This window comes from Barbatula barbatula, assembly GCF_947034865.1.
Source record: "Barbatula barbatula genome assembly, chromosome: 12".
Classification (NCBI taxonomy): domain Eukaryota; kingdom Metazoa; phylum Chordata; class Actinopteri; order Cypriniformes; family Nemacheilidae; genus Barbatula; species Barbatula barbatula.
Genome location: NC_136775.1, coordinates 14,964,776 through 15,097,467, shown reverse-complemented (window position 1 = coordinate 15,097,467; position 132,692 = coordinate 14,964,776). Strand labels below are relative to the sequence as shown.

Genomic DNA, 132,692 nt, shown 5'->3' with positions numbered 1-132,692 from the left:
TGCACTCTGCTGTAGTGTGACACTATCTAGGATTCAATAAGGCTGTGAGCATGTGGCACTCTTTGTCTGGACGCAGTGACTTCATTCGTCTGGCTTCCAAGACCTTTCATTGTGAAACTAGGAACTTCAACCGATTTTTTTAAACATGCAGGGAATGTGTATGAACAAGATGATCGTGTGCTCTTTGCCAACGTCCCCAAAATGCCCACAGGGCTATTTTCCACAGAACTGAGATCACAAAGTTAGCTGATTTAGTGTGAATTCCTGCGGCTTAGCCGGTAAAATGTGTCAAAATCAAAATCGTCGGTTTGACACCCATGAGAAAGATAAACTGATTTAAAGAGACAGTTCACCCCAAAATAAAAAAGATATATTTCTTACTTGCTAGCCCTCAAGTCATGCTAAATGTGTGTGACTTGCTTTCTTCTGCAGAACAAAAAAAGAGATATTTTGAAGAACGTTGGTAGCCAAATAACACTGGACCCCAAAACCAGAAACCCCTGCTGACTTCCATTGTATGGGCACAAAACATTGTGTTTCAAAGGTTAATAAATGATGACAGTTTTTATTTTCGGGTGGCTATGACCCAGGTGGTAAGGTTGTAACATCTTGGTACATTTCTGCAGTGATGCACACGAGGGTGCACACACCTTTCCTTCACAGTCACAGTGGAATGTTCACGGTGGCTTAAATGTCTTACTCGGGTGAAACTGTCTGCATTTAAGTACGTGTGTGTAAAATATGACAAGAATGGGGTGTATTCTCTCTTTCTTTTCTCTGGTACATAAACTCATTATGAACGATAATGAAAAGAATAGTAAAGGACTTAACATTGTTTATATTGACCATTTTAAGTTGTAATTTCTAGCTCCTGCAGCTCGCGATAGATCATCACGAAACATCTTTCTAACACCGCCAGTAACCTTCCATAGTTCCCATGGTAACATATTTAATACGCCGTTTTGCGTATTATGCGCGTGGTGTGACCGAATCGCCCCGGAACGCGTCTTTGATGCCCAAACGTGTTTGTTTGAGACACCACCGGTGGCCGGGCTGGGTCTACATCGCTGTTCTGCGCGTGTCTATCGTCCCTTTAAACGTGGTGGTTTCAAAGGGGACCAATTCCGATCATAAAAGACCAACAATAGCCTACAAAAAGGAGAAACCACACCTCTGGCGTTAAACTACTGTATATACGACGAAAGCAGAGGGGTCTGATGTGACAGGTTTAATGCAGCATGCAGACCGCATGCACCCTTCATACTTTTTAAGACGGTTCAGGGAAACAATGTATATATATACGGATAAGACGTCGATGTATCCGTCACCAAAGACCACTTGAATGGATATTCGTTGCGTAAATCATTCAATATAGCGCGCTCTTCGAAAAACGCAATACGTTGTTTATTGAAGGTTCATTACAAGATTCTTCAATCCGCCGGGATGTAACTGTTTTCCATAAAGGATTTTAATGCCGGGGTCTTGCTAAATCCCTCTTGGGGGGGACGGTCCCCCTCCGGTGTCATTTTCGCCTTTATTTCGAGGCCCTATAACGCACTGAAACATGAGCACACGCGCGGCGCATAATAAGGAGAAACGGACATAATACAAGACAACGCGTGTCTTACCTTAAATGTGTTAATCCACACTCTGGATATGACTAGAGCTGTGAAGTAAAAAGAAAGGTGGTCTCTTGTTTTTCTTTTGAGTGTGTGATTTGTAATAGTGCAAATGCGGCTTTTCACATTACAGCGATCGGGTGAAGCCGCAAACTCATTCACCACACTGAGAATAAAACAGACAGTAAAGAGAAGTGAGGGCAGCGGGAGGCTTCACCGCAACGCCGAGGCTTTCTCAGTGTTGACCAATGACGTTTAAGATTTACGCGCAAAGTCCCGCCTTCCAGATAGCGATGGAAATTAAAGGCCTTAACGTCCCTTTAAACCCGCCTAGCGAGTGTGGCACAGCGGGCACGCCTTTGTACTGGCGGCCGCCACCGTGATAGCCAATTACACGCGCGACGATAAGATTGACAGGTGGAACTAACCAATGAGCGCTCTAAGAGGAGAAGCTTGACCGCATTGACACGGCCGGCGGCCAATCGGAGAACAGCAGCAGGTGCAGCTGCAAGACTGTCGCGCTCTTTGTTGACAGCAGCGCAGTCTGTCTGCGCTCTGCGTGACGCGCGGTGGAAGCCGGACGCCCCAGATTCCGCATTAATGCCTTTTAAGATTGCACCCAACAATTACACGCGTAACACAGAAGTGGAATAAGATGGTATTAATATTGCATGCTATATTCAGAAGTCGACTAAAAACTTTTAAAGTATAGGCTACATTTTGTTAATTATATTCATATATGATCAAGTGATTATTATTTTACAGATATTAAAAATCAGTTCTGATGTTCATTGTTTATTCTTTTGCCCTTTCGAGCACACAACAACTGAAATCTAATTAAAGGAGAAAATAAGTCAATGTGACACACGTTTGTTTATTCTACACATGTCCATAAGGCTCATTCTTTCTTAATGTGAGTGTTATAAAAACATACAACGTGGTGACCCAAACACTGCTAGACCAATGACTTCATTTAGAAAACAAAATTAAAATAGAACATGAGCCACACGGTGAAGTCCCGCAGTACTGAATTGTGGAGTGATGAGAGCATCTGATATTTATTCAGGGTAATGGTTTCACTTAAGCATTTAAGAACGAGGATGAGGTCAAAGTGCAAGTGATAGGTCGAAATGTCACAATGAAGTAACCAGACTCACAGAAAAGCATCCGGTCACATCATGGCCATAAACAAGCACACATGCACAGACAAGAACCGATGACAATAATAAGAAGCAAAAATTATCTATTCAAACAGAGCCTATAGGCTTCGTATTAGGATCTTTATAATGTGGTGACTGCAAAGTGTAACCTGCAATATTTGAACTAAGATCAAATCCAGTGCATTTTAGTCCATCAAAAATGCACAAGAAGCCCTTCAAGTCGTCGTATACAGTTTATGACATAAACACTCATTTAACATGTTTCAACATTTCTTTTCAAACCCTCACAAGCCAGATCACTATAAAAAACACACCACTGAAAAACTTGTTACACTCTTTATTTCTGGAGAAAAACCCGTTCGACCACGTGCTTTAGGGCAGAATGTTTTAGAATAGCTATTTGAGAATGAATGGAAGATAGAAAAGAGATAAAGTGATAGATGTCAGAACGACACAGTGTAAATAAGTCAGTAGCTATTACTGTAAGCTACAAACACAGTGACGCAAGCACAAAACACAAAAGTCTACAATCCAAATAGTTTGATTATAGATGTATCATCCAGCAAATTTCCAGTGCTGTGTAATACTGCAGTTTTTTTTATCACCCTTCGCTCAAAAAACATTTCTTCATATAATTTTTGTCCTATACATAGTTGTCTTTTTATTTTTTGTCTGTGCATTGTGAAAAACACTACAAGTCAAGATTCGGACACACCCGATGTTTGTATGTATCTATGATGTTTTGATAATTTTTTTACACACATTATTTTTACAAATACATATTAGTTTTTTTACTTATAATTCTAAAATGGGAAAATAAGAATGGTCGGGGGGTGTGTCCAAACTTTTGACTGGTTGTGCTATGCATGTATAGATTGTGATAGAAGTTACATTGAAAGTGCTTCACACAATCTGTGGTTTCATGGTGTCTTTGTGTACCATAATACAAAACAGTGCTCTAATATGAAAAAAATACAAAAGAAATAGTACAGTGCATACTGAAAGTGCTGCAGAATTTCAGTAGTTTCCTGCTCTGCAATGGCTCTAGCAGCTACCCTGATATTTAATTCAAGACACAGAAGTTACTGCAACAAGTAGTCATATTATTTAGAGAGAAAATTGCTGACCAAATAATTCTGTTTATGTTTAAATTTCCTTTTCTCTAAAACCACTTATACTGGTTGCGGTCACTTGGTGTCACTGCTGTGTCTCTGTCGGGTACATGCTGGAGCAACTGCAGGTGAGTGTTGATCGCCAGATCCAGTCAGCCCACTGGGTCGGTGTCGCAGCCCTCCTCATGTCAAAATGAATTTCTCCGTGCCTCTTTTCTCCCCGACACACACCCTCCCCCCAATCTGTTTTTGGACATTAACCTCCATCCAGTCTGTTTGACCTGAATCTCCAGTGGCACTATTCCCCTGCATTCTGACTCAATCACAACTCCAACTTAAACATCTTAAGAACAGGTGCATTTATTGGCATATTTGACCCTGTCTCCTTTTTCTGCCCTTCGAGTCTATCTTACCTCAGTTTGTTCTCTGCAAAACTCCCATTTAAATTTGGGGCATTTCCAGTCCAATTTCCGAATAACGCTTGTTTAGACAAAGTCGGGCCGAGTACCAAAACAACATTGTAGCCAATCTGCAGTAAGGTGCACAGTGCACAGGATAGACATAAGTCCAGCCGAGCGCTGACGCAAGCAAAAAGACATCAACTACGGCTTAGAGAAATCGGACACCCTGCCTTTAACCAAAAATGAATTGCATTGGCAAATTGGCAGATAACATGTTATTTGCATGTGATGTCCACATTTTTAAAGCAGCAAATTCTCGAAAGAATTCATGTATATTGGATAAAGTGCAAACAAAGCAATTCAAACTAAAAACAGTTTAAAATTAAAACTGTATGAGTCACATGCAACCTCCACCATCTGACATCACCATTGCAATCCAGCAATACCGTCATATATTATCTGATTATACGTTTATTTTTATTAATACTTTTATTAATCACTGTTCTTAAAAGAACACGTACACAAATGTCTAGAGAATGATACACTATAATTTATATACTGTATATATGTATATCAATTCTGAAATGAGTCGCCTTGTTGTTCCATTACAGCGAGGCACCAAATCGCTTGCAAAAACCTCATTCGGTGCCCTGTGGTGGAATGAACTGCCAGCCTCCTTCACAACTTTCAAAAAACAGCTCAATATATATATATACAGTATAAAGTATGATTTTGAAAATTTAATAGAAAAGAGTGAATGACTAGAAACTGAAATAAGACCAATGCAGACTGATTGGTTTAACTGGATTACGGGTGTTTGTAAACAAATTTGCAGGTGCTGTTTTAGTGAATTCACTCCATCTCGCCTTTTCGTTCCTTCTCGACCAGTGAGAAGCGCATTTCCCTCCCCTACTCTCTATCTTTTGTGATGTCTTTTCTCTCTGTCTTACGCATGACCCTATTGTCATTAATCAGCCCAATGTCCTACATTGTTCCTTTATGGTTCTCTTTGCCTTTTAGTCCCCCGTCCGAGTCCGTCTTTCCAGACCTTTGTCTCTATTCTGTTTCTCTGTCTCTCCCTACCCCCACTTCAAACTCCTCCTCTGCATTCTGGCCCATTTCCATTCTTTTTCATTCTGCTACTCTGACCATTGCTTTCCCCTTTGATGCCAGGCGCATGGCTCAGTGTATATGTGGATGCTCACTACGGGAGTCCTGTCGGGGTGGAGGCGTGGGGCGTACGCATGAAGGCGACGGAGAGGGTGTAGAAGACGGGGAGGGAGAGAACTGGGCAGGGCAGGGAGGGACAGTGGAGGAGAGCTGCAGAGCCACCTCGTTCTCATAACAGAAAGAGGAACGGGATCCTAAGATGTACTTTTTCTCTGCTAACTCTTTGGCGCTGCAGGTGGGCGTGTCCGTGACCTCATATGTCTTGTTGAAGTAGGAGTAGTCCACCTAGAGGCCAAGATGGCAAATGACAAGTAAAAGACATGAGTTGTGGTATAAGATCAACTTTTTTGGCAACCAAAATTGTTATTTTGTTTTTTGTTTGTTTATCACCTGGTAGCATTTTTTTTTCTCGAAGAGCACAGGTTCAAAGCGGTGACCCCAGAGGATCTCAGAGGCCAGATATGAAGAGCGGCATTGGGTTGTCATGGCAGTGGCCTCCACCATGCCCTCCAGAATCACCACCACTTCTAGTTCTTTGTCTCCCTCTAGTGTGCGTCTGTCCATCTCGAAGAATGGACTCTCCTCATTGATCTCATGCACAATGGTCACAGGAGACACCAAAAAGATGCGATCTGTTCCTGTGTCAAAGCCGACATTGATGTCTTCATTGGCCAAAGGCAGGAACTCACCCTCAGGGGTCACCCGTGGCTGCAGGGTAGGTGAAAGATGAATATTATCAGACTGTAGGACAACTTGTAAGATTATAATACAATAAAGTGTTTAATCTCATTCAGGGCTAGATTTACTTAAGAGGGCAATTTCAAAGAAGTGGACGTTTCTGGGGACCTCCAGAATGTTGCAAGGGGTCCTCAGAATTAAGGAAAAGACAAAGCAGAGATTTTGTAGAAGTCTACTACACAATTCTGTTGTTTCATTTCTAAGTGAAGGGTTTATCTGCAAAAACAGATAACTAAAAATGTAGTTTTTATTGTTTTATTATGTTTTGGTTGTGCACTGCAAAAAAATCTTAAAATTTGAATTGTGAGTCAACAGAACGTAAATTATACTGAACTGACTTTTTTACTCAGTCTAAGTTTTTTCGTTTTAAATTCAACTGACTCATAAAGCTAATTTGATTTAACTTAGAAAATTTAAGGCAGATGAAATTGGGGAATTGTCTTTTGAAGTGTGTTTTATTGTGTTAGTATACTGGATTTTATAAGTTAATATTACTTAATCAAAACAACCAACTCCAGATACTCACTGAAAGCACAATAAAAAATCAGTTTTTGCTCAAACCATTTGACATGGACCTCTTAGAAACATAGAACAGAACACAATCAAAAACATATTGACCCACATACAGTACACAAATACTGCTTATGTTATACTGCAAATTAATACAATGACCTACATGCATTTTAGTCATTGTAAAGCAAAAACATAAAATGCATCAAAACAGGGTGTTAAATTAAGTCATATGAACACACACACACAGGGTAGATTAATGGTTTGCTCGGGCGAAATTAATCCCTTCTTTAAATCTTATAAACCTCCAGTATGAGGTTGAATACAACAAACCCTCATTAACCAAACCAGCTGTCCAGATGTCCACTCCCTATTGTTCTTTATCTCTCTCCATATCTCAACATTTCATTCAATCTTACGTTCTTTCACCTTCAATAACTATCTTGGTGTTCCTGACAGATATTTTTAGACATTTGCAACGCCAATTCCATAGTGTTTGCTGAAGTATTGTGATGTACCATGCTGTATGTGATACAGGACAAAAATTATTCAAATAGCAAATAAAGACCCGTACAAAATTATTTTCAGTTTTCAGCCTATAGGCATGTGTTCAGGTAAAATGATCATTGTTGTTTAATTCTGTAAACTACCGACAACATTTCTGCCAAATTACCCCAAAAAAGTGTTTTTTTGCAGATGAACACTGGACAAACTGGTCAAAACAATGAAGAAAGATCCTCGCAAAAAGAAAACAAGCTCCTATGCACTTTTATACACCGTACTGTTTAATTTAAGGAGAGAAACAAATCTAATTTGAAATTCAACAGACACTAGAATAAACGCCATGAAAAGCAGATTAAATTTGGATGGGTTTCTTTATGTTTTCTATCATATCAATACCATGATATAAAAGTATCATGGTGTAAACATCTGATTTTATGGCTGGTCAAAAATAAATGTTGGCTCTCACCTTCAGCAGCTGTGCTCGTACATGAGCCTCGACCAGGTGGCTTTTGCGCATGTTTCCCACTCGCCACATCATGCAAGGTTTCCCGTCCCTCATTGCCACTACGGCCACATCCGAGAACACCAGTGTCTCATTGCGCTTCTTGGGCTTGGCGATCTTAGCCATCACCGCCCCGATGATGAAAGCGTCGATGATGCAGCCCACAATGCACTGCAAGACGACAGCAAACACCGCCAGGGGGCAGGCCTCTGTAACGCTCCTGAAACCATAGCCTATAGACGTCTGCGTCTCCAATGACAAGAGGAAGGCTGCCATGAAGCTGTTCACCTGCTGAAAGCAGTGTTCCTCTGTTTCCACAACTGTCTCCGCTGGACCAGAATTCTCCGCAGCTTCCAGAGGAGCCAGAGAGGAAGAAACAGACGAAGATGATGCAAGGGGAACCAAATCCCCGTGAGCGGCGGCAATGAGCCAGAAGGTGAAACCAAAGAGAAGCCAGGAGAGCAGGAAGGAGAGGGTAAACACCACAAACATCCAGCGCCAGCGGATGTCCACGCAGGTGGTGAAGAGGTCGGTGAGGTAGCGCTGGCCCCTGTCACTCATGTTGACGAAGGTTACGTTGCAGCGCCCATCCTTGCCTACAAAGCGCCGGCGGGGCCGGCGGCACTGGCCGTGGCGATCATGGGGTGGCGAGGTTGAAAGGGAAGATGAGGACGGTCTCTTCTTCCTCTCCAATCTCCCTTCTGCCCCAGACTCACCCCTGAGCACTGACCCACGCCTTCCTCCTCCTCTCCTTCCTCCCCCTTCTCCATCATCCTCATCATCATCGTCCCTTTCTTCTGTCCTGCCTCCGTTGCTATGGTGAAGGACAAGCACTTTGCCATTGCAGTTGGGCGAGGGCAGCTCACCCGTATGGATGGAAGTGACATCATCACTTTGAGCCAACCTCATGACTTCTTCCTCATCCAAGGGGGTTTCCACAACTGCACTGAAGCGTCGCTTCACCCGAGCAGCTCCCATTATTGGAGATCGCAGACGTGTGATTGGGTTCTTAAAAAAGGGTTTATATGATAACAACCAAAACTGAAAGTTGTTCTTGGAAAGAAAATCCTAAATTTAAGTTTAGTTTGATAGTTTGCCAGATAAATCCAATGTGAAAATGATCAAATTTGATACAGTGATATCCAATTATAAGTGAGACTGTCTGACTTTTTCCTTATTTGCTAAAGGAGTACAGTTTGTCATTCAAATCCCGGCAGCCAATCACTGTCCAGAGGCGGAACACAGTCACATTAAAGATCATCTCTGACATCATCTGTTGATCAAAAAAGTTCCTCTTTTGAAAATCCATGCACAGTTTGTGCGTCCTGTATCATTCCATGACAGATAATGAACAAATATCAGTCTCAATCCAGGCAGTCGGGATGATTCTCTGAACGTAAAGTTCCACAGTTGTAGGATGCCACAAGGAAAGATAAATGTTTTTGTATGAATAAACTAAGGTCAATGTCAGATTATTTGCAGAGATGTGAGATTAAGCAGACAGAGGAAAAAGCAACAGCATCTTTATGATAATATATAAAACATATGGCAACTAAGAATATTGAACAGCTAAAAGGAACAAACAGAAATGGTAAAGCATAGTTTAAGAATGCAGAGGAAAAAACTACATCTAAACAAACAACGACACAAATCAGGCTTCAGAACATGTAGGGGACTGTGTTTGACATGCATCAAAATAGTTGATTTACATCTATAATAAATAATAAAACAACAGCATGCATATACAGACCAGTCTTTCCTTCTAGGACCTCTTCACATTTCCTTATTTAAATGAATGGATGTTCAAAGACACAAAACAGACAATTAATATGAAAACATTTCATAATGTGTATGATCAAAATGCTACACTTATATATTCCCTAAAACAAGTCCAAAAAACTTAAGCACATCACGAGTGACAGTCTTTCAAAGTATTGTTTCCATGTCCAGTTCGGATTACACTGTCCTGGTTCAGGTTGTTTCAACAGATGTTTCAGTCTCGAGGCATTGGCTCGTTTCACCAAAAGACAGGTTCATTTTGCTCTAGAAAGCACTTCTGTTTGAAGTGCAGGTGGTATAATGGTGAGTCTGCTATAAATGGATTATTGGCCAAAATCTGATAAATAGGAAAAAATGGATACATTACAGTGAGGTTTAGAGTCAGGTTGAATTATGACCCGCTGATGAACCTTTACCTCTCTTAACATAGCTCACATGTGAGATATTTCTCTGAATTCCAGTCCAAGTGTTGAAATATCCCTAAAAGTGAACATTAGGCAAGAAAAAAGAGAAAAGGGGCTCTGTGGTCTAAAAGGGCTTTTAAAACTATTGAACATTTAATACGTATTTGATACAATTAAATCAAGACATATATCAAGTAACTGGGGAGGATATATTATGTTACCTTTTTTATAAACCTCCTCTGAAACCTGTAGTTTGAGGCTTACTTAAACTGCAAGCTTACAGTCAAAAGGGAATCAACAAATAAAAGTTAATGCAGACTGGCATAAGGGATGACATAAGGGTTCATCTTTAAATATCCGGTGCCTTCACGGCGGCAGCAAGGAGGTGTCTGTCACGTTCCCTGTATATTTGAGTCTTCAGTTTTGCAGTCATGTCATCATAGAGTCTCTGTCAACACCTAGAATGGAAACAAATGAAAGTTTTGTAATGCGAGATCAAACATAACTTTCTTACTTGAGTGAAAGTACTGGTCAAATATTTCTCCACTATAAGTAAAAGTTATAAAGACAGATTACATAAGTAAAAGTACAGAAGTACGTGCTTTTAAAAGTACTCAAGTATTAAAATGAATTTTCTTTATGTCAGTGGTGCATTGTTTTATTGTCGTATACCTTATGCCTCTGAAGCAACCTTCTTTTATTCCTACTAGGAAAAGTCAATGGGGCAGATTTTGAAGTGAGCGTCTCCTATAAGAGCTTTATATGTTTTTGTAATAAAGTTCGTAAGAAGGGAAGGAAGGAGGCGGGAACCGGCGAACATTCAAATAAAACTTTAATTAAATAAACAATAAACACTGAACAATCCGGCAGCCACCTCGCGGTAGACTGCCGGCCATAAAACATACACAAACTAAACACAGTTTCGGGCCCGGTCCTCTCTCGTCAACAGTCCTGCCGAACATCCATTTAAGCTCCCAATCTCCTCCGTGATAAGATGCGGGACCGGTGCGCGCACAGCTGATTGCACTTATCACTCACGCCACCGGCCCCGCGTCACGGCTCTCGTCCCGCCTTCCTCACCACATACCCCCATCACCCCTTACAGGCCGGGGGGCACCCCCGAGACTGTACCTACTCCCCCCCCTGGGGAGCCAGTCTCGGAGTCGGCAGCGCCTGGGGGTATGCACCGGCGAGACGAAAGAACGGAGACGGGAGCCCCCGGAGCGACAGGGACGAGAGAGGGGAGAGAGGAAAAGAAAAAAAAATTGTCCGGTTCCCTGACACGCTGTCACTCGGTCCTCAGCCCAGCCGAGAGGCTCTTCCTCGCGGTGCGATGCGGTAGTGCTGGACGTTGGGGGGACGGCCCGATCCTCCTTCGCCTCCTGGCGGTTGGCGATGGCCCTCAGCGTGAGGGCAGCCAGCAGCGGGTCCCCCGTTTCCTGTTCCTCACCCTCATAGTTGTTGGACACAGGATTCCGGCCCACGGCCAACGGCGACGACCCCTCCGCTCCCTCCTTAAGGCCGCCATCCCACCTCGGCCCAGGAGCACGGCAGCGGGCTCTCCGTCCCAGCCGATTTTTCTTGCTCCAGCACCACCGCCTCGGGCAGCGCGCCGGCGGACGTCCCTTGTCCGCGCTGCCCGAACTCCTCCGCACCACGATGCCTCTCGGCAGCGAGGGCTCTTCGACAGCATGCCCCTCCTTCCTCCCGGGTTTCGGCACCAATGTAATAAAGTTCGTAAGAAGGGAAGGAAGGAGGCGGGAACCGGCGAACATTCAAATAATAAAACTTTAATTAAACATAAACAAACAATAAACACGGAAGTGGCCGACAGCCACCTCACGGTAGACTGCCGGCCATAAAACCTACATAAACTAAACACATTTCCGGGCCCGGTCCTCTCTCGTCAACAGTCCTGCCGAACATCCATTTAAGCTCCCAATCTCCTCCGTGATAAGATGCGGGACCGGTGCGCGCACAGCTGATTGCACTTATCACTCACGCCACCGGCCCCGCGTCACGGCTCTCGTCCCGCCTTCCTCACCACAGTTTTATATGCACATACAGTATATGTTTAGTTTGGAATTTTCTAATAAATTCCTCTTTATGGTGTGCTTTGAGATATAGCATCAGATCAGAAGTAAACACGCACGCGCACTTCCTTAACTCTAGCTATGCGATTTCATGAAATTTCAAATGAAACTTCACATTTTCTGTCATGTAGCTCAAGGTGTATGTGATGTCTTCTATGATGATGATCTATGATCTTCGACTAATCTTTGCGCTCCTTCTCAGCAATGCATCACACATAATTGAACCCACAGATGATGACACCATACTTTAACACGTGCCTTTTCGTCTTTTACTCTTCAATTTGCCTTTTAAGAGCGCTTTCAGCGGCGGAGTAGCACCAACGTTGACATTAGTTTAGCGGGGAGGAAGCCAGATTTGCATAAAAAAATCAGTCAAATGGCCATTCAAAGCTAGCCGGAGAACCGTGAGCTTAGAAAAACTGAAATACTTGGCAACAGTGAAAGGTCCAGACAGACAAATTGCGCCCACACAGGAAAACCTGCTACACAGAAACAATTTTCTACTTTTGGGCCATTTTATAAATGTAGTAAATTTACTCCACCTCTGTGCATTGCACACCTGCTTCAAATGTTTGCTTGTACTACATTATTTTATTCCACAAACATTTGTTCAGATTTGTAACACACACTTACATGTAAAGTAGATCCAGTAGGCCAATGTGTTACATTACCAATGCCAGGAGTTACAGTTTTTCTTTCGATTGCTAAACGACAGTGGGCACAACTGGAGTCACATGTGCAAAACTCTAACTACAGTCTGCACAGCAGCAGTTCATGTGGACCAAACTCTAGTTCGTTTTTCATTGCTTGAACACAGTTTTCAAAACTCTACACTTATCCCACGACTTTAACCACAACCTGCACAACACTGTGGATTTACAGCACTTTGTTCAAATGCTAAAACACTGCTGTCAAAACTGTGAACCACACATTCAAAACAGAATAGATTTCAGCCTTGTGCTGAAAGGCTAAGCAGGGGCCTGTACCATGAAGCTGGTTTAGGTGGCTAGCCAGCTATGTTTCAGTTTAGTTTGTGCCAACCTTGGGTTTTAGGTACCATGAGAGTAGCTCGGCTTTCTTCGGTGTTCGTCGCCATGGTATCTTACGCTGCACGGCTAACCTGCTCCGGGGCAGGCTATGTTCTAGATTCGAGATCTCAGACTGAAGTTTGACCAATCAGCTGTGAGCAAAGAAACATATAGGTGACGTAACTGACTCACAGTGCGTGTTAGAATGGCTAGTTATTTTTTATACGGTTTAATCAAATAAAAATACTAATAAAAAAATATACAAATATATATTACAAATATAAAATCAAATATTGTTTACTATATAGGTAAAATCTGATTTTACAGATTTGCTGGCTTTCCCTTACACTCACATGAAATTCAATTTACTTACTTATATTCCACTTTTATTGTATCACGTGTATTTGCATTGCATTTTTTACATTCTTGTCTGTGGTGCAGAACATCTAGGAACACTTTCAGTTTCACTGTATTAGGAAATTTTTCTTTGTCCTGAACAGTAGTTTTTATTAAGGCTTCAATGAAATGACTGACCCTGGTTAATGGCGCAAAGACTAGTCTATTAAAGGTAAAGGTTTATGCATTCTGTTGTAAAAGCAGGCCGTTTTATTAAGTGTAATTCTTATATTTTCTTCCGCTTCTCTGTGTTGCAGAACACACCGCTATTTTATAATTCTGAGCTCCGTCTTCTTTCTGCAAAAAAACCCCTAGTTTTTATCATATCAGACTAAAAGGAGACCAACATGCAACCAGTCCGTGTTATTTTTGGGGCAACTTGTTTGACATGAACCATCAGTACACGGTGCATTTACAGTTTTTTCGATTGCTAAACGACAGTGAGCACAACTGCAGCTACATGTGCAAAACTCTAACTACAGTCTGCACTACCAACAGTCACCTGAGCTAAACTGTTCACATCACCTGCAAAACTCATTCAAAGCAACACAACTCTTAACACACGACTCAAAACAGGCTATGTGCATCCAAACACACTGCACAACCCTCACTGAGATAACACACACTGTCACTCACAACACACTGAGAGTAAAAACACCAGCATCAAACACCAATACAGAAAATACAAACTTTTCATCTTTACAGTTTCAACTATTTCAGTGACTTTATGCAAAGTCATATTTTTCCTCTTCCTCTTGTTGGGGCCGGCCTTTGGGTCCTGTTGTAAAAATATATTTTACAGTCCAATTTACTGTAATATATATCTGTGTAAATATTCTATACTGTAATTGCAATACAAAACAAATTCCTGTAATGTTTTCATTTACTGTAAGGATGTAAATCTCAGCTGTTTGTATGATGGAAAAAACATTCAAAACAGAATAGATTTCAGCCTTGTGCCTTTCAAACACTTTAAAACACTTTGAGTTTTTAATGAACACACACACACACACATATATATATACTGTGTATACAAAGAGATGTTATTTCAGATGAAATAAGGGCTACACTCATAGACCCTGTCGTGAACCATGGTTTCCCATTGAGAGAGGAAGGGTTGAGGGTACAACCCGACCCACAGTGGCATCTGTAATGCCAATGTTCCATCATACAAACAGGTGAGAGTTACATCCTTACAGTGAATGAAAACATTACAGGAATTTATTTTATTTGCAATGATAGAATATTTACACAGATATATATTACAGTAAGTTTGACTGTAAAAAATATTTTTATAACAGGACCCAAAGGCCGGCCCCAACAGGAGGAGGAGGAGAAATATGACTTTGTATGAAGTCACTGAAATTGTTGAAACTGTAAAGATGAAAAGTTTGTATTTTCTGTATTGGTGTTTGATGCTGGTGTTTTTACTCTCAGTGTGTTCTGAGTGACAGTGTGTGTTATCTCAGTGAGGGTTGTGCATTGTGTTTTGCTGCACTGAGCCTGTTTTGAGTCGTGTGTTAAGAGTTGTGTTGCTTTGAATGAGTTTTGCAGGTGATGTGAACAGTTTAGCTCAGGTGACTGTTGGTAGCGCAGACTGTAGTTAAAGTTTTGCACATGTAGCTGCAGTTGTGCTCACTGTCGTTTAGCAATCGAAAAAACTGTAATGAAAGTCACATTTCATCCCACCTCTTCTGTTTCCACCCTTTCAGTTAGCAGAAATCTGTTACAAAAGACACAAATAGAGCATGAGACTTCTCAAAATCCTCCCTTCCCACAAATCTTGAAATAGCCAGGAAAATCGTGATAGTGTTTGTTGTAGCCAGCCGGCACATTCTTAATATTACCAAAAAGACTGTGGAATTAGATTACTGTTTATATTGTTTAAATGTTTTAGGCCACCTTGAAAGAAAAGGGGGAATGTTCCCTAACTAGAATGTTCCTGCCATGTACAGTGAAGTGGCTCTTAATAAGAGATCTGGACAGCATGTGCTTGTGCACCTCATGTGCCACCAGCCTGTGACCTCTATACACAACTACACAATTAACCTAGGGCTCTGTGTGTGTGTGTGTGTGTGTGTGTGTGTGTGTGTGTGTGTGTGTGTGTGTGTGTGTGTGTGTGTGTGTGTGTGTGTGTGTATTCAGTTGAACTATGTCTGCCTGATTCTCATTAGAGCACTGAACCTATTGATCAACACATAAAGCAACACTGCTGTTAATTCAACATTGACAGAAAGCTAAATCATATTACTTTCATATTTATTTATCATTATTCTTTAGGTTTTCTGACCTCACTATTATTATAGTCATGATTATATGAGAGAGACTACATGGGAATGTATTGTACATGCAAAGTTTATGTTCATGCTATTTGGCAACTATTTCAATCATTTTCATGCTTTTCATTTGACGACAACCCAAACAACTTGAAATCGTAACAGCTTGAATGGTATTCACATGATATTGACTGTGCACGTGTTCAACTCTTTCTGTCTCGTTGTGTCTCTTGTCATCATGCAGGAGGTGTCTGCTGAAATCTCCCATGGCCCTTATGTGCTACACAAACCCCCTGATCCTCCTCAGCGTGTGCAGCATCAGAGGTGTTAGACATGAGACCCTCCATGGGTCAAGGTCAGAGTGATATGTGTGGATGGTCTAGAATAATGGCTGGCAGAGAGCCAGAGCAGCAGTGGCTTGTTTCAAAATGACGCTAGGTTAGAGACTGCATGAAAAGTAAAGCATTGAAGGATGTGCGATTCGGGTTAAAGGTTACGCAACAAGATGATCTGAAATCGGAAATGAGACCAAACAACAGAGTTAAAAATATCCCAGCATTTTTCATTATAACATCTTAAACAATACAAGCTGTTTACTTTATCTACTGTATCTCTCTGATCCTCCTCGACCGCATGCGTTGCATGTGTCCATCATTCACTCACTCCACCTGTCATGTATTCAATCCCGGTTTTTCCATCTTTCTCTCAGATTATATGTCCATGTTCAAGTGAAGGGCGATTAATGTTCCCTATGAAAATCATTTCAATAACATTCAACACTGTGGATAACCTTTCTTCCTCTCACACACGCTCTGTTTCACCTCACAAATCTGATAATCTCAATTCTAGAAACGCATAGTGTACTAATTTATTACATCACAGTGTCGTAAGACTGATGTCATTCAGACTTCAGTGGGTAAGTACAGAGAGCACATGTTACTTCCTGTAAATTAACATGAAATATCAACCATTTTTATGTGCACTGCCGCAGATCATTTGCAGTATAGATCGTTCTATGATGCAATAGCACAGATTGTACAATCAGGTCAATGATTAATCTGTATTAATTAACCTCCATAAATATAGTGCATAATAGACAATAACAGTCAAGAATACAACAGCCCGGCACAGACTGCACAAACAATCCATAGTGTCATTGATTCCCCTATGCCACAAAATGGGGCCACAAAATGTGCCTTCATGTCCATGGCCGAGCTCCATCTCTCTTCAGTCTCAGATTCTCATTCAGTTTCTCTCTCTCTCTCAGTGTAGGTATGGCAGAAGACTATAAAATTAGATTTTTGTGAAACTAGCTTGAATTAATCCGGCCGAAGTAATGAGAAAGTATTAAATACAGATAACATCATCATTTACAGCATCTCTCCATAACGCGCTTCTGTACAACCTCGATATGCGTGTGTATATATGAGAAGAGTTCAAACTAGTAGCTTTTTACTGCTTAATATAGATTTCTAATAAACAAACCTTCCTCTAGTCATCTGTGTCTTTAAGTGTATGAATGAAGAGCAAAGAGGGAGACACGTATGCATGACACTCAAGTCCGGCAGCCTTTTTCTGTCTAATTGTTACCCATCTTTCTACAGATTATGACATATATCTCAACCTGCAAAAACCAGTCCGGGGATAGGCACGGGCCTGGCTCCTGCACACTGTAAAATAAATCTTATAAAAAATAAAAAAAACTGTCAGCTAGAGCGACAGAAATATACCGTAAATAACAGGACATTCTGAAATATAATAAATTGTTTTTATTGTAAATTTGCTCTTTTTTTGTAAATGTTTTTCGACCCTATTTCAAAAATAAAGTGTAAAATAATTATTTTAAAAAACAATAAAACAAAGTTTTTTAACATTATACTGTACATGGAAAAGGTGTAATAAAATAACAGAAAGGTTCTGTAAAATTACGTTTTTTTTACCGGGCAGATCTTCCTTGGACCCCTCTTAAAATGTCAAGGTGACAATAAAAAAATGCTGCACTGATGCTTGCATTGACTTAAATTATTATTAGATAAATTGTCGCCTCACCAAAATATCTGATGGCTCCTACTTTCTTTTACTTTCATCACCCTCCTCCTGAATCAACTGCACTGCTGCTGAGACAGAAACACTTCAATCCCAGGAGCTAATAAAGTGTTGTGTTACCACAGATATACACTTGAGAGCTGTATTCGTTTAAAACCGCCGGTTGCTGCAGATACACTTGCATGAAATTTACAGTACTCACTCTTTGCACCTTTTGAGTACTAAAGAAGCTTCTGCTTCAGAGTAGAAGCTCAGCACAATAAGAAGTAATTGGGGATTTTGATGTCACAGATACCAAAGATAATATAATATAATACTGTATTAACAAGATGCGACCATGCCATTACGGGGAGGGAACGCAACGCTCAGTATGGTCGCGCTTGAAGGAAGTCCCACCGTTCAGTTATCCCAGCCACTCATCAATCCATAAAGACTGACGATTCTCTGGGACAGGGCTCTCGTGAGGCACTTGCACGGGCAAGAGGCTACCTTGAAAAAGCTGATTTTAAGTGCAATTTAAACCGTGGAAACAAAAGTTATGCTACAGTTTATGTCATGTTTCAGTGCGATTTTTGTCAGCGATTTCAGAAATATCTGCATTCCTCTAAGAAGATAAGACTGCGGTCTTGCCATGTCTGAAATGTGCTTTTTAGAAACACACAGTTTGATCAATATAAAATCGAGTATATACAGATAATATGGATATCATCTCTCTGAGCTCCAGACATCTGAAAAACTGAGTCTCCTCAAGTGTTGTATTATCTCTTTTATTATATGCATCATCTCAATCTTCTCTGACTCAATTTTCTCTAAACCTCCTACAGCACTGCCTCTTACGCCCTGAAGATTAATAGCTTTACTGGAATAATGCATAAATCTCATTAACTCGCTGTTACTTCTCCATTTCTCCACTCATCTTCTGCACCCAAGAAAAGTACAAACATCAAAGACTCACTTTCATATGATGTATCGAAAGTTAAATGGGTACATAATAACTATACAGTATATACTATTTTTGAAAAATGCAACACTCATACTGTAGTGCTAACCACGCCAATGCATGGGAACAACATAATGTAAATTCTATACACCCATTCAATGCAGGTTTTTTTTAGCTTTGAATGAAAGTGTGTGCCAAACGCTGAAAATACATAAGCGATTCAGCACTGGCTCATAGTCTCTCTCTCTCCCATCTCCCATCACGTGGAGGAGGATGAGAGGGTCTAATCCTTGAGATTCAGATTAAGTGCACATAACTACATGAACTACAAACACAGACACTCCTTAAGAAAGCGATCATTAGAAATCACTCCATTAAACCAAACTTTCGATCTTCCCTTAGTGCTAAAGCAGAAAATTGATTCTGAGAGCTAATGACCTTGAGGTTAATCTCACTGAACTACAAATTAATAATACTGTAAACAGCACCAGATGAAGGGCAAAGGAATGAAAATCCTCTTTGCAATTTGCTCTAAAGCAGGACAGTGCAATGGTCTTAAAACAAAAAGACAAATCTAGACTATACCTTTCGCTTCATATACTGAACTCTGAATCCTGGTTTTACCTGCAAAACCCATCCGCTGTGTATATTGCTACGTTATATCCATATATTTTGTATAATGTTTGATAATGACTTGAATGTTTATCTAAGGTGCGGTGTAAAAACGTTTGGTTTGGTCACTCGAAACGTGCATGTTGCTCTTTAGCATCTAAATGTATGACTTGACCAACATTGTTTTATTGGCAAAATGAGTCAATCACGGTTTGTTTAAGTAAACAACTGTTGTTTTGTGCTTTGATATCAGCTTCTATGAGGTCTCACCGATTGTCCTTGCCCTGCTCTCGGGTCAACTTGCAACAGACGATTTTATAACATTATAACTGGAAAAATTTGTAAGTTTATGTTGTAACAAATATGAATCTTATGTTGGAAATGTATTCATATTATTATGATATGTACGTACTTTTTTGTAGACAATGTTTACCGAAAGTTTAGTTTGTACTTGTATAATTTTTTGTGTAGGCTGTTCTGCTTTAATTTACCATAAATATTTATGTATTGTTATAAGCCCCCGTTGTAATAAACTAGGCCTACTAGATTTACATTTATGACATTCACATACAGGCAAAAGATCAAGTTCTGCTTATAATAAAAAATTATAAACCACAGACAACAAGCCGTCTGAAGTAAAAGCTGAAGTTGAATAAAAATGCCACTCACCGGCGTGCGCACAAATGTCCGCACTTCTCTCTCCTGTGCAGTTTACTTCAATAAAATGTTTTCTTATCATTCGTATTCATGCAGAAGTCCGAAAAATATGCTTTTTGACGTTGCGTCGCATTTACAAGCTTTGTTGCGCGTGGAAGTGACTTGCGTGGGTGTCCCTCTCGTGCTCTGCTTCACGCGCGCTCACAGCAGCAGGACAAACTTCAGCGAGAGACGCGTCATGTGCCATGAGCCTCATCCTCTCCATCTCAGATATCATTAAACGCGTGTGTTTTGAGGGCTTGCGTACATAGTTGTAAGTTTCAATCTATAGGCCTACAATGAAATTAATGAGATTTTCAGTTAGAAATTCTGATAAGAATGCAAAACCTAAAGTTCAATATAGGCCCAGACCCACCCTAAACTGGCGAGACATATTCAACACCAGATAAGAGCAACAATATTTGTCTAAATGAGAAATAAAACTATAAATAACAGTGGCTTGAGATGAATTGTGACCCGTCATTTCAGATAAGCCATATAGGGAAAAAAAGATTGAGATTGATCAATGGAAAATTGCTCGGATATAGAAAGTGTGTGCGTGCGTGTCTGTGTGCGTGTACAGTTTTCCTTTGGCTCAGTAGTTTGCCATGGTTGTGGGTTCGATCCCAGGGGATTGCACATACTTAGAAACAAATGTATAGGCCTAGTATAATGCAATGTAAGTCGAATCTGTCATGCCAAACGCATAAATGTAATGTAAATTTGTTTAACCTCAGGAGAACTAAAATGATCTCCCTTCAGAAAAGATCCAGATCACAACACACATTTACCACAACAATACTGACAAAATCAGACTTAACCAATTTGCAACACAAAGGAACCAAAATTATATCACTCAAACAAAACAACAAAGTAAAATGCAATGTTATTTGGCCTTAAAGAGATAATACAGTATGGCAGACTATCTGTACACAGCGACAGATAAAAAACTAAGAGCCACGTTGAAAAGATACAGACTCGGTGGACATAAACTTACTATGGGCAGAATCAGACAAACATGGCTGATTCAGGACCAGAGACTGTGTCCACACTGTGATCTCAACATATTTGAGACGGAACTACACTTACTAACAGAATGCACAAAATACACGGGTATACGGACAATGTTTTATGGAAAAATCAAGTCCATACACCAGACATTTGAAAGTCTGTCAAACGATGAGAAACTGACATATCTGGAGAACACAAGTGTGTTAGCTGCACAATACGTGTGCGCCTCTCACAACAAATGGGAAATCAATGATTCTGACCTGTCCTTATGTTTCCCACACTTAACATTATATTACTGTATATTACTTTATCCGTTTATACTGCTACTCAAATGTGCATTTAACTTTTTTTAAACTGTGTTTGACATATCGCTTGTTGCTGAACTCTTTGTAAGTCGCTTTTGATAAAAGCGTCTACTAAATGACACAATGTAAATGTAAACTATACTTTATTTCTGTTTTAATTATAAACCATTTTGAGAGAGAGAGAGAGAGAGAGAGAGAGAGAGAGAGAGAGAGAGAGAGAGAGATTTAGTTTATCCATTTGTGCAGTAATAGTAGGCCTACAGACTTTACTATCGACTGAAATATAAAATTAAATATGTTTTATAAGTTATGTCATGGTTAACATGACTTCCTCAGTTTAATGGATTTCTTTTATGTAATTCTTGTGAAGCATAAATTACTTTCAAATAGTTCAAGTGGCAATTTGAACCAATTTATTTATTGTTAAAGTGAGATTGCACAAAGTAACCACTAGATGACAGTAGGCTTCTGTTTTATCACACTGGATCACTCAGTTGAACCTGTATGCAGTCCAACGTGAAAAAGAGTCTCATAATTTAAGCGTGAAAATAAACTAACATGGAGATGGATATGCTCCTACTTTGACTGGCTGAGATCCAAACAGAGTCAAAGGAGGGAATGTGCCTCTAAATGTGAAAGAATGTGCGGTTTTACAATAAAATGTATCTGTTTTAGGTTTATGCTAAAGATGCTTCAATAGCCGTGTAATTCATGCAGCTTTAATCACCCATAATATAACCATGCGCTGTGAGGTTTAGTAGCCTAATAAACTCTAAGACGTTGTGATTCATTGTTTTTGTGATTGAGAAATTCATTTCTCAACCTGTAGCAGAATATCTATTAAAATAGGAAACATTACATTATTATTCATCGTAATTAAATAAAATTAATTAATAATAACTTTTCATTTTGAAATGGACATGGAACTAAGAATCCTTTTGATGTTAGAACACTGTGTTCTGTCTCTGCTAGCGCAGAATGATGTCAGACAAATGCAAACACAGATTGCTTATTATGTTCCAAATATTATAATAATGTCATATAATCATTTTCAATAGATTAACCAATAAATAGCAAACACAAGAAGAAAACATTAGTATTTAATGTAATGTAGTATTACCTAAATATTAGTATTTGGGAAAGGCTGTCAAATACATATAAACTTTTGGTCGAACAATTAGTTTGTACAATAACTGAAAGCATGTTTAGCAATTATTTGGGATTTTACAATTGAACTTTATGCAGAGTTAATCCTGTGCTACCTTTCAGCACATACAGTACATGTTCAGTGTGGTCCTCAAATGAGATAAACATCCAGCTGAACACATGCCAATCTCCACTAGAGTCTAATTCACTGGCTCTGCCTTGGGTTGCCAGATCCATAAAATGCTGAACTAAATGTCTGATTCAGAGTCAGGGTTTGTTTCATTAATTTGGGTTTATAGATTGGAAGGTCCGGTAGGGTTGATGGACTGAATATGACAAAGCACAATAATTCTGTTTAAGATCTGAGGATAAATGGCATGAAAAAGTCTAATGATTTTCAATGCATCTCGTTTAGAAACAAGTCGATTATTAAATAAGCTGGGTATTGGAGTAACATGAGTTCTCTGTCTTTATCACAGAGGGCTACTGAGAGTGACGTGAATATAAACATCAGCACCAGAGACAGAGGATCAATATTTCATCTTGAACTCCACTAATCAGTCTGCGGAGAAACAAACCATTTGTTACATGCAAAAATGTCCACCCATTTAATTAAATCTGCTGTACGGAGCAGTCAAACAAGTGGGCAATCTGTCAGGGGGCAGAAGAGCACTGGAGAATTAATTAACATAATGTAAGCAAGACACAAGGGCGGTTTAAAGCCATTTAAAGGGTCTGTGATTATTTATGTCGTGGTACCTTAATCAGATTGTTTTTCGTTCGAAATCCCCCCGTGTAGTAACGCAGCGCTGAAACACACACAGGCTGAACCGGGGGTCTCCGTGGGGCCGGGTGACTGTGTCTGGCAATTATGACCCCTTTGATGTTAAGGGAGACACCATGGGAAGGGCAGGACCTTACGTTTAAGGCATCAAGACTACCACACACCATGATATCTGATGTGTTAATCTGCACGGAGGCCTCGTGTCAGCGGGTAACCGTCGTGAAAAATCATGATGGGGCTGTTCTTCCAAAAATTATTTATAACAGGGTTGGAGACAGAAACGGATGAAAATGTAAACCCGAATGCATGTTTTGAAAGACAACCTCTGCCAAATGCATCAATGCAAATGTATGTAATTGAATGGGACTGGTTTAATAAATCCATTTTGGTCCAAGCTGGTCCGTGCAGGTTTGTTGCGGGTCTGGGCATGTGGTTAAGACGTCTAGTTGGGACACCAACATCCATCCAATTGCTGGTCTTTCCAAAAATAAATTGATGTTTATAACAACTAATCGCCTGCTCCTTTATAGAGATGTTTGAGTATAATCCTTCAGTGACACGCCAGACAAACTTTATGTCCCCGTCGCCATTGTCTCTCTTCTATTAATCTCTCTCACTCTCTCTCTCTCTCTCTCTCTCTCTCTCTCTCTCTCTCTCTCTCTCTCTCTCTCTCTCTCTCTCCCTTGCCTATTTTGGCAGGCCTGTGCCAGGTATTTGTTGAAATTCCACACACCCCGCAGGGAGAGGTATGTTGCCCTTCTTCTCGTCTTGGCCCCGGTGTCTGTCTCTGTCCATCTTGTGTTCTCAAATATACAGCACATGCCTGGGACACGCTAAACCCAGATCATTCTCTAAGCCCTGCAGACTTCACACAAGAGTTATAACACAGCTTAGACCAACAGAGCAGGATCTGAGAAGAGATTACCTGTCAAAATGCCCCAACAGATATAATGAACAAAATAAGAAATGAAAATAATAGTTACCCCAAATTCTGTCATTGAACACTCATGTCATTCCAAACATGCATGCCGTGTGTTAAAAACACAAGGAGGACCTTTGCTAAGCTTTTGTATGTTGTTCCTAAGCACTTTTAAACAGGCACACCTGTGCTTGATCACAGTACACATGTGAACCAGTTGGCATTGACATCAAAAGCGCCTCTTCATTGTTTTGAAGGAATCGTTCACCCAAAAAATTACTCATTGTTCCAAATCTGTATACATGTATTTGTTTTGATGGACACAGAGAAATGTATTTGGAAGAATGCTTAAGGAACAAATGGATTCATAAATGTCTTTGTGAAGAATGTATAAAACAGTACTGGGGCACTTTGCAGTTTTTCCTACTAAAAATGGTGGCCAAGAACTGTTTGGTTACAAGCATTCCTCTAAATATCTTTCTCTGTGGTCATTAAAACAAAACAATTATACTGATTTTAAACTTGAGGGTAAGTAAATAATGACCATTTATTTTTATTTTTGGGCGAACTGTGAACTGTGAACTGAAGACTCAAATAAGTAGAAAAAAGTATAGGAGAATAACACATTGAATTAAATCTGTTCATCTAAAACAATCTCATGGCGAATCTTAATAATATTATTAGTTAAATGTGTATGATATCATCCACTTTTTCAAAATAGTCAGATTCACTTCAAATTTATACGAAATAACCTGGTATAATAATGTGAAAAGATCAGGCTGGTTCATCGCCTGGTTTGCAAAAAGCTGAATATGTCATTTCGAATACATTGAGGGTGCTTTTTTGCCATTAAGGGTGCTTTTTGTGTTTCATAGATAAACTCTCTAGTGTTTCAGTGGTTTATGTTCATTTTTGAGGTTTATACAACCCCATACTTTTAGTTTTTTCAAAAGAACATTACCCAGTGGAAATGCGGTTGCGCTCAAATGCAATTCATCAACTTCACGAGACGTAATATTAAGACAGCCAGTTGCATTTTTGATTGATCATAGCTATAATGTAACAATATCCGGTTTGGATAACTTCTCTGTTTAAGTGTGATTTGACACTTTTTACCACAATGATTTCATGACAAAAATCTTGGAAAGTCTCACAGTCCAACAGTAATTTACATAAATGAGTCATTCTTTCTGAACATTTTTGAGTCTCAGATACTGTCAGTTTAACTCATTTTACTACTTGTGGTCACAGAAGTGCATTGAAAAATACTGAACAGTGAAACCAGGATACTGATTCATTAAACTGATTCAATAGACGACTGCGGTCAACTTCACACATACTCATTTCATTGATTAGATGTGTGTGAGTGTTGACTGTATCGGGTGTTGGGTGCTGGTGTTCAGTTGAAGTGTTTCTGTAGTGTGTGTGTGTGTGTATGTGTGTGTGTGTGTTGGCTGGAGTGTGTTGAATGCGCAGATATGTGTGTGTTGTCCTTGGAGGCTCTTGAGTAGATGTGTGTGTTGGCCCGTGGTGCGAAGCAGAAAATGGTGTCAGAAGCTCATGAGGAGACAGGATTATAACTTCTTTTGCCCTCTGTCTGTGTCTTTCTCTCATTCTATCGCTCTATTTCTGTCGTTCTTTCTCATTGGTTAGTCATTTACACCGAGCGTTCCTTTACACTGGACTGCCTTCGTCTTATGAGTCATCTTCATTTTACAGGAAAGAACATGTGCGAGCAGATTCACTCGCGTACATCAAAGATCTAGAAACCAGTAGACCTCCTGAAGTTCAGGATCACATTTAAAATGAAATGGTGCTTAAAATTGACAGTAAAATGAGGGTGACGCTAAATAGGGATGTAAAAATCCCGTAAATAGCCACTATCGTTTTTGGAACAAGTCTTGGTCATGTAAAGTTAGCATCCAGAATTATATTTTTAACATAACCCACTGAAGCAGCTGTTTCTGGTCAAGGGTGTACATTTTATACATTATGAAATGTCTATGTGAAAGCATATTTCAGGCAGAGCAATTAAGTGTTAGATATCCAGACCATGTATCACTTTTGACTTTTGCATGACTAAGGAGGTGAAAATGTCTTTGAAAAATGTTCTGTCCATTAATGGTTATGCGTTGCTGTATGGTTGTTAGAGAGCAATATTTCAAGTGAAAGGGTTTCAGTGCCTCGACTGTGGCTTGGATTGTGGTGCGTTTTAAAATTTCATCCAACATTTTTCACGCATGATTCAGTCCCAAATAAAGATTTTAATAATGAGTATTCATTTGTTCAGTATAACAGAAAACCTTTTATGCTCCACTACAACTCCTTGACAAATTCTCTAATGAATGTACCTTAAAAATATTCCTTGCATAATCTCAAATCCAAGAAATTTCAATGGGTGATGGACATAATATATATGTCTCTGACATTTACAAGAGCTTTTTCTACGCTATGCTTACTGTAATGCTTTTGGCACGTGTAAATATTGCCCCAAAGCACCGACTTTGTACTCATAAAGATGTCTTTTTAAAATGGGAAGCAGGGATTTAAATACAGGAGAAAAGTTAATGATAACAACATGAACACCACAAAGGATGGCTTTGAGATTAAACACATTTTAGATCTCATCATGTTCAGTCTTTTGCCAATGGGGATCAATCTACTCTCTCCAAGACTATTCATAATAATAATAATGGGTCTTTGTTAAAGACACCCCTTTCTCTAGTCTTTGGAGCACAACCCATCCTCATCCCTCCCATCATTTGCTTCTGACAACATATGAGTGCGGGAAGTGGACTGCCTGAGATCTGCACCAGCTTTAACTTTCTGTCTGTCCTTGTTAAGAAATATGATTATATCTTTAACAACGTCTTGATGTTTGACATATAGTTTTATTATAGATGTCACAATTTGATAAGGATATTTTCGGTTTCATACTACTACGGTTTGAGTCTGTATATACAACAGGTCGACGTTTGGAACATGCCATCCCTTAATACTCAGTTCACGGTAAGACAATTTGTATCATCTAAACACAAATCTTACCGTAATACAGTAATTTCGTTATTGGCGTATATTTATCGACATTGTTTTATTTTAGAGACAAAACTAAATTATAGCAATAATTTATGTTTAATGCGTCGCTGTATTTCTGTCAAATGTAAAACTCTAATGTCTAATATTCTTTAACATTATTTTGTCAAATCTACCTTAAAAGTGACGATGTTTTATGGAGTAACGTTGAGTACCGAGCTAAAGATGCTTTAATTAAACTTTACATCACATTGTAATAAATAGGCATTATTTTATATTTAAAAAAACATATTACAACAACAACTAAACTTACAATGTTAAAACAACTTTGGTAATGTTTAGCCTATAGTGCCAAAAATGTATTGTGAAAGACACAGCTAGACCTTGACTGTTATTCGTTATTAAATGCATAAATCCCCGTTGACTTATTTTTGTTTAGTTAGCTGGCGTATTTATTTACGATCCCTAACTTTTAAGCTGTTTCATATATCTCGCTTTTGGTTTATTGGGCAAATCTCGGTGCATGAACTACACAAACAATATCTACAAAAAAAACAACTCACAGGAAATTATGAAGTACTGGTCCTATACATGAGGTGTGTCAATCCATTAAGAAAGGTGTTATTTAAAGCACCCGGGTAAACGGGTAATGGACGCGGCGGGATACTGCCATGTGCCAATGCTGCTGCGTTTAAACAGCAGCTCGTAAGCGTCTTTCAGGGTCACCATGTGCCATCTACATTCCGGTGTTCGTGTGCCCGCGGCACGGCTTTGATCTCCTCACCCGTCATCATAATTCCCGTACAGAGCTTCTGAAACAGAAGTGTCAAACTGTCAAGCTTTGTCGACATTTACATGAGGTCAGTAAATTATGCATTACGGAAATTACTATAAGCTCGATGATGTAAACATTAACATTTTGATTTTGCGGGTTGCATTTATTATCAGGAAGTGACCATGAAACAATTGAACAGAAATGCAGCAAGAAAATAAACAAATAAAACGAAAAAAAAACGATTGATGCTTTAATGTGTAAAACGAAGGCACTTTATTTTTCTTTAAATGATTATATTAATTTGGTAGAAAGGTCTAATGTGATATACAGATATTTCCCATTTAGGTAGGTTCTTGATTTCGATGTTTGTGAGTAAAATAATAAAAAAATATTAATAGAAATATTAAATAGAAATATTGTGTGACAGCGTTAACAAACAAAAAAGCCCTAAACAGAACTGCAGTGATCTTTACGCGTTGCGCAGCAATATTTTGTTTACTCATAACTTGTCAATTAAAACGAGTGAAACCGAAACAAACTTAAATTACTGCATACAGATAAAATGTTATTATTATTCAATCTTTTTTATTTTTCTTTGACAAATGCAAATTCTTCTAATCACAACAAATCATATCTCTTGTTTCTGTCTCCCGCTTTTGTTCTCCAAGGCAGTGCTCTCAAAGCTCTTCTAATGTGAATCCCATGAAAATATTCTGAAGCTCCGGTTGGCCTCCTCCACTCAACAGAAATTTGCTCATCTTGGGACATCTGCCATTCAAGACAAATGGACATCTCTGGTTCAACTTCCTTCTCCTCCTCCCCTTCTCCTTCCTACACATTTCCCGTTCTCCATAATCTCTCCCTTCCCTCCTCATCCCCCTCTCTCTCTCCATCCCCAAGCGTAGCATCCACCGCTCTCTTCTGCCTTTTCCTATCACTCCTGTCTCTGTTGGGAATTCTGGGAAACCTATACACTTTAGGTCTTCTCATTCGGCGCCGCAGGACGTCAAGAAGGCGGCGTACAGCTCTCATCTGTTGTTACAGCCCCTCCTGCCTCAGTCCCTCTTCGCCTTCTTTCTCTCCCTCCTCATCCCCCACCTCTTCCTCCTCTTCTTCCTCTCTGCACTTACAGGTTCTTAGCCTAGCTTTAGCAGACCTGGTGTACCTCTCAACGGCCCCCTTTATCGTGTACGACAGTTTGGCGTCTGACTGGGCCTTTGGAGAACTCGGCTGCCGGCTCCTGCTAAGTTTGGACCTGCTCACTATGCACGCGAGCATCTTCACCCTCACGGCCATGAGTCTGGACCGGTATCGAGCTGTGGCCGACCCGTTGGCAGCCTCCTCCACACCTTCATCCGGACTGTTGAGAGTAGCTTTGGCCTGGGGCTTTGCAGTAGCTCTGAGTTTACCAATGATGATCACTTTGCACCTTGAGGACGGAGAGAACCAAGAGGGCAAGTTGTGTGTGCCGGCCTGGGATGAGCAGAGTTCCAAAGCCTACCTCAGTGTGCTCTTCTGCACCAGCATCCTAGGCCCAGGACTGGCCATCGGAGCTTTGTATGCAGCCTTGGGGAGACTCTACTGGGTATCTCAGACTCAACCGGCCTGGGCAGGAGGGGGCAACGCCTACCCACCTCGTGCACCTCGCCCCAAAGTTCTGCTCCTCATCCTTGGCATCGTGATAACTTTCTGGGCTTGTTTTCTTCCGTTCTGGATATGGCAGCTTCTGCCGCTCTACCGCCCAGATGTGCTACGTGTGGTGCCAGTGGGCACGCAGGTCACCGTCAATCGCATCCTCACAGGGCTTACTTACGGAAACTCATGTGTTAATCCGTTCTTCTACACGCTGCTGACGGGAAAGCGCAGACGGTCCAGCAGAAAGACGATAAGTGCAGCTGCCCCACTTTGCCACAAAGGCAGCTCTGATCAGCAGTGATATTTGGCCTCCAAAGTACAGCACAGTCTACAAAGCCCATCACCAATATGACTGCATAGATATGTTTAAACAGATTACTTATTAGTTTGGTGCTAAAGGGTCAAAGTTTAAAGCTTTATATGTGCCCTGTATATAGCAATATTGTCAAATCCAAAATCGAATCTACTAATATATACTGTATATATATATATTATGTTTTACAGCAATGCAAACCAAAAAGACATAAGACATGTGAATGCTTATAGCTTGGAATCTTCGGTGTATAACTTTTGCGATATCAAAATCCCTCTTAAAACTCCCTTTTAAATTAAAGGGCTACAATGTGTGAAACATCTGTTTTAATGGTGAAAAAAGGCAACTTGAAAGGGACAAAACAAGCGTCGTCGGTATCCATGAATTGCCCCGGGATACTCTGACAACAGGTGTGAAGCATTTAACTACCAAATTGGTTTATTAGTCTAAGTGCAAAGATGAAATTACATAGTATAGATTTGGCTCAAAGCTAAAGGACGTGTCAGAGTTTGCTCTGTTGAGGAGGATAAATCACTTCTGTCACAAAGCCAGGACAAACATCACCCATTCGCCAATAGGACATTATGCTCTGCATGAGCTACTTTATCAGACTCGACTAAAACAATCTTCTGGAGAAGACAGCATGCATTGGCACCTTATATTAACTATTTGCCATTTGTTATTAAACTGTTTTTTATGGTTTTATTATTATTGAATGGAATTGTGCAAATGATGGACCTAATTCTGATATCTGATCTACTCTTGATATATTTGTATTTCCAACCATATTTTTTAGCACATTCACACTTTAGCTTAATGTTGATCAATTTGCTCCTATATTAAATACATCTTGTCCAAAATGACCATTTCTAACTGTTAAAGTCAGAAAACCATATTTAAAGAATTAAAATCAACCTGTCTTGCATCTAAGCTCAAAATATGTCTGTTCTGTGTTGTATCTGTAATGTTTTGTTTTAACTGTTAAATAATGCATTGCTTTGCACAGGGCTTGGCTAAAATTATCTATTTTAACATACAATAGTCAATAAAAATTGTGTGTAAAAGAATAGAAAAACTGATTATGCTCTTCTGGGCGCTATTGTTTACTATGTTGTTCCAAATCTGTATACATTTCTGTGTTCTGATGAACACAGAGAAAGATATTTGGAAGAATGGAAACCAAACAGGTCTCGGCCACCATTGACTACCATAGTTGTTCAGAAGACTTTTTAAGGGATGTTGGAAAGCAAACAGTTCTGGGGAAATGTAGACAATCATAGTCATTTTTACTACTAGTCGATGGTGGCCAAGAACTGTTTGGTTACAAGCATTTTTCCAAATATCTTTCTCTGTGTTGATCAGAACAAAAACATTTATGTAGATTGTTATACAGATCATCGATGGTGAGATGACAACTTTTATTTTTGGGTGAACTATCGCTTTAATGATAACTACACAGACTGTGATTTAGACTGTGTTGCTGTTCTTGGAAAGGCAGAACTAAATGAAATAGTAAGGAAAGTATTAATGAATGAAAAAGACATGGAGAGAAAACATGAGGGAGAGATTGAAACAAAGGCTGCTTCGATTTTGGAAACATTTTGGAAAAGTGTATTTATGTTTATCTCTGTGCTCTATAGCATTCACTTTTTTGTAGGTCTTGCATGGAGTGTGTGTGTATTGCACTGCAGTGCTTGGATGGGACAGTGTTTTCATCGGAAAACATGAGCTTCTGTATCAGCACTTTCTCAAAATGAACCACGAACGGTTAGTAATGCTGGTCATGTGTCAGTTGTGACATCAGTACAACAATGTTCCATCTGAGAGGTTTATGATCAGTCCAAACTAAAGCAAACTCTCATAATTCGTACATATCATTTGTATTGTTGAATTGTAGCACTGTATTGGTTTAGGGCTGCCCGCTGCTCTCTGACGCACATGAACTAATATTGTTAGACTGAAAGCAGTGAGGAGTGTAGACGTGTGAGTATGTGTCTCATGGGGTGTCTTGAGACTCATAGGGATCTGTTGGGGACGTTTGTGAGATCTGCTGGTGGAGATCTTAGTTAGCGGGTTGAAGACAGTAGACTGACTTTTGAATGTTTAAAGCGAAAATATAAACTAAAATAAAAATATATATTTCTGGACATATTCCCTGGATGTACAATCAACTAAAATAATAATACTCTTAAACCTTAATCATTGATCCTATGAAAACATATTTAACAGTTTTATGTTTCATGGTAAATACACTGATGTTCACCACATTTAGTCCGACATTTCCATTCCACGTATAGTTTGGAAGAATGCCATCTAACATATAGGAACATATAAGAACCTGGTGTGTGCACCTCCCTTTAACTCTTTTCATTTTCCATGGGCATGTGTTTCCATTTACAGTACCTGCAAAACTTCAGAGCAGATCCGAGGAGCAATATGCTTCTGCTCCGTTCTCGCGGTGTGATCGGACCACGTGAAGCTCTATTGCGTGACAGCACCATTGCCACAATGACATGGGGTCTGAAATATATAAAGGTACACTCTAAAAGGGAAAATGAAAATTCTGTCTTCATTTATTTACCCCCAGCTTGTTCCAAACCTGTATACATTAATTTGTTCTGATGAACACAAGAGAAGATATTTGGAGGACAGATCTCATCCCCCGTTGACTCCCATAGTATTTATTTTCACTACTATGGCAGTAAATGGGGGATGAGATCTGTTTGTTTACTGACATTCTTCCAGATAACGTCCTTTGTGTTCAGCAGAACAAAGACATTTATACAGGTTTGGAAGACGAATGATGATCAAATGATGACAAACATCAACACCCATGTGTTAAACAAATGTTTTTTAAGGTGGAACATTTTTTTTCAAAAATGAAAAACGAAAATGTTCTTTCAAGATTTTTTGAATAATTAAATTACAATTTTAAGACCAGAAATGGTTATTCCATGGCATTGCTGCGAATAACCTTCAAAGCGATAGTTCTCCCCCCAAAAATGCTCTCATCATTTATTCACTTTCATGTGGTTCAAAACCGGTGTGACTCTTTCTTCTGTGGACCACAAGAGAAGGTATTTTGAGAAATGCCTCAAATGGTTTTGTGTCCATACGGTGGAAGTCAATGAGAACCAATCTCGTTTGGTTATGAACGTTCTTCAAAATATCTTCTTTAGTGTTCTGCAAAAGAAATAAAGTCATACATGTTTGGAACGCCATAAGGATGAGTAAATTACATAATTTTTAGATTATCTGTCCCTTCAAGAACCTTTATTTTTAAGAGCGCAAATGGCAGTTCTTCCTCAGTTATCTTCTGATTCTGTTTCTTCTTACCAGAACCACATCATATTTATTCTGGTATTTATTTATAGTATTTACCATGTCTCCAAGGTAATGTTCTGACACTCATAGTTTAAAGACAATAAGTTCAGCTGGGGGAGTTTGGGGCCTTAAAGTCTGTCCCTCTCTCAAGAGGGTCCGAATGATTGAACGCGTGATAAACTTCAAACATATGTTAGTATCCTGCAAACCCAAACAGTGGAAAATATTGCCATGAGGGAGGCCTGTGAATCCATAAGCTGTCAGTTTATATTGCTGGTCACCAAGAGCTGGTACAGTTGAGGTTTCCAACAATAACCGCTGTGGCTGTGTTGGAGAGAAACCTTTCGTTTTAAAGGAAGCAGCAAAGACAGACCTCAGAGGTACGTATGGGGGAAAACAGTCCCCCTTTTTTCAAGGCATCGTTTTGTGTTACCTGTGTGCTTCATAAATCCAACACATGTCCTGTTCCTGGAATGCTGAGCGTCTTTCCATCCTCACCCTCCCCTCCTCTTTCCCCGCCTGTGCTCCAGTGTTTGGGGCAGGGGCAGGTGCCCCTCCCCTGGGCAGTCAGCTCAGGAAAATCTCCCGCTGGGCAGACGAGACTAGGCCGAAGTTTAGGCCAAGCTCCCGCTGAGAGCGAATAAGAGGCTCCCTTTCTCTAAACGCACATCCACAGACCCGAATTCGAAACTCCCATCTGTTTTCTCTCTTTCTGTACTTTTGTGTCTTTACGAGCAAATGTACCAAACGGAGCTCATCCAGTTGGTGTACAAGATACAAACTTTTGTAGTTGTTTATTTATTCAAAACACTTTATCATCGAGCAGTCAAGAACAACCCACATTTGCTTACGCATGGGTGCTGATCGCCAGCTTTATTATCGAAACCTGTGTTCGCACAAGTACACCAGACCGTTTCTGTCAGCACCCTGCAAATCTTGCAGATGTGACAGAAAACTTGTCTCGCACTCGCTGCTGGCAAACAGAACAGACCAGCGATACAAGTGTCTCTTTGTACACCTAAGGCTCCAGTGCCATACAGCACCCGTCTCTTGCCTCATTCCCCGTCTTCACACGTCTGTGTCAGCCGCCGAGATCAGGCGAAACCCTGGCTTGCGTGCTTCGGAGGGCCGGAGGTTACATAAACGGACATCAGCGCCACAGTTCGCACTCAGGTTCTGACCAGTAGACCCATTAACAGGCCGCATCTACACCTCTCACTTATTTTCAATCTCTCTTTCATTCCAAGTCTGAAGAATAAACCTTTTATTTGGATTGTTGACTCTCTTTCTTGTTTCCCAATCTTATCTGAAAGCCACCTTAACGCTCTTCTTAACTGTCTTCAAAAGAACAACAACAAACAAGTAACTTTTCCATCTGTTTGGTTATAAGCATTCTTCCTAATATATTTCTGTTTGTTCATCAGATAAAAAAATTATGTATTCAGTTTTGTTACAACTCGAGTGTGAATAAATGATGACAGAATTGTCATTTTTGGGTGAAGATTCCCTTTAAAATGAGAGGGTGATGTGCTCCAGGAACTCCAAATGCAGAATATATGTTAAATAGTCTAACAATTTGGTTTATTCAAGCTATTCTTATTTTGTTTTGTACTTTGTTTCGCTGATAGCACACACTTGTGGCAAAGTCTCCAGAGGTTTGTGCTTGATCTTGATGATGCTAGTAATCCCAACATGAATTAAAAATCTGTTTTGCTTTAAAGGAGTAGTTCACTTCAAAATAAGCCCCCATTGACTTGCCATAATCATGTTTGTTTTAAAGTGAACCACTCCTTTGATGGAAACCAGCAAATCTGACCTCTTATGTCACAAATGGGCTTCCATTTGATTAAAACAAAATATTTTACTAGATTTCTTTGTAAAATCCTTTCAAAGCAGATTTCAATATGGTCACAGACAATTGTATGCCAATGTGTGTTAAACTAAACAGTTTTATACAGCACAGCTTGAGGTTTTGTAGAGATGTGGCGCCACCGGGTGGTCAAGGATCCAGTTTAGGACACCTGAAAATAATTAGGGACTGATTTAAGTTTAAGTGGTTGATATGTTCATTCCACGCATTGGCAAAAAGGTTGCAAATTAGTTGCAACTAAATCTGTACTGCAGATATTTAGGAGGGCTGCTTTCCGCTGCAACTGCAAGAAATGAAGTGTAATGGTTCTTGTTTTCCTGACAAAACGTCTTTATCCAATTAATGAATATGACTGCCTGTACACTTACATAGCTTGTACTACTTCTAGATTGTTTGGGAAGGTTTCAGACTCTCTAACTGTGACACGTTTGGACTGCCAACCTGCAAACATTTGAACCAAAAGACAATATTACATTATGAGAATATATACAATAAAGAAGTCATCAGTCTCATCTTGATGTGTGATTCAGGACTTACGTTTAATAATAAAGCGACAAATGAAGAACACAGCTGGAGCCACAAACACCACCAAAGCTGCCACAACGTGGGTCACAATAAGTGTGGTCTGATCTGCAAAACCGATTCATGAGCACAAGCCAAACATTTTCGACTTTCAAAATCCTCAATAATACAATTTTAAGATAAATTCGACGTCACATTCTTTAATCAGTAAATTAAATACACACTGTTAAATTTATAAATATGTAAAGAACTCACTCTCTTTTATTGTTATGTACATCTCTTGGCTGGCACGCCTGGAGTTTCCTAAAACTGCCACACAACTGTATCGACCTCCATGGGAGATACTGTATACCTGATACTTGGAGTCAGTGAGCACAGGTGACCCATTCCAGAGGAATGTAAATGTGGGCTGAACATCTTCAATCTTTTGATTGAAGCGGCTGCTCAATTCTACATGACATTCTAGCTGGAAAGTCTGGCCCTTATTTACAACATCGGGAGTAACAGACAACGTCACCGAAGTGAATAGATCTGAAAACAATATTTGTTGTACATATATTTGTTATATTAAATATATATAAATATTAGATTGTTAGAATAAACAATAATTTAGCAAAATTACATGCGCTGTGGTATAAAATCCACCTGTGAGAATTTATAAATATAACTTTGTATTGCAAGTTCTCAAGGCATTTATTTCAGATACATCAAAGGATGTTAATCCAGGAACATGTTCTAAAATGCTTACATGTACATCACATTAAATCTCTATGATTTACCTGTGATGTTAATGTTAATTGGTTGACTGTATTCAGTGTAAAACTTTGGTTTTCCGCGTCCTGCTCTACAGCGGTAACGGCCATTATATGCACGGTCAGCTCGCCACAGCCGATATGTGGCCTGCCCTCCACCATTTCCCCATTGAATATAAGCAGGAACTTCCTCACTGTCCTTGTACCAGTGGAACATCCAGCCTCGGTGCTTGGGAAGACTACAGATCATTGAAACAGGATTCTGGGAGAATGCAAGGCCATCTGGTAGATCCACGGATAAGATGGGCTTTGGTTTTCTGGCTGCCAAGTTCCATGCAAAGAATTAAAACTCACAAAGCACATGCATGCTTGTACATACCTAATATTACATTCATATAATATTTGCTGTGCAGTGTGTTCTTTATAAAACATAAACATTTAACTTCAAAAACTATTGTTTAAACATTTAGGGTCACTTACTCATTCTTTATTAATATTTTTTCCGTTTTAGACTAATAAACTCAGCAAAACAATAAAATGATCAGTGTGGGAATTATGTTGTGAAAAAAAAAAAAATCTTGACAGGTATAAAATGTTATATCTTAACATCTAAACAGACTATAATTAGCAAAAAATGTACACATGAAACTTTATTTATTGTTTTAACTTTGAAGTCTCGCCCTGAGGCATTAACATCTGTGCCGGTCTTTTATGGGCCTTTTTTTAAATATTGTTTTAAGTTTAGATATACTGTAAATATATATATATATATATATATATATTATATGTTGGCATAGTTATATTTTTGTCTATAAAGGTCATTTGAAACATGTAAGCAACTTCACATTTAAAAAATTCCTGTCAAATTACATTTAAGTCACAAGACCCTACACTATTGCCTGACACTGTAGGGAATAACACAGTTTTAATATACCACATATTATCATATTATCAAGGTGTGCTCTTACCTGTCACAGTGATGAGAACATGTCTACTCTCCTTCAGTTCACTCATTTGCTGCTGAACCGCGCACCTGTACCTGCCGGAATGCTCCGGGGTGACCTTGTGAATTCTGTGGCTGAAGACACCTTTGTCACTACTATTGGTGGTGGACATGATCACTCTGCCATCCACTAAAAAGGTGATGGTGGGGCTTAAAAGAGTTTTAGTTGGTGGGATGACAGAGCACATGAGGTTCAGTGACTCTCCAGCAATGAGGACACCTGAAGGCTGAGCTGAGAACTCAACAGAGACTGACAGTGGCATCACAAACTCTACAGGTCACATCATCCGCAAAACAAACAAGTTAACGTTATTGGACAGTTCTACATAGATAATTCAATACATTCAGAATTATAAGTAATATATGAATACAGGTGGACAAATGAAGTACACCTTACTTGAGTGAAAGTACATAGTACTGGTCAAATATTTTTAAATATATTCATATATTTTTACTAAATAATATTAGTAAAAATTGTGAAGACATATTCTTGCTTAAGTATAAGTACAGAAGTACAAGCATTAAAAGTAATACAATTTTCAGTTTCAGTGGTGCATTGTTTTATTGTCGTATAACTTATGCCTATGAAGCAACCTATACTGAATACACTGAGCTCACAGTAACAGTGGTATTGAAGGAGTAGTTCACTTCAAGATTTTCCCCCATTGACTAGCAACGTTTATTCCTCTTCAATTTGGAAGTGAGCTACTCCTTTAAGAGCTTTATATTTTTAGCACATACATGTTTAGTTTAGATACAATCCTGTATAATCATTTAGCCCGATTATTGTCATTAGCCAAAGGTCTAAAAGTATTTATGAGCAGTGTTTTGTTTTTGTAAATTCCCTCAGTTTTAGAAGCAACGTACCAGAAAGTAGTAAAGTCCTTGTACTGTATATAAGTGTAAGATGAATTTGTGAATTAGAATTTGTCAGGACTCTGTCCTTCCTGTCTCGAGTTTTCTAGCTCCTTGGGCAGAGTCATGACATTGCCACGTCTTTCGGGTTTTGTTGTGTTACGTGTGGAGACACGTGGCTTTTGTTGTTACTTGGCACCACATGTCCTCCTGTCATGTCTCTCAGCCCTGCCCTTGTTTCTCATGCCATTAGTGTTTAGTCTTGTCACCATCCCTGGTCAATCCTCCCTTTAGTGTTTCATTCCCCACACCTGCTCCGTTCAATCCTCCTGTTAGTTTTCCCTTATTGTTTCATCCTTGTCACCTGTTACCACTCTCCCAATGTAATCAGCCCTCGTAAGTGTTTCACTTTTATATTGCTCCAGTTTCCCTCAGTCCTTTGTCGGGTCATTGTCTAAGGTTGTCTGAGATTTGTTTGTGACTGTGGATTACCATGCTTCAATTTCAAAGTTTTGGGATTTATTGGTTAGTTTTTTAAGGGCTTTGTTCATTTTGTCCCCTCGTGGGAAGTGTTTTGTTTTTTGGTTCGTTTTCCCGGTTTCTCTCCCCCCATCCTGGGTTTGTTTATTTAAAATAAGTTTTCTAAGTTAACCCTTTGTTTGCCTGCATCTGGGTTTTGTCTAAACCATGTTGACAGAATTCGATTTTTTTCTATTTAATTCCTCTTTGCAATGTGCTATGGGATTTATTTATTCCAATAGGATTTACCATCCCACCAATAGAATCCACAATACAATTCCCATTATACGCATCAAATCCATTACATTTTCTGTAGTATTTTGGCCAGGGTTATGTTGTTTTTACTTCAGCAGAAAACTTCAACTATAGCTACTACAGAAAATGTATGAAATTTCGAATGAAAACTGTGTGGCATTTTCTTCCTTTACTTTTCTATTTGCCTTTTTAGAGCGCTTTCGGCTGTGCAGTAGCGTCGACATTTACATTAGGGTAGAGGGGAAGATCCCAGGGTTGCCAGATTTGCGTAAACAAATCAGCCAAATGGCCACTCAATGCGAGGAAAACCGCGAGCTTAAAACCTATCTACATAGAAACAACTTTATACCATTTAATAAATGTAGTGGAGTAAAAACTATGATATTTGTCTTTCAAATGTGGTTAAGTTAGTGACAAGAAAACATTATACTGAGGTAAAGTACTGATACTCAAACAGTAAAGTACAGTACTCTTTTCACAGTACTTCGTTACTGTCCACCTTACGTACCCGTTTCCATGGAGACAGAGACCATCAAAACTGAAAAGCAAAGAAAATCTGTAAATGTGAAACATTATGAACAGAGAAGACACAAAAACTAAACTATTTATTTAAAGTGTTACAATAAATGCGTTTGTTAGAGCCTTCTACCATCATCAGATCATAAACAAAAATATTTTAAGCATAATACACAACTAATCCACTGTCAACAAAATAAACTTACACGCAAAAATTAAATGCATCTTGAGTTTCATTCTCGGCACAGAGTGATTTTCAAAACAAATTTAAAAATAATCATATTTCTTACAACAATTCTACGTTATTTTTACATTACAAATTGCCACCGAAGCAATTTAATATATATAAATATGATTCTGTAATACCATTTGTTATATTTGAATAAAACATGAAGTGAACTATTATTAAAATTGTTCGTTCTCGATTGGTACGTTAGCGTGTTACTTCATGCAGCGCAGGCCGCCATAATACCGCGAGACTTGTTGGAGAGCTGACTGCTCCATAAGCTTTCGAGTCACTCTCGCGATATTTGGTGTCATAATTAGTCTGCACAGCACCTGTTTTAACACGTAGTTCTCCTAATATTTGCCGATTTCAATCCTAACATGACTCAAAGCTACACACACAAAGCACAACGTTAAAAAACACCCATACTTTAAAATACTACCAATCCGCACACGTTTAAAACCCAACTGCAAAATCCTTGTCAGAAACGAATTTCACTAACGTTAAATACGATCATAAGAAATGAATCGCGTCGCCTCTAGCGGCCGGAGTAGAGAACGATTGTGGATGAAAGTTCAGCTTTTATTTGTATAACGCTTAAGTAACTCACAACAAAAATAACTTTCGATTACAGTTTAACTTGGACATCGATCGGTTATTTTCACACAGCGATAGTAAAATGAAGAAATTGGGATACGGCGGGCTTAACTGTGCGTCTAGCGTAACCTAGCGTTAGGACCACGAGAGGGACGAGATATATCCTGAACACGGCTGCGAAACGTCCGCCACAAGACTCAACTTTCATCACTCGGTTAAACAATTTACACCATCAACATATTTCTCGCGGTTTACAAGATATTATAAACATCACATTCTATCGATTTACACTCAATTTGCGCGCGGCCCTGCGATATATTTTCGTGGCAGCAACGCTGGGAAGGAAATAACTTTATTTTGAAAAAAGAACTGTCATCCTTACAAAATAAACTTTGTCATATAGATCCTTGTTGATATTGATATTAGGTAAATCGCATGGACCAGTCCGGGATTAAGTCTGAAAAAAGTAAGTTGCCGCTTTTCGTGTTTTTCAATGTCGTATCTTGCTCGTTTGTGTTTTAATGTTGTTCATGTCGTTTCTAATACTTGCTATATAGTAACGTTATGTTTCCCGTTATTATAACGCAGTGGAGCTGGTTGTTGTCACTCATATTGTGGATGCCATCACGTTTTGGGCTCGGGTAACGTTTAGCAAAACATATTAACCGTCTTCATTTCATATTTTAAAATGATTCAGTATTACTATTGCCAGTTAATAAATGTACACATCGCTACCATGCGGTTTTAAATATCAGAGTCTTTGTTATTTAACCGTGTCTAATATGTATTCCGGATAAATCAACATCAATCAGAATGTGACAGACAAAGCAAATGAGAAGATAGATGCCATGATGTCAGAGAAGTGTCCAGATGCCCAGATTTTGATGGGCAGGCCAAGTCCACAAAAGGCAAGTTGTGCTTAAATAAGTGAAATAAAGCACAAAACAGAGATGTTTGTCTGCATATCACTATGTGTTTGTCCCCTGTAGGTTTACGGGGCACGATATTCAGAGGACAGGTGCTGGTACAGGTGTACAGTACAACAACAATCAGATGACAAGGTTTGAAAAACAAATAATACCAACATGTTTCTGTCTTTTGTTAAAATTGCCAATTGCTGCTCATTTTATGGGAGTTTTTACATATTTTGTGCTCTTCAAAATAAGTGACACTTTCAGAATACATGGAAAAGAAAGATTATATGTTTTGCATATATTTAGAAGTTTAATGCTAATGTACTTCTCATGGAAATCATGTCTTATTTGTGTTTTGCTTCATGTGCCCAGTTCTATATTTCATATATTGATTATGGAAATATGGAGATTCTCAGCCGATCTGATTTAGTTGAACTTCCAGAGGACTTGCAGACCCCTGGACTTGCAAAAAAGTACAAGTTCTGGGGCTTTCATGTGGCGAGCGAGGAAGATACTCCCCTTTATTCACAGGTATTGGACAAAATGTTTCCTGCTGTATGTTATCTTTTACCATTTAATGTATCACTGTGTATCTGATTCAACTGTCAAATGAGGAACTCATTGCCTGACCTAGATTGTTGTATCATTTCCTAAATGTTTGTTGTGGTGTGCCCTGATCTGTCATCCTTCAGGGGAGGTCCTTCCTTCACAATATCATTCATGGGAAGAAGTTGCGTGTCCATAAGAAGTCGGTTTGCTTTGATGGAACCATCCTGGTTCAAGCCTTCCAGGGAAATCTTGACATTGGTGAGGAGCTGTTGAAATTTAAGTTTGCCAAATTAACTCTCCCGGAGATTTCCATATCCCCAGTAAGGGAGCACACAGGACTGTGGCCCGCCAGCAGCCCCCCGAGGGAGTTGGAGACACTCGGCTCCTCACCGGGATGCATGCCCAAATTACGCCCAATATTCTCCGACCAGAAACCTCAAATCATGAAGTAAGTGGCCAACCATTCCAAATATACTTTTTCATTTTACATTTTAAAACAAGTGCAATATTGCATAAAGTTAATAAAGCATTGTTATATTTGTATATATCTTATCTATGAGCCTAAACGGGCAGATATTTGCATGTCAGGATTAACATCTCCAAAACTACAGTAAGTGACTAATCCTTGTTTTTCACAATTGTTTTAGGGAGCAGAAAACTACCATTGCACTCCAGCCTATGGTGAAACTAAATATTGGACAGGAACATAATAAAGAGGTCAAGCTATCAAAGGGAGATGCATATGAGAACACTCAGGAAACTGACGAGAGATTGAATGACTCCAATTCTGAACTGCAGGTGACATCACAAAAATATGTGCAAACTTCGAAAATGGAGGAAACTTCAGACTCTGTCTCTTGTCAGATTAACCGATTCCAAAATAAATATTTGTGTCTTGTTTTGTATACCCAGAGGATGAAAGAGATATTGAAAGAAAAGGAGATGGGGATGATAAAGTTAAAAGAAGAAGGAAATTCTCTCCAGCAGCACTCCGTTCTCCTGGGACAGCAGCTAGAGGAGGCCAGACTGGAGCTCGAGGTGCTAGTGGGGTTGGAACGGGTGCTTTGTTTCACACTTTGGGTGTTGATTGTGTTTTAAACTATGGCATAAAATGTATAAAGCATTGTTTAAATTTTACAGGCACTAAAGGGGAGTTATGTGGAGATAAAGAAGACGGAACATGATCATCCTTCAACATTTGCAGACAGAATTACCCAACTGGCAAAGAAAGTGGATTCTCTGAGGAAACTTAGGCAAGATTCTTCCTGTAGTTCGGTTGGTAGCATTAATGGAGCGAAGGTTGTGGGTTTGAACCCAGGGAACACAAAAACTGATACAAAAAGTATACACTACCTTAAAGGGACAGTTCATCATTTACTCACCCTCGAGTTGTTCCAAATCTGTATAAATATATTTGTTCTGATGAACACAGAGAAAGATATTTGGAAGAAGGCTTGTTTCCTAGCCACCATTGACTACCATAGTAAAGAAAATGACAATGGTAGTCAAAAGTGCCCCAGAACTGTTTGCTTTCCTACATTCTTCCAAATATTTTTGTTTGTTTAACAGCAGTTGTTTTTTCTCTCATGTTATGAATATTCATTTTTCTGTATAAATTGCATTCGTTGATTATTATATGTTGCAATCCCAGGGAGAGTAAATTATGTTCCAGCGCCGAAGATCACCTTCTAGAAGCCATAACCATCATCATGAACTACAGGATCTCAATGCCTTTGAACTCACAGAAGCTGGAGGTTTTGTGGAAAAACTACGAACAGACCTTGGAGAATCTAAAAGCCTGTCAAACTGTGAGTAAAATATACATTTACTTATGAATGATAAATAAAATGTGATAAAGGTTGGGAATAAATTCTGGTAGACCTCTTTTATAATATTGTATACCTAATGATGTTCTCTAGCAACATGATACAACAGATAAGTTTGGAGATATATTTGGAGGGTTGATAAGCTCGGTGTGTTCTGTCAGACGGGGGAAATGGAGTGTTTGGTGAACAGCAGAAATGAGGCCCGTGCTGCTCTCTCTGCCAGTGTGGATGACTTCCTGCGAGAGGTGGACGAGCTGCCTGTCAATGCACGACTGGAGAGGCTGACGGTGCGTAGTGAAGTGACTATTATGGGTTCAGTACAATACCCATGTAAAATGAATAGGATAATGCAATGTAAGTCGCTTTGGATAAAAGCGCTTAAATGTAAATGTAAATCTAATTTAATAGCAGTTTTGCAACTGCTTTTTAAATCGAGCCGTCTGTATCAACAGGAGGTGGGGTCGTCTTTGACTGCTCTGTTTGGTTCAGTGTTGCCGGAGGAGCAGGTCGACGATCACTCTTTTGAGAAGTTCTGTGAATGGAGGAGGGAGAAACACCAGAAAACCAAAAATGTGCAGAAAGCTACCGATGAGGCTCTCATGGCTCTTAGCAACTGGGCAGCCAGGCTAAGCAAGGTATGTCTGTTTAAAGTCGGCATGAAATTAGAAATCATTCTAATTGTTTTACACCGTGGTGAAGTATTTATTATAAATTATTTATCCGTGCACATCATTCTTTTTTTTTTTTATTAATTTGCACTTGAAATCTTAAAACAAAAACGTTAACCTCCTCCCTCTCTCAAAACAACCTTTCTTCACTTCCTGGTAAGGAGAATGGCCCGAGGGCAGGGCTGCAATGACTGACAGATTGCAAACTGCCGTTCAAATCTTTCACCTGTTAACGGTCCAATCAGTTGCCCCTTGGGTATACATCACAATACAGAAATAAGACAATCGCTACTTCCGTTTTATGCAATTGTTTTGCTCTGCTCTCTAGTTTACACAATCCAGATACTCTGCTGTTTCTGCTCCATATTTAAAAAATGTGAACGTTTTTGTCAGTTTTTCTGTTTAATGGAGAAAACGTCGGTGATTGGAGATTATGTTGCTGAAGGAGTGTGTGAGATCCTGATGAATGCTGAAGCTGCCGTGGTTGAAGAAATCAACACTGCCTTGTCCGTAAGAACATCTATTATTTTTTACACATTGCAGTCTGATCATTCCCATTTCAATCATCTTGCCGTCTTTTGGTAGCTTTTTTGAATGGGTTTTTGTAATTTGGCTTAATAGTTCCGGGTTACTGGTGCATTTTCCTTTTTTTACATGTGAAACACAGACTTTCTGCAAATAAATTCAAAAAGGCTTTGCTTTGTTTTGATAGGATCAGAAGAGGCAGGAGAGGAAAAAAGCGTTTAATGCCTTTCACAAAGCGATGCAAGACATCCGAAAAGAACAGATTTTGTTAGAGGACATCAGGCTGAAGTATGAGTTCAACTCGGAGGTACCTTAAAATCTGATTTTTTACATTCATCTTGTATAAAGCTATGATTAGAAAATATCTTTGGATTTCCAAATTGGAATACAAAGTGAATGAAACTCAGGTCTTTAATAAGTTTATGATGGCTGGTGCTTGCAGAGCATCACTATAACAATAGCTTATATTTCTTTGTCTACCGGAAAAAACTTTGGTCTAACAATTGAAATCAGTTTAAGCAGGAGGTGCTGCAGTGGGAAAGCAGTCCTCCTAAACTGGATGAGCTGTTTGCAGTGAAGAAGCACATTAGGAGCTTGAGATCTCAGCTGCGCTGGAAACTAGTGGAGGTCAGCTGTCTGGAAGAGGTGAGAACAGTCCTGCTGTGAACTACATGCAGTTAATAATATGATTTCATGCTGGCTGTTTATATTAGTGAAATGCTTATTAATATCTGTATGCCTGTTTACTTATCATTGTCAATTTAACAAATAGCTGTGTTGGTTGTGTACAGTGGGATTGATCTGTTGATCAGTTTGAGTTTCTTACAGGCAGAAGACCTGGATCTGCCAGAGATCCTGAAGAAGAAGGAGGAGATCACTGAGACCAGGAACGCTCTCTTTCGAGAAATCAGCCATGAGAAGAGGCAATATGTATGTGGTGATATATTTGACATTTTTAGAAGATACTAGCCATTGATTATTGGATAAACATTTAGTACTATACAAAAACTTCTGGTTGAAGGATTTCAGTTCTGCAGTATAATATAATACAGTGTTTATACCTTGAAATGAGTCAAGCTTGTGTTATATGTGAAATGTCCATACTGTGTTGATGTGCAGTTAATGCTGTGTGACCTGGTGAACAGAGGGTTTCCGGAGTTACCAATGATCTACCCTGATGCAGATATCAACAGCTACAAGGTACTTTTTGCATTATTAAGTGCGATTTGCAGTATTCATTTGAAAATGGTTTTGTGCTCAAACATAATGGTGTACTTATAAAAGGGACATTCAAATGGTTTTAATTGTGTATATTGATTTCTCTTTATGGTTTTAGAGCTCTGCAGGACTGTTACTGAAGAGCTTGGACAGAGACATGTTTGATGCAGAGCCAATGAAAGAGCTGAGCGGGAGGAGACCTCTTCTGAGCACAGACTTCCAGGGGCAGAAAGTAGTCCTGAAGGTCATTGTAGTAATTTGCTGTAGTCAAATAACAGTAAAATATTGACATTAAGTCGGTTGTAAGTTACAATGATTATCAGAATATAGCAGCTGTCCTTCGGAAACCTATTTCATGATTTATTTATATGCCGGTTTCACAGGCACGGTTTAACTTAATCCAGACTATGCCTTAGTTATACTTTGTGTATCTTTTATAAAAATGCCTTAGAAGAATGCATTACTTAAATTCTTTCAGGGTGAGTAAATGATGACAGAATTTTTTGAAGAATTTTTAAGTAGTTCCCTTGAAAATATTTCTGGGCAGGTTATATTCAGTTAAGGTCACACGTTCATTTTAGTCTTGGACTAGCCTTAAGCCTGGTCTGTGAACTGGTGAAAAAACATGAATTTGGTATCGACGATATGTTAGTTTCTCATCTTAATGGTATACGTTTTATATTGAAGGAAATTGGTCATGCTCTTTGTGAAATACGTTGCTTGAGAAGTGTTTGTGCTATATTTCCTCAATAATGTTACATTTTTGAATGGAATGACATCTGTACATTAACTGGGGAAAATGTGTCTGAAAAGCACATGTATGCTACACGTTATCTCTGATAAATGTTTCTTAAAGATCTGGGTTATTTTCAGTGTTACGCTGTGGATGAAGAGTCAGAGGAGAAGATACTTAAACAAGCTGCCCAGTATCACACCGCTCAGCAGCCGAACCCATCCACAGCCGTGCCTCTTATAGCGCTGTTTTGCGGCAAGGTTCTCTATCTTCATTATAACTCTAGTTTAACAATGTATGTAGTACAGTGGATCTCAGTATGTTTCAGTATTGTTTATACCAGCCTGTGTGTGAAGTATGTTTTGTTTCTGTCCAGTCTGATCCACTGGCGTACGTCATGGTTCCACACTACTCTAATGCAAGCCTCAGAACCATTCAGAAATCTACTCCACTGTCATCTTCTGTGAGTGCCTGTAGTTCTTAGAAATTGTGCAGGGTTTTAGACAGAGTCTGTAGATCATGTATGTGGAGTCTAAAGTATCTTTTAAGTGTTAGAAAGTGAGACATTTACAAAGTTAGAATAAAGACAAATAATTACAGTTTATGAACATTATTAAAGAGTGCAAATGTGATAATGTGGCCATGCAGGAGATTAAAAGGGTGATGAGAGGTGTAGCTCTGGGACTACAGAGTCTTCATGCGGCATCTGTTACTCATGCATCGTTGCATCCCAACAACGTGTTTGTCCTGGGCCGAGAGAAAGGCATTGTGGGGGATTATGATTTCACGAAGACGCCTGTAAGTGGAATAAAAAAATTCAAGGTCATCGACATTATGGATTTTCTGCCTTTTTGTTAAACATAAAAAACTTTAAATAAAATTGAAATTTCTCATTCTCATTTCCCATTGAAGAATGTCAAATTTACTAATGGTTTATGTATATTATTTGTTTGTTATAGGAGCAGAGGGCGATTGACAGTGGAATGGTAGCTGGTTCTATCAGTCTGGTGGCTCCAGAGTTGAGACAGGGTCACACCCCGTCCCCGTCCACTGACATGTATGCCTTTGGAGGCATCTTGCTCTGGGTAAAACTCACACAGATCATCCACTCACCACTGTCCTTTGTATAATGAATTATGCAGCACAAAATCTTTTTGCATCACTAAATGGACAATGATTTATGTACAGCTGCATGTTCCAGACTTTAATGCAACTCTGGAGAGTGAGAATCAGAATGTGGAGTTTACTGGATTGCATCTGGTAAGTTTATTAGCCGATTAAATCTGTTGAAAATTATATAAGGAATATATTTAGTTGTCTGTGTTTCTTACAGGATGACAACTTGCAAATCCTTCTCCCAAAGTTACTGATTTCTTCTGAAAGAATGTCTGCTCCTGAGACCGTAAAGGATGCTTACCTCACGTCTGCCGACATATAAATGTTTAATGTTTTAAGGTTTAAATTCTTTTTCATTTTTGTTATATTCTGTCTAAGAAAAAACAAGTTGGAGTTGTTTGTTTGTTCCTTACAGTTTGTGTTCCTAAAATAAATATATAGAGGCAAAATAAAGTGAAGTTCTTTGTCACTGTGTATGAGAGATGTACTGTATTTAATGGTTTCTTGCTCTATATGTGATATTTTATCCTGTTCTAGGCTGGATCAGTGTAACAGGAAAGGATGTCAGCTGCACTCTGTCACTAATACGTCCTTTTTAAAACTGCCCAATTGTCTTTATAAGTTTTTGTGAATCCACATTTCTCTTACACTTTTTTAAATCCAACATTTGATAAAGTGAAGAAAGTAAGTTACTACATGTGAGTGGGGGTGTGTAATGGAATTTTTTTCTTTGCACCATCAGCCATCTTGATAGGAAATGAGAACTGGTTTTGTGCTTTTGTGTTAAATCCGTTTTTGACTGTCACTCGTTGGTTCTGAAGTTGAATCTATTGATGTGATTGACCTTAAAAATACTTGACCAGCCTCTTGAAATGTTTTCCTTGTTCCTTATTCTCATCTGGATGAGGTGACAACACAAATTAAATGATTGGAAATTGGAAAACAGAATTTATCATCCTAAGCTGCTCTTGTATTATTTGTTATTGGACAACCCAAGGTCGTTTAACAAAGACTTCAATTGTTCAGTTGTACAGTAAATCACCTTTCTTTGACAGAAAGGTACATGTAGCCCTAACATTGAATAATGGCAAATTTCTAAAACATTTTAAACCTAAAATGTCTGAAGATTATCTTTTGTTGATAGTTTTTAACCCATTATTCAATGGATTGATACAAATTTAATCAAGTCAAGTCAGCTTTATGTATATACTGCTTTTTACAATATTCATTGTTACAAAGCAGCTGTACAAGAAAACATTGACTATAAGCTAAACATATAAGGTTATGCAAGTCAAAACACAGGTTTAAATATCAGACAGACAATCAATTCCTATATGCAGTGTTAATTAAATAAAACTATAAAATTCTAGCAGCCCCCCGGCCAGGCCAACAGTGCAAAACATTGGCGAGGAACCCAAAACTCAATTGGAGGAGAAAAAAACCTCAGAGGGAAACCAGGCCTAACCAGGGGATTCCAGTTCGCCTCTGGCAAAAGCTGCAGCCTCTGCACAACAAGGCAAAATAAAAAAGAATTAGATTTAAGATTATCACTAATAATTTTGTAGAGTCGCCAGGTCCATTGTATCCCTTGTAATACCCTGACAATCAAATTTCATGCACTGTATGATTCTGCTCTTTGGCAACACGTTTGTTTAAGGTATGGAAAAAGAGCCAGTCCTGATACTGTGTTCCTGGATTTGCTGCCGAGAGAGATTCCTTAAATCAAAGAACGGAGAAACCGATGTGAAATGACAAAATCAGATTAGAACACTCCGCTCAAATTGGTTTATTTGGTTTAAGACACTGTAAATATGAGATCTTACTTCATTGCTTAATAATGAATATTAAAATTAAGGATAAGGGTGTTGGAAGAAGGATAATTTAGTCAGTTGTTTACTTTGTAGTTTTATATACAGTCATCTTCATATTATAAACTATGAAGGTTTCATTTTGCTTAGATTCCAGGGCATGTACAATGGATCTTTTGTATTCATCACGCCATTTCCCGGATGACCAGAGGGTGGCAGTATGCCGATTTAAACCTTTGCTCTGACACTCATGCACTCACTTTGGTCTAATCTGTGCTGTGCTACATTGCAGAAATCAGTTTTATTAGCAATACATTAAATGATAGACATAAATGATCGTTACCTAATAAAATACAATCAATACAATCCAAATGGTTCTGAATAAACAAGCTGTCTGACTTAAAAATAAAGATTCCTAAAAGCTTATTTTAATTGTGCTGTCAAATTGTTCTACATGATTTCAACCCTCTGTTATTTTAAAGTTTGATATTGATTTTGAAATTCTACTTAAATATTATACATTATAAAAAATATGAGCCAATAAAACGTTTAATCTCAAATCAAAATTTGGCGCCCAAGTACTTGTGACAGGTTGCCGTTTGATATGTGGCTGGTAAGAGGTACAACTGTCTTTCAACAAAAAACTCTTTATAACAATGTATTAAGACTTATTGCTTTGTTTAATAAAAATATACATGAAATGAAATGGAGAATAAGCTCTATGTTCTGCTTCCATTCTTGAGGACAGAAAAAAACAGTGTGTTGAAGGCGAGGTGAGCTAAATGAAGATAGGCCTACATGTAAAACAATATTGTTTGATTCCAGTTGCATTTGGAATAGTTCTCATTGGTAGTATATAACAAGTCAAAATATAGCCTACTTTTACCATATAACATGGACTGTGAATCTTGCTGTCTGTCCTGACAAAATGAACAAAACCTTAGTGTTAAAGTTCACCCAAAAATAAGAATTCTGTCATCATTTACTCACACTCGGGTTTCAAACCTATTCACATGTATTTGTTCTCTTAAACACAAAGAAATATATTTGTAAGAATGTTAGCAATTTTCAGTTCTGTGACATCAATCACTACCATAGTGGGATATTTTTTATATTTTGGTGTTCTGAGGAACACAAAGTGAGATACTTTGAATAGTTTAGGAACACGATCAGTTTTGGGGCATATTTGACTATACCGTTTAATTTTTCCTACCATGGCAGTCAATGATGTCACAGAATTGAAAATTGCTAACATTCTTACAAACATTTTCTCTGTGTTTATCAGAGCAAAGTATTTATCCAGGTATTAAATTGACATGAGGGTGAACCAATGATGACTTTTGGGTGCACTATCCCTTTAAGGTAAAGCTAATATTTAAATGTTAATGTGGTATGATCATGTACCCCCCAAAAATGTTGACTGAAAATTATTTTTTAACACCCTCAGCTTTCCTCTGCAGAAACACACAGGAAGATATTTTGAACAACGCTGGTAACCAAACACTGGCCGCTGTTAGTTCCCAATGTACGGACACAACACCTCTTGGACATTTCTCAAAATATCCTCTTTTGTTTTTCAAAAAAGAAAGTCACGTGTCTGATTTATGAACTAACAACGCAAATACTGGGTCGCGTAAACGATGTACTAACCTCGCCTATTTCTCCAATGAGTCGCACGCGCACAGCTATTACAGTAATTCTACAGAACAGCCCTGCCCATTGTATGTGGGGGGCGTGTCCGCTTTCCCTTCTCCGCCTTTGATTGGCCATTCCACTCGGTCGTCATCGAAAGGGGTCAGTCCGATCGTCTTGATTGACACAGAGAGCGCTAGAGAGGACAAGTATCTTGTTCTGTCCGCTTTGGAAATTCATGGGGTTTTAAATTTCTCACGGGAACACAGATCCACCTGGTGGGCCGTTTAAGGTGAGTCAGATTGACCGGTTATCTCGTGATGAAGATGCGGGTGCGGGTCATTGAGGGGTCTACACGTGGCTGTCTGTACAGCTGTCTCACACCGGGGACACTTTTGATTGGAGCGCTAACCAGCTAAATCCAGTTAGCCGTCTAATAATAAACAGCTGATTGGTGCTAGCGAACACTGTTACGGCTAACTGTTGCAGGTAAAACAAGCCACGGATCGAAGAACGTCGATATCGCTTTCGCTTTAACTCACTGTAGTAACTTTATATTGAATGAAATCATTCACTGAGCAGGCGTCGGTAAACAGTCGTAGCACAGCGCGAGCATTGTGATCTGCGAGTCCCACGCGCGGCGCGTTTCCTGCGAGTTGAATGGGCCGCACGTGCGCTAGTGTTGCCGTCGTAAAAATGCACGGCGGTAGTAGTTCACGTGCACAGGTCCAGCATGGCGGTCTTAAAACAGACATTTCTTAAGCACCTAACTTGAGCTAGTGTGTCTGAGGTGGACACGACAGCGGCTCGGTAGACAAATGCGCTTCTTTGTTGCGTTATAACTTATTACAACGCGACTTACTACTGCATGAATGAAGTTGTCTTTATTGTAAAAGGAAAAACCAACAGCCATTCACAAAAATGTGCTAATTGTTGAATGTCTATTGAGCCATTTTACGTTCCTACTTGGGAAGCTGTGGCTGGGCTGAAGATGACCGTAAAGAGGAGTTTGTCTGCGCCATGACATCGCGACTTTCAGTTTTATCATCTGCTGTAAAACATTAACAGCGCGACCATGTTCGATATCATTTATTGTAGCTACACTAAAGGTGCTTATTCATGTCGGACTCGCTTAACAGGGCTGGGTGTTACAATCCCACTATTTCAGCACAGTTGAATTGCCCAATAGGACACTTCCCAGGCCTTACGCATGACGGAGCAGTCAAGAATATGAATAGAGGAAAGTAGGTCTGAGGTTTCGCTGTGTTCGTCGGGTAGCCATCCTCTGTGTGTGGGGGGATGTAGGATTAAAGAAATGCATAGCATATTAATACTTGAGTATTCAGTTCCCGCTATCATCACACCCATTATCATGGACGAAAGATGCCTTTTGGTGAGGTGCTGCTAATAATGCCCTTTGTGTGGTTCCCGTCAATGCGACATATCATCTTCAGTTGTGCACGTCGGCCTCATTGGGTCTTTCTGACTTTTATCACAAGACACCCTCAGCCAATGGTGGCCCACCGCAGGTTGGTCAGACCTGGGTGTGTGTGTCGCACTGTTACAAGGTCATCTGGCAGCCCATGCTGAGTCCATCCGCCTCAACCACAGCCATTGGCTTCTTCTTTCCACACCACTGGCCAGTTCTTGATATCCTCCACTGGACCGGTCCTCTGAACCCGACTTCCTGTGTCAATTAGCTCGTCCAGGTTAGTGGCTGCAGGCAGCCTCAACGACACTTGCTTTGTTGGTAGCTCGGTGGCAACTCAACGCAACCATATGCGCCAACCTGTTGGCTGAGGCTGTTCTAGCCCCACTGGCACTGTCAATGCTTGCTCAGTGCCCCAGTCCCGTTTGGCATAACATTACAACACATTACCAAAATCAACACAAGCATACACGCCGACCTGTTTGCTAAGGCTGTTCTAGCCCCACTGACACCTTTAACGAATGCTCAGTGCCCCCAGTCCCGTTTGGTTTACCATTACAAAACATTACCAAAATCAACACAACCATATGCGCCAACCAGTTGGCTAAGGCTGTTCTAGCCCCACTGGCACTGTCAATGCATGCTCAGTGCCCCAGTCCCGTTTGACATAACATTACAACACATTACATAAATCAACCATACGTGCGACCCATTGGCAAAGGCTGTTCTAGCCCCACTGGCACTGTCAATGCATGCTCAGTGCCCCAGTCCCGTTTGACATAACATTACAACACACTACCTAAATCAACCATACGTGCGACCCATTGGCAAAGGCTGTTCTAGCCCCACTGGCATAGTTAATGCATGATCAGTGCCACCGGTTTTGTGTGGTGTAACATTACAACACTCAACACCATTTTATTACGTGGTCATTTGGCAGCCCAAATTGTGTCATTCCGTTTCAACCACAGCCAGGGGGTGCTTCTCTCAGCAACAGTGGCAAGTTCTTTGACTACCGTGCGTTAGGCCTGTCTATTGATCCCCACTTCCTTAAGCAGCCTTGTAAGGGAATTGGAAACAAAGCCCCTGCCTCCCACTTTCACCGGAACACTTTCGCCGATCTTCAGCCTCCCCTGCCAAGTTGTCATACCAGAGATTCTTTCTTTCAAATGCTTCGGTAATGGCCTCTTGCCAAGGTACAGTCAACTCAACTATGATGGTTGTCCTGCTGAAGCTGGACCACAGAACCATGTCCGGCTGCCGGTTGGTCGCTGCGATTTCCAAGGGGAAAGTAAGTGGTTCTGTGGTTTAAATCAACTCGCATTTCCCGATCCCTGGCAATACTCAGCAGACCTGAATCTGGGGATAAGGGCTTGGCCCACGTTTTCTATCTTAATAAGAATGTTATTACAAATGACAGCGTTTTCATAGTGCATTTAAAAGCGGGGGGGACCATGGGGAGAACTGGCACGTGAACTTGTAGTAGTATGCTATTTAAAAAGTGATAATTATATTACAAAACGTAACTAAAACTGTTATTTTGTTCCTATGGTTTTAGATGAGTCAAATCTGTTTTTCCAGTTACTTTGAACTAATAACAGCATGAGCAAGGACTTTGTCAATTTTTACTTATTTGTTTATGGTTTTATGTTTCATGATTTAAATGTTGTCCTGTAGCTCATTGGTTAGAGCATGGCGCTAGCCAAGATCGTGGGTTCGATCCCAGGGATTTCACATACTTTGATACTAATGTATACTATATTGCTTTGCATAAAAGAGTCTGCCAAATACATAAATGTAATGTAAATGTTCTGTTACATGTGTCTTCACTTTGAAACACCTTTACCTAGTTACATGCTCTCATCTGCCTTTTGGCCTCCAGCTACTACTGTGTACATACTCCTCAACAACATTCTCAGAAAATCACAGAGCAGAGATCACTCAACTCAGTTTGTCCTGTAGATTGGTTGCCAAAGCAATAGATCAGGAGTAATTAAATGTACAATGATCAGTGCTCAGTATTAAGTGATGAAACTTAAATTTCTTCCTGTAAAAAATAAACATTTTCAAACTTTTTCTGACATCAATTATTTGTTAATGTCAGCTTATCTTGTGTCACCTGAACCTTGGTTTAATAATCTGCTGGTTTGATGTTGTCATTACTCACACAATGATGAAAAACGTCACTAAATCTATTCACTTGGTATACTAGTGGTTCATTTGAACCATTCAGAATGCATATACAAGTCCAGCCATCTTCCCCACAGTGCATAAAATATGATTTATCAACTTAATTTGTGTAGGATGTTACAAAATAGCGTTAAAATGATCCTTTGCAAGAGTGTGGTCATTCTTTTTTACAATGACACAACCAGAAGAACTTTGCACAGTCAATAAACCCCCAAAGCCTCATGTATAGACATGTTCCAGGCATTTAGTTAATAGTAAATGGTTTCTTTGAATACCCTTGTTACAGATTAGAGGTGTCTGCATTTTACGCTGCTTTTCTGGTTTTTAGTAATTCTTGAAAACCTCTCCCTCACAGGTGTTTCTGTCTCCATGAGCTCCAGATGAGCAGAAAGTGAGCAGACTTTCTGTGAACACTCATTTTGCGGGTGAGATACATGTAGCCTTTCTCTATAGAATTGAATGAATGAATGGAAATGTCATGTAATGAGAAATACTATTCAGATGTCATTGTATAACCACGGTCTGTTTTGAAAAACGACAGGTTATGATTCTACCTATTACATAAAAAAATGCACATTTATCACCAAATAAAAAGGTTTTTATATCATTATTGTAGATGGGTAACAAATAATTTTACTTTTACGAAGAAATAGTTGTAACTCTACCGAACCAATAGCATTTGATTGATTCAAAATTCTGTGAAAGTGGTAAAAAACATAAAATAAAGTTACTGCATCTTAAATTCTACTGCTTGGCTGCTTTACAACGAAGCAGTGTAATTCTTTATTACAAGGTATATAGAAAACACACACAACCTAAGATCATGGTGTGTATTTCAAAGATATCTAAAATACCAAGAAGGAGATGGCAACCCTGCTGCAGATACTCTTACGGTACTAAGTCTGCAGTTTCCTGCAGAACAACTTTTAAACTGTTGCCGTGGTGGGGGTTTCTCTGGGAAAAAATTGTTCATCCGCTGTAATTTTTTTAACATAATATGAAGCTATTTTTATGAAAACAGACCGTGTTCATGAATAGTTTTATGAAGGGATTTTAAAGAAGAAATCTGTGGTAATGCATAACGACATTTGTAAAATGTATATTTTGGATATAGTAGTGGCTTTGTTTATATAAGTGATAAGGTCGTTTTGCTAGTCGAGACAGAAGAGAGTAGAGTCCGAGTCCACATAAGGTTTGGTCTGAAACAAGACCTAAAGAGATCTTCAAGGATATGTAAAATGTTTGGTGGAAATAATAAAACTAGCACCAAAATCATAGTGAATTTAATATACCATGCCATGCACACTGTGTTTTATTTTCTTAGACTGATATTAGTTTAAAAATATTATTAGTGGAGGGTAAAAAAGGGGCTAATAAGGGTGTAAAGGTAATTTTATTATAACTATGACATCCCCCTGAGCAAAGATATATCCAAAAGATGTATTTTCTACATCTAAGCCGATGTTGAAAAGATGTCCCTTTATTGGCCAAAAGTGAAAGGCGTTTCTACGTCTTTTATGACGTTTTCTGAATGTCCGATATTGACGTATAGGAGACCTTTGGTCAAATCCGGAATTTATCCGACTACTTTCAGTTTTCACATGGAAATAAATTAAATGACACTCTTTGAAATAAATTGAGTTGAATTATTTTAATGCAGTAAGATAGCGAAGCAACCATTAAATCCATGTGTCAGTCTGTAATAAAATGTAGTCTTTTTAAACATTATTGATCTATTGATGACTGGTTTGGTTCCCTGTCTAGTCAATGCACAAGTATTGAGAGAAATAAAAATACATTTCACTGACATGAACACTCATCACACAAACCTCAACAATGGTGACAATCGTCAAAATAATTCGGATAAACATTTCAACTGCAATACATGCTGGGAGTCATGAATGAGTCATGCAGCATGAAGCTTTCTTTTGTTTATTGTCACCATTGTTGAGTTTAATGTGCAGATTCTTCAAGTCTTTGTAGGTTAAAGTGATTTAGCAATTTGTGAATATGTTAATTCTTGAAAAGACTTCATCAACTACAGATTCACAGAGCTGACACATTAATAACACAAAACACATAACAGTGATCCAAACAACTTCAAAATGTATGCATTACCTTTCAATAGTCATAATCTCTTTGCCACGATTTGTATTTTAACACGCAGTTATGGCTGAAGGAAACCTAACTGAACATTAAAATAAAAGAGCCAAGAGCTCACATTAATGGTGCAAAGGTGATACTGATTCATTGACATTGACAAATCATCGATTTTAAGCATTGATTTAATGGTTGCTTGCTATCTTACCACATTTAAGTCATTCAACTCAGTTTTTTTATAAAGAATCTCACTTCATTTATTTCCATGTATAAACTGAACTAGTCTGTTAAACACAAGATTTCAAACTGTGATACTTTGCACAGAGTTCCACTGGACGTCAATATTAGAAAATTCAGGAGACGTCATAAAAAGTCGTAAAAAAACCTTTCACTTTTGGCCCATATAGGGACGTTTTTTCAATGTCTTCAATATTTGGATGGGACTCAAGTGGACTTTGAAATAAGTCCAATTCCAAACATGTTCGAGTATGAGTCTCAAAAATAAATGTATCTGCATATGTTAACATAGCTTAGCATTGTTTCTGTCTTGTACTAACTTTTCCTGTCACCAACATTACATAACAACCATAACATTACATCTAAGAGCAAGTGGGAAGGGGTGTCCAAGGCAACCATATAACAACCTTAACATTACATCTAAGAGCAACTGGGAAGGGGTGTCCAAGGCAACCACATAACAACATTAACATTACATCTAAGAGCAAGTGGGAAGGGGTGTCCAAGGCAACCACATAACAACATTAACATTACATCTAAGAGCAAGTGGGAAGGGGTGTCCAAGGCAACCACATAACAACATTAACATTACATCTAAGAGCAAGTGGGAAGGGGTGTCCAAGGCAACCACATAACAACATTAACATTACATCTAAGAGCAAGTGGGAAGGGGTGTCCAAGGCAACCACATAACAACATTAACATTACATCTAAGAGCAAGTGGGAAGGGGTGTCCAAGGCAACCACATAACAACATTAACATTACATCTAAGAGCAAGTGGGAAGGGGTGTCCAAGGCAACCACATAACAACATTAACATTACATCTAAGAGCTAGTGGGAAGGGGTGTCTAAGGCCACCAAAAATTGAACATGAATTCAAATTCACCTTGACTCACTTCTGCTTTTAGGTCAAATGTAGCACAAAACAATCTGTCGCCCTGACTTTCCCTGAGTGTAAAAACATTCTCATGGACTACATTTTGTTGCTTCTTCCTGTCTCCCAGGTGCATGGTTCTCTATCAAGGACAAATTTTGTCTTAGCCGTGTGTTTGCCCTGCCATATAGGAATAATGACCGTTGCCAATGCCAAGTCTGGCACAGGTAAGCAGCCTGGAGCCTCTCGCAGGTTTATCGGATGCTATACTTCTACAGAATCCACTGAGATTTGACTGATGTTGTCTTGGCTTCAAATCATAATTTCAGTTTGCACATTTGACAAATTGTGTCAAATCACATTTTTGAGGAGCTGTTACATTTCTAAGCAATCTTACCTGATGTGGAATTTGGTGAAAAACACCATAGACTTTAGCTAAGGGACCAGACCCATATCTAGCGACTGTTGACTAGATTATTGTGTTGTCTGCCCTACTAAGTCAGTAAGCCAACACAAAATGCAGAAAAACAAGTCCGATCACAATAGCAACTGCATAGCAGCACCCTGGCAACCAATCATAAAAATAAACAGCAGTGCATTGTGGTGGTGAGATAACATCAGATAGGCATACATCACTTACATGTTCTTCAGAAGAAGAATCTAGGTCGTGTTGCTCTTCCTCCCAATAATAGGTCACTTGGATGCTGGTGTGCACATAGGAAATTTTACATCTGATTTAATATTTTACCAAGATTTAAGCTTTTTCTAAATAACACTGTTAGGTGTAAATCAGAAGCTCAGTGCGCTTCAGTGAACTTTCCGCTCATACCGAACGTTCCCTTAAAGGGATGGTTCAGCCAAAAAAGAAAATATTGTCATCATTTACTCGCCCTCTTGTCATGTCAAACAAAAGAAGATATTTTGAAAAATGATGTTGACCAAACAGTGATGGCAGCCATTTACTTGCATTGGTTTTGCGTCCACACAATAGTAGTCAATGGCTGCCACGGCAGTCACTACTAGCCATACTGAGGTCTAATGCATTCTGAGAAAGAAACAAACAGCTTGATGTGGTTATAGAAAAGTGCTGATGAAAGTGAAGGTCTCAGATTGAATGTCCTGCAGGTATGACCCTCGGCTCAGTGTTTCCTTTCAGCCGGTTCCACTGACACGCCACTTTCTCTGCTGCTGTGTGCTGTGTTGCTTTATTATGGGAGACATTTCTGTGTGGGTGTGGTGACCATGGAAATGCATACTGTTTGTAAAATGCAAATGAAGCCACTTCGTGATGAATATGCCCTTTCCTAGCCTCTCAAGTTGTTTATAATTGAGTGTTTTCTGATTTAATAATGCATGTGGATTGGTTTGGTTATTCTCAGTGTGTGGAAAGCCGACATCGGTGAATGATGGATAAGAGGTTGTTCAAAGCATCTTTGAGATGTTAACACTTTCTTATGCATTTGGGCTAGTGTCTGTATATGTAGAATGTATAGGAAGTACCATGTCAAACCAGCTGAATATTCCGAAAGCTCTGTAAAACCTGTAAATCTGTGGTGCTTCAAAATATTCTAGCACATATAAAAGACTTAAAGTCAGTAAGCGTAATGAATGACATAATTATATTACGCTGAATAATAGTATGTGCTGAAAAATACGAGGCCTATAAGATAGAAGTCATATTCAAAGCATTATTAACCAAGGTTGAACCCTCACCATATACATAATGTCAGCAGTCACCAACACAGAAATCTCCAACTTCAGTTTTAAAAAGGCAGTTATACAAGGCATCGAGAATAACAAGAGTATACACAGTTTTGCAAACAGAATAAACGTATATCCAGTTCACGCCTATTCTTTGTTTTAAGATCCTTCCCACCTCCATATCAAATCTGTTTCAAGATCACGAACTCTAAACCTGTTTAACATGAATTGGCCTATTTGTTGGCCTAATGTATTTTAATTTTAATAAATGTGTTGTGTGTGTGTGTGTGACCCATCAGCCATGCAACAGGTCCTGGATAACCTCAAGGGACTGCCTCCTGCAACCGGAGCCAATGACATTGACCTCATCTTCCTCCGTGGCATAATGGAAAGCCCTATAGTCCGTTCCCTTGCGAAGGTAGGGTCAGTGAGGCAATACCTATGTCAGTTTGTCAACTTTACACACACTCGCATGCAAACTCGCCCTCAAGTTCCAAATCTGAATAGATTTCTTTGTTCTGTTGAAAACAAAGAAAAAGGTGGGAAACCAAACAGTACTGGGGCACCATGGTAGCTTTTCCCTACTATGGTAGTCAATAGTACCCAAAACTCTTTCCATATTCTTTCAAATATCTTTGTTGTCAACAGAACAACAAAATTCACACAGATTTGGAATAACTTAAAAAAAGAATCAAATCTTTGGGTCAACTCCCCTTTTAAGCATAACTAACGTTTGCAGATGAGACAAAGCTTTGAGATGATGATAAATCGCTGTTCACTTGTCTCGCAGCCTGAGTACTCATAGATTTGTAAGCTGGCGTCCAGGGGTTGTTTGTTGTGCGTCACAGGTCTTCAGAATGTGATGTACAGGAGGCCTCGTCTTCTTCTTAATATAGATGTGTGAAATTGTTTAGGTTTCCAGATACGCTGTGTGATGTTCACTTTGTTTGAAGAGGAGCTATCGCTCTACTGTGAGAAACGTACAAATCACGATGCTGTTAATGTGTTGATTATATAATAAGAAATATTTTATAATACTAGCTGTATCATTTGATCGTTTTATCCGCTTTAGATACGCGGTCAATTCTCTTTTATTCTCATCGGGTGTGACGCACTTGATATGACTTAAAAGACATTTTTCTTTTATTTCATTAGTCGTACCTCTACAGATGTCTGTGAACTGGAAGACCGAATGTCTGTGCGGAAAAACAAATGATGACATATTAATACAGATACAGTTGTATCTGTAATTGTTTTGCGTGGCCAAACGTGTATCTGAAGCACATCTGGAGATATGTTTAAATGCCCGATGTAAATCTAGAAGTTTTCCATTAATCTGCCTTTTGACAAGTTACTCAAGCTGCTTTGGCCCCGCCCACTCTCTCTCAGGCTCACGAGCGATTGGAGGAAGTTAAGCTGGAGGCAGTGCGGAGCAATAACATGGAGCTAGTGAGTGAGATTCTGTCTGATATGAGCAGTCTGATGAGCCACGATGAGAGCGCAGCAGAACTCTGTCAAATACTGAAGGAACCGCACTTCCAGGTACCCTCGGCTCTGTGTGTGTTTGTCTCAATGATTCTGGATGTTAACTTAACTGATAATCGAAACTTGTTGCTGCCTTAGTTGTAAAGCAGAAATAAAGTTGAATCAGATCATTAATAATAATGAACATTAGCAAAATCGGTTATGCATGTTCTCACAAAATCATTTTTCATTGTTTCCATGAGCAGAAGGTTTGTCTTTTGCTCTTTCCAGGAATCCAAATGATCTTTATTGTAATTGCTTGCACAAGTTACTTTTCTTGGTGACAATGACTTCGGTGCACAAAAATAAGAGGCATAAATAATATGTATAGAAATACATATAGACGTGGATATAGTTATCTACGGGGAATGGAACTTACTGACGGTATCTGCAGATGTGTTTAGTAAATATGATTTAATTTTACGCTGTATATTTGTGTATATAGCTGTGAGTTGTTATTACAATTGGTCATTAGTACCATTTAAAGTTTTTGGGTAATTTGTGAAAATAAAAATACAGTAATAATAAATGTAAATAAAGATATTTTTTGTAACACTTTACAATAAGGTTGTATTTGTTAACATTAGTTAACAATAAACAACACATCTATTGCATTAATAAAAAACAAAAAACGATATATATATACACATTTATTTATTTATATTTCGATATGGATATTATCTCATTCTTGTTTTCAGTCCCTTTTAGAAGCTCACGACAAGGTGGCCTCTAAGTCATATGACACTCCTCCCACCAGCACCACCTGCACCAGCATGACCAGCTCGTCCCTCATGCCAGCTGACACGGTCCGCATGATCTGCATCCAGAAGAAGGCCGGAGAGCCCCTGGTGAGTGACAGATGTTGTTCATTTCACAGGGCAATAGATCCCCTCTGGATTGAGGTTAGACTGAACTTAATGTTACACTTAACTACTAACAGCTTGCACTTCAGATCCGGGACGAATGAGAGTCTGTGTTTTTATTAGTAAGATCAAGAGCTTTGTTTAATCATTTGGGCAGCCATGCTTTGTTTTTATATGTAGGAAGTTCAGTCACCTTTGAAAGATGTGTACTCGATGAGCTGTGAAAACTGAGTAGAATGCGTGTGTGTGTGTGCTGGTACTTCATGGCGTAGTCTCTTTTAGGGTGTAACATTCCGGGTGGAGATGGGCGAGCTTGTCATCGCGCGTGTTATGCACGGAAGCATGATTGACAGGCAAGGGATGCTTCACGTTGGTGATGTCATCCGGGAGGTGAACGGACGGGACGTGGGCAAGGACCCCATGGCGCTACAGCACATTCTGAGGGACTGCAATGGAAGCATTACCCTAAAAATCCTGCCCAGCTACAAGGACACGCCTCCACCTGCACAGGTCAGCACACCACAGATAACATCAAGTTCTGTGAAACAATATGACACCGATGTGTTACATATTCATATTGCTCTGAAACCATCCACATTGCAGAAGAGGCTTTTACAACGGTATTATCATGCTGGACATCTTTGGTTTCTTTTCTATGCTGTTTAATTGCTTGATCTTGGCAATCGCTTTGAAGAGCTGTTATGGTCAGAGCAGGATTTAAATTCTTTAATGCTTCAGGGCACTGACATTGACCCCTTTAGCTCTCATCCATGATCATTCATTGTTGTACTAAATCCCATAAAAATGTGCTTCATGTGGTAACATTTAAACAGAGATGGCAAAAGTACACACATCCCTTACTTAAGTAGAAGTACAGATACTCATGTTTAAAAATACTCTGGTAAAAGTTGAAGTACTGACTAAATGTTTTACTCAAGTAAAAGTAAAAAAGTATGTGCTCTAAAATATACTTAAGTAAAAAGTAGCCATTACTACTACCTGCTTTAGCCTGTATCCATGAACAACTGCTATAGAGAACACAGGCAGACAAAAGTGAGTTACATTGTTAATTATACTGAAATGCAAACAAGAGTGAAAGTATCATTATAATTCACACCTCACCTAGTTTACCAGATGACAGATTAATAGGCCTAGTGAAAATATTATAAATCATTACTGCTCAAATTGGCAACTTTCTAGATAATCTTATTCGCTGGCTTAAACATTTTGTGCTAAAGACTGAATATTAAAGTGTGTGTCAACAGCACGAACAGCACTAGCAACATCCCTTTAACAAAACTGAAAAGATTGGAGGGAAAAACTTAACAACAGATAACAGGCAAGCAACACTACATTAAGTTATTGTGTGTTTTTGTCGGTGAGTGTATATGTGTGTTCTTTTTCTGGTCAAAAAAGATGCGAAGTGTGAAAAATGAACAACATCTAACTAACACGCTAGCAAAATATGAATTCATGATAACATTACAGACTTAGCAAACATAGAAAATAGACTATAATTACGGAAAACATTGACTCTGCTTATGACAAGAATTTTTAACACCGACAATTTCAAACATCTCCCGAATATATGGCCATGGGTGATTAGGAATGACTCCCCTAAAAACCGATAAACCAACAGGCTTCTTGTTTAAAAACATGCACATGACAAAAAATAATACAGATTAAAGTAACAAGTCTGGTATGAAAATGTAAGAAGTAGAAAGTACAGATATTTGGTTAAAAGTGTAAGAAGTGAAAGTAAAAAGTTGTCAGAAAAATAAATAGTGAAGTAAAGTACAGATACCAAAAAAATCTACTTAAGTACAGAAACGAAGTATTTGTACTTCGTTACTTACCATCTCTGCATTTAAATAAACATGTTTTATTGTTTTTATTATTAAGCCCGAAAAATGTGAAAAAAAATATTCTTAGTAATTTAGGTTATCATTGTACAGTGTGGACTGATAAATGTTGAATTCAGTTTGAGGACTTCAGCAGATTTTCATTTGAATACATACAGAAATATTATACATTTAGACTAGTCGTTTGTTTTATAATATTTAGTTTGAACAATTGAGGTGGAAAAAAGGTTAAACATCTACTTTAAATCCTTAATTTAATAGGAAAGTTCACCCAAAAATGTAAATAGACTATATGCACGATTGCTTCCGCATTTTGTCTCCGTCTGCTCAGTTACATCCGGCACATGTTGCGTTCATGGATTCACAGATATGATAAAAAACAAAGCAATCTTTTGCACGTACTTGAGCCATGATCAAGGAGGCACTCATCGATACTGAGCTGTAGTGCTGTCAGTTGGCTGAAATGTAAATGTTTTTTTAGTAAACATATCCTTATAAATTGGGGAAAATGATCTTAGCCCTTAGCCAGCTGAGATTTTAGCGGATGTATGTCATCACCCTGGGTGCATAGTCTATTCTAAAATATCTTCTTTTGTGTTCTACAGAAGAAAGTAAGTCATAGAGGTTTGAAATGACAAGAGGGTAAATGATGAAAGAATTGTCATTTTTTTGGGGCGAACTAACACATTCAAATTTAGAGTAAGCAAGACGTTACATCAGCTCCATTCAGCTTAGATACATTTGTATTATATCGCATGTTATATCGAAATATCTTGAATGTGCATATGAAGAGTTTGGTTCCAAAATGAGAACTCTGTTTTTCACAAACATGTTTTTTTATTGTGCATTCCAATTAATATCAATCAAACTGCAGTTGGTTGGTTTTGATTTAAGCCATAATAACTCAATTAAAATACTAACTAACACAAAAAACATCATAACATAATAAAAAACATCTCATTTTGTAACCAAACTCTTCATATGGGAATGGTTTGCAATACCTTAATGATTTAAACTAATCATAAGTCAAAGTTGTGGTTAGGTGCAGATAGCAGAGACACTTGTGAGACTGAGAGACCAATGTTTCAAAAATGAGAAAATGTATTTTAGCACTTGAAGCATTATTCAGGTTATCACATCACATTTTTCATCATTCAGCTCTAGTCCAAACAGGACATGAATTTATGTGTACAATTAAATGTATTCATTTAACAGAATACAACCAAGCGACTCCTCTTAAAGGCGATAATCATGAGATGTGGCAAAGTTTCAAAGCATTATACAAGGTTACATCACCGTTATGTGGACACCTCACCCATCCTAGCCTAGCCTATCCTGCACCATAGAACAGATTTTTAGTCCTTTATATAAGACCCTCCCGAGGGGGTTGCAGGATATAACAGTTCTTTGCTGTGTCCTGAACAAGGTTATGTAGTGTATCTGTGGCCTGATTCTGCCCTTCAGGAGGTGAAGGGAGAGACCTGCCCTCAGGGTGACTCAGAATGCCACCAGGCTGAAAGTGAACACGGTTATCCCTATTAATAACACAACCTGCACTAAATAGGACAGATGGGAGGAGCCGGACGCAAACACACCCTTATTTCTGCTCTAAAGAGAGAAATAGATCCTGGAAGAGCTTTTGCCTTATAGGGGTCACCAATGTTAAAGCGTTAAAAGCCAAAACGAGTCATAATTGTGTTATTCATCACCGTTTTATATTGTTTGTCTTACTCAATTGTAAACAGGCCCTAGTAAATGTGCCCGAAACCTCAGATGTCTGAAAACAGGATTTGGAAAAAACACTGTACTTTTTAAATGATGAAATACTGTGTTGTCAGTTGACAAGCACTTTTTCATCCTTTAACCCGTTAACTGTCACTGTTCCATACATGGAACAACTGAGTTTGCTTCAATATTGTGCATGGAATTTCTAGTCGAATCATGACAAACTATATATTTTTGGAAAGGTCTAAGACTCTAGAATACAATTCTTTTTGGTGTTTTTTCAAATAATTTATTCAGGAAGAGTAATTGTTTCTTTTTTACGAAGAGTGTGCTTAGATTTGTTAATGTCCTTTCACTTGTCACCGTTCCGTATACGGAACACCCATGTTTGCTTCCATATTTTTGTGATAATTCTGATCTTATTATGACAAACTATATATATCGTTGGAAAGGTCTGAAACTCTTCAATACATACTTTATGATTTGTTTATAAAATAATGTAGGACAGGGAATTGATGCATAAAGGACGAGAGTGTGTATCAAAAATAAATACATTCCGTGGAACACCTACATTTACATCAATACTGTGCATTAAATTCTTATCTTTTTATTACAAGCTTTATATTGTTGGAAAAGCAAAATAAACTAGATTACACATTTGATCAGTGTTTAGAAGAACAATCTATTTAGGAAGATAATTGGATACATAAATGATAATTGATTCATAAATTAGTGTGCATCAAAAGCATATTATACAAAAATATTCATAAAAAATTATTGTTTTTATGTTGTTTCTGTGCTTTTGTAGTTTTTAATTGTGTCTGTTATGTGGAAGAGTAAAAAAAAGCATCTCAATGTCCTTTGTGGTCAAATATTAGTTCAAGTGTTAAAACCAATGGAAGTCTAAGGGCCACCTAAAGGATTTAGGTGGTATGGCGGCTAAAAAACTTTACAGACCCCTCAACATTTTATGTATCATGACCAAACTTGATACAACACTTGTTGACCCTTGGGACTTTGACCTTCGAAAAAAAAAATCTGATCTAATTTTTTTTTAATTGTCTTAATTATTTTTTATACCCTAAACCTTTTATTTATTTATTTTTATAATAAACATAACAAAATCCATTTCCAAAAATAATTTTTTTGGTGTGATTTTTTTATAGGACTAATCTTCTAATTGTCGTCTTTCAAATGAGACCAACCGTAGGTCTTTATTCCAAAGATTTCATGAGTTACATCCATTTTAGTTCCAACAGTGCGTTTTCATGTAAATGCTCAAAAAGGGCCCTGACGTGGTACAGGTTAACTGAGTAGATATTTTGCAAAACAGTGACCAACATAAAGGGTGACTTATAATAATGATTTATGACAAAAAATAGAAATCGCAAAATATGGAGATTCTGGAGGTTTCAGAAGGAGACCTAATCTGAGAGCAGACAAACCAGCTTTTCCACATTCAAAATGTATGGAGAGCAGAAAAAAGCACAGAGAGCAAATGTTGGGACAGAGAGTTTACAGGGTGTCGTTCCTTGTGCCAAATCAAAGGTTTCCCTGTTTTAGATGTGAACTTTACTCAGTGGTTGGGTTCATACAGAGCACGACCGCTGTATGTTTACAGTTGGGTCGTCATCTCTGATAAAGATCCACCAGGTCCATAAATATTTCACGTGAAAACATCCTGTTGTCCTCCATTAAGAAGTACTTTAAATAACACACTCTTGATGTTCTTTTAAGTGATCGGAAAAGTAAAGACTTAAATGGAATGACAATGAAACGTAAGGACAAGTGTACATTTTTAAACTACCATTCAGTAAAGTAGATATTAAAGGTTGACGGTTTAAAAGAGGAATAAGCCTGCGACATTATACTGAAATAACAAGTGCACTTAGAGAAGTACGTGCAGATGTGAGTCATTGTTTATTTAAACACTGAAACAAGCTCAAAAGTTTGACTAAGAAAAGAGCATAAGGTGTAATGTTTTAGATTTTAAAATACCTTATTTCAATTTACCCAGCAGAGACAATAATAAAAAAGCATTTTTATTTAACATATAAATGTATTCATATCATAAAGTTTATAAAACGTAATAAATATGATATTAAAGTATGTAACTCAAATATAAATGTGTGTATGTTTATATTTATTGGTGTATTTTTGGTAAAGTATTTGTAAATACTGATCCACTATTAGTCAGCTTAAACCACTCGACATTATATTCTTTGTCTTTCAGGTGTATTTGAAGCCACATTTCAACTACAATCCTGAAAGGGACAACTTGATACCCTGTAGGGAGGCGGGCCTGGCTTTCTCGAAGGGAGACATTCTGCTTATAGTGAACAAGGAGGACCCCAACTGGTGGCAGGTGCGCTGCACATGAATCTGTATCATTTTCAAGACCTGTGTTTTGACATGTATATGATATATTGTCATGTTATGTAATCGATTTTTGTTTGTTTCTAGGCTTGTAATATTAACGGTGCCCATACTGGCCTGATCCCCAGTCAGTTTCTGGAGGAGAAGAGGAAGGCATTTGTAAGGAAAGATTTGGATGGGTCAGGTACAGTTTGTGAATATCATTTCTGCTATAGATTGATAACTTTGCATCAAAATTCTTGATTTTATTTAAAGCAGGTTCTGCCAATCTCATATTAATCTTGAGTAGAGTATTTAGTTTGATCACTTTTATAAAAGACAGATATAGCTGTACGATTATTTCCGAAAACAGGCGTTCTGGGGAGATGGGACTACAGTACGAGCTCACAATACATCATCACATGATCCCTGCATAACTGTTGATTCACTATAAGTTTGTGTTGGGGGAGTTGTGTTGTATCGAGCACAGAAATACTACGTCACACGTCCAACTCGTTTTTTGACAAGTTGACCATGTAAAGCATGAGAAGCCAGCACGTTAAACAGTGTAAAGAAGTCAGAATGCATGACACACTGTGCCACCTCACCTTTAAGGTTTACATCATGAAGAATATTGAACTTAACGTTCCTTTCTGTTGCATAATGCCTTCATTCTTTAAGCACCAAAGAAAATATCCTCTTGTTTTCAGGAATTCTCTGTGGGACATTAACTGGAAAAAAGAAGAAAAAGAAAGTGATGTACTTAACAGCGAAGAACGCGGGTGAGAAAAATTAAAAAAAATGTGTCCACATAAAAGTACACATGGCGCAAGAGAGACACAAATTCTTTTCTTAACCTAATAACATTTTCTCTCTTTAACAGAGTTTGATCGACATGAGTTACAGATCTATGAGGAAGTAGCAAAGATGCCTCCATTCCAGAGAAAAACTCTGGTGCTGATTGGTGCACAAGGCGTGGGACGTCGAAGTCTCAAGAACCGTCTTATCATTTTAAACCCTTTACGCTATGGAACTACTGTACCTTGTGAGTTAAACCATGTCTGAAAAAAACTAATATTAGCCATTTTAACTCTAAAAAACAGAACATTGAAAACGTAACCTCTTTTTCTCAGTCACATCTCGCCATCCACGCGACGATGAAAAGGACGGCCAGTCGTACTCTTTTGCGTCCAGGGCAGAGATGGAGGCGGACATCAAAGCAAGCCGTTACCTTGAGCATGGAGAATATGACGGCAATCTGTACGGTACCAAAATCGACTCCATCCATGAAGTCGTTCAGACGGGCCGCACCTGCATCCTGGATGTCAACCCGCAGGTGAAGATCAGTTTAGTTTTATACAGTGTGGTCCAAAAATCACTAAAGTTCATTCATGAATATCCTTTCTTTAAATCACAGTAATATTGTTAGCTTAACAATTTAGGAAAACTGCCCCGGAAATGAAAATAGGTCACATAAATCGAACGGCTCTTCTCAGATTTTTATAAACGTGATTCACAGGCCCTGAAGGTGCTTAGGACTTCAGAGTTTATGCCATTTATAGTTTTCATCGCTGCCCCAGAGCTGGATACACTTCGGGCCATGCACAAAGCTGTGGTGGATGCTGGGATAACAACCAAACTACTGACGGTCAGTCTCAGTTATGTCTGCACACGATTCATGTTCTCCTTAAAATAGTCCATTAACTAATAGATTATTTGAATTCACTCTGTCTCTCTAATATTCTCGCTGTCTCCTAGGAAATGGACCTAAAGAAGACCGGGGACGAAAGCAGCAAGATCAAGCGGGCTTACAGTCACTACTTTGATCTGACTATAGTTAATGACAATCTGGATAAGGCCTTTGAGAAACTACAGGCAGCTGTGGAGCAGCTGACCACAGAACCTCAGTGGGTCCCTATGAACTGGGTTTACTGAGTCAAACGGTTTCCCCGGCAACTCATCACCTGCATCATCAGCAGCACTGATTTGACAGTGGCACGGGAACTTCCTGTGCAGCTGCCACCTGCTGGTCCAGGACTGCCAGTCACTATGCAAACGTACACTAGCCATCCAGTCTTGACAGACGTAAAGGAAGTGTACTTATTTATTAACTTTTATTTTCTACTGAATAAACGTAGGTTTAAGAATGTTACTGGGAGGGAAAATGTTCACAGAGATAAATAGGATTTGAATGACTTAATTCAAAACGACAAGAAAAAAAATCATATCGGCATAAGCTGCGTAATAAGCAGGCGGCTGTTTTCTTGCTGTCATTTTAGTGTTACAAAAGTGGTGGTTTACAGTGCAGGTTTCATCTCATTCATTTATTTATGGACACTCATTTAATTCAGTCACTACAGTATTTCAAATATTGTAAGAAACATTGCTTTAGACTTACTGTATGTAAATGATTCAGTAGTGTCATCCTTTTTAATCTGGTAAATGTAAAAATGCTAGGAGTAGGCCAACCAATTTTAACTTACCTAAACATTTCAGTTTTAACATTTACAGTGGCTGAACATTATCTCCGTGGTTGCTTTGAGTCAATGCTGTATTTAGCTACATGCCTTCTACAGACAGAAATGACTTTTAATAGACCATATGTGTCATTATTATAAGCAACATAATCTCTCGATTTATAACTTTTAAAACTGTATGTATTAAAGACGTGTCTTTCTCTTTATCCCCGGCTACTCCATCGACAGTCTTTATGCAAGTCTGTGTAAATACAGTTATCCGGCTTGCATGTTCACTTAAATTGATATATTTTGCCATACAGAGTATGTATTTTCTGAAATGAAACTGCTGTCTAATAAACAAATCTTAATTTTGGAGCGCTGTATTACAAATGAATATTTTGGTGTGCAAACTTTCTTATAAAAGAAACTTGAATGACTGAGATCAGGTATGTGAAACACAAAATATGACAAAAATTATTTATTGTGTTTTATATCACGGTATTATATATATATATTTAAGCTCTTAAAATGAACACTACTTCATAAGGAGTGGGAATTTTTAAAATATGAAAAAATATACAAATGTAAAAAAATGTACTGTTTTGCCTTTGATGTCATTCAAAATAACAGGTGTAAGGCCCCTTAAAGAACAAGAGACTGTTTTTTTTCATCACTGCAAACACACAATGGCTTTTAAGGCCACCTGCACAGTTTGCTAAAGCCCCTGACAAGTCCTCACAAGCTTATTTTGGCCTCTGCTGTTGTACTCCAGTCAGGCAGGGGGCGCTATACACGCCAACCCCTTCACAGCAATGCACAGCATGAGGGGGTGGCGATCATGAGGGTTAACAATTTCCGTAATAAGTGAATCTTTCTCCTTTCGCAGGGTCACTTTACAGGAACCAAACAGTTCTCTGATCTTATCGAAAACTTTTTTATCAGCTAAAACAGCCAGGGCATCATCTTTCAAAGACGACTTCCTATTCGAAGCCATATTTTGCACCTGTAAAAACAAATATGAATTAACCTCAAATAGAAAAACCTAAAAGAAATATTTTGAAGAATGTTGGTAACTGGCACTCATTCACTTGCATTGGTTTTGTGTCCAAACATTAGAAGTGTTCAGTTACCAGCTTTCTCCAAAATATCTTATTTTTTTCATAAGAATTCATAAGAATTTGATAGTCTTATTTAATTAACACTGCATATAGGAATTTATTGTGTGTCTGATATTTGACCTGTGTTTTGAATTCCATAACCTTTTATGTTTTACTTATAGTCATTTTTTCTTGTACAGCTGCTTTGTAACAATGAAAATTGTAAAAAGCGCTATATAAATAAAGCTGACTTGACTTGACTTTTTTGTTCTTAAGAAGAAAGTCATACAGGTTTGAAATGACAAGAGGATGAGTAAATGGCGACACAATTTCCATTTTTGGATGAACCGTCTCTTTAATGGTCTAACTGGTGTTGGGTACTATTGTTATGAGGATACTTACAATACGAAGCACAGCTTGCAGGGTAACATGAGTACAGCAAGATTTCAGCACAAGCAGGGTGGAGTCATTCATCTCTAGACAGAACACAAAAGGCAGGATTTTTATGAAAACAAAGGTCAATTTCACCTTTGTTGTTGTCTTGAACTGAACTCACCTTCTAAAGAGCTGATAAGCAGGTGGGTGGCTGTAACAACGTTGGTGGGTTGTTGCTGATGTCCAGAAGGGGTTGTCTCGGTGGGACCCTTTCCAGCTGCTTTCTGCACCAGTTCCAGTGTAGGCCGAACAGCAGACGCTTGATCTAATTTACTGAAATCCGGCAGTGTCCCATCACACAAGACCTCTAGCTGACAGACGGACAACATGTCTTGTAACATGCACAGTGCCAGTATACATAGTATATCCATAAGTGGCCACCACTAGACTTGAAAACTGATAGAATGATGTATGCGGTTTACTTTCAATATTTCTAAACGGTAAGCAGTATATTCTTCACAGTATGCAGAAGGTACAGTTAGTAATGCGTTCTGAACACAGCATGTTCACACTCACTGCGTTCTCCAGCACGCTGATGGCTGATCTGTTCTGCAGGAGCACAGAGATGTGCTGGAAGAGAGACGATCGTGTGTTGGCTGGAAGTTTAGAGAGAACCTTAAACTGGCCCTGTAGTTCTTCCAGGTCTACAGGAGTAGAAAAAAAAGAGGCTGTATAAACCTTTACTGAAGTATTTTCATGTTTCCATGTGTACTGTTTATATTTCTATGAAAAGAAAGTATACTCTAGTAAGGGTGACGATTCACACTATAAATGAAGTACAGTATAACTATATTACCGCCCACATCGACGATAACAACATTATGTTAATTCTAAGCTCTTCACAATCCAGGCAAAAGTCAATTTAATTATGAGATAATGAGCATCAAAGTTTGATTTCAATCATTAATTTAACTATAACAATCAATTTCTTTGTTTTGTTCAACAATGTCAAAGATTAAAGACATTTTTCCTACTGTATGGTAATCGATGGTGGCCAACAACTGTTTGTACAAGTATTCTTCTGACTTTCCTTCAGAAGAGACATTTATACAGATTTGGAACAACTCAAGGGTGAGTAAATGAAGATAAGAGTTTTCTTTTTTGGGTGAACTGTCTCTTTAAATGCATACAGAAAAAAACACCAAAACTGTCACCTTTACGGTTAAAGAAACTCTAAAGATAAAGAGTGTTTAAAACAGGTTTCTTCTGTGTCTCACTGATGTCTAGTGGTGCAGAAATAACATAATACATGACTATTCAATAAAAAACATTCTAGTCAATCCAGTGCTGTTGGTACCTTTCTGTAGTTTGCCGCAGTTTTTTCCTGGTGAAGCGCCGACTGGGACCGCTTGCTTTAACTTCACCGGTGCATCGACCTCAAACCCCCCCTGAACATCTGCCAGCAGGCACAGCTCTGGTACAATGAACAAATACAAAAAACAATCAAGTCTTTGCCCGTCTGGAACCATCATGAACCTGTTATGTTATGTTAATATTTTGACGTAATAATCCATTTCAGCTATCATCACAGCATCAATACCAAAGTGTCCGGTGTTCGAAACCTCCAGCTCGATCACACCGTAAGCGATGATGGTTCTTGAAGGGATGTTGAGAGATTTATTAGTGTCATAATCAACAATATCCTTCTTTTTGTCATTCACTGACACCTACAGAGAGACAGAAGACACGAATCGCACGGGTTAGTGCAGCTGGCAGGACCGGACATGTCAGTGTTGTTATTGGATAATGCTACAACTCCCTGTATGTCAAGGAAAGAGGCGTGTCCTTTTCATGTTCAACAGCACACATGACACGTGAATGTTTAGCTTACGCACTTACACAATGTGTTTTACTATAGATAAAAATCTTTGAATTGTTTTACCGACGTGTGCTTTTGTCTTGTCGCCTTTAACCTTATGATTTATTATTCTCAGGTTCAGTACATGTCAAGCAAGTCAAGTCTGGCCTACATAAAATTCAAAATTAAATAAGAAAGGTATTTCAAAGTCGGAAGACTCCTTTGTGGTATGTTCGTGCTCAAAGTCTAAAAACACAAACATTTTTGTAATCGATTATATATATTTGGTTACTTTTCTTTTTATAACAAATTTTTTTTAAGGCAAGTCATCATTCAACAAATATGATACGAAATACAATCTCTACGGTTTCAAGCAAAGGTGTATTCAGCTTTTGGCCTTCTTATCTTCAGCTGGGCTTATAGCGTCGGGGTATACTGATGGTCTGTAGTATCCGAGGTGGCTTCTTCTGTCTCTTATCCTTGAACTAACTTAACCCAACCACCAGCCTTTCTCGTGCCTGACCAAAAATAAACTCATCCATGGCCTTTGCTGACCGAAAGTAAACTCATCCATGGATTTGCCTGGACACATGCGCATACAACTGTCCTGTTTTTCTCCCGCGTCCACGGGTAGCCACACCCACACATGAATAATAATGACTGTGCATCTTGCCCAATGCCATATAAGCCATTACTAAAACATAAATAAATAACAATCTTCCTACCAGTCCATCACATTTGATACACTAGAAATAAGCAGGCAAAGTAATTTCACTTTCTTGACATTATATAACAGAATCTCTAAATCTCAAGTCCCACCTTTATCTTCTGATTGAATCCAAACATCCCCGTACATGAGCCATCCATCTGCAGCTCTTCAGTGACAGTACAGGCCTGAGTGGTGATAATGCGTTCCTTCATTACTGTCAGCACCTCGCCCCATTTCTCTCGTGTCTGCTGGACCAGAGAGTGCTGTAGATCCAGAACTCTGCTCACAAAACACAACCAGAGAACAGATTCAAGTGACTGTAATTCAATTCTGTTACATGGCTTTTTTGTCCAATTTGCTTTTGCGTGTTTCCGTTCAAAGCAGAAACTGCTTGGTAACATTCGGTTGTTGCCATTAGTAGATGACACATGCACTTTCACTTCTTCTGCTATTACTGCTCACGGGCCGGTTGCCCCAGCTGTGTGCAACTGAATGAAGTACAGAGTTAGTTACACACTAGCTAGTAGCTACTAGTCTCCAGTGTGGACACCATAAGTCTGGTTGGTGCAGCCCTAACCAGTATCTGTCTTTAAAGGGATTGTTCACCCAAAAATAATAATGATGTCATCATGTACACACCCTTTTGTCATTTCAAACCTGTATGACTTTCTTTCTTCACAAGACACAAAAGAAGATATCGTGAAGAATGTTGGTAACCGAACCACGGCGGTTTTGCGTCCGTACATTAGAAGTGAATGGGTACACTGTGGTTCCCAACATCCTTCAAAATATCTTCTTCTGTGTTTTGTAAATGATGACAGGATTTTTTTTTTTTTCGGGTGAACTACATTTATTCACATCGCATCATCTCTACCTCAAAAAGACAGCGGTCGGTTACCTAGCTTTGGAATCCTGCAGTAGTTTCTGCACATCCACCTCCTGTTTTTTAAGGTTTCCAAACGACGACTGCAGTTTGCTTGAGCCGGCACCCCCTACAGAAATGCTTCCCGCCCCAATTTCCGCTCCAGCACTTCCACTTTTGCTCTCCACGACTTTGCCGTCAAAGCTCATGAAGTCGGTTTCAACCACAACTGAGGGTAAAAAACGATATATAATCAGGTCACAAACACGACTGATCTTTAAACAACTAAAGTGCTCTTTTAGGGAAGTGTAAAGAATGAATCTCCTTAAAAGCTTTATAGATTCTAATACCACTGTACACCATCAGCTGTTTATCATCAAAGTCCCCATGCGATTGAAATCGAAGTGATTTAGTATGAATGTGTTAGCCACGAGGAAAGCTGTAAACCAGCGCTCTCCAAAACATTGAGCCATTTGCATTTGGAAGATTTGCATTCAACACTTTTATGACAATCTGCACTTCGGCTTTTCATCAGATTTTATGCTGTCAAGTAAACAAAACGTTGCTGGGCGTTATAAAAGGGTGAAGAGCGACTCAATGTCACGTTTCCTCTGTCAGTGAGACATCTACACAGTCAGGGCACTTCAGTAAGTCTTACTTTATAAATGTGTTGATGTTCTTTCCAGTAGATGTCATTGTATATTTCATTCAAACTTGTCAACTATTCAATCCAAAACGTCTGTAATAGTTTCTATAGTTTTCCATCAGCAGGGATTATTTAAATAAGCTTCAGTAGAGACAGAGAAGTCGAGCTGTACCTGGATTTATGGGATCGCCAACGAGAACATCGGATAGTTTGAAGTCCGATGGCAGATATTTCGGCTTCTGCCAGAACCAATACCGGTTGCGCTTGATGACGAGAGCCAAAGGAACCAGACCGTCCGAATCATTCAACCGAGACACAGAAATCAAAGAGCCTTCTGGGTCGATCTCTGACAACAGGTTCTTTGTGGCTTTGGCAAACATCTTTGATACTGTCAGTGTGGGTTTAAAGGGTTAGTTGGACATACATCTCCATACATTAACCTTTACATCACTGTCACGTGGCATCATGACAGTGTTTATACGGTTCAATACTGTGAGTACTGTACGTTCAAAGGTTGATGCATTAAATCGAATAGCAAATGAGTTACTGGAGCAGCGTGGCGCTGGTCTACACTATTCAATCTTCACTCTTCAAAACATCATTCTTTTGGAAAATATACAGAATAAAGGTGAACTGTGCTTTATAAAATAACAGATCGGGTAGATCGGCCTTACCGTCTTCGGCTTTCGTCTCTTATCTGTCTGTTGAGGTCTCCCGCACGAAAACAAAGATAGAATAGAAAAGGCTGAAGGCTCATCTGCTTTACATGTGTCTCAAAGCCCCGCCCATACGCGCCCAGACTCATTGTTGCATTCGTTCTTCCGGGGTGTCATTCAGAGAGTGGGCGTGTCCACCTTACCTGCAAGTAGTTCTTTTATTAATAGTTTTATTGCACTAAAGTTTCTTTATTTATTTAACGATGCGTTTATATGTTAACGTGTCTTTTGCTATTGACATAGGTTTTAAAAACAAGAAGCTTTGTTTACTTGGGACAGCAAGAGACTTGTAAAGTATCTGAAATGCTATTTGAAAGAGGGAGAGGCTTATCTGGTAGATGGTTTTGGGGGATGACAGTCTAAGTGGATGTGATAACCTGACATGACTGGAGGGTTTTAATAGAGGATAAAAGTTGGCCAAATTTTTGCATTCAAACTACAAATTGCATTTTCATTCTGCAGTGACGGATGCTATTGAATTCATAAAATGTAGAAAAACAGAAGGTTATATCTCACAGTGCCCTACAATCTGCTATAACAAATGGAATTATAAGGTTCTATCTGCATTCTGGGCAGTTTTGAGATACTGAGCTTCAAAGTTTTAGCATTCCATTTGACTTTGTAGATAAAACCTTTCTGTGTTCTAAACAAATTCCCGAAATGTACACAATACAAAGAAAAAGCATCACGTAATGTAGAAACAGTCACACAGACACATTTTCATTTAATCAGCATTTCTTTGTTGAATTTCAACAAAATCAAACTTCAGTAGTGACAAAGTCATCCAACTGCAACGTGAAAGACTGACAGCATGACAAGACACATGAAAACTGTGAAAAGGTTATCACATACAAATATTTGTGAACTTTTTCGAAATACAATTGTGTTCAAAATCATAGCACTGTGTTAAAAAAAGTGAGTAAAGCTCAATATCCTTATAATAACTTTTATTTCAATACACAAATGCGTTGGGAACACTGCACATTCTATTCTAAATCAAAACATGAACAGAAAGTATCAAATGTATTATTACTCTACAGAAAGTGAAGACCAAGGAATGTTAAGCTCTTCAAAAAAGTAGCAGTGTCTGTATTTTTTTCTATACAAAGTCGAACATTTACTGTATAAAATGAAAAATGCTTGAAATAATGGGACTTTGCAGGGGCTTCTTGCCGATAGCTCGGCTTCACATTGGTGTCTTCTAATTGTAACAGTACTCAACATCGGACTTTCTTTGATCACCCTGGTTCGATCCATTCGAATGGTATAGATTTCTGTTTACTTCCACGCCATTCTTGTTTTGGTTGCCATTTTAAAGCTTTTTGAATCATTTAAGCTGAGCAGCAGCCTGTCATTTTCTGCACTTCTTTATGTGTTTTTTCCTCTCTAATCATTTTTTTTATCCAAGTACGCTGTTCTTCTGAACAATTTCTGGAACGACACATTTTGCTCACATTTTCAGAGAGAAATGCACAGTGCAACACTTGCTGCCTTCGTCCTTGAAGAAGGGCCACTTGTTTGACACCGTTTTTTTAAAAACTATTTAAACTCCACACTGCTATTATTTTGACCACGCCCTTTTCAATTTATGTTTCAATTACACAGAATGCATGTCATGACTGTTGGGTCTGTTGGGTTTCTATTAGTCTACTACACCTATTTAGAAATATAATTTCTACCACAAACAGAGACTTAGTGATTTTGGACTGCTATTACTTTGAACATAACTGTACATGTACAAATAAAGAGTTCGGTTCCAAAAAATGTATCACTGTTTCAAAAGTCATGTTTTTTATGTTATCGTGTTTTTATTGTTTTATTAGTTAGCTGTATTTCTTAAATCAAAACAAATCAACTGCAGTTTGATATTAATTGGAATGCACAGTAAAAAAAGCATGATATTTGAACGTTTTAAATAACGGAGAACCAAACTCTTCAAATGTTACTGCTGTATTGCTCAAAAGTATAAATGAGGTCTGAACAAATACAGCGCATCTTTATTGTTATTTTGACCTGTTTCTCCAGTTTTCATTTTATGCAAATAAATGCAAATGGAAACAATATATATTTTTATTTGGTAGAAATATTGTTAGTAGTTCACCGAATGAAACAAAAATGATAATTTTACCTAAACACATACCTATAAATAGTACATAGTAATCCGAAAACCTGACCGCAGTGAATCTATTATTTACATTTTACATTTATGCATTTGGCAGACGCTTTTATCCAAAGTGACTTACATTGCAATCTATAATAAATTTGTATTGGAGTATGTGAAATCCCTTGGATCGAACCCATGACCTTGGCTTTGCCAGCGCCATGCTCTAACCACTGAGCTACAGGAAAGCGATGATCACAAAGAATGATGTTTAAAATGAGACTTTATTGATAGAGAGAGGAAACACTGCAGTGATCAACACGCAAGTACTCCATCCTCAAAACAATTTTATTTGTTGTGCGTGGTTCAGAGTGAACTGGGCACAGGTTATAGGTCAAACCGTCTGGAAGCTTTAAAACACTGCCAGTCTTCTAAATAAGTTAAGATGAATTTAAGTTATCCAAGACCCTAAAATGTCACATCTTGTTCATTCAAGAATCTCGGAATAAAAGGCTTTCGTAAAATTACAATACTTTGTAACGATACATTTGATTTGATTAAAAGTTCTAGCAAAGACTATTATAAGTATATAATAGTACATAAGGCATTAGACAGATGTGGAATTCATACTCATAATATAAATCATAAATTCATTGACAGTTTCCTTAAAAGAGGTAGACAATAAGACAGTTTTGTTCTGACAACTACATACTATACAAAATAAACAAACGTTATGTTTTAGGCTTGGGTTGTTTACTGTAGTTATTTGCAGTAGCTTGGGTTGTTTACTGTAGTTATTTGCAGTACCACATTTAGCCACAAGATATCACAAGTTAACAGTTTTTCAATTGCCTTCCTGTGCTACTGTCAAGCACAATGAAACAGGAATGTGAACTGGGTCAAGATTGCATCTCTCTCAAACATCAATGAATCCGATTGCATAAAAGACACAACATAAGCATATTAAGGCAACTGCACTCCTGGGACATTAAATAATGGCTGGAGTGATTTGAAATGATGTCATTCTGAGTCAAAGTTCTGGTGTGGCCTTTCTTTGTCGCCTTCTCATTTGAGGCCAGTTTGATGTATTTCTTCTTTCAGCATCATCAGTCTTTCCCTGACAAGAGGTGTGCACTTTCTCTCGATGCTGTAAAGTTGGCCGGAAAAACACAAGCGACAGTGAGCACAGGAGTTACCAGAGGACCGGACAGTCGAGACTGCTGAATCCAGGATCTTTACGCAAGTCCCAGTATGTGTTGTTGCTCATCCAGATGTCGTCTTTGGATTTTCTGTTGGTGACACAGCAGAAAATATATGATGATGTGGAGACTTTTTGTGTAGATAATGATAAACGCCAGACTTATAGACATCAGGCTAAAGAAAAACACAAATCAACCTATGCTCATTTTGTTCTTTGAGAAATGTCCAGAAATCTGTTTTGTATCATTATGTCAAAGTGATATTAAAGGGATATATCTTCTTTCATTTATTTACCCTCTTGTTATAAAAAAGCTACTTTTATAAATGTCCAGTGAATCGGAGAGAGTGTTTTTCTTTACAATATTCTCTTTTGTGTTTCACATGAGAAGGAAGGTCATACAGTTTTGGAATGACATAAGCATGAGTGAATCATTTTTTGGGTGAACTATCCCTTCAAGAATGAAAGGGTCTAGATTGAACCCAAATGAAAGCTCTCTTTGTTAAATTAAAATAGTGTCAGTGCACATTAAGTAGGACTGTAGGCTCATACTGGAAGAATCGAGGTTGATGTGTCATCTGGTTCTCCTCCAGGACTCTGCGTCTCTCTCTTTGCAGCTGTTCGATTCTCTGTTTCTGCATCTCCGCGGCTTCAACATTCCCCTCCTCAAGTAACCTGAACACACACATGATCACATAGTCACAGATGATATTCACGTGTCCTTGCAGAACGGTTGCAGTCCGTAACAGATGCAATTATGTCTTCTTTTTGTGGCTGTGACACATTTACGTCATAAAAAAATAGGCTGCTAATATAGATGTCAAAAGTATTGCTAAGGTGACACAAAACTGGATAATGTCTTTCCAAAGTATAACTTGAGTGTGTTGAGAAAAGGGCCATCAGTTTGGAACATGATGGGGATTAAATGATTCGTTTATTTTTAGTGCAGTATCCCTAGACTTATTTATATTAATTTGATCATACTGGCACAGGACTGTAAACACTTTAATTCTAAACTTTCCGTCCCCCCAATCTAGGATGAATGGTAACATTACTGTTTGTAAGCCTCTTGGACTATCCAGTCTCTAACGCCTTTTTAATATTTCAAGAAATTGTTCATAATAGTTTATAATATGTTTTCCCGTGGAATCAAAATGAGTATGAAAATCATTACATTTCACAGTATTGGTACTGAGTACTTCCGTAAAAATATTCTGGTATCATAACGTCCTTCCGTCAGGTAGTAATAAACTTAATTTGAGCCGAGGGATTAAATTGGATTGGAAGCACAATTTACAGTTTTATAAGTTTTACCTCTGGTCGAGTCGTAGCCTGGTGTCTGTGGGTGGAAGAAGTGGTTTGGTCGCATGGTCCAGCTCATTTAGCTCCATAGCAAACTTGGTGAAACCGTAGTACTGCTCATAGTCAGGAGGTATAGGGTCTGCACACACACACACAAGCACGCACACAATGTTGGTTATAGGTGGGGACATTCCATATGTGTAATGGTTGTGATACTGTGTGAGTGTGCGCGCGTGTTCTCGCTTACTCGTCCTCCAGATGCAGGAAGCAGAGGGCGGGGTGCCACAGTAGATGCCCTCTTGCCATTTCCCAAACAGCTTGTGTACGACCTTCCCTTTGTGGTCTGTGACAGATCCCTCTACCTCATTCATGCTGGAGTTCCAATACTTTGCCTGCGAATAAGACAACACCTTTGATAACACAGTGTGACAAATTGTTGTTGTTGTAGTTGTTGTATAATTCTGTGGTGCTAATTATTGTGGTAATATTTATTATCATGTAGCATCAATGTTTTAGTGTAGATTTAACTCTAGTACATTTTGAGCTTATATCTTTATTAGTATTATTACGATATATCGGTAAATTTCAAATAAACAAAAACTGTACATATTTTTTTTAAATCCAATTGTCACTGTCAGAAAATCTCTGTCGCACAGGGTAGGTGAGATGAAGCGATGATGGGTGACTGCATCTGGGACAAAAACGATCCAAATGTACACGTCTTAAGTTTGGCTGACAAATTTGTATTAACTGTTATGTTAAACTGTTGTTTTGAGCTCAGTGTTATGCCAGTAGTAATTTGTAATTTCTGCGTACAGGTAATAATAGCAAATATATTTATATTATATATAAATTATATAATTTTGACAAAACAATTATGTGATTTTGTATTCAGCATGTTAAACTTCATAAATAAACAGTAGAATAAAAAAAACATTTTGTAATCAAAACACCTAAAATGAATATGTAAAAAATGTGATGCAAATAATTGTCAAAAGTGCAATAGTAAATGGAGAAATGAAGAAAGCCGATGTCTATACGTCTGTATGCTTCACTGATGTGACAACCGTGACATTGAACAGAAATGAGTTTAATATCTTCTATCCGAACACCCCCGAGAGTTACAGTACGACTGACATGTTTTGAACTCTATTAGACTGAGGCCTGTCAGACTATGAAACACTGCAGGGTTGAATCATAATAATTACAGCTTTCAAATACAACAGATGTCGGCTGTGATGTGAGAAAAATGTTCAACTGATACATCCGCCGTCTGATTCTGATATTCACAAATCTGTTTGGCGTCCAGATTCCGAAAGGTGACCTGTATAAATACCCAATGGAATTGCACAAATGATGACACTTTTTAGACACTCCCTTTCTTTGCCAAGGGCATGAAGACTCAAACGGATGAGATTGTATTGGTGATGCAGTTAGCTCACCTTGATGAAGGTGACTTTACACTGGCACTTCTCACTGTTGGAGTTTTTGATGGAGATTTCACCGTAGTGCTCGACCCAGCGCTGCCCGCTCAGAATGTTGTGGATGCATGAAGTCACTTTATTCCATTCGTAGTGATCGCCAAAGCTGCGGGAGAGATACATTTGTCACCGATTCGTGTCTCATTCGATTTGAAATGATTTTATGTAAAAGAAGAAAAAGTGCCTAGTAAGCCATATAATAAATATAAATGCATCACAGCTTTGAAGGATCGATTGATACAAAACTATTTGACCTGTCGACCAATCAGAATTCAATAATCCAGACAGCAATAACTGGCCATTGGGCATGCTGCTTTCTATTGGCATTGCTCATTTTGCTCAGCAACTCCACTATAAAATATATAGTACAACTATTAATACCAACACCTGTTTCTGAGATTGAATACAGAGCCCAAGATGGTTTCTTATTCACCTGGGAACACCGAGGTACATTCATATAATCTGTGATCTGTAAAACCATTGAAAGACTGAAAGTAATGCCTTTCGTCTGCACATCCAGCTGTCATCATGTGTCATCACAATGTAACTGGATGTTGTATTCACTTCAACAGCTCATGCCCCGTCTGCTGTCCCGGTGTTTCAAGAAAAAGATAAAAGCTCTATAGCTTTTTAAGAACAAGGCCGCTGACAACATCAAACACAGCAGCTGTTACAATTTGGACAGTGTCATCATTCAAAATGCCAATTACCCAGACTTCAATCTGTTCTCACCTCTGTGGTCTCGATGCAGGTCTCAAAGCGCCAGAAACAAGACTTTACAACCTGAACACTTAAGGTGCTTTATGCAACCGGTCACATGTCACCGAAAAATGAAAAGGATTTATTTGAAATTAAAATGTATTCACACTCATGGCAACCTATATGACTTTCTTATGCATGCAAATGTGTCTGAGTAGAAACGCAAGCTCATCCAAATATATTTTAAGTTCAAGTTTGGTGATCTCTGACCTGCATATTATCGTCAAGTGAATTTGTGACAGTGACTTTGTGCACCCTCATTGTGCGAGTGTCAGGGGTGGACTGGCCATCTGCCGATTTCCTGGTGGGCCGCTAACGTATGGAGGGGCTTGGGCCGCTCACACGGCTGTATTATGGATGCAAATGCACGCAAGGCGAATGCAGTAGACACGTATGCATGCCACCCTGAACCTCAAGAGACAACCCCCCCGCGCCAATGTGGGCCAAAAATGTTGGGCCGGTCTTAATCGCAATATAAAAACATATAAACACCTTGATCACATTTATGCTGCTCTGATCAAGGTGCGCAAGGTTCTCATGTCATCTAAACGTGTTACTGTGATTAATTCCTTACTCTGTAATGTAAACGTAGACACTAATAGAAGATCATAACATCAAAGGTGACCTCTTGGTTAGAAATGTAAAAGATGGAGGAATCGCTCCCACCCATTTTTGCAGCTTTGTCCGAACGGTTTTCGCATGCTCCAAGTCTAGTGTGACTGTGGTGTAACAAGTCCACTGCAGTGCATTAAAACAAATACCTTTGAAACAACTTTTCGAACGTTTAATTTTCAAGACCTGAGAGATAGCTTGTGCTCAAAACCATGTTTAAGTCATTAATATGGAGAGAAACTTACCCAGGAAGAACCACATGAGTAGTGCCCACAGGAACAATCTCCATGGACTTCCCCCAGAATTTATTCCTCCACCGCACATCTAAATCAGTCATGCAAATAAACAGCTGCAGTCTTTAGAGAGATAACAATCCTATAATCTTATTTTTTTCATTTGAGTTCTCCGTAAACAAATCTGTATCTGGCAGGCGGCAGGTGTTAGTTCCGCGCCCGGATTAATGGCATTATTGCTGTGATGTTACCTTGCCAAAAGATGAAGTTTTTAGACTCTGCATGACACGCTGATATGGGAGGATGATGGCTGACCTTGAGAATGAAAACAGAGAAGCTGTGAGATCCACACACAAACACCTGTTCACAAATGCAAAGCATAAAAACAGGTGGCCTACCTGTTCAGCCACAAAACGAAAGCCTTTGTCTGGTCGGTCACACTCGTAGGTCTCACCCAACACTGGATTAAAGGGTTTTCCTCCTGCTCTGTAGTAACTGGAAGCATAGCCTGACACGGCAAATGTTGCGATGTACACCTACATACAAAATACAACAGAATCGAGTTAATGTCGCCTGTCTAGGGAATGACATGCTTCATTTGAACTTTTATTGAAATGATATCGTAGTGAAGTGGCTATCATCACCAAAACATTGCGAACTCAGCATGAAATGACAATGGCAATCCATGTACCATTAGTTGACAGAATATTCAGTGATGAAGGAAATGTAGGACAGGGCTTGATTTCCTTCACTTCTGTATTACATACATGAATACTACATGGAAACAGGACTATGCCTCAGTTAAAAAAAACTTTACTTTACAAAAACATTACTGGTGTCCATCTTGAGACCACACAATCACACTGATAGATTTAAGATATGTCAATGTAAGTTGTTTTAACCTCTAACATTTAAATTAGACTTGGACTAGTCTTATGCCCTGTCCTTGAAACTGCCCTATAAAGTAATAGTCTAATTCGCTGTGTGGCTATAGTGTTATAAGATGTCCAATAGCCAACAGGGCCCATGTAATGTCAGCTGATAAGGCAGGTCCTTTTTGTCATTTTTTTATGAAAGATAAATATTTTTTCGTTGGAGAAAAATGCACTGATAAATCATGAACAACAGGCCTATATATTTAATATAATGCAGGACTTTCAGCTAAATTACTGATAATACATGAGAGAGGTCCATATCTGTCCATCATTGCTTTTGTCTCTTATTCTGTAATTAGATTGAATTTACATCCTGAAAAGCCAAACCACTAAGTTACTGAATGAGGCATTAGTGCAATGAAAATTCAAAGGCCGCAGCTCTCATTTAAAATAAGAGAGGATCACTTTCTTCCTCCAGAGACAATGACGGAAGAAAGCTGCAGCTGAGTGTGTCACCGGATACAGTAAAGTGCAGCAGACTAGAGCACATTTTCAGACAGCAAGAATCATTTCTGAACAATTTTCATGCACTTATGAGAAATACTGGATCAGACGGCTTTCAAAAGCATGACTCTGCTCATGGACAATCACATCAGGCTAATAAAGACTGATGTACTGTGACATTATAAATCAGACAATGCCTGTGACTGATGGGCCATAGATCGATTTGGTTAGCCAAACAAAGTGCACTCTGAGTGTTTTTATGTCGACATACTGTAAGTGCTGTCATGAACATTTTTGTTTTGTTTGTTTAATGTACACATTATTTTAAATATCTATATCTATCTAGCCTAATCGAAGTAACATATGTGGTGTACGCCGTTTTTTGTCGCAATATGAAGGCATGTTAACACCTGAATCAAATTTACGCAGCTCTGATCAGGGTACGGATGTGCTTCTGTCACGCACCTTATGCGCAAATTCATGATTTCTAACACATGAAATCACATTTTTTATGTTACAATATTCTACTAATGTAAAATTTAATTATTATTATATTAAATATTATGCTATTAATATATTTATATACAACAGTTCTTTCTGGCTCAGTGCCATATCAGGGATGTTCCAACATGGAAACCGCTTTACCGTTTGTATCACTCCACCACTAAGCCAGACTTATGATACTAAAGTAAAACACGCACATTTGGAATTGTCTCTGTCATCTTAACAAGTTGGTTGCGGCCTGCCATATAAACAGAGAGAGAGTGAGAACTTGCTACTGTAAACAAGTGCATGTTTACATTAAAAAACTATGGAAACTGCCGCAGTGCAATGGAAATAACGCATTCTCGGTGAGTGTAAATTTAAAAGATGTGACGGTTTGGAATTAGCAACGCACTGTTTATATGGCAGGCCGCAACCAACTTGTTAAGATGACAGAGACAATTCCAAATGTGCGTGTTTTACTTTAGTATCATAAGTCTGGCTTAGTGGTGGAGTGATTACAAACGGTAAAGCGGTTTCCATGTTGGATCCATCCTCCTAGAGGAAGCAGTAACGTGAAGCTCGGAAAAACATGTATGTAGCCCGTCATGTGTGTGCTGCGTCATGTCAAAATACATGCTCGACGCATCACATAAACCTATCGTGCATCATGTCAAATTACGTGACTGCTGCAGACACGACGAAAGGGTTTATGATAAAAGAGAAGCTCATGTTCAAAAGATACTCGCAAGACACACGCTTAACACTTAACTCTGATTACACATTAGATGTGAGTATCTTTTGAATATGAGAGTCTCTTTTATCATAAATCCTTTTCACAGGCATGCTGATATAGAACCTTATCACAATCATATTCAAGCAATATTGCATTAATATCCTACATATAATGCATGTATACATTACTTGCTGTTAAGGCTTATAGACGCTTTCAAAGGCAAAAACATAAAAAACCTGATATGTGGCCCAGACAGTTGACTAGTGGCTGGTTGGGATGAACATGTGTCTGAATTGCATACTGTATGGACGCTAGAACTGCTTTAAAGATTGGGTTTTAACAGGTAAAACTAGACATGGCCTGGAATATGAGAGGAAGAAACAGGCAAATGCTAAATTCAAATATGCTGTACGGTTTATTAAAAGAGCTGAGGCGACTATGAGAGCAAATTCGATGGCTAAAAATTATGAATTTTGGAAGGAAGTGAAGGTTTTTAACAATAGTGAGTACCATTGCCAACTAGTATTGATGGGGTTGTAGGGACTGAGAATATAGTTCAATTATGGAGATTCTATTTATGGGGATATTTTTAATTATGTTGAGTGAGACAGGAATATGAAGTTGGTCATGTACCGAATAACAATGGTGTGATTATTAGACCGGATGAGGTGGGCTATGCCATTGGGAAATGTGCTATGAATAAAACATGTGACAAGCGGAGTATGCTAGCCCAAAAATGTTTGTGTTATTTGCTTTGTGTTTTATAGGACTTCCATTACATGGTGTGCTACCTGATTCTATGATGACAGTTTTATTGGTGCCAGCGATTAAAGATAAATCAGGTAAAATATCTATTAAGAAAATTAAACACCAATTGCTTTGGCAAGTATATTCTAAAAAAGATTTGGAGCGTATCCTTATGGACAGACTCAAAGACTATCTGGCAACTACAGTCAATCAGTTGGGTTTTAAAAGGAAGTATGGAACTGATTTATGCATATATTCACTAAAGGAAGTGCCAGCACATCTAATAGACAAGATTCTACAGCATTCATGTGTTTTTTAAATGCATGGCAAGCATTTGTTTGAATTACTCACACTAAGTTGATTATAAAATTAGAGGGAAGAGGGGAACCCCATATCTTATTAGGATTTCACATTATTAGTATATATACCAATCTATACAATTTAAATGGGGTGGGAATTTATAGGCAACCTTTTACATTAGAAATGGAGTTCGCCAAGGAGGAATATTGTCACCTCTTTTGTTTAATTTGGACATGGATGATCTCTCTTAAATTAATGTAAGATTGGGTTATAAGTAATCATCTTATTAACCATCTGATAATAATAGTTTGTCTCCATGTATCGTGCTGGTTTACAACAGTTGCTTTGTATATGCTTAAGATATGGTGTGCAAAATTATATTAAATATAACACGAAAAAAGAGTGTAGTCATGATTGCTAAATCAAAAGAGGACTTAAAGCAAATGTTTCCTTTATTTTGTTTAGGGGATAAAATATTAAATGTGGTGTATAAAATAAAATAATAATGAAAAAATGAAAACGCTCCAGGTAGCATTTAATTTTACTTAAGCTTCCGAGGTGGACAAGGGCAAGCCAATTGTTTGTGTCAAATAATATCCCCACATTGCATGCTGTGTTAAGGGGTTACATGTACAATTTTATATGTCGAATTCTAGAAAAATCAATTATCATGGTGTTAAATAATGTTAGATTAAGTGAGACAAGGTTCTCATCCTGTTTTTGGAAACATTGGAATGAAAGCTTATATGTTTAAATAGGGTCTGTTGTATTTGAATCCTTTTCTTTCTTTTCTCACTTCTTGTAATGACTTGATATGGACCTAAGGGTCTGAAATAAAGCATTAATTGAATAATATGGATAAACATTAACATTAATGTAAATAAATAAAAATATATATATATACATTTATACAGTATATTACTGCATGCTGCTCAGTAAATTTTGGATGTACAATATTTATAAATAATAAGAATTATAAGTTAAGGGAATGAAAAATTTTATATATGGAATATATGTTTTGTATCGAAATATTTCACACTCTAGAAATGTTTACAATAAAAGGTTTTGCCTACCATACGCTCAAACGGGTCCTGTGTGTTTGCGGCCCGGTCGAGTAGTTCGCTGTACTCTAGTTCCTCACAAAGTCTCTGCAGTGTATTGAGGGGTTCATTGAGTTGAACGGGCATGGCCACCTTTGACAGATCCTTTCCAATGTTGTTCTTTAAGATGTGCCACAGACTGATGTTGCTGGTGTTGGGGCTTGGAGAGGGAAGACACAACCGCCGCTGTTCCAGAGAACAACCATTCTCTACAAAACCTGTTGAAAAAATATTCATTACTTTCTTTGGTTTATTAACGTTCATGCTGGCCGACCAACATCGCTTTTCTAATTATAAGGGTAAAGCTTGTATAGATGTCTAGTGAGCTGAAACCCATGATAGGGATCGACATCCAAAACACAATTTCTGAAGGTAACCAGCACACTATCAGCAGCCAGTCTTGTCTCATTGTTCCAAGGTTACTAGAGCGGACAGGACGCAGTCCAAGGTTACCAGAGCGGGCAGGATGCAGTCCATGCCTAGACCTGACAAATGCTGTGATCATAGAGCTGGACAAAGGACGTTGCAACTCTACAAAATTATTAATGATAATGTTAAATCTAATAATTCTTTTATTTTGCCTTGTTGTGCAAGCACTGTCGAGCTTGTGCAGAGGCTGCAGCTTTTGCCAGAGGCGAACTGGAATCCCCTGGTTAGGCCTGGTTTCCCTCTGAGGTTTTTTCTCCTCTAATGGAGTTTTGGGTTCCTCGCCACCGTTTGCATACTGTTTGCCTGCCGGGGGGCTGCTAGAATTTTATAGTTTTATAAATAATTAACATTGCATATAGGAATTTATAGTCTGTCCGATATTTGACCTGTGTTTTGACTTGCATAACCTTATGTTTTGCTTATAGTGAATGTGTTATTGTAGAGCTGCTTTGTAACAATGAAAATTGTAAAAAGCGGTATATAAATAAAGCTGACTTGACTTGACTTGAGGGGTGGCCATGGTATAATTGCTCTCATACCAAACTTACACCCTTCTGTAAAACAGCTCACACTATATTTCGAATTTAAGTTAAATATCAAATATTTGTGGAAAAAGTGTGTGACTCTCACCTGTATTGAGCTTCTCATTCTCTGCGTCGTTGCTGAAGTTATCCATGGACACATTATCACTGATGTCACTGATATAAGAGTCATCCTCTGAAGCCTAGCACGAAACCACACATTATCATTACAGCTGTTTGCCATTCTGACAAAATAAATATATCTTAGCCAGCTGAGTCAACTGACCATCCACCAACTGAAAATCATGAAAAGGCATGATGGATCTCGCCACTTCCACTAATACACACATTTAGTATCCACACTTTAGTATGTTTGTGACTTTCAGTGTGTTGACTTTCAGGGTACTAATTCTCACAGGAGCCAAATTTGTATCTCTTTAGATCTCCGTGGCGTATTTTTAGAAGAAAACGATGATCTCAATTTTCATATGACTTCTGCTACAGGAGCTCCCTGTGCAGGTCATTCTCAATTTAAGGCAGACGGAAAGTCAGGGAGGCAGGTCTGTGGAATGTCATCCGTGGCACACGTTTAATATAATTATGCCATTCCTCTGTCTCCTAATAGATGTCAGGGTAGTGTCTGACTGATGTAAAGAGGAGAATAGAGGCAGGTGGTCTCTTGATAATGAGTACCTGCACAGTTCTGGGGGAAGTGCAGCAAATGGCCATCATCCTCACCTCGTTTTCTGAAGAACTAGCTGACAGAAGCACTTCCTGTGCGTCAAAGAACTCGGAGAGAGATTCTGTAATGGAAGCTCTGCTCTCATTGGACATCTGGTGGACGAGGGGGCGGGAACCATCGCTGGAGTCTTGCTGCTGAATGAAGTCACAAAAACAGTCAAATGTTTTTTGCTGTAAGAAAATGTTGTATTTGCTGCTCATCGGGATGAATTTCATAAAGGAACTCACTGGCTTTTTGTATATTATGCATGTATATAATGTTTTATTTTGTCCATTGAGAGAGAAAACATGACCCTCATATTTTCAGACTGTGCAAATGCACAATGAAGAGATATGACTGCAAAATTGAGAAAAAGCATTTCCTGAGTAAAAAAGTCCCTAATGAGCAAGAAATGTAATGTGAATCACGAATTTGTATGAATCACTCAGACAAAAGAGGAAGCCATATGGTGGCAGAACTTGCCAAGCTAATGAGCGCAACAGCATTGTGTTGACTAGAATGTCAATTAGAGAAGTTGGTTATTGACAGATTCATTCCACAGAAAAACACAGCTCATTGTGAGTAAGGCGTGGGCATCAGATAAGCTTGTTGTTAGTGTGCGTGCAAGGAGGTTTGGGCATATATACTACCCAGAGACATGATTAACTGATGGAGGAGGGTTTGACTCAGTCTCTCCATTGAATATCTGTGGATTCAATTAAAGGGGTCATATGACACGGCTAAAACAAATGTTATTGTTTGTTTTAGATGTAATGCCATGTGTATACACGATTTAAGGTTCAAAAAGGCTGCATTTTTCCACATACCGTGCATGTTTGTATCTCATTCATCCACACTTGGCGGATCGTGGTCCGGACCTTGCTTCATTCCATCCGGACCGCGAGACATAGCCTAATACAGTATTTAAACCTTTTGACTATTGAGGTTGTTTAAATTGAACCGCGTGTCTACAAAACGAATAATCACACGCGCTCATCCGAACATTTACGTCATTGATCTTTTTACCGCAATATCTTCTAATATCTTGATCTAGTGCCTTCATTTTAACCCTTTCGGCTCCGCGTGCACTGCCTTTCTCCCGCCAAAGACTCGCGCTGCATTTTAACAACACTAGTGCAGACACGCAGAGCAGGTAAATGGAAACACAACAGTAAGCAAAGTGCAGCAAATAGTAACGCGTTTGTCTCTGTCAGTCTGTTTACTGTTTGCTATATGTCTCCAACCTTTCAACCCGATATGTGATATTTTATGAACCATAACGTTTTTATCTACATTTACCATTAGCATTATTGATCAGCATGTAAACATTTGTGACCCTGTGAAAACCCAGGCATCAGGGGAAAACATCAGGTTCCAAAGCAATTGTACAGACAGGTACGCCCACCTTACTTGTGTATACATTTGGGTGGTCGTAGACAAATCATACCCCGAAGTGACGTAGATTTGTGGGGGTGTGGTTACACGAGGCGATTCAGGCAGGTCTGGGTGAGAATTCGCTTTTAGATACAATGCAATTTTACGTGGCTAATACATGCATGGGCAACTTATAACACACCAAAGACACAAAAACATGTATTTGCGCCATATGACCCTTTTAACATAAACCATACGCCAATTCAATGCAAATGTCAACCTTAAGATTTAAAAATCTAGTTTTTATTGTACTGATTGGTCAGATGTTAATACTTGGTGGTTTAAATACTCATGTGAGGTCTCTCTTAACATTTTTAAACATGATTGTCCATAGTCAGGAAGGTGAATTATCACATCCATAATGGTCCATCTTCCTCATAAATAGGCACCTGAAAATGTATAGATAGTACTATTTTATTTTCTATAAAAAGTTATTCCTTCTCCATTTGTTGGGTATTATTGCTTCTGGTTCGCACAATTTAATTCAGAGAAATGTTGTCTCTATAAAACATGGACAACCTTTGGACAACCTTTTACGTGCGTACGTGTGTTTTCGACTCTTTCAAAATAGAAAACCAGACTGATGTAATAGATATATAGATATTTTTCCGACGTCTGGGCCCTACCATCTGGGGTTTAGTAAAACTAAGCAGATTCATTCATATATTGGTTATCAATACATTCTCTGAGTAAATGTAAAACTAGTAAAAGTAAAACTAAATGTTGATTTTTTTTTCTACCATAAACCAAACTTTTAATTTGTATTTTATTCTGTACATTTTGAAAGAAATATACTGTATTGATTGATATTTAATGAAATTTGTACATGGTTGGTAACTGGTGTAGAGTTCGTTTTCAAAATGGCATGCATTTGCCAACTATATACTTGAACAAAAATGATAATGATGGTAAAAGGGGATATGGGAAGGGAGGTAATGGCAGCACATTACTCTCACCCACCTGCAGGGGGCCAGGGCTGAGGTTTATATGTACAGAGGGCTCGGGGAGGTGCGACTCGGCATGAATCTTGCACAGGCGCTCTCGCAGCTCAGCGTTCTGTGTTACAGCCTGAGGAAGCAACCAGCAAAACAGAGCATTAAACTATTAAAAAATTCTTCAAAACATGGCCTATGGCATTCAATGGAAAAGTCTTATGGGAAAGTGTATTTTGGGGTATTTAAAGGGGAGGCATGCAAAGTTATTAGGAACAAGATGTCCAGTTTTGGTTTGAATTTCATTCTCTGGAGATCTGACACTTTCCACTGGAGTTCTTTTAGATGTTGGCTCCGAGTTTACTCTCTAAAGTGCTGGTAGAGGTCTGCTTCACAATAACATGACTCATTGAGGAAGATGAGTCATAATTCAGCGTTAGAAAACTGGATTCAGCACAGACTGTTTTTAGTATGTTAAAGCTGTTCCTGGGAGGAGCAACTCTATTGTTCTCAAGATATAAACACAAGATACCAAACAAAACATATTTGGGCAATTCTCTGCACTTAATACATTGTATGTTATCCGCCATACAGCATTAACGTAAAATATGCTTTGGCCATTTTTCAAATCAAATACATATTAAAAGCCTAACATACAGTATGTTTACAAAATGTTGTCTTTCTATAAAACAGGTGCATAAAACAGTATGATTTACACGTTTTCTGCAAGCAACATAGAATGCAAGAAAGTACTTAAGCAAGCAGAAAGATGGTTAGAAAATGTGAGTATTAGAGCAAAGAGAGAAAGGAGAAGTGAGGTGGGCTGTGTGTGTGTTCATACAGCAGCCAGGGCATTCTTCAATCCCATGAGCTGGGCGGACGGAGCTGGACAGGACTCATGCTCCAACATCTGTCTGAATCTCTCTTTCTCTGTTGTCAGCATACTCAGGGCTGACTTCATGGTTACATGAACTGACAACAAACAAACAAACAAAGAAAGAGTTAATTAATTTATGCAATAATGAATGTGGATATACAAAATAGACAGCATTATGCAAGTGTATTCATGTAGTTGTTGATCTCTATCAATCCCTGAGACATTTGCCTGTGTTTTTCCATCACTTTTATCATAGCAGGAGAGTAAAAAACTTGATTTCAACCAAAACATTTAATGAAAGCAGACATCCAACTAGTTGTAAAGGACTACAGAAACATGTGCCCCCCTTGTTATGCAACAAGTGACAGATGTAAACATCCATGCTGGCTGCTGTAGTTGGCTCACTATGTTCTGCTGAAGCAGAAAACTAATATTTTCCATTTCTAATACTGCTGACCAGTTTGAAATTACAGCACATCTGACACCTACAGATCCCTTCAATGCAGTTCAATATTAATGCATTTGAAAAACAATGTTGATTTAGATTTCGTCCCTAGACTTTTAATCGTTCAACTTAACTACAGAGAGATTGGGATATCATCCAATCAAACACCTTATTAGTTACATTTGGTTATGGAGGCCAGCAAATGTATTTTTTCAGATTATTTATGAATTTACGGAAGAATGTTTTACATCACAAGTTCTATTACATCTCTTATAAAACTAACAGAACAGGACATCCCACAGGAATCTCCTAAAAAAAGAACCCAAAGTGTGTCACTAGATTTTAAAGCACAGTTATAATGTAAACCCTTCGACCTGCAGCAAAAAAATACACACTTCACTCTTAATTTATACTGAAAAAAACAGATGGATCCTTTCATGCACTACTGCAGATCTATTCCTGAAGGACCACTGTCCTGCTGCTTTTAGATTTCTCAACTTACAAAAAATATTTTGCCTCGATTTTTCTAAGACTACTTGACTGGATCTGCGCTTACGGTTGTTGGCGACGCGGCAGAAGTCTTCCTGGAGTTTGGATACGTCTATAGGCACATCCAGTGGCTCGTGGTAACTCTTCTCATTGGTCAGCTCGACCGAAGAGAGGTTAGGGTTGGATGCGTGGAGACGCATGGACCCTGAAGATATACAGCTTGGAACCTAATAACATAACAGGAGGAAGAGAACTGCAGACATAAGGCACATTATCTTATATATGAAATATCAGGTGAATGCAGTAATAGTTTATGGTCCTTTGCATTATATGATATGCTGTTCTAAAGTTTAGTATCTTTTTTGATCATACAATTTATTTATATGACTATTTTTCATATTAGTACAATAAAATGCCTGCCTAGAAATCTTAAGAGTTATTTTGAGTGGTCAGTTGCTTTCTAAACTGTAGAAAGACTGTGTTTGTTAATATCAGGTCTGACAGTCATGCGATAACATAAGTCACTAACTTGTAGGGTTGTTTTGTTGTCTTTCCCATAACTCTTGGGACGCCATTTTCGTGGATGTCGTTTCTCTTTTTTAGGGCTATCATACGTTGAAGCCTGCACAAAACAAAACACTGTTTCATTTTAAGGAATCATCACCTTCCAAAATTGATTAAAAACCTTTCAGCAGAATGGCTTTCTACATAGCATAAAAAGAGAAAATAAATCTATAGCCGTCAACAAATACGGAAACGTATTGTAATTCAGTGCAGCTTAAGGACAGCACTTTCAATAATGCTATTCAGACGAGACGACAGCTTACTGAATAATGTGTCATCTGTTCCAGAGGTTATGTGGAGTAATTTGATTCACGACTACAAAACTTCTTGTTGCCTTTTATCTGATATTGTGCTATCAACTGAGAAACTCACAGAAGCACCGACTGGGATACTACGAACGGCCTTCTGAGACGTCAGTTAAAGGTTTTCCATTAAACATTTAAAAAAGTTAGTTGAAATAAACGTGATAGAAAATCTAACTTTTACTTAAATATCTATCCGTTTGTAGACAATTTTTTTTAATTTTAATAATTGCTATTTGAGCTAGATGTGAAATGAGAAATGATATTATCTGTGAATGACATTTAACCTGCAGAGCGTTGATGGCTGGAGCAGAATAGGTGCGGTGTAACACCTCCATGCTTCTTAACAAGTGATTCAGCTCCAGAAGCTGAGCCTCACATACAGAGAGCTCTGAGAGAGAGAGAGACAGAGGGTAGTGTGATGTGAGAATCTGCAGACATCAGCATTTTCAGTATGAGTAGGATATATAAATGTGTGTGTGTACCTTTGGTGCACCTGTCCATGTCTTCTGAAGACTGCAGCCAAGCGGCCACCTTGGCCTGACTTGTAAAAGATACAGGCGAATGAAAGGAGGACTGTCTCGCGAGAGAGCCCCGCTAAATTGAGAGAGAGATACAGAAAGTCAGAACGAGTCAGTGTAGTATTTGTTTAGATACATTTTGTATCATACTTGATGTTTTTTTATTTAAAGGGATACTTCAACCAAAATCATTTACTCACCTTCGAGTTGTTCCAAATCTGTATACATTTATTTGTTTTGGTGAACACAGAGAAAGCTATTTGGAAGAATGCTTATAACCAAACAGATCTTGCCCCCATTGACTACCATAGTAGGAAAAATTACTTTATCACATTTAATGTTCTGTTGAACACAGTTCTGGCGCACTATTGACTACCATTGTATTTTTCCTACTATGGGAGTCAATAGGGGGCAAAATCTTGCTGGTTAAAAGCATTCTTCCAAATGTATTTCTTTTTTTTTCATCAGAAGAAATACAATTATACAGATTTGGAACAACTCGAAGGTGAGTAAATGATGACAGAGTTTTTATTTTTGGGCAATGTATCCCTTTAAGGTGAAAAACTAAAACTGGTGTTTTTGCTGCTGTCTTTTATTAAAACACTCCCTTTGTTTGTATTGTCCAGTATTTAACCCATAAAGTGTGTTAACTGGTAATTGTTCTCTGTCTGATATCTGTCTTGAACCCTCTAGATGGTCGTGCGGGTACCTTTCTGATGGACTGACTGTCAGGTGTGGTAGGGGACGAGGTGGGGGAGTAATGAGGACGGAAGAGCGTTTTCTCATGAGGGAACATGGCAATCTCATTCTGCCTGTATAGTCTGTGGTGACGGAGCTTAGAGACCCATTCGTCGAACAGCTCCTGGGACTTGATCTGCAAACAAAAGGAGATGAAAATTAAAGACGCAGACACTTCATTTAGGCTTTGTTCTCATGTTTGTTCTAAACGCATGTTCGAACCTCACAGGGAAAAAAATTTAGGTAAACAATACATATTTTGTCCAGCAAATGTAAAGGTAATCTGTTGCTTCAGAGTCAATCTCTTCTAAAGCTCTCTAATATTAAACTGATGACCTGTAAATAGCTTTGAACATGACAACAAGAGCACCACCTGTCGGCATTTGACCCCACCAGAAGAATTGGCTGCATTTCATACATGAGTTTGAATCTGCCCACACCTCACTTTCTGCAAATATTAAAAAACATAACTGTCTATGTCTTACATTCTCTCCCTTGCTTACGACAGCTTTAATCCTCCTAGTAGCATGGCCTTGTAAACTAACTGTACTGTTTAGCGGGTTGACAAAATGTTTATATGCTCTCCTACTTGTCAGTCGCTGTGGATAAAAGCGTCTGTGAAATGAAAAATATTGTTAAAAATTAGACCCAGTCACACAACATATACATTTTAAATATACTGCAATAAAACATACAGTATGTAATAATGTTTTATAATAATTTTTCTGGACATTCAGAATACATTTTCCTCTTATTATTCTCCTTAACTGTCCAAAACCATTAAACCTTCAGCACATTGTTTTCAGGAAAATATGTATAAACTAAAGTTGAAAATTAAGAGGTAAATAATGTGTATTCTGGAAAATTAAGTCTATTTCCAAGTGCATACAATTAAAGTAATGTATGAAAAGCATTTCATTTTTAAATTAAATTTGTATAGGAGTCCACGGTCTCCCTGTATATCCTCATAGATCCCTATAGTTCGGTGAATCGACTGTATCATCATAATAAATCCTTGTAGGTTCCAGTAAAAGTACAACAAAAGGAGTTATGCTGCAATCTCCACTAATGCTCTTCCGTGAGGTCAGTCTACTACTCTAATTGTTGTGATACCTTTAGGTGATAAATGTTTTCTTCGGCATCCAGATCGATGCACTTGGCTTTCTTCTTAATGGCCATGACGGACAGCCCCACATCAATGCAGCCGTGGAGCTTTCCTTTCTCGATCTGCAGACAGGACAGGCAGAAGGTCTGATCTATAAATGTCAATGCTAACTCGTATATATATAAAAAAGATGTAACCCTGTTGCAATGCACTCAAATTACTACGGAGCAAACATGTTCCTAGATTGGATACGAATGAAGTGAAACTAGATTTCATCTGAATTAGGATGCACTTTCTTTAATGCAATTTTTTCAGAAAGCCTCCACAACTAACATTTGGGAGGCTTTTGGCTAATCTTTCTAAACAGATGGCTTTGTGAATAGTCGATCCTCACAGGCTCATTTAACTATTGTCTTTGATCAAGAGGCAATAAATAAATACAAGCAGAGTATGTAAATTCTAAATGAAAAACATAAGATTTTGCAAAAAGAAGTAAATAAGTATGAAATACTGTCCTTAATGATATGTCATATAAATTTATTAATATACAGTACACTAAATAATAACATTTTACACCGGTGTAATACAAATTTTGAAATGAGTGTATCCAAACAGGGTTACAAAACACTCCTGTCTCTCATTGGTTGGTCATATACCATACAGCCCCACCTCAAATTCAGGCCTTTGGATGAAACAATGTTTATACAGGTTAACCTAGGCTATGTTCACATTTGAAAAAAACTGGTCTCTTAATTTTTTCCACGGCAGTATATCTCAATATAAATAAATGAATCAAAACTTTAGCATGATGTATGAAATGTTAAAAATGCACCTCCATCTTAATTAAATGCCCTGACTATAAGTGTCTTATCATAGTTTCTGATTTATGCCTTTATATTTGCTGACTATCTGCTCCACATAATGTTCTCGAACACTGGGGGAAGTGCATTGATCTAGAGTTCCCACAGCTGCAGGAGGAAACATCTAATGAGAAGAGTGGAGGAACTCACATCAGAACTTACACGATGGAGAACTAACCACTAAAAGTCCTGAGTGATGTGGTTAGATTGAGTGAGTGACTGTGTGTGTGTGTGTGTGTTTGTGTTGTATACTTTCATACTCACATCCGCTGGGCATTTGGAATACTTCAGAATGCCCTTGTCTAAGTAGAAGAACCTCTGTGAGGAGAGAAAACAAAGTGGAAAGGACAAAAGAGAAACCTGGGTCAAATTTAATTTGTAAATGATGAATGACCTCTCAGCAGACGCGAACACATATTTGATGAACGAGATCGCTATACTGTGCTACTTTTCACATCTTTGTATTCACTTTTTCTGTCGACACATTTATTTAATTTATGGACACGATGACCTACTGTCGTTTCCAACAAGTAGTGTGATATAGCTGTAGTTTAGTGTGGTGTAGTTAACTAGTTTTAAAGGCGTTACCCTAGATGGTGTTTAAAGGGGTCATATGACACGGCTAAAACGAATGTTATCATTTGTTTTAGATGTAATTCAATGTGTATACACGATTTTTGGGTGAACTATCACTTTAACTACCCTACTATGAGAGGGTAGCTTGTTGCAAGAGAAGAAGTAGTTTGAAAGATAATTCACAGTCAGACAGAGGATGTGTTTGTGTGTGCTCAAGTGTCAGTGTGTGTTAATTCAACAGAGATGTATTGTCACTGCAGAGGAAGATCATTCATCATGTGCTTCAATTAGCTGAAGCCCCAGAGTCCAGCCACAGTCTCTGATGTATGATGCACACATGCAGGCAGGTCAAAACATGTGCTATGACACACAATCCTACAAATCACCTCTACTAATTTATCTTTCTTCTACTTATTTCTTTTCAAACAGTAAAACATTATATAAAAAAATCTAGTTTTATTGCTGCCTTCTTTATCTAAGTTAAATAACCAGCGTGCCTGTTTTCTACACTTCTTGTTTCATGCAGAATTGTATTACTGATGACTGCAATTCTTAAACATACCAGCAAATCAAGTCCTAGTTACAGGGACAGTTCACTCGAAATAAAAAATCTGTCATCATTTAAAGTATTCACCTTTCAAACAGTTCTTGGCCACCATTGACAACCATAAAAGGAAAAATGACAGTGGTAGTCAAAAGTGCCCCAGAACTGTTTACTTTACTACATTGTTCAAAATGTCTTATTTTGTGTTCAACAGAACAACGAATTTTATAAAGCAATTTTTCCTACTATGGTTGCCAAGAACTGTTGGGTTACAAGCATTCTTCCAAATATCTTCTTTTTTGTTCATCACAACAAATACATTTATACAGATTTGGAACTTGTTAGTTAATGATAACAGAATTAACATTTTTGGGTGAAGTGTCCTTTTGCATATACAGAGAGTGATGCTGGAGCACGGTTGGGTGTTTGTTGGAGCACGGTCAGGTATTTGATGCACAGCCGTTTCCCAGACACACATACCTTGTGCCAACCTTTCATAGGCCATTTTCTTTTCTTCAGCATGTAGCCCGCCTGTTTCTCTGGCTCCTGCACATTTGACAGACCGCCACGCAAGCCCTCCACGATCTCCCAGTTGTCCTGTACACAAACACATGGCACAACGAAATTCAATAAGCACAAAACAAATATAAAACTTTCCTAAACATGAACTGAAATGATAATCATCTGTTTTACAATAACTTTAAATTGTGCTCAGAAAGTTGAGGTTAAACTCAATGTTGAGGTCAAATGTTTGTCTCTATTCTATCTTTAATTAGATTTTTTTATTATAATGATCTTGCTTGTTCTATAAACACCATGCGCTGTGTTTATACCTTTTCTGTGTTTTTCTCCTGTAAATTGTGAAAAGTGCTATATAAATAAAATTTAATTGAATCTATTCTCTTCAAACTGCATCTTTTCCTCAAGGGAAGATTTGCACTGATTCAGCAAACTCTCAACAAGCGACTGCAAGGACAACTTTCAAAGAGACATCTCTGTCGCCAAGGACAAAAGCCAAACATGAATCAGAGAGTTGGACAGCTCAAAGCAAACATAACCTTCAAACATGATATGAAGCCTATTTGACAAACAAAACAGTGCTTATAGTTTCTTATTTTCTAAATGCAATATACAATTCTTCGTGCACAAGACAATAATGAATTTACAGCGTGACTTCCCGAGGAAGGATACTCTACATGCAAATCAAATTTCATTGAGCCGCTTCTAGAAATTTCAATAAGAGTCTCTCCCTTTAGAAACAGCATGTGCAGAGAATCCAGTCATTAATAAATGCTGAAGGTATGACGCACTCTCACACTAGAGCGCCATTTATTTTACATTGATATTAGCAGTGTGCTATTCGTACAACAGTACTCGACTTTACTGTGCCGTCCAAAGTATTTGCAAAATTGGTAAATGTTGATGCCTGCAAAGATAATTGACTTGGTTGGCAAACACAATCACAAGTTAAAGTTCCACTTTAAGAGATATCTCTGGGTGGTTCCTTTTAGTACACACTATGAAGTAGGCACTAGACCACCGGTATTTGAACCCTTTTTTTGCAGTAATATATAGATTATAGACTCTATGATACATAACTCCATGATACTGCTTTTGCGAGTAACGTCTGCCATCCGGACGTAGAACCATCTCGGTTTAGGAGAAATAAGCTTTATAATGCTACCACATGATGGGATTAGAGATTAGAGTCTCATAATCAGGTCAGCCTGTTCATCTCAGGAAAAGGACGGTCATCCGCCCTCCGTATGCTCGGCGCAACGCTCACAGGTGTACAGTATATATACATAAAATCATACAGGCGGAAACATACTTTTTTTAGAATGTTTGTAAAAAATAAACAGAGGCTATAGTCAAATCTAAATAATTAAATGTATAGATCTTTGATGGAAAGTAGTTTAAACGATGCATTTCCAGAAATGTCCATGAACCTGAGAATGCATTCGTGGAAAATTGACATACTAAAACATCACACAGAAAGGATGGGCGACTGCAGTAGGGGTGGGCGATACAACCCAAAATGAGTCATTATATTTCACATGATAAGAGTTATAAAGTCATTTAGAACCAAACCATGTTCACACAAGAGATGTTGCACCAACCCTTTATAATATAGTAATAAACTCCTCCTTTTCTGGATTTATTTGTGTCCTCTTGATCTATGTGTTTATCGTTCGCTATGTTTCTTAGTCCAGCATGTGAGCACGCCAGAGCGCTGCACAGGAGCTGGCCTGTGTTTCACAAAAGAAGATATTTTGAGAAATGTCTCAGTGGTTTCGTGTCCATACAATGGAAGTCAATGGGGTCCAGTAATGTTCGGTTACCAACGTTCTTCAAAATAGCTTCTTTTGTGTTCCTCAGAATAAAGAAAGTCATACAGGTTTGGAATGACACGAGATTGAATAAATTATCATAATGATAATTTTCAAAGAATGTTCATATAAATATTTAGGCTACATATGTTATGTTTGCAATTAAATCGGGAGACACGTAGATTAGTTTGTGCCTTATTTATTCACATGAGACCTACAGGAAGTGTTTCACAATAACAGTAAATGGCCACAATGATGCCAGTCTATGATACTCATGTCTCCCACGGTCAAGTGACTGACAGAATATTGTTTAATCCTGTATTTAAGCAGAGCGGGGGATAGGACTGATGGGGATATATTGCGTAGGAGTAGCTCAAACATTTCTGGTTCTAGTCCAAATATATTTTGCACAGTCCACTGATTTCATCTGTTGCACACTGTTTCATTTGCCTTGAGAACACTGCAAAGGAAATATTTTGAGAACAGGAAACATGGGAAATTGAGTTTAAAACCTTTTTATAGCATCAAAAAAGTAAAGTGAAAGTTCTAATACTATAAAGATTGTCTCATATAGGGTTGGGTATTGTTTGAACTTGATGAATTCCAACTCTGATTCTACTTATCGATTCTACTTATCAAGTTCTATCAAATGAAGTAAAACATCTAGATATTAACTTGTATGGCAATTTAACCCGGTTATTGACTGGTTTGCAAATATATAAATATATACTGTATACATTTATGAGCAATGTTTTGTATATACATACTGTACATATAGCAACCATGTTTTGTCAGAATTATTACAATTTGTATTACCATACAACTACAAATATCATGTTTAAACTATGGTTACTATAGTGAAACTATGGTAAATTTGTGGTTAGCGTGCTAATTACCATAGTTAAACTATGCATACTATTGTCTAAAAATGGTTAATTACCATAAGGCCTTTTATTGATATCACCAGTCAGATCACAAGATAACACATGCACATTTCTGAAAATGTGCACACAGGAATTGATCAAAGCAATTGCAATTTTTTATTTTATATCAAGAATCCGATTCCTAACCTTTTGATTCCCATTCCAGAATTGGAATTGGTTTTCGATCCCCAAGGCTGCTCATTCGGGTCTCAGCTATATTTCATTAAAAATTTAGTAGTTAACAGTAATGTGTTTGTGGACATTTCATTTGCATAGTTCATTTTGTTCAAAATGCTGTATTACTGTACAGTTCTGTTTTCTAATCACCGTCTTTGTTTTTTACATTAACAAAAACATTTGAATTGCTTCGTGCTAATGAACTAAAAGTAAATGTTTACATGATGAAAATTACTGCTTGCAGTTGCAAAAGCTGGCACAACAATCCTAGAGTTCTATGGGTGTTTGCTAGATATGTGTCATGATTCTGCCTAATCTTGTCTTGGTTTTCTGGGGCCTCATTTATAAAGCTTGCGTACGCACAAAACGGGGCTGAAAACATGCGTACGCCAGTTCCTGCGCAAAAGGTGGGATTTATAAAGAAAAACTTGACGTGAAAATATACGCACATCCACGCAAACTGTGACCCATGCGTACGCACATTTTGAAGACTAAGCAGTTTGGCGACACTGATGGTGAGCTGAGGGATTGACGGTAGATTAATGAAATTAAACACATTGAACTTGAAAAGTTGCGCATATAGACCTATCCATATAACCATAAACATACTAATCACTTTCAACCCTCATTATGCGTCCTAATCATAAAACATGCATGTCCACAATACCAATTTATATAAATAAATGGTAATAATCTATCAAATAAAAGTGCATCAATTTAATTTATTTTACTTTCATTTGCTAATGATCTAAGGGTGGGCGTATGGGTTTACCACTCATTGTCTGATTGCTATGACAGGTGTAAAGGCTTGAATGTGATCGCTGTAAACATAAATACTACGGTGAAACCCCATCTACGACATGATGGATGCGCTGGCATTGCTGGAGGACTATGCCAATGGCAGATTTAGGAGGGAAAGGGTGTTTAGAGACCGCGAAGATTTTCCAGCCCACGATGATGACTGACTAATAAGCCGATTTAGATTCCCTAGAGCCATGCTTTTGGATCTGTGTGCTGAATTGGGGCCAACATTACAAAGGCAAACTACACGAAACCGCGCCATCCCGGTACCATCACAAGTCCTGTCAGTTTTAGGATTTTTGGCAACCGGGATTTTTTTCATGCGCAAAGCTTGATTTGGAAACTTATAATTCTGTTAATTTGACATAAGTCTGGGATTTCACAGCCATCACTGAGCTCCTTATGCCTGCTGTTTTGAAAGGGATTATTAAAATGACAAATCGATACATAAAGTTTCCTTACACGATTCGGGAACAGGCCAATATCAAAAGGCCATTTGCAGCAATGTCCGGATTCCCAAATGTAATCGGTGCAATTGACTGCACTCATATTGCTATAAGATCTCCACATGAGAACGAGTACATTTATGTGAATCGAAACGTGCATTACATAAATGTGCAAGTTGTTCGTGACGCCAATACTATGGCTACCAAACAAAATAAATTTCCTTTCCTCCACCTCAGTCACAAGAACCTCTCTGTTTCTGTGTCTGTGAAATTTCTCTTTTTCCCCTTAGTTTCCATTGCTGCTATTATCACGCATACAGAACCTCTTGCTCATTAAGATGCACGGCCATTCATGAGGTGATTTGCATGTGCTATATATGGTTGAAAAGGGGCGGGTTGAGGGCGGGATGTCGATTTTTTTCACGTGCGCAAATTATCAGGTAGACTGTGATTTATAAAGTGAAAATTGCGTGCAGTTGTGCGTACGCACAGTTTTATAAATCAGATTTTTTTTTTGCGTACGCTATTTTTGGCTTTTGTGCGTACGTACACTTTTAGTAAGGTTCCTACGCACAGTTTTATAAATGAGGCCCCTGGTCTAGGAGCAGAATCATGACAGACCTACGTGTTTTATGTGGAGAGAAACATATTATTGTCAATCAGGACATGATATGTGTTCTCTCCAGTCTCGTCATTGGCCCCGCCCCTCTCGTTCCTAGTATTGCTTTCCTCCTGTGTCTCATTACCCACCCATTGTTATCTCCTTTGTTAGTCTCCCTATTTAATGCCCTCTTGTCTATTGTCTTATGCTCGTTCGTTGTACGTGTTACCTTGGATGTACTTGTATGCCATTCTTGTTACCGTGTACCTGAAGCCTTCTAAAGTCAAGTCTAGTCTTAGTGTTTTGTATTTGCTAGTCCTGTTGAGTGTTTAGTTTTCAGTTGTGGTATTTTGTTTAGTAGTGTTTTCCCCATCGAGGCAGTTTATGTTTTGTTCCTGTTTTATTATTTATTAGTCTATTTGTTAACCCCTTCATCCCCGTTTCGCTGCCTGCAATTGGGTTCTCCTTCAGTTCCATAACAGATATGGCTCAAATCCATAAAGGGATTACATTTTCAAAAAATAACATTTCTGTCATCTTTTACTCAACTTCAGATTTTTCCACATGTATACATTTCTTTGTTCTGTTGAACACAAAGGTAGATATTTGGAAAAATGTCAGTAACCAAACAGATCTCATCCCCCATTGACTCCCATAGTATTTATTTTCCGTACTTTGGCAGTCAATGGGGGATGAGATTTGTTTAGTTACTGACATTCTTTCAAATATCTTCCTCTGTGTTCATCAGAATAAAGACATTTATACAGGCTTGGAACAGCCTGAGGGTCAGTAATTGATGACAGAATTGAAATTTGGGGTGAAGCATCCCTTTAAAAGCAAGGCCTGCTAACCCTGCTACACGTGTAAACATCCTTGTGAATGGAAGCACGCAGAACATAAATTCTCGTGCATTTTGTCCTGTCCTAAAGCAAAAAGAATAGTTCACTGTCTGTCAACACACTCACCTGTCTACTGTCATGTTTGGAGGAGGAACTGCTGTTGCTGTGCGATGGAGACGAGATCTTCTGTGACATGATGGAACTTTTCTCTTCTGAGCTCATCTCCAGTTTTCAGTAAGCGACAGTGAGACAGGAAGAGGAATAAGGTTGAGGGAGAACTAGTAGCTCAGCAGTTGTGGGTCTCCATTTGTTTCTTCCTCCCCGCAGTGTCTGAACCTCTGGATAGATGATGATAGAGAGAAAGGTTCGATTAGAAGACCTCAACATGATGTCAGGCTCTCATCCGTACAGGTAATGAACGGCACTCGCCCACCACGGGATATCCAATAGCAGAATGATCTGAAAGCATAAGAGCTTGGTCAGCCGGACGCAGTATTGAGGGTTGTGTTGATGGAAGCCTACTAGCATGAATCCCTCAAAATACTTTAGACGTCCACCACAAGATCTTCTCCTACTCAGCTTTTACCAACTATGATAGCAGAAGTGTGGGGGCTAAAACGTAGATGGTTTCATTTATAAGCGATTTCATTGGACGCATGCACTGGCCCTAAGTTAGCCTCTGGTCCGTTAGGTTATAATGTAACAATTTATTTTATACTTAATTTATATTTGAATATCACTTTATATCTATTTTTATTGTATAATAATTGTACAAAACTACTCAACAGTTGTTGCTGCTGAAACCGTCTATTGCAGGAATAGATTTTGGTCATCAGAGCAGAATGTAAGATCTTCCCTGTCACAGGAAGAGAGAACAAATGCAAATGCTCTCTTGCTTTGTCTCTAGGCTTGTTTGAAGTCATGTGTTACAACAGCACCGCATTGCAAACTCATTGTCGCAACACCTGCGGCTAGCCCCCTGTCTTTATATTCGACCATATGTGTACGTGTTTAATGACTACTAAATGAAATAATAACTTAAAATGCATTTTGTTTTAGGGCTCAGACAAGGAATATTTAAATAACACACATTATATATTAGGTAACAAGTTGCGCTGCATTGTGTATGTCCGGTGTAACATTTATGAATATGTATTTTCACTATCAAACAAAAAGTCCTTGAAAAAGAAATAGGACACCAAATATTGACTCAAATAGATTTTTCTTCCTTTAACAGATCTTTAGCATGCCACGCACGGGGTTATTTAATAAAGACATTCATACTGTAGCCCAGTCATCCTTCAGGCTCTTTCCAACCTTCATTATAAGCAACAGCACAGGTCACAACGTGGGATACAGAAATGCTGCAAGGTTAATCAAATTACATATTCTCCCCCACAACCACCCCTTCATTTCCATGCACCTGCGGAGGTCACGACAAACGTCTAGTCTTGCAAATCTCTCTCTCTCTCTCTCTCTCTCTCTCTCAGTTATTGACTCCCACTTCTGTCAGGAGAATCAAACTGAAGCTGTGCATACACTTGTATTTTATTGGCCCTTGGAGCAGAATATGATTTAACTGAGAGCAGTATATCAGCTGTACATTCACACGCCACGCCCAGCTTTCAGCTAATGTTCAGCATCTCAATCTTAGCTCGTTTGTCCGCTCCACATCAACATTCTCAGCTCTATCGCATCCTGTGAGCATGAAGAAATCTGGCGTTCTCAATGCAGCCGCGTTGTGACATGTTGTGAACATTTATAACCAGCTCCAGATGCTTTTGAGATAATTGTAAGTGACATGCTAAACTGAGAGGAATGATTGAAGACCTTCAGAGCCCAGAATGCCAGTGGCATGGGTGACATCAAAACGGCAACGATGAGTCTTTATATCCCCTTTATCGCTGATCACTAGTTCATCCAAAAATACAAATTCTGTCATCAATTATTTACAAAACCTGTATGCCTGTTTCTAATGTGGAACACAAAAGATATTTCGTGAAATGTCTCAGTGGTTTTGTGCCCATACAATGAAAGTTAATGGGGGCCCATGTTGTTTGGTTACAAATATTCGTCAAAATATCTTGTTTTGGGTTCTGCACGAAAGAACGAAATGAACCCATTTCGAGGTTTGAAAAGACATGAGTTCGAGTAAATGATGAATAATTTTCCATTTTGGATGAACTATCGCTTTAACATGTCGTGTAAAAGGGTAAACAGGGCTCATTGATGACCAAAGCAATGATGAACTCTGAATTTAAATGTGTAAACGCCACGAGAGTTTGCAGTGTGTTTCAACAGGTGATTTCAGCTAGAAAAACATCACATCAAGCTGCCGTTTATGTGTTTTGAGCTGACGTCAGTCAGCGTGAGGTTGATTGTTTCGATTCTTTCGAAAGCAAAAGCACATCATCGACATCCGTGACCTCTCACCGAGCGTTCACGGATGCTCGCGCAGCTAATTAAGGCCCCGCCGTGAGGTCTCTCAGTGGCTGTGGTTACTGGTTTGTTCCGGTAAACAGACTCCTGGTTGTGATAAACGCCGTTCTCCGTCGCCGCCTCGCTCATGCTGCTTCAGAAGCCAACAGTGAGCAGCTGCCTCCGAGTGCCGCGTTATCATTTATTCATTTACTTTCCACCGATCGCATTCAACACGCACAATCGCTCGCCCAAACACGCATGAAGCCATGAAAACACACCATTACAATGACAAAGGCCATCAGAAGTGCAAACACATGCACATGAGAATGCAGCGTAACATTAGAGTCATGAAGCAGGCTGTTTCGATTCATGTTTATCAGCAAACAGTTGAACAAACACTCTCAGATGTGTCAACACAGATACGTGTATTTAAAAGTGTGACGCATGAAATGACATTACTGGTTTAAAGACAATAAGTGTGAGTGAAAAATGGGCCCCATCACAACCAATGATATAATAACAAATCTACTACTACAGGCACAAGAATAAAACATGATTTAAAGGGATAGTTTACCCAAAAATGACAATTATTTTATCATTTACTCACCCTTGTGTCGTTTCAAACCTGTATGCATTTCTTTATTAAGCAGAACAAAAAACAAGATATTTTGAAGAATGTTTGTAACCGAACATCAATGGCCATCATTGGCTTCCATTGTGTGGCACAAAACCACAAAGATATTTCTCAAAATATCTTCTTTTGTGTTCCAAAGAAGAGAGAGTTATCAAATGGCTTTTCAATGACATAAGATCTAATAAATGATGACTTTCCCTTTAAAGTGGCATTCCCAAACTTTTCCTCTTTCTGGCCATTTCTGAAACATAAAATTGCAGGTTACCTTAGATACTAAATACTTTTTTAATATCATACCAGACTGCTCAACTTATAAATGACAACATGCTAAACAGGAGATCTGCTGTCTCGATGTGATCTGACACACTTTTACTCTTTTGGTCGTAACATCTTAGTGAAAGCAATATGACAGGCTCAGAGCTCAATGCTGTTCATATCATATCGCAGTTCCAATTGTGACACTTGTCTAAATAGCAACACAATATGGTTGGTGATATATGAATCTCTGTTCGTTGGGTCATAAAATAGATGGGCTGGAAAAAGTGGGTCATATCGCTGAATCACCACTTTCCAACCCCCTGACAGAAGGGCTGAATGAAAGATTCATTACCGTTCTGGGCATTCCAGGAACTTCTTGATTAAAACGTATGGCATGAAAGTGGCAATGACCTGTTGTGACCTGTAAAATTGTCCTTTCTCTCTCTCTTTCTCCAAAAAGTTCTGCATCTTAAAACGACAACTTTAAACATTGTATAGCACAAATATGGTTTGCCTCACTAAATGTCTAAATAAAATGTATAGACGGTTACATCAGACCCATGTGCTGGCCCGAAGATATAACTTCCTGTTTGTGTTTGTTAATAATATAACAATTGATTTTATATTAATTTATATTAACATTTATTGTATAGGAATTGTATTCAATTAATTTTAAACTAGTACAGCTATAGTCTTTGCAAGGGAAGCTAAGTTTGGGCCACGTAACACATGTTTCTGTTGTTGCAGATGAAACGTCCATAATGTAGATTTGTTATCTTTTAAGAAAAGGGTACATTTATTAAAAAAGAAAAATTGAGCATCACCACCCACGTTTATTACTTCACATTCTGTAATGGTAAATAAAAACAGTAGATTTTATTATAATAGTATCATATTGACTGTAACAAAGAAACAGTTCTGATGTATTCCTAATACAAACCTAAAACAAATTTTCATTTAATCAGCATTTTTAGATGTATAGTGATTATTCCAATCCAGTGTCTGTTGAATTTCAACAAAACCAAACCTAAGTAGTGACATAAAGTCATCCAACAGCAATGTGTGTATAAATATACTATTTATGCCGTGTATGTCAATCATACTGTGTATGTAGCCTAAATTATATATTTTGATCACCATCTGCTTGGGACTTTGATGCTTTAAGCAATTCACTGCTCATTCTACATTGAGAATTGGTTGATTAAAAATAGCTGATTGTGCGCTGACCTAATTCTTACGGTCTGTTTTGCCTTCTCACATATTTGCTCTAAATGGTGTTTGTTTATTTCTAATATTTGTTCTTATATTAAACATGTAAAAAATGTACATTAATTAAAACACAGATATTTGGTTATGATAATATTGATACAGTAATGCAAAAAAATTATGATGCACCTCTGACACCGAATATCTTACAAACATGTTTGTTTCTTATTTCGTCCCTATCAAGGAGACCAAGTGTGAAAGTGAAAACTAAAGAGAATAAATAGACTTTCGATTCTGCACAGAACCAGCATAGTTGGAAAAAACCCTTAAAAGCTTGACACCTTTTACTGCAGCCTCTGCACAGACAGAAACGTGATGTAATACCTGGTCAGGTGAGATAGGATGACTGGCAGCTCTTTCTGCGTCTGTGCCCCTGTAATTGAATCTTTCTGTCACAGGGTGCAGAGTATTGTGTGTTTCTTTTGAAAGTGAGCACGGCACAGACGATGCCAAAAATAACTACCACACAAAGCCCCGATGGAAATGAGACACCGGTGGTACATGCAGGCCGGTGGCGAGTGAGGTGCAAGAATGTTCCGGAAGATGAAAGGATGATGTCAGGGGGTCTCTGTTAAAGTATGGTGTCCAAAACAAAGACAAAGTTTCACACCCACACACGCATATACGTGGTGATATTGTGAGATAATCATATGCCACATTACTTTGTTCTAATGCATTTAGGGTATATAATTAAAGTAAAGAATACGATTGCAAGAGGTGTTTTTGGTCACGGACAGAGGCGTTACTGCGGCAGAGTGATCGCATGGGCCGATCATCATTAACCCACAGACTATCATGAGCAAGAAGGATAATGAGGAGGATCTGGCAGCAAGCTGGAGTGATTGTGAGCATTACAGTTGAGATGGAGCTTCATATGCTTCACAGATGATGGATTAGCATGATATAGCAGAGATTGAAGGGTTTGTAATGAGCTATATTGAGTTTCTTCTACTAGGTGAAGGTTTCTTCACAACTTCTGCTTGTAGTAAAGTCCCTCTAAAGCTGCAACCCATAATCCGTATGGAAAAGTACATGAAACATCCGTGTTAAACTGCTTATTGGCCCGGGTGTGGCCAAGGATACTTCAGAGGGTCCACAGACCATGACAGTGAATTATAAATAAATAAATGCTAGGATTGCTGATTAGAGGAAGTGATCATTTACTTCCCAGAGCGGGTCACAAATGTATACAAAACAATGGCACAACGTCATGAGATTCATGTAATTCTAAATGTATGTTGATTCAATAAATTCTACAATAAAAATTATAAATAATAAATGTTGATAACATAGGTTAACCCCCTCATAATTTGTTTAAACATGAAACAAAGCAGAACCAGAGGTGTCTAAAAACGGATGTGGATCAAAGGAACATATATCTGATAAAGCATATACTCATTCCATAGGACTGCAAGATTAAAACAAATAATTGATGCAGATTATTGCCCTTGATGTTGCAATCTTGACTATTACTGTCAGATTTTAGAACACATGAATCACCACTTTTTACACGCCACAAAATAAACTGAGAAGCGTTTATGAATTATTTTATTGCTGTTTTGATTCTCTAAGGAACATAAAAATCAGGAAATATATAGAAGACAACATTACCAAAACACTCAATGGCTTCAGGTTATACAGTAAAGAGTCTGTAAATCTAATGAATCTTTTCTTACATCGTATCTGCACATGGTTGTTAATGATAAACTTTGTGAACGTGGAGCACTTCAGTACAGCTGAATCCTTTAATCGCATCTGATTTTAACAACACACGTTAAAATTACAAATGACCTGCTTATAGCATGAGATAAAGGTAACATCTCACTCCTAGTCCTGCTTGACCTTAGTGCTGCGTTCAATACTGTAGACCATAACATACTTATAGATCGCTTACACAATTATACCAGTATTCACAGACAGGCACTGCAATGGTTCAGATCTTACTTATCACACTTCCACCTTAGAAATGTTGCCAAATTACGAAAAATTCTGTGTTGCTGACGCAGAGAAGCTTATTCATACATTTGTGACCTCAAGACTTGACTACTGTAATGCACTACTTAGTGTTTGTCCTGCATCATCAATAAACAAACAACAGTTAGTTCAGAAAGCAGCTGCCAGAGTTCTTACCAGATCCAGAAAATACGATCACACAACCCCAATGTTATCAACCCTTCACTGGCTACACATATCGTATTAACTTAAAGTTATTTTAATCACTTATAAAGCCTTAAAGGGTTTAGCCCCTTACCTACATAACAGAGCTTCTATCACACTACAACCCATCACGCTCTCTAAGATCTCAAAACAGGACTTTTGATAACACCAGGAAAAACTAAATCCACCGAAGGGGGTCGAGCTAGACTCTGGAATAGCCTTCCTAATATTATTCGAGGGTCAGACACACTCGCCCAATTTAAATCTAGACTAAAGACGCATCTTTTCAGCCAAGCATTCACTTAATGCAACATATGCTAAATAAACCACCAGGAGATGCTGACATTAGATATTATTTACTAGAATAATCTTGCTTGTTCTATAAACACTGTTTTTCAGTTTTAATAATTTTCTCCTGTTACGCTGCTTTGGAACAATGCATATTCTGAAAAGTATATAAAAAAAGTTACATAAAATAGAATTGAATTGATTGGCCTATATTTTAATACCATTAACTTGATTAGCTGTAATGTTAGCAGCTGTAGCAGAGCAAAAATGCTGTCATCTACATTCATTCATTTTCACATAATAATTTTTAGATTGTGACAGTCGTAGCAAGTTTTTTATTATGCTGGGATTTCCTATTTTATCCTGAAGTTGGAGACCAGTTTTGTTCACCTTGTATCAATTTCCGACCCTGATGTAAACAATGTATGTTGGGAACCAATACTATCTGTTAATGGAGCCTAATGTTAACTTCCTAAAGTAGGAATCCTAAAGCCAAGGCTAAAGATTGTGATTTAAAACACAAAATGCAAAAACTTACTTCTCACCGTAAAATGCCCCTGTGACACATGTCTGGTGCTGGGTTACACAGTGTATGCCTGCGCATATAAGGGTATTTTTAGCAAGCCTGTAACTTGCGGAGACCTCATGAAGTGTTTAAAGCTGTCAAAACGGCGCCAGGAATTCCTCCATTACACGCACAAGCACAAATCTAATAAACACTCCTTTTATATTACCAAATCACTTGATTTTTGGGTCGTATATTGTTGTCACTTCCTGTGTTTGGTCCAGTTCGATGCCTTTGGAACATGTTGCGTCCATTTTTGCAATGGGGTATATATGCACACGGAGCAATGACGTCGTTCCGCTAAAATCTCTGCCAGCTCTGTTACATCCGGCACCATGGGGAATAATGGCATTTTAGGATGGATGTAGGATTACGATAAACAACGTGAGTCTAATTGTTCAAACACTTCGCCATACGTCGACAACCCAAAATGATAAGCACTTCAGGCTATCCATTTAAAGGTACATCGACAGATATGAAAAAAAGCTAAGTGAACTTTTGCACTTACTAGAAGCATGGATAGTCACTGGAGGGCGGAAGTGTATTCTTCAGATGTTGACAGAGGATTATGAGGGCACATTCATTTTAAAAAGAGAACGATCCACACTGATGAGCTATTTACAATGAACGCTGCAATATTTCATGAAAAAATAGGAACTGTTATTTTTAATTTCACAAAAAAATCACAACAATATCTTTATTCTTTGCCTGTATACAAAGTGTTTCGAAAACATATGAGGCATGGGCTTTCCTCATATGAGGGAGGACCTGTGGGAAAACAGGCATGTTAGAGTTTGAATTTATGACATAGGTCTTTATTTCCTATAGGAGATGCTGATTTAATTAAGTTAATTTAGTAGTGTTAATAATTGTGGCTTTTAACACAACGGCTGCTCAATGGAGACGTCTAGGTTAATTGTATTTTGATGAAAAACACTAGGTTGAGTGTCGCAGCCTCTGCCGTTGCCAAACCTTTTTATCTAGTTTAAAACAACTCAAGAGTAACCTAAATTTGTATTATCTTTAAAATCCTATTTTTAAGTTAAGCACATACGTAAGTAGACGCCCTGAGGGCAAACAATTAACCGTGTCCTCACGCAAGTTGTGATTCATCATTTTGAGAGCAAATTCACTTCTCAAAACTCAGAATCTTAAAAACCTTATCTAGCCACTAACATCACCACACAGAATGACAAAAATAATGATTGTTTTCATTCTCAACAGATTTCCCACATACTCTACTTGGCAGAGCCAATGTTTGTATTTTCAGGCTTCCTGGAATGCTCAATCACACAGAGAAATGTTTAGAAAGTGCCACACAGTTTACTCTTTACAGACAAAATTACATGACAAATGACTTAGACGGTAACGGTCCCTCCATGTTAAGATGGGATCAAAAATTCTGAAACAATTACACCCTTTAGCTTTAACAAAGATTTCAATTAATTACAGCTACGCAAGTATAAATTAAACCTGACCTCTATGCAAACTCCACCATCGTGTTCCCCTCCAGCACAAAGATGATGGTGAGCGATATCAGGTCCATCTCTCTGTGAGATCTAGACCCAAGAGGATGTGGAAGGGGCTTCAACATGCAAACTTGGATCTGCATGCCACAGATTAAAATGTGAAAATATTTAGAGGTTCTGTTAACCACAAACCTTATTTTAGGCATTGAACCAAAAACCCATAAAAAAAACATAGACTTTGGCCGATGGAACTGGATGTTTTAAAATCGTAAAAAACAATTAAAAGCATGGTTTTGCCGGAAATCAATACACCAAAACAACATGGTAACTACACTTAGCACAAATAAAAATATGGTTAATTTTCATAAGGGTTAACTCTTCTTAATAAAGAAGGTGACTCCAGTTTATTTTTAGATTTGATGTTTGAATTTTGATGCGTTTCCTAAAGCAAGTGGGAAAAAACTAGCTTTTTTATTTTGCCTTATGTCGGATGTGTTGCGCATGACAAAGCCAGATGGATTACACCCACACCCACATCCGTCCAAGCAGGCAACTGGGTTTTTGAAAACTTGAGTTTATTCATGACATTTCTAGCTTCAGAATACCTAGCCTTGAAGATGAATAGATAACAGAGCTAAAAGATTAAGAGGTGATGTATAAAAAAAAGAAGAACCCACAGACTGAGGATAGTAGACTACATAAAATACATTTACAACAAAATGTTGCGCAATGAGACCAAAGAGTCAGGGGTCAACAGTCCAGTCCCAGCAGGCATCACAGTCCATTTACAAAAGACGTCACTCTGAAGTCATGCCCCTGGTCATACACATCAAGTAATATTACACTGGCTGACTTAAAAAAATACCTTATTTTGAACCAGGCACTGTTTATTTTAAAAACAGGATAATTCACAACTTCATAATGTAACATTACAGTGAGAGTATCTGATTGGGCACGCACACGCATAGAAAGAAATCAAGAGAGACACAGGAAGAAAGTAAGAGAGCCACAGAATTGCTAGCCGTGAGCTATGCACTCGCTATGGTAAATCTATTCAGCTCATTGTAATTTAATGTGTTTCCAATAGATTAAGGCCGGAAATCCCTGCTTTCTCTCTATTGAGAAAGCCCTGCCCAAAGAGGCTTTTACACAGTTTGTGAGAAATTCCACCTCCGCTCTGCAGATTTGAGTCATGCCCGGGGGCAAAGCCTCAATTTAATCTATCGGTGGGCCTGAATTAAGCAGCAGAAACCGAAGATACTCAAAAACTCAAAGTGAAAGATATTCGGAGGAATGCTTGTAACCAAACATTTTGCCCCTGATTGACTCCCATGGGAAAAATTACTTGTTCTGTTGAACACCAAAGAAGAAATTTTGAAGAAAACTGTTCTGGGACACTTTTGACTACCATTGTCGTTTTTCCTACTATGGTTGTCAATCAAAACCAGACGGTTGTCATTCTGTCTGGTTATAAGTATTCTTCCAAATATCTTTCTCTGTGATTATCAGAACAAGATATCCCCCCTGGTGGGCGTGGACGTGATGCGCACTGTCTCTATTCAGTCCTTGGCTTTCTTGGTCTTTGGAAGAAGTTCCTTTGGGATGTTTACAGTTTAATGACAACAGGACCAGTAATATCTATTACAAATGTGTTGAGATATTTGGTAAGCAAACAGGTTTCTGTAGACAAGTTACTCGGGGGATGTCAAATCTATTTTCATTAGCTTTCATTCCGGCAGCTCTTCTCGTACTGCAGACGCTTTTAGTTTACTGCCCAACAGAGGTAATTCAGCTTGTGTAGACCTGCTCTAACTCATCTTTGTTTTCTGTCTGCATTTAAATACACATTCAAATATGCAGGTAAATGCAAATCGGCCCCAAAAAAGCTTAAAGTATTTTGGTTTTGTGTGTGTGTCCTGCACACTAGATTATGAACCACCAAAGACTTAACTGTCTTTCTATCATGATTCTTCGCAGATGTGTTCTTATCCTCATGAGATACTGCAGAGCTCCATCTGAGAGTCTGCCAAACCCTGGTGCTACACCCTCCAACAGTCAATGCCAGGCAAACTGAGAGCGATCAGATTTACAAATGCACTGGCATTAGTCTTGGCTTAATATACAATATGGAGAAATAGCTGAAAATGATTGGTCTGGTTTTCAGGCAGCAGGTACAGTGGGTGATAGATTTGGCAAAGTGGCTGATCCTGTGAGATTTGTGGAAAACCTTTTAAAGGAACAAAGAGAGGAAAATGCCAAGCACTGGAACATTTGACATCACTCAAACTTGTACTTGACCTTCAATATGACATTTTCAAGACATCCTGATTCTGACAACAGGTGGGAAGATTCCTTGCTAACAGAGTGAAGTGCATTGTGAGGGATGTTTACGGTTTTTCGACAGAATTGTGAACACTGCTTCCTGTGTATTAACCACTTCTGAAACCGTCCACGCTATGGCTCCTCCCCTCCTTGTGAATCTCTCAAGGTAGATTCAGACTGAAAACCACATGCTCACCACATGCCCTCCCTCATCCTTCTTCTGTGATCCTGCCAGTCACATTTAAACACAAAATGACTCATAAGAGCAGAAGGGAAGGACAATCATATCCTTCGAACAGGGGAAAACCAACCGTCTACAGACAGCAAACTACTGCTTGCTGGATATCTTTAACCAACGTTGACCTCAAAAGATCAGATCTATAGAGATGATCTTGCTGAGAAGCCGAACACGTGTCTGAAACAGCAGAATGAATAGCAGAAATCTTCCTTGAAAATAAACACAAACAGGGGAGTTCATTCCCAGTGGAGCCCAGTAGGAAAATCCGGCTCATACAGAAGTCAGTACAGGAGTCAGAGGGCCTGATCCAATAAAACTGCTGCCCTGCAGAAATACTTTTTCACTGCACATTTCATAACAATAAAGATGTTAGAGGTGAATCTGAACAACAAAGGAACAAATAATTTATAGGACCTAGGTTTGGTAATTATCACATTTCGATAACACATTTCCTCAGGAGTGAGGCAATGACAGCGAGCCAAACTTTGGCTATTTATTTTTTTGTGTAGGCGTTTTTGTTTAAGAGTGCTGGAGTAATAATGTACATGTATTTTGAAATGCAATAACAAAAGCAGCCCTACCAATACCAAAACAAAGCAAGGATGTTGAAAAGCGAAGGCAAAGTCATACTTGCATTCTAGTGGTACTCAGAAGCATTTCCATCTCCATCAAGCATTTGAAAACAGTGTCTCATGTTCCATATTTCATCAGTAGAGAGTGAATTAGCCATTAATGAGCCCCAGAGAGGAGATATGCACCCCGACAAATAACAGGCAAAATTTTAATGCCCTAAATTTGGTAATAGCTCCATAGTGATCTCAAGCACTCAAGGAGATGGTAGAATATTGAGTTCCACTCTGCTATTGCACTTATAAACTGCAGTGCTTCCACCGTGAGTAAGAGTAACCAAGACATTTAAGAAGAAAACACATCTTTTCCAGATAAAAAAATGAAAGCAATAAAGCTTCACTTAAGACATCAGTATTGTATAGAAGAATAGCCCCATATTTCCTGCGTAAAGTGAGTTTAGACTTCTCATATCACACGCGAACCCTGGACTCTTATCTCTCCACCAGAGGCCTCTTTCCACAAGCTGCTAGGATGCAGATGTGCTTTGATGTGTTTCTATTTTAGTCTAATGACTTTTTTAGACCACAGCTATTATGACCTTCAGTTACACGTATTTTATAAGGTAAAGACAGCGGGGGAGCAGCGGAGAAACCAGCTGAACCTTTCTGTAATGTTTAATATTTATAAGGCTGAGGAGCCAATTAAAAATAACCTCCAAAGTTTACCATCATTTTCTCAATAGACTGGACTGAGAGGAATATTCTGTATAATGAACTACTCACCCTCAAACCTGTATACATATTTTTGTTTGGTTAAACACAAAGAAAGATATTTGAAAGAATGTTAGAAACTGAGATTTCTGGGGCACCATTATTTTGTCAGCTATTTGTCTTAGTTTTATTCGCCCGACAATTATACTTTAAGTTTTATCTTATTTAATCATACAGTTTGGTTGACAACATGACTTTGTATTTTCGTCCCGTTTTAGTCATTACAAACTTAGTCACATTTTCGTCATGCTGTATAACGGTTAAAATTATACAAATGTAGCTACAAATTAGAATCACAGTGATTGTTCCCGTTTGAGAAATTTGTTTTTATATTTCATTATAACTCAACTCAAAGTTTATTTATAAAGCACTTTCAAAGCCATTAAAATGGACCAAAGTGCTGTCCATAGATAGTAGACTGAAAGAATCAATCATCGAATCACTAACAATTCTCAGACCTAATTAAACAACAAAAGCTTGATAAAATAAATAGGTCTTCAAGTCCTTTTTTGAAAAATCCAGGCTTGACGAGGATTTGAAAGATATTGGAGCCAAATTCCAAAGTGCTGGAGCCGCAACCGAAAAAGCGCGATCACCACTACGCCTCAAACGAGATTGTGGTACAGTTAGAAGCATGTTTTGAGAGGAGCGTAGGTGACGTTGCGACTCACTTATAAAAATGAGTCAAAGATGTACAACCATCACACTCCAATGGAAAGTATAGTTGCAAATCATCAGCATATAAATGATAGTCGGACCAAGGATTGATCCCTGTGGAACCCCCCAAGAAATAGTCGCGGACGCTGAGACATACTTTCCATTTTAACAGAGCATGTCCTGTCATACAAATAAGAGGAAAACCACTTAAGGGCTACACCATTAATCCCTCCATAATATCAGAGTCGATCTATTAAAGTTTGATGATCTAGAGTATCAAAAGTATATAAGTTATAAGTCTCTTTTACCAATAAGCACAAATCAATAGAATGTCAAATCATGTGCATAGTTTATTCAGCTTCATAGCTTCATCTAAGAAGTATTTCCACAGAGGTTTGATAAGTGCCTAGGCCTATTCATAGACATCTAATCTCTCCCCAAATAACTAGCGTCTTCCTGATGCCAGCAAGATGTTGAAAATTCCCCTGAAACAACACGACTGACTGTGAAGGAGAACCCTCGGAATGTAGTCGCGAATGGACTCATGTTCGCAAGGTGGGATCAGCTCATGAGAGTACAAAGACCGGCTGGAGATTGCTAAATTCTGTTTAATTAAGTTAAAATCCTCAACGGCATTTCCACAATGAGAGCATTTGCTTATGGATGCCAGATTGCAAAAGAAATCACCCACTGGCAAAAAATTTATACTTTTTTAACCTTTCATCCCAGTTTGGGGATCTGAACTCCTGTCATCTGGCGACCGCAAACATGAACTGTAATATTTGTCTTCTATTTTTTTCTACAAAGACAAAAATTCAGTCTCATCATTTTCGTGAACAATGCGTGCTGATACAGTCTTAGTTGTCGTTTAATGGCCTAACTTTTACATTTACATTTAGTCATTTAGCGACTTACAAAGAGTTCAGGGAGCAATATGCGATATACTTTTAGTCTTTTAGTCTAGTCATCGTATCGTCTTCGTCCTGGGAAATTAGTCATTGACGAATATATATATATAAATATTTCATTATTTTCGTTAACGAAATTAACACTACACCATTGACTACCATAGTACAAATAATCAATTAAAGGGGTCATATGACAGGGCTAAAAGTATTATTATCGTTTGTTTTAGATGCAATGTGTATACACGATTTAAGGTTAAAAAACGCTGTATTTTCCACATACCGTGCATGTTTGTATCTCCTCTTTGCCCCGACTCTGAAACGCACTGATTTTTTAGGAAGCTCTTCGCTCTGAAAAGTGTGCTATTAACCAGTGAGTAGTGATTGGTTGAATACTGCAAGCATGTGACGGAAATGTAACGCCTCCTACCATATTTGGAACATCTGGTTCCTCTTCAATTGTACTGACAGGTATGCCCACCTTACTTGCGTATACATTCGGGCGTACCATTTAATGGTAGTCAAATGGTGCCCCAGAAATCTCAGTTGCTTACATTCTTCCAAATATCTTTGTGCCTAACAAAACATATAAATGTATAAAGATTTGGAAAATCTTGAGGGTGAGACAGGGGCAGTCCCCTCAAATGGAGAACAAAGGCTCTTGGTTGACTACTTCAAACAATGCATGGTGGTAAAGTAGCAAGGCCACTCCAAATCCTGGAGTTTCACCAACACTTAATCCAATCAACATGACTTTCTTACTCAAGCCCTTTCACACAGAGATCCTGGAAAATACACTGAAATGTTTTCATTCACACTGCTAGTGATTTTCTGGAATCTGTGCTTGCGTTCACACACATCCCGTAAAAGACATGTGGCGCCACATATTGCCTTGTAATGTTATGTAAAACCATTTTGTAGTGAAAATTGTTCACGGTGAAAGATGTTTCCTTGCAGTGTTTTAGGTGGCTAAATAGCGCAATTTGTTTTTATTACTGCCTTCCTTTATTAAGTGCCGAATAGACCTAAATAATCGTTTTTATAATTTGTTAATATTCTGTAGCATATATTGTTGCTTTTGCAAATGACAAAAACTTTTTTAAATATGTTTTATTGGTAAATCCAGAACAATGAAGAGGCATGAGGCACAAGAATGCAAGGTAGACTGTAGCCGAATGAGATTAAGCTAAATATGAGATATGTAATATGAAAACAAATAAAAGCTAATTGTTCAGGCTTGTTCGGTGCAAATGTACACGACGCTATTCTCGCATCTGACCATAAATTTGGTGATTGTGACTAATAGCTTCATAGACAAATAGTAGGCCTATTTTTTTGTATTCGATTTACATAAGAACAAAAATGACTTGCTTAACTATATTTTCATAGCCAAATTATTTACGATTTATTATAGATGTGTGGATTTTACGGCATTGTTTCTGCCTTTTGTTCACACAGAGCGCTTTCCAGCACTGATCCTGTTAATGTTATTAGGTCCCTTTTACGGAATCACTTTTCGGATCAATCCGGGATGCGTTTGCGTTCACACAGAAGGCACAGATTGCAATTTTTGGGCAATTTTCTGGTTCTGGGGTATCAGACTAAATAAAGAATAAAGAAGAGTTCGCTCATAACCTTTGAATGAGTCATGAGCAAATGGCCACCAAACCATACAATGGAGTAAAACATAAAGAGCCATCACATGTAATGTTGCTGTGTTCCTCCTAAATACCAATTGCAAAGTATTTCACATTAATAGTTAATAGAGGCATTCAGACAGCAGTCGGCTTCAAACAATATGCTTTTGTTCCTATAATTTGCACATTCCTATAATCTACATACTGTACCTACATCAACAATGTTATGATAATAGCAGTTAGTCTATGATTACGACAGAAAGATACTGGATTTGAACTGTGACCAGCGTGCAAAATATTTATAATTTATCGGCTATAATATATCGGCCAACATTTTATTATAGGCTGATACAATAACATAAAAAATGACCGTTTATCGGCCGATACCAATATGGCCGATATTTATTGTGCATCCCTTGTTGGAATAAGCTGCAAAGTGGACAAGACCTCAACAAAGAGAAAAAGATGCGTTAAATCGTGGAAATTGCTTCCTTTCTACAGCACATGAAAGGCAGTAATGGAATATAACTGATGACACTATAGGAAAGTTGAGCTGAAGTATTGACATCAGCAATCTACAATGCAGACATTATGACCTGCCATAATGAGACCGTGTCATTAAGTAAACACTTAAAAAAAATGTTAAAGATATCAGGTTATGGCACGACAGAGATGAATGCTTTCTAAAGCTCTGAATAAACAACATACAAATACGGTGAAACCACAACCTTGTTTGAGAGAGAACTGTGCCTTTCCACCTAGCTGTAACCTCACCTGTTTGGGTTTAGAAATCACATATTTTATGGATGAGAGAGGTAGACGGAAGACAACACCTTTCAGTGTGCTTGAGCTCCAACATCTGCTTTCAAAGGTTTACCTGCCAATGTGTGTGTCTATCTAGCTATGTACAATCTCCTTCTAAATCCGCAATTTCCTAAACACAGTTGGGACCGCAGAGAACATCTAATACGAAACAAATCATAATACAGAATAACATTTAATGAAATGTAACATTTTACGGGAAAATTACAAGGCACTATATGCAGGGCTGTACAGTGCGACATATACAGTATGTATGTATGTATCTCACTATAAGAGGACATGAACACATGAACTTCATCCACAGAGTCGATCTAAGTTTATTTTACATGCGTTTTACTGTTTGAGTGAAGCTGTCGTTTTATAAAAGTTTGATTTACTTAAATTTACTTTAATTTTATAAACTGTAGTAAAGACTACAGAATACTTTAATATTAACTATAGTAAGGTTAAAAAATACTATAGTACACAAGAATTTCACTAATAATTACTACATAATAATTACTATAGTATACTACAGTTTGGTTAAACATCAGTATAGGGGGTAATTCTCAATATGACTAGTTGTTATTAACATGCTTATTGTTGGCACATTGGCTGTTTATTATTACTTAGAAATCACATATTCTGCATGACCATATTCTACATCCCTTATCCTACCCAATGCCTAAACCTAACTACTACCTTACTAACTATAAATAAGTAACAAATGAAGAGTTTATTGAGGAAAATGTCATAATTAATGGTTTGTTAATAGCCAGAATTGCCCACATACTGAAGTGTGACCTACAGTTTTTTTATGGACAAATGTATTTACTATTGTATAGCAAAACATTACAAATACAGAAATACGAATTTGGGAAAAACAAAAATGATATGGCCCTAATTTATCCATCTGTATGTAACATTAATGTCCTTTGTCATTTACCTGCCTATTTATGTGATGAACTACACTTTTTATACTTGTGATACAACTATTACAAAACTTTGAACCTCTGTAGCACTGGTGCTGTGTTAAAAAAACGTACAGCCCTGACTTAATGTTATCAAGTACTTAATTTGAACGACATTTAGACAAATCTTCTATTTTTAAGTTCTTGAGATGTTTCAGAGGAGTACAGAGCATATCACAAAATGTACAATCCTCAACAGAGAGACCAATCATTATTTGTAACCGTTCAATACGTATTCAACTAAAGATAATCTAAAACTATGCAGGAGTATACAGGTTTTATCGAACAATGTCCTTTATACTAAGAGCTGCTGACCTGAGAGCTGAGAGCTTGGTTGCACAGTGAGACTGTGAGAAGCTGTAGGAAGCACATAGAGAATCGAAGAAAGTGCACCATAACGGCACCATAATACAATATTTATGGAAAAGGAAATTACAGCCTCTAATGCACACTTTAGGGTTCCCCACACACTGGGATATACTGTATATAGCTCTGGAATGTCTTCTAGGGACTCTTTTCATAGGAAAGGCTGGTGAAAACATCTCATCTTCTGGTTACTGCAGCAGAACTAGTAACACTGTAAAGTGTAAACCGTTGAATTTCGAAAAGCATTCAGAAATGTACAGTCCTTTTGGTTGCATGTGACTTTTCTGTGCTTTCTGTCATTCTTTCATGTTATAATGACCCGATGTTGTTGAAGACATCTGCACCCTGTCAGATGCACCTACATTCTGGACTCTTAAAAGCAAATCCCTTTTCACACTTCACGGCCAAAATCACAGATATTCAAGCTACGCTGAACACAACAAACATGACACCCGGTGGCTTGTTACATTCAATCATGTTTTGAAACACTGACACCCGCTGAGAATTTACAAATACAATCACTCTGACTCAGCATAAACTGTGATGTATAAATCAATAAAATATTATGTTTTCCTCATGCATTGAATATCACATTCAGCAATGGCATGAAATGACCATCATGTTCAGCAATTCTGTTATCAGAATTACATTGTATTGTATGTTGTCGTGCCTGGAGCTCTGTGGAGAGAGAGAGAGAGAGAGAGAGAGAGAGAGAGAGAGAGAGAGAGAGAGAGAGAGAGAGAGATGGGGGATTCATCCTCCTCATAGCTCCTACACTCAATGATAATGGTAAAGGAGATAATAGTCAGTCCACCTCCAATATAGCATAGCCTACAGTTAAAATATATACAAAAGTTGGCAGATCCCTGTTGGAATACTGTGACAGCAACTATATTTACATGAATGCATTTGAGCAGATGCATTTATCCAAAGTGATCTAAGAATATGCGATTTTTAATACGGGAACGTAATGCTCAAAAAAGTGAGCTACAGTTTGCCAATAAATAAAATATTGAAGTTCATTAGCACAGTACTGGACTTGACCAGATCTGTACATATATAAAAAAACACATTTCTTCACAATCTGTTACCATGGTGACAGGGAAACGACCAAATAATATGGATACAGTGCATTTTGTCACATTCTGATCATGTTTAGCACACGTTGTCAGACCTTATCAACTTTACTACAAAGTTTATATCTACTTCAAAGTGTATAAATAGCCCTTAGACGTCTCATACGTGTAAGATGCTCTTGCGCTTTATTGTGGACAAAGTGAAGAAGTTATAGAGGACTTCTCATTTTAAAGGGAAGTTTGCGGGCTCAAATGACATGCGTCGCTTACGACTCCAGGCAAGCGCAACATAGTTTCCTATATGTGATATTATAGCTCTAAGTCTCGACTTGATAGTTATATTACTGCCAATCGTGCATGGGCATGTTTTCGGATTGCAAGGCACGCATGACCAATGCAAATGTCGAAAATCGTTAGAAAAAGCGCTGAGCAGTTCATAACAGCGTTAAGCTGCCAAGTTTTTTACACTTACCTTTTAAACTCGGTGTTATCGACACTTCCGGGGCACAAAAAATTGCAAACTTTAAAACCGCGAAATAAATCCGCGGGGCGTCTTGTCGACAGCAGACCGTACTGACAGAAAAACTACCAGCAAATAATGTAGATGTGTATCTTCTTTTGTGAAGATTGTTAACATAACAGAACTTATTGACGAAACAAAAACTCGGTATGCAATTCAATATCGAAACAAGCAGCACAGAAATAAACCGTTAAATTTTCCGATAACGACGCGTTTCGGAGCCGAATCACAGATGCATCAGAGTATGCGCAGCCTTCGCCTCGTGCACTCTACGAAACAGTACTGATGATGGGCGCGTGGGTTCCGCGAGCGGAGCACGGAGGCAACTGAAAGTGATCTCAACCAATCAGCGGCGGAATTACCATCTACGTCATTTCATGCAGGCGTTCAAGCACCTTTTCCGTGACGTTTCCACATCAGTGAGTTTTAGCCCTAAGCGACTAGCTTTCTCTTAAAATATTTACACGGCGGCCCAAGAATTCTTAGTAGTGATCACTCGACTTTACTTAACTATTATCAGAGTATCTTTAGGCTATATACTGTGCATTTGGACATCTCCACGGACAAAGGTGTCTCAAACTAACCTGCTGTTGTGGGTGTTGTAAACTGTGCACGCAAAAGCAAACTGTTTTGTAATTAAATATAAAATTAATATTGCCTTCATTACTCGTAGCAGCAATTTCAACTCAGGCACAATTTGTGGTCAAGTTGTCACCATGACAACGCCAATAAGACGTGCACAACCCTTTAGATAAAATGAACCGCGAGATAATTAAACCAAATAATTGTACATTCAAGAGTGCTCAGGGCCAATAAAACCAATTTAGTTTGATGACAGAAACACGAGTCACAACAAACAGAAGGCTGCACGATCTTTTATCGCTGTGGATGAGAAAGTCGAAACAGTGGAGGGCATATAGTGTATTATGAGGGGTGTCCAACAAGTAGTGCTTATTTTTAGCACATTCCAGGGGTATTACACACGCACGCACGCACACACTGACACACACACTGACACACTGGGAGTGCTTGTGTGTGGACACAGTATTCATTCATATGAAGTGGGATAGTGCATGACTGTACTGGAGGCGTGTGGACTGTCACCACATTGTAGATGCAAGCAACCATGGAATTCCTCTTCAGTTGTTTCCAACGTACGTCCAAACATTTTGATGAAATATGATCAATATTAATCAATATCAATATTATCCATAAAGGCTGTATATTCACATACACAATGTACATTTAGAGCACATCGGATGGCACTGCGTTTTAAGAACATACGGTTTTAAATAAAAATTCAAGTTAACGCAATACCAGTATACTTAAAGAAAGACAAGACCTCCATCTGGTGGTCAGGTTCGTCGATGCAATGCGCTTGCCTGAGAAATTACGATGACGAGCAGAAATCTTTCTTCGCCGTCACCTTGGAGACGACTGACGAATAGTGTGTATGAGATGACTTCAGAGTATAATAACTTTACAAATGTATATTAAACACAATTAAACATGTAAAAAACTTGCAATAAAAGCTTGTGTCTGGTGGTCTGAACCCAGAAGAGGTCAAGTTTCATATTTACATAAAGGTTTGTTTAGCCCCTTTTCATTTAAACTATATATACATTTAAGATATGAGAAATTCAGTCTGAATATTCAGTAAAATGTCTGACTATCCCATAAAAGCCAGTTGGCAATACACAGCCTTAATAGTTGCTAAATAACAAACCACTGGAATGCAATAACTGTTATGCTTAACATCAATAACACAAGTTTGTTATTAATACAGAATATGAATGCAAGAGTTAAAGCTTTAAGTGAGCCATGCTTCACTGATGGTATCATACATGACATGCTAATGTATGACTAGTGACAACGGAAAAGAAAAACATTTAAGCGTGGTAGGCCTACACTGACCTGAGAAGGTCACCCTTTTAAAAGCACAAAAAAGAATTGAGTTCTTTTACTATTCTATCCAACAATGACTGAAAAACAGATTGCAGGCATTCTTCGGCTCTGTATGCAGAGGTGGCACAGACATTGGGAGAATCAAAAGATGTGTGTACCCAAACGCTCAAGGACAACCAGTGGGCCGACACACACTGCTGCGGTGAGACATGCTTTTCACTAGCGTGAAAGAGGTTCAGAGGGAGCAGAAATGAATGGCAAATTGTTCTTGGTGTAGCTGAGGCCATCCTAGCACCTTCCAATAGAAAATGACTCAGAATTTCACTGTGCACTGGCTGCATCTGCAGGGCTACAGATACATGGTTTGTTTATATGTTGGGAAGAGGGACATACACTTATTGTGCAAGACACAAAGCAAAAAATAAACCCTTTTTTAAGTTTGACGTTTTTATTCACAACAGTGCTGACAATTTTACAATAGCAATGTCCTGAAGACGTTTTAATGATGATGGGTAGATGGTGATGACGGGACTTAGACATCTCATTGTTTTTAGAAGTTGCATTCAAAATCCAACAGGCCTTATGAGATTTTACTTTTACAGATTTGATATCAACATTTGTAATTTGATAAGAATTGCACACCCTCCACAAACACACACAATTGCATAACCCTCCTGTTATATCTCTGTTCACATCAGTTATGGAAATAATTTGAGTTGAAACCACAGAAAATATGTTTTCTCCCGGTGTAATGATTGTCACGCAAGTCAACTTCTGTGTCCTTGACAGACTGACGGAAGCGCCGATGAGCTTCACTTTTCCCGAAGGAGTCCTGGAGCTCAAGCAGGGTGGAGCGTGGTTGAAGATCAGTCTTTGCTACTTTAAAGCTTCTGGGCTGGAGGCCTTTTGATAAATATTGATTCCTTTTCTCAAGCTGTGATTCCATTGTTTGAATATTTTCATCAAAAGACCTGCAATCTGTAGATGGAGTGTCTCTAAATGTCAGATCAGACCTCTCAGAACGTCTGGACATGCTTCTAAACCCAGGAACCGATCTAGTATCCTCATAGCTTTGATTTGATTCTGTTTTGTATGCCTCTGACTCTGAACTATGTGGCACATGATCTTTGCATTGAGCACTTTTCTGTGCAGTCACGGGCGGGTCCAAGCCCAGATCAGAGGTGGCAGGAGGAGATCGAAGCGGAGCAAGGCTTTTCATTGGATGTAGGTTTTGAAGAACTCTGGCCTTGCGTCCTTTAAGTGGTCGAGAAGGAATGAAAGTAGGAAAGGATCGTTCCCGCTGTAATATTTAACACACATAGTGATAAATCCTGCACTGCAGTTATAATGGTTCACAAATATTTTAATAAAATACTATTTACAAATTTGCATAAAACATTTATTAGGCAAATAACAAACTGAATAACTAAGTAAGTAGTGCTCATTAATAACCCAAAACTTTTAATATTTCATATAGCCTCTTTTGGCCTTGATAACTGCTTGCATTGTCTTGAACAGTCTTTGTTGTTATTGGCTTTAACTGGGTATATAGTTAAAACTAAGAATAAAGTTAGGAATTGAATAAGAATTTTTCTTGTAAAACTATGAATTTGAAAATGCATAAATCAAAACAATAGTTATATTTTAGCATTAGTAATGCTTCAGTGACTAAAGATCTTGAACTAACTGGCCGGTTATCCAGTACAGAAAGATTAAAAAAAATATTTTGGTAATCACCGAAACGCAGACCTTACATGGTGGTTTAATAAAACAATAATAATAAAGGGATGAGTATTAACAAAGAAGTTAGTAACAGCTGCACATCTGCCGATGTAGCTCTGACACTAAATGTTAAGATTTTAACTAAGTCATACCAGCTGCGTTGTAAGAGGGTTCATTTCTCCAGTAATCACGGCAATTGTCTTTTCATGGAAATCGTCCAGTTTAATGGGGTTGCTGGGCCCAGTGCCTGGATCAGAGCATGTGTTGCTTTAGCAAAATATTTGTCCTATAATTAACATTTCTTCCTAAACATTCAACAGCAAATTTTAATAAATGATTTCAGTAATAAACCTTCAGACAATTATGACAGATAAAAAATATTACATGCGGAAACTTCAAAGAATTAAAGAATTACCTGAAGAAAACATATAATAAAAGAATAAGAAAAATAATCAACAAAAATGAACTCATCCTTTGCTGTATTGTACAGTACCTGTGTAGTGTAGCTGGTATGAGGTGAGCCACTGTGCTTTCTCCAGGTTTCGTAACATGTTAACATTGCGCTCAGACAAGGTGGTATTCCAGTTACGCAAAGAGACATTTGGGCACACCGTCTTCACAGGCTTAGGGTACAACACATGGGCATCTCCTTTTAATGGCTTAGTACATTAAATAACCAGGACATGAGAACAGAACTGAGCTGACCGCAAAACCTTATGTCTCTCAATAAATATATCTGAAAGTTCTGAATGTTTAGAACAATTACTTTTATTTTATGCAACTCACATTCCGGAAACCACATTGCCCAGGGTAGACCATTCCTTCTCTTTTGGTTGCCATGGGAACATCAAGTATCTCATGACGATATGGACTGCCTGCATTTGAAGAAGAGAAAATGTGTTAAAACAATATTAAAACAAGCAACTCACAGGCAATACAACCTCTGATCTAAGACAAGGATGTCATGCTCCTTTTGTTTTTAGGATTAAACTTGACTTGCAAACTGCCTTGCTTTAAGTGGGGAATTTTGAAGGCACACATCACATAATGTGTTTTCTCTAACCTTTAGTCTTGTGGAGAACGGTAACAGCAGGAGCACTAGAGGGCAGCAGTGGGTTCAGGGGCATTGTAGAAGCAGCTCTCACTCCTGCATGAGGGTCATCAGGAGACTCATAACATGGAAACATTGCATATCGTTGGATGTGGGACTGGTACGGATGTTCCTGCGGAACGGCGGCTTTAATCATCCACTCACTGCAGGGACACACATAGATTATGAGTCTTTGGATTTTCAAAACTGCATACCCTTCTTTGCTACTCTCTTCTAATTCCATTCAGTTTCCTAAAAGCATAAAAGAAGGATGGCAAGGAATGCTGTATGTGTGCCTCTCTATGGGGTGACGCAGAAAAGGCTACTCTAGTACACACTTTATGCACACTGTAAAACATAAAAAACCGTAGACTGAGGCAAATGCATGTACAAGCACAAAATTAAAAATAAATCATATATTTAAGATTTAAATTAGAAATCTACATACAGAATTGTATAGATTATTTTACCTCATGTCGATGTCTGTAGGTTTTGGAAGCCTTGAAAGAAAAAACATAAGAAAGTAAAAAAAACCTGATATGAAATAGTTGAAGTAATAGTTTTTTCTTTAATAGGTTTTCACTCATTTAAGTATCAAAACTCTCACTCAAAAATGACAATTCTGACATCGTTTGCTCACCCTCTTGTTATTTCAAACATGTATGACTTTCTTTCTTTTGCGCAGCACCAAATTTAAGAAAGGTGGTGACTGAACAGCGCCAGCACCCGTTGACTTGTGGAATCACAACCGATGGAACTGAATGGATGCCTTCGCTGTTCGGTTAACAAATTATTATCTTTTACAAAAAAAGTCGTACAGAAATGACAAAGGCAAAGTAAATGATAAAGGAATTTACATTTTTGGGCGAACTATCACTTTTATGATGTTGTTTGTCAAATTCGAGTGATTTGTGTTTCCTTTGATAAAAGACACATTTTTCTTTCAACAACAGTAATGACGATACATGTCAAAAATGGATTTTCATGCGCATTTCTGTAGAGAAAGTAGAGTTAATATCAGTGTTAAATTTTAAAGTTAAGTGTTTAAAAGTGAAACCTTACAGCTGGTCATTGATGCGGAGATTACTCTTCTTGGTTGGGGTTAGCTCATAATATTGCTGGATGGTGACAGACCTGGATTGACAAACATAAAAAGTTGGACTTTTTAAAGGGCATTTTAATAGACATTATTATCGAATTTTTACTATATAGTTCTCTTTTTTTCAAAAATAGGTTTACAAATGTTGCCATATACTCACTCAGGTAATACTGCCCCTCCAAAGCTGAAGTGTTGGTGTCCCTTAATGACTGCTGGGATTCTTTCCCTCTCAAAACTGGAAGCCATCCTTTTGGCAATGTGAACACCGAGGCGTTTCTGCCGGAATACGGCGTGTTTATTTCAATTAGTTTCCAATAGAAACGCCGCGTTTCCCCAAGCGGGCGTTCGACCGGACGCTCAGAGATGAAGAATGCAGAACACTCAGCCTGCAGCGGGCATTTTCAGGCAAGCACCGTTTTCACCGCCCACTTCTGTTGGCTTCATTCTTTTAGAAGGGTCC

General features: G+C 38.4%; 7 protein-coding genes across 15 annotated transcripts; 3 read left to right on the top strand and 4 right to left on the bottom strand.

The window, feature by feature from the left end:
* Positions 1 to 5,474: 5,474 nt before the first annotated feature.
* On the bottom strand, positions 5,475 to 8,694 carry kcnj14 (potassium inwardly rectifying channel subfamily J member 14; the record flags this gene model as incomplete). The annotated part of the gene is made up of 3 exons (XM_079469073.1): positions 5,475 to 5,747; positions 5,853 to 6,170; positions 7,681 to 8,694. 3 exons carry the CDS (start codon positions 8,692 to 8,694, stop codon positions 5,475 to 5,477), a joined length of 1,605 nt encoding a protein of 534 aa, XP_079325199.1.
* Positions 8,695 to 26,915: 18,221 nt separating this feature from the next.
* On the top strand, positions 26,916 to 30,831 carry uts2r3 (urotensin-2 receptor 3). Its single transcript, XM_079469945.1, has 2 exons — positions 26,916 to 27,160; positions 28,628 to 30,831. Exon 2 carries the CDS (start codon positions 28,744 to 28,746, stop codon positions 29,893 to 29,895), a length of 1,152 nt encoding a protein of 383 aa, XP_079326071.1. The 5' UTR covers positions 26,916 to 27,160; positions 28,628 to 28,743; the 3' UTR covers positions 29,896 to 30,831.
* A 9,461-nt stretch (positions 30,832 to 40,292) lies between these two features.
* stk31 (serine/threonine kinase 31) lies at positions 40,293 to 48,846 on the top strand. Its single transcript, XM_079470410.1, has 24 exons — positions 40,293 to 40,812; positions 40,935 to 40,987; positions 41,159 to 41,254; positions 41,336 to 41,407; positions 41,633 to 41,791; positions 41,953 to 42,257; positions 42,457 to 42,607; positions 42,722 to 42,847; positions 42,950 to 43,062; positions 43,461 to 43,617; positions 43,797 to 43,922; positions 44,088 to 44,270; positions 44,697 to 44,813; positions 45,016 to 45,135; positions 45,342 to 45,473; positions 45,657 to 45,758; positions 45,948 to 46,028; positions 46,165 to 46,290; positions 46,920 to 47,039; positions 47,156 to 47,242; positions 47,428 to 47,577; positions 47,739 to 47,864; positions 47,968 to 48,039; positions 48,113 to 48,846. Exons 1-24 carry the CDS (start codon positions 40,782 to 40,784, stop codon positions 48,215 to 48,217), a joined length of 2,910 nt encoding a protein of 969 aa, XP_079326536.1. The 5' UTR covers positions 40,293 to 40,781; the 3' UTR covers positions 48,218 to 48,846.
* Positions 48,847 to 51,480: 2,634 nt separating this feature from the next.
* On the top strand, positions 51,481 to 71,043 carry pals2a (protein associated with LIN7 2, MAGUK p55 family member a). 3 transcript variants are annotated; one of them, XM_079469533.1, is made up of 14 exons: positions 51,481 to 51,627; positions 55,310 to 55,379; positions 58,298 to 58,394; positions 60,168 to 60,286; positions 61,258 to 61,410; positions 62,091 to 62,240; positions 62,538 to 62,765; positions 68,076 to 68,207; positions 68,306 to 68,402; positions 68,908 to 68,979; positions 69,081 to 69,242; positions 69,331 to 69,533; positions 69,717 to 69,845; positions 69,956 to 71,043. In XM_079469533.1, exons 3-14 carry the CDS (start codon positions 58,364 to 58,366, stop codon positions 70,130 to 70,132), a joined length of 1,653 nt encoding a protein of 550 aa, XP_079325659.1. In that variant the 5' UTR covers positions 51,481 to 51,627; positions 55,310 to 55,379; positions 58,298 to 58,363; the 3' UTR covers positions 70,133 to 71,043. The 3 variants fall into 3 exon arrangements, with proteins under 3 accessions (XP_079325659.1, XP_079325660.1, XP_079325658.1); XM_079469534.1 differs by lacking the exon at positions 58,298 to 58,394; XM_079469532.1 differs by lacking the exons at positions 51,481 to 51,627; positions 55,310 to 55,379 and having other exon boundaries at positions 58,151 to 58,394.
* Positions 71,044 to 71,105: 62 nt separating this feature from the next.
* Positions 71,106 to 76,999, bottom strand: gsdmeb (gasdermin Eb). 2 transcript variants are annotated; one of them, XM_079469535.1, is made up of 10 exons: positions 76,878 to 76,999; positions 76,376 to 76,591; positions 75,594 to 75,786; positions 74,806 to 74,974; positions 73,729 to 73,855; positions 73,486 to 73,602; positions 72,705 to 72,832; positions 72,310 to 72,499; positions 72,156 to 72,229; positions 71,106 to 71,659 (listed from the first exon to the last, which is right to left on the bottom strand). In XM_079469535.1, the coding sequence occupies exons 2-10, from the start codon at positions 76,581 to 76,583 to the stop codon at positions 71,429 to 71,431; spliced, it is 1,437 nt and encodes a 478-aa protein (XP_079325661.1). In that variant the 5' UTR covers positions 76,584 to 76,591; positions 76,878 to 76,999; the 3' UTR covers positions 71,106 to 71,428. The 2 variants fall into 2 exon arrangements, with proteins under 2 accessions (XP_079325661.1, XP_079325662.1); XM_079469536.1 differs by lacking the exon at positions 76,878 to 76,999 and having other exon boundaries at positions 71,107 to 71,659; positions 76,376 to 76,727.
* Positions 77,000 to 79,285: 2,286 nt separating this feature from the next.
* Positions 79,286 to 126,706, bottom strand: osbpl3b (oxysterol binding protein-like 3b). 6 transcript variants are annotated; one of them, XM_079469633.1, is made up of 23 exons: positions 126,369 to 126,706; positions 106,652 to 106,863; positions 100,889 to 101,005; positions 99,553 to 99,606; positions 98,437 to 98,550; positions 97,295 to 97,459; positions 96,550 to 96,661; positions 96,352 to 96,455; positions 95,728 to 95,820; positions 95,266 to 95,425; positions 94,229 to 94,359; positions 93,416 to 93,523; positions 91,039 to 91,176; positions 90,410 to 90,503; positions 89,324 to 89,568; positions 85,004 to 85,141; positions 84,857 to 84,920; positions 84,618 to 84,696; positions 82,963 to 83,107; positions 81,768 to 81,912; positions 81,533 to 81,659; positions 80,771 to 80,893; positions 79,286 to 80,309 (listed from the first exon to the last, which is right to left on the bottom strand). In XM_079469633.1, exons 2-23 carry the CDS (start codon positions 106,745 to 106,747, stop codon positions 80,213 to 80,215), a joined length of 2,649 nt encoding a protein of 882 aa, XP_079325759.1. In that variant the 5' UTR covers positions 106,748 to 106,863; positions 126,369 to 126,706; the 3' UTR covers positions 79,286 to 80,212. The 6 variants fall into 6 exon arrangements, with proteins under 6 accessions (XP_079325759.1, XP_079325761.1, XP_079325762.1 ...); XM_079469635.1 differs by having other exon boundaries at positions 91,039 to 91,173; XM_079469636.1 differs by having other exon boundaries at positions 91,039 to 91,173; positions 106,652 to 106,984; positions 126,369 to 126,700.
* Positions 126,707 to 130,438: 3,732 nt separating this feature from the next.
* On the bottom strand, positions 130,439 to 132,478 carry spmip4 (sperm microtubule inner protein 4; the record flags this gene model as incomplete). The annotated part of the gene is made up of 7 exons (XM_079469021.1): positions 130,439 to 130,458; positions 130,537 to 130,666; positions 130,830 to 130,918; positions 131,107 to 131,297; positions 131,604 to 131,633; positions 132,196 to 132,267; positions 132,393 to 132,478. The coding sequence occupies 7 exons, from the start codon at positions 132,476 to 132,478 to the stop codon at positions 130,439 to 130,441; spliced, it is 618 nt and encodes a 205-aa protein (XP_079325147.1).
* Positions 132,479 to 132,692: the final 214 nt, after the last annotated feature.

Bases quoted from the DNA above. Each gene is read 5' to 3' on its own strand.
- osbpl3b (XM_079469633.1), bottom strand. From the start codon at position 106,747: ATGAGCTCAGAAGAGAAAAGTTCCATCATGTCACAGAAGATCTCGTCT. The intron at 97,460-98,436 runs GTATCACAACAA...TTTTGTTTGCAG, and splicing joins AAAACATTTATCACCTAAAG to ATCAAGTCCCAGGAGCTGTT. The intron at 83,108-84,617 runs GTAAGTTTCTCT...TCTCTCCCGCAG, and splicing joins ACTCATGTGGTTCTTCCTGG to CTTTGGCGATCACTACGAAT.
- stk31 (XM_079470410.1), top strand. From the start codon at position 40,782: ATGGACCAGTCCGGGATTAAGTCTGAAAAAA. The intron at 46,029-46,164 runs GTACTTTTTGCA...TTATGGTTTTAG, and splicing joins CAGATATCAACAGCTACAAG to AGCTCTGCAGGACTGTTACT. The intron at 46,291-46,919 runs GTCATTGTAGTA...GGTTATTTTCAG, and splicing joins GGCAGAAAGTAGTCCTGAAG to TGTTACGCTGTGGATGAAGA.
- uts2r3 (XM_079469945.1), top strand. From the start codon at position 28,744: ATGGACATCTCTGGTTCAACTTCCTTCTCCTCCTCCCCTTCTCCTTCC.
- gsdmeb (XM_079469535.1), bottom strand. From the start codon at position 76,583: ATGTTTGCCAAAGCCACAAAGAACCTGTTGTCAGAGATCGACCCAGAA. The intron at 75,787-76,375 runs GTACAGCTCGAC...TTTTACCCTCAG, and splicing joins TGGCGATCCCATAAATCCAG to TTGTGGTTGAAACCGACTTC. The intron at 73,603-73,728 runs GTATTGATGCTG...TCATTGTACCAG, and splicing joins TTCGAACACCGGACACTTTG to AGCTGTGCCTGCTGGCAGAT.
- pals2a (XM_079469532.1), top strand. From the start codon at position 58,262: ATGGACTACATTTTGTTGCTTCTTCCTGTCTCCCAGGTGCATGGTTCT. The intron at 68,208-68,305 runs GTGCGCTGCACA...GTTTGTTTCTAG, and splicing joins AGGACCCCAACTGGTGGCAG to GCTTGTAATATTAACGGTGC. The intron at 69,534-69,716 runs GTGAAGATCAGT...CGTGATTCACAG, and splicing joins TCCTGGATGTCAACCCGCAG to GCCCTGAAGGTGCTTAGGAC.